Source organism: Lontra canadensis, unplaced genomic scaffold (assembly GCF_010015895.1).
Source record: "Lontra canadensis isolate GAN:19392208 unplaced genomic scaffold, GSC_riverotter_1.0 scaffold37, whole genome shotgun sequence".
Taxonomy (NCBI): Eukaryota; Metazoa; Chordata; class Mammalia; order Carnivora; family Mustelidae; genus Lontra; species Lontra canadensis.
Genome location: NW_022631031.1, coordinates 17,786,607 through 17,922,579, shown reverse-complemented (window position 1 = coordinate 17,922,579; position 135,973 = coordinate 17,786,607). Strand labels below are relative to the sequence as shown.

At 39.0% G+C, this 135,973-nt stretch overlaps 3 protein-coding genes and 3 pseudogenes across 6 annotated transcripts in view; 3 read left to right on the top strand and 3 right to left on the bottom strand.

The window, feature by feature from the left end:
- Positions 1-46,339: 46,339 nt before the first annotated feature.
- On the top strand, positions 46,340-47,383 carry LOC116874567 (annotated as a pseudogene).
- Positions 47,384-48,904: 1,521 nt separating this feature from the next.
- On the bottom strand, positions 48,905-79,796 carry TRAM1 (translocation associated membrane protein 1). The gene is made up of 11 exons (XM_032869215.1): positions 79,546-79,796; positions 71,743-71,806; positions 69,662-69,783; positions 69,422-69,538; positions 67,989-68,047; positions 66,217-66,301; positions 60,348-60,418; positions 60,137-60,241; positions 59,061-59,204; positions 58,554-58,714; positions 48,905-50,462 (listed from the first exon to the last, which is right to left on the bottom strand). The coding sequence occupies exons 1-11, from the start codon at positions 79,666-79,668 to the stop codon at positions 50,389-50,391; spliced, it is 1,125 nt and encodes a 374-aa protein (XP_032725106.1). The 5' UTR covers positions 79,669-79,796; the 3' UTR covers positions 48,905-50,388.
- Positions 52,169-52,851, top strand: LOC116874521 (annotated as a pseudogene).
- A 10,906-nt stretch (positions 79,797-90,702) lies between the features above and the next one.
- Positions 90,703-123,403, bottom strand: LACTB2 (lactamase beta 2). 4 transcript variants are annotated; one of them, XR_004384016.1, is made up of 8 exons: positions 123,271-123,403; positions 117,518-117,681; positions 112,132-112,258; positions 105,053-105,231; positions 102,554-102,702; positions 99,773-99,854; positions 99,357-99,648; positions 98,464-99,076 (listed from the first exon to the last, which is right to left on the bottom strand). XR_004384016.1 is itself a non-coding variant. In XM_032869219.1 (7 exons), coding segments are annotated over exons 1-7 (825 nt in total). In that variant the 5' UTR covers positions 123,393-123,403; the 3' UTR covers positions 90,703-90,747. The 4 variants fall into 4 exon arrangements, 3 of the variants coding, with proteins under 3 accessions (XP_032725110.1, XP_032725107.1, XP_032725108.1); XM_032869219.1 differs by lacking the exons at positions 98,464-99,076; positions 99,357-99,648 and adding an exon at positions 90,703-90,749; XM_032869216.1 differs by lacking the exon at positions 99,357-99,648.
- Positions 123,404-129,226: 5,823 nt separating this feature from the next.
- On the bottom strand, positions 129,227-129,560 carry LOC116874539 (annotated as a pseudogene).
- A 1,829-nt stretch (positions 129,561-131,389) lies between these two features.
- XKR9 (XK related 9) overlaps positions 131,390-135,973 on the top strand; it is a 56,452-nt gene continuing 51,868 nt past the window's right edge. The window contains exon 1 of the mRNA XM_032869214.1: positions 131,390-131,696. Within this exon, the coding sequence (XP_032725105.1) occupies positions 131,425-131,696 (272 nt within the window). The 5' untranslated portion in view covers positions 131,390-131,424. The remainder of the gene's footprint in view (positions 131,697-135,973) is intronic.

Here is a 135,973-nt window from a genome sequence, read left to right as displayed (position 1 = left end):
ACCCAATTCAAACTCAACAGAGCAAGGAGTCCTGGGCCCTCAGGCAAGTCCCAGACTTGAGTTCATTAAAAAAAATAAAAAAACAAAAAAATAATCCAAGGCACTCTTAACAAAAGGGGTTACCTTTAAGGAAGGTAACTATTTATTGCTATAAAACCACAAATGTATGTCATGAATCTTCTTCCTTATCTTCCCTTAAAAAGACCTACCCAGGAATGTTTCCCACTAACCACACGAGTTCGGAGAGGGCTCTGGAAATCACGACACTAATGGAATCCATAGAAATCTGCATGGATGATCCTGGAGATGCTGGAGTGAGTCCATGTCCTCCGCAATCATTCTCTCGTCCACAGGAGGGAGTTCCTGACTTGCTCCGGGGCTCCTAAGTTGCTCATGGTGGGGAGAGGGATGATTTGCCAGCATTCATATTTGTGTGCTGACATCTCGCGGGTTCCAGATGGGCCATTTACTGGCTGTGCTACCATAGGGAGCTACTTGGTTTCCCTAAGCTTCAGTTTCCTTTTTTGTAAAGTGGGTTTTACAAAACCCCTAGGTTCACCTCCTCGGGTTGTTGTGAGGATTAAATGAGCAAGGACATTTCATGTACTTTAAACACGAACTGCCATATAGTAAGTCCTCAATGAATGGTAGGGTTGTTAATTGTTATTATCATTATTACTGCCACCATTTTGTTTAAAGAGTAGGATTCCATAGGGGGCAAACAGAAAATAACTTTATTGAGGGGAAGGGGGTGGGAGAGGTGGGGTCACTGGGTGATGGGCTTTAAAGAGACCACTTGAGGTAATGGGCACTGGATGTTGTACGCAACTGATGAACCGCTAAATTCTACCTCTGAAACTAATAATACACTCTATGTTAATTAAATTGAATTTAAACTTAAAAAAAAAAAAAGGAAATAACTTTCTTTCCCCTACTGCCCACTCAAACCCACTCTGGAGGGCTAATATTTCCCTGTCCCTTGGATGAAATCTAAAGTAGGTCCTAGATTACCTCCAGTCACTCTTGGACACAATAAAGCTGTCACGTATAGTCACAGAACAGTCACACTTTAGCAATTGCAATGTCCAGTTCTGTGCAAAAATTTACATTTGAAATTCATTTCCCCTTTCCCTGATGTCCGTCCTAATTCATTATGTGAGTCCACAAAGGGAAGAGTGTTGGGTGGGCTTTGGTTGGTTTTCTCTCTCTTTCCAACCTATGCTTGCCCACCTCTGTACCCTGACTCCCTACCTCCCTATCCCACCCTTACCACCAGAGGAGCTGAGCCCTCGTTAATCTTCCTTGACTATCACTGGTTTTAGAGTTCTCTGGAGATAACAGATGTTTAATATGACTATTTCTCTCATGGAATGTTGCTGCCGGTTTCTTGGAAACCCTGTTTGGGAACATACTAGCAGTGCCCCTGACACCAGTCTGGGCAAGGTCTCTCTTGGAACTGGTCATTGTAGGCCCTGATGACCTCCCACTTTCTGCTTATAGTCCAGTGTCCCTGGTGCAGTCCCTTCTAAAATGACTCCCATGCCTGCCTCTCCTATTTGGCCATCTTATCTATGGAAATCACATACCTCTGATCTGCCATCCCCGGGTGAAGCTAACTCTCTTTGCTCTACCCGCACTTTCAAAGTCCCAGCCTGGGGTGCCTGGGTGGCTCAGTCATCAAGCGTCTGCCTTCGGCTCAGGTCCTATCCCAGGGTCCTGGGATTGAGCCTCACATCAGGCTCCCTGCTTGGTGGGAAGCCTGCTTCTCCCTCTCTACTCCCCCTGCTTGCGTTCTCTCTTTTGCTGTCTCTCTCTCTCTCTCTCTCTCTCTCTGTGTTAAATAAATAAATAAAATCTTTAAAAAAAAAAAAAAAAAGACAGTCCCAGCCCTTTAGATTTTTCAGAAATGATGCCATACCCCTTTGACCCCAAACTCCAAGAGACACTGCGCAAGCTCTCCTTAATGCCCTTCTCACTAGGTTTGTGGTCAGGAAAATACTCCTATTCTCTTCCCATTTACAGTGTCCTTTCCCAAAGATGCCTTCTCCCTCCTTGCCTCTTTTACTGAAGGGTCAAAATGGTTCTTAGCTGCCTTCTTTGCATGTCCTGTGGAAGCTGGTTAACCTCTCACTCTTGAATGTGGGCATTCTTGCTAATATTTTTTCTCAGCTGGAATGCAGGACTGGAGTTTCTTTTAAGCATCTTGTTATACTATTAGTGTCATCTTCATAGTGTTGCTATAGGTTTGTTTTGTTTTTTAAAGATTTTCTCTATTTGAGAGAGAGAGTGAGAGAGCATGAGCAGGGGTAGCGAGACAGGGAGAAGCAGACTCCCTCCTGAGCACGGAGCCCAGTGCGGGGCTCCATCCTGGGACTCTGGGATCATGACCAAAGCAGAAGGCAGATGCTTAACCAACTGAGCTACCCAGGTGCCTCTGTTATGGGGTTTAAGCAGGAAAAAATGCATGTAAAATACTTAGCATGGTGTCAGGCACATCATAAGTGCTCAATAAACATTAGGAGGTATTTATTTAACAAACATTTACATGGCATTAACTGAATAAGTGCTTTATAGGTAATAACTCTTTGAGTCCTCAATACAACAATACAATGGAGGCACAGAGAGGCTATATATCTTGCCCAATATTAAAGGGCTGGTAAATAATGAAGCTGGGATTCAAATCCTGACCGTCTGGCTCCAGAGGTCATATTGTTAACCACTGTGTTATTTCCCATTCCTGATAATAGCTGTTGTTATCCTCATCATAATGATTATTTGATATGTATGAGACCAGGTTTATGTGAGCCTCTGGGCCAAATCAGTTTCACGAGCAAGCTGTCTGAATGTACAGTTTGACTTCATCTAATTTAACTACTCTCCCTCCCTAGATCAGAGCCAATGGCTGGCCTGGTTTTCCCAATGAGGTATTGACAGAGAATGAATACACGTGGGTCTGGTTCACAGATAGCTGTGCTCAGTATTACGGCACATTCCAGAAATTTCAGCTATATGGATCCTGAACACTAGTGTGGGTATCCCTGAACACCAATGAGGATGAGGAAGGCTCCTTCAACTTACCCTCATACTAAAAGGAGCATTGGCCTAGATCAGGGTTTATAGACACTTCTGTTTGGCCTGATAGGCAGGAACTTGGGAAGAGCAAGTTTGTTTACAAAGGAGGGACCTGTAGATCCTGTCGAGTGATTTCCAGCAGAAATAAGAAATCAATCATCCTCAGGGGGTACTCCAGGAGTAAAGAACTAGGGACACCTGCCATCAGACAATTAGCCATATTCCTTTGTCCTAAGCAAAGTCCCACTCAGTGTGGCTGACTCCTTTCCTCTTGACTTTTGGTGTATTTTCATAGTCAATTGATACAACTAATTCAAGCTGAGCATGCTTACAAGGCTTGCAACGAGAAGAACTTAATACAATATTATCCTCAACTAATGATAACCTAAACTTTCTCATCCCTAATGGTTATGCATGTCTCTTGGTCCTGTTTCTTTTCTTATGGCATTAGCTAGAAATTCCAAAATATTATTAAATAATAGTGGTGATAGCAAGAATTCTTTTCTTGTTCCTGATAATGATAGTAATGCCTCTAGAGCATTTTTGGTATTCTCTGTCCCTATCCCTCTGAGATGTGATAAAAGCTAAGTCTAGAAAAATGCACATACACACAAAATTTGTTGATAGTTTTAGAAGTTTCAAGGACTATGGACCACATAGAAAATTTTTGTGAATTCCATTAAGTGTGTGGTTGGCTACTGACTTAAGATAATTTTTTTTACCATGTTACTAAAGATTCCCTTGTGTGCTAGTTTAGAAATAAGAATTTTTAAATGTATGAATTTCATAAAATATCTTTTTACCAATCAATTTATTCATATCTTCTTTCTCTTTAGCCTTCCTGATGCTGAATTATATTAATACACTTATCAATATCAAACCACCCCTCATTCCTAGAATAAATTTTACTTGGATTTGATATATGTTTGTTTCAATATTCTGTCAGGTTTAATCTGCTCGTGTTATATCTGAATTTACTAAATGAATCAAAATGAATGTCAGAAATATTTTTGAGTATAAAGAATTATAAGAACAGTTATTTTTTAGTTGAACCTCACTTGGCAAAAAATACTGTCATCGAGGCATTTTTTTCCCTAAGCATCCTGGTAAAGATTAAAGAGTCAGAAGCTGAAAAGGAGCATCTGATCAAACTTAATCATTTTGCAAGTTAGGAAGGAGCTGTTTGGAGAGGATAAGTGACTTGGACAAGATCACGCTGCTTAACAGTGACAGGCGTTGGAGGTACAAGCACATTGCTGAGACTGAAAGAGAAAATCAGGGGAAAAGACATGCCTCGTTTCCAGTGGAACGGCACTTTAATTCTATGAGAGAGTGAAAAGAGAACCAAGATTTGTTTCTGAAACAGTGGAAGTTTCACAAAGAAATGATGTCAGCATTTTATGGGGCACCTGGGTGGCTGGCTCAGTTGGTTAAGTGAGGGAGTCTAGCTTTCAGCTCAGGTCATGATCTTGGGGGCATGAGATCGTACCTCATGTGGGCCCCTGCACTGGACCTGGTGTCTGCTTAAGGTTCTCCCTCTCCCTCCCCCTCTACCCCTCCTGCACTCTCTCATGTTGTCTTAAAAAATGATACAAGCATTTTAATAAATGAAAGGTATTATTATCCTCTTTGAGGAATTAAAAAATTATTTGGCTCGATTTTCCCATATCTTTCAGTTCCAACCATCTCACTTTATACGTGTAGAGCTGAAATTCTGAAAAAGCAGAGTTTCGGCTCCTTGGACAGTTTTCCCCAGTACACACCAGGGACGCCTTCCTGCCAAGAATGGACTCAATGCATTGCCAATACGGATGAAAGAAACACAGAACAAAGACAAGAGGCTTCGAGGCTATATATTTTAGAGAGTCGCCAACTTTTAAAACTATCTGGAACTATATTAACACATGCATAGGACCCAGGCAAGGGAGGGGCTTCCTTTGCTTGCTATTGGTACAAGTTCACACTGCTTGTCTCTTAGGGTCTCAAATGGGGTTCTGTGAATCCTGACCAGCTTTGTGCTCACCTGTCTACCCACCTGTTACCCCGTTCCCTTCCTTTCACCTTGTTAGTTAGCACAGAGTCAGCTGGAGCCTTGCAGAGCCGCACAGCGTGAAGCTGAGGGGTGGGAGGGTTGGGGGGTAGGGGGCAGCCCAGTACCTGATTTCGAGTGTGGCCCAGGACTGACCGGGACATCTGTACTGTTTGGACATGTCAGTGAGAAACTCAGCCAAACTGGTAGTTTGGTGTCACATGGCAAAACAATCGGTGAGATGACTGATTTTTTTTCCCTCCCCACGGCTGTGTTGACACAGATTCTAATCTGATGGTACGTTTTATTGAACCCTTGCTACAAAGAGCACACTTAAAAAAAAATTTTTTTTTAACCATTTAAGGGGCTGTTATATTTACTATTGGTGTGACGCTCCACTCTGTGCCACAGGTAGAGCCGCTAATATTATCCCAATTCAGTAGGAGATGAAACTGAACCCGGGAGGATTGGATCAATTTGCTCCAGGTCTCATGGCTGGTCCATGGTAGGGCTAGAATTTCCACTGCCTGGGGCCTGCCTCTGCCTGCCAAGTCTCCAGCCATGCAGCGCGGCCCCTGTTTCATGAGCATTTCTCTTCCAGAATGTGTACTTTCTAGAAAGAAAGTTGTATATGTTCAGGTTTTAAAATTTTAAATACTTCCAAATATTTGTGGAATATGGGAGCAGTCAATAAATACATGTTATCTAAGTTGTAAATATATTTTGAGGAGGAAATTTATTTTCTTTCTCTCTTTCATTTTTTTTTTTTTTAAGACTTTTTCCCTTTATTTGAGAGAAAGAACACAAACAGGGTGAGGGGCAGAGGGAGAAGCAGGCCTCTCGCTGAGCAGGGAGCTGGCTGCAGGACTCGATTCTAGGACCCTGGGAGCAAGGACCTGAGCCAAAGGGAGGCGCTTAACCTACTGAGCCACCTACGTGTCTAGGAAATTTACTTTCATGTAGATTTGGAGGATCACTGAAGGGAACTGGAATTCTTTTCAAAGTAAATTAATGGTGTTTTATGGAAATATTAATAAATTAAAATAAAGCCTGGTCACTTATTTGGTATAGAGCCTGAATTTCTTTGAGTGTTTCCACCACATTGAATGTACATCAATACATTAGCTTTCTTACAAAGTTAGGACATGATTTTTTAAATTTTTCATTGTGAAAAGGTTCAAACATACAAAAGTAGAGCGAAGAATGTACAGCCCCCGTCACCCCACATCAACACGGATCACCATATGGTTGCTCTTTTCTCCCCACCCTGGACTCTCCCCACCCCTTCCTTGGATTATTTTAAAGTAAATCCCAGACATTAAATGATTTCATCTATAACATTTCACTACATTTCTCTAAAAGATAAGGAAACTTTTTCTCAAGTCACAAACTCATTATCACACTTCGAAAAAGTTAACTGTAATTTCCTAGTATCATCTAATACGCAATTAGTATTCAAATTTTTCTGATTGCTCCCAAAATGTCCTTTAGAGTCACTTGTTCAAATCAGGATTCAAACAAGATTCACATGTCAAATGTGGCTGGTGTATCTTTAAATCCTTTTTGATCTATAAAGTTTCTGTCACGAGAAATATTTAAATAACCGCTTCAGGAAGAATTATCTGGCTTTCGAGGGAATAATTTTATTTATATGTACCATACTTGACTGATTCTAAGGCACGACTAATTGTAAGATGCATTATTATTTTATGTACCACTAAAAATTTTAAAACGCTGACAATTATAATTGTAACATGCCACCAACTGTGAGCTATGTTCCAACTTCAGAGAGAGAAAATGGGAAAATATATGATTTTAAATCAATGAAATATGGTAGTTAGAAGACAGATAACTCACATGTCATTTTTTATTTCAAAATGAGGTGTGGGAATGGCATATGGGCTGTGCAAAAAATCCTTTACACAGGGATGGTTTGCTTCTTCTTTTTTTTTTTTTTTAAAGATTTTATCCATTTATTTGATAGACAGAGATCACAAGTAGTCAGAGAGGCAGACAGAGAGAGAGGAGGAAGCAGGCTCCCCGCCGAGCAGAGAGCCCAATGCGGGGCTTGATCCCAGGACCCCAAGACCACAACCTGAGCCAAAGGCAGAGGCTTTAAACCACTGAGCCACCCACACGCCCTGGGATGGTTTACTTCTGTCCCGAAGCAGATGCAGAACGAAGAGTGATTCCCGTCCTTGTTTTCACGGTTGATCATGTGCGGTAAAGTCCTTTCCCCTCTGAGTGTTTTGACTCCAAGTTTGGCATACAACTTGAATTTCTTAGAGTGTTTATACCACATTTAATATACATCAATACATAATGTTTTCTACAAATCAGGGTCTCTGAGAAGGCAATGAAATGCTTACTCTTTTGATGACACAGACTTTAGGATGTTAGGTGAGCCCAGTTTGAAAAACACATATTCATGAGGCCACGCTGTCTTCAAAATGCAGAATGCAATGGTAGATATCTTTTGTTCTTGGTTTGTGTCATCACAGATGAGTGGTTAATGGGCAGTAATATTCTTTACAACAGCTGGATGACACAGAGAGGAAAATGAGACTTGGAGAAATTCTATTTGGCCTCCAACGTGGTAGGTTCGGTTTTTACATCTTAGAGATGCTGACATCACAGATGAGTTCCTGATAAGGCAAGTGTCTACTTCAAAGAATTTGGGCTTCTACTTGTGCCCTTTTTGTTAACAGGACTTCTGATAAGAAAGGGGGGGTGGGTAGGACGGTATGTAATTGTATCACGGGTATTGATGAAAGCAAGCTCTAAACTCTTTTGCCTCAGGTCCCTGGCAATTTGCAATTTTCAAAAGCCAAAAACTTTGATTTTTCCCCAGAGAGATTCCAACCCGTGGCTAAAAGTATTTTGCTTCTGGCTATCTCTGCTTATAAGAAGAATCTGGATTGTTTATTTACCAAATCTGAAGTTGTCCAAAGGCAATTCGCTCCAAGGGCTCTGAGACCTGGGATATGGACATTTTTAAACAAGTAGAAATGTATTGCCCAAATCTTTTCTGTGCACGTGCTCTCCGAGTTACAGAAATGAGTTTGTTCTAGCAAAACTCAAAAAACCTACTCTTTAAGGCACAGTATGATCCAGACTCTCTCTCTCTCTAACTGCATCTCCTCCTTCTCTGACTAATTTTCTTGTTTGCTTCTGGCCAGCTTCCCTGACTCTTTTCTCTTTCTAGAATGTGCCAGACATTCCCTTTGCCTTGGGACCTTTTCACTAGCCATCCTCCTCCTCTGGAACACTGTTTCCTGAGACAAAGCCAGAGCTCTGTCACTTCTCAATGAAAACCTTCTCAGCTCTTACATTTAAAATTACAACTGGTGACTCCATCCACTTATTTTGCTGCGAGAGAAGATTCAGTGACCATCAGTAAGTCCCTTCATCATATTAAAGGTTTCCAAAAGGTTATAAAATAATACTTACCAACTGCACAGACTGGAAAGGCTCTTGTAGAGATAATTCTAAATAGTCAGTATATTTAGTGTACGCGTTTCCTAAGTATGTCTCAAAATAACAGAATTATTTGGGAAAGAATTTTTTGGTCAAGTTCTTTTTTTTTTTCCCCCCATTTTATTTATTTATTTATTTTTCATCTTCTTTTTCTTTCTTTTTTTTTTTTAATAAACATGGTCAAGTTCTTTTTTTTTATACAGACTCTCCTTCAAGTTAAGACAATCGCTTCACTTATGGTTGCTGGGCAAAGAATCTTGTCTTCAATCAGCTCATTAAGGTACCTTTGTAAGGATAGTATTTTTTTAAAAGGCACTTTGCCAGCTCGCTCAAACATAACATTGCAAATGGACAGCAAGAAAAACATGGCAAATCACTTCCATATGGCTCAGGGCAATGAGAAATTTTTTGATTAACAACACATTCAGTACAATAAAATAACTTCCAACTCTGCTAGAGAGATACTAACATATCTGCTACATCTATTTGCTGTTTGATTTTTCATTGTTTTGACTCTCCCCAAGTGCTCCTAAACTCCCAATTGGTTCATTTTTAAACAACAGCCTCTTCCAAGACAATCACCTGTTTCTATTTGTCAGCCCTATCAAGCAAATAGTTGCTCTTAACCTTATTTTAGAACCAGCTGCTTTAGACATATGTTTCAAAAATTCAAGGGATGGTTTTTATGGACTCATCCGTTGATAAAATCGTTAACATGTCATCTGCATATGCAAGTACTAGTTTAAACCTCTGAACTACTCTATTTCCTTCCACACCTGTCTAAATAGTAAATCAAGCAAGTTAGCTCACATCATAAATCTCGTCAAAGACTTTTAATTAATACAGAAAGGACAAAACGGGCACCCTAGCCTTAATGTTGTCATTATGTGGATCTCTCTATTCCTCCCAGACAGAAACTAATCCCATCGTTTTTGCACTCCTGACAAATTGAAAAGGTATGATGTAAGCCTTATATAACTTTAAACAACATGTCCTCACCCATCAAGAGCTATTTTTTCTTCTTCAAATGAAAGAGAATAAGACTCCAACTGCCTTTTACAGTGTGTGTTTTACAGTTTCTCTTGGTGTAACTAAACCATCTGTCACCTCTGTCCCTAACGCCTGGAATGAATCAAATCATCTTCCTTGCAAACATTGTTAATCTCACAGTAATCCTTACTAATCACTTTGTAATCAGCAGTCAGAGGGGCTAAAAGTCCTTGATTCTTAATCACAATATTTTAATCATCATTCCTGTGAGATGGCCGTTAGTAATCCCCGAATCTTGGGCTTATTTCTTCCCAATTTCCTAATTACTCCCTAGAACAAAGAACAGGAGCTCTCTAGATGTGAGAAACCAGATCTCTCTGGCTGGAACTGGCTGGGGGAGACCATGCCTGTCCCAGGGTGGTGTTTCTGATGACTGTTATTTTTGATTTTGGATATTGAAGACAGATTCTTATTCTTGTTTTTCTTTATTTTCCTTTTTATTTTATTTTTTTGTTTGTTTTTACTTATTTATTTGTTTACTTAATCTCTTTTACCTCTATTGCACTTTTTACCTTGGTAAATTTTTGCATGAGAAACAACTTCTTTTTTCTCTCTGCATCCATAAAGGTCTTTGATTTCTGGGTTGTATAATGTCCTTTTTTATTCTTTCCCAAGCTGAGGAAATTTCCCTCTACTACTAGTTTGCTGAGAGGGCTTCAGTCATGAATGGGTATTGGACCTGGTCAAATGCTTTTTCTGCATCTATCGATAATGATCATTTGAATTTCCTTCTTTAAACTGTTGGTATGATGGATTACATTAATTGGTTTTTGTCTCGTTTGGATTCTTTTTTTTAAAAAATATTTTATTTATTTATTTGACAGAAAGAGATCACAAGTAGTCAGAGAGGCAGGCAGAGAGACAGGGAAGCAGGCTCCCTGCTGAGCGGAGAGCCCAATGCGGGGCTTGATCCCAAGACCCTGAGATCATGACCTGAGCCAAAAGCAGAGGCATAACCCACTGAGCCACCGAGGCGCCCCTGCCATTTGGATTCTTAAAGTGCCATATTCTTACTCCTTTCTATAACTTTACAACCTATTGTTTATTTTTCTAATTGTTTTCTCTGAAAAGGATGGAAGGAACTCATGAGGTAACTCAGAGGCTTGCTATCTTGTTAAATGGTTGAATACTCCTTCCTCTTCATTCTTAATTTCTTCTCCATCTCCAGTTTAAGATTATGTGTCATTTTCTCATTTCACAATGTTTTTCTTGGCCATGTTTATATAACACTTATCATAAAGTCTATTTTTATTCTTAAAATTCATGCATTTAATTTATCTTTAAAAACATTGCTGCGGACTACTCTGTGTTGGGCACAAAACAGAAACTTACCATTTAGTGTGAGGCTCTATATTGACTAAATACTTCTTGCCCAGAATCTAAGTTAAATTCTTTACCTTCAGGGGTGCCTGGCTGGCTCCCGTGTTGGGGTAGAACTTACTTAAAAAGACAAAAAAAAGTTCTTCATTTTTAAGGAAACCATTTGAGAAATGGGTCTTTTCCCTTGGTGACTTAAATAACTGAAGAGTTTAGCTCCTTTTATAATCTCCTTTTCCTAAACCTCGCCCTCTAGCATATTCAACAATTTATCAAGCATAGATTTGAGACTAAGTGTATTGTAATTATATTTTCAGGGAATGGCATGGAGAGTGAAGAGAGAGAAGGCTTGAAGATGAGCGGTCTTCTAGGGTCTACCTTAGAAGAGTGGGCTCTGTGCTTTCTGTTTTTCTCCCCTCCCATCAGAGTGATTTCCCTCAAACACAGAGCTGTTTTATTAAAAACAATTTAGTGTTTTTTTTAGTATGCCCACAGAGTTGTGCAGTCATCACCACAATCAATTTTAGACCATTTTTATCATCCCGAAGAGAAGCCGTGCCCCTTCAATCTTACCTCCCAATCCTCTCATCTCTTCATCCAGCACTAGAAATCACTCATCAGCTTTCTGTCTCTATAGAGTTCCCGAGTCTGGGCTTTTCGTATAAATGGAGTCAGACACTGTGGTCTTTTGTGACTGGCTTCTGTCCCTTACCATATTGTTCCTGAGGGTCATCCATGGTGTAGAATGTAGACATACCACATTCTGTTTATCCACTGATCAGTTGATGAACATTTGGATTGCTTCCACCTTTTGACCATTATGGATATTAAGTGTATGCCCATTCATTTACAAGTTTTTGTGTGGGCACATATTTTCATTTTTCTTGGGTATATACTTAGGAGAGAAATTGCTAGAATGTAGGGTAACTCTATGCTTAATTTTCTGAGGAACTGCCACACTGTTTTTCAAAATGGCTGCACTATCTTACTTCCTTCCAGCAGTATATGGGGACACCAATTTCTGCACATTGTTGTCAACATTTATTATTACCTGTCTTTTCTATTCTAGCCAAACTAGTGCGTGTAAAGAGCCCTCATGGTTTTGATTTGCATTTCCCTTAGGACTAATGATGCTGAGCATTTTTTCATGTGCTTATCAGCCATCTGTATATTTTCTTTGGAGATATGTCTATTCATATCCTTTGCCTATTTTTTTAATTGGATTATTTGTTGCTATTGATGAGAATATTATGTATTTTAGATATAAGTCTCTTATCACATATATGATCTGCATATACTTTCTGCTATTCTGTGCTTTGTCTATTCAATTTCCTGATGGTGTACTTTAATGAATAAAAGTTTTTAATTCTGAGGAAGTCCAATTTACCTATTTTTTTCCCTTTGATTGCTTGTGCTTTTGGTGTCATATCTAAGGAACCACTGCCAAAGCCAAGATAAGATTTAGCCTTTGTTTCCTTCTAAGAGCTTATCTTTTAGCTCTTACATTGATGTTTTTAATCCATGTTTAGTTAGTTTTTATATATGGTATAAGGAAGGGGTCCAACTTCATTCTTTTGCATGTAGATATCCAGTTGTCCCAGTACTATTTGTTGAAAAGACTATCTATTGAATTGTTCTGACAACCTTCTTAAAAAGCAATTGACCATAAATGTGAGGATTTTTGTTGGATTCTCAATTTTACTTTATGTGTGCGTGTGTGTGTGTGTGTGTGTGTGTGTGCATTCTTATTCTTAACAACACAGACTTAATTAAAAAAATTAAGTTTAAAAATTGAAAAATGTGAGCCCTTCAACCTTGTTCTTCTTTTTCAAGATTGTTTTGGCTATTCTAAGTCCTTTGAGTTTTCATATGAATTTTAGGATCAGTTTGTTAATTTCTACAAAAATGACAGCTGGGGTTCTGGTAACTATTGCATTAAATTTGTAGGTTAATTCGGTAAATATTACTGTCTTCGCAATATTGTCTTCTGATTCATGGACATGGGATGGCTTTCCATTTACTTAGATCATTCTTAACCTCTTGCAACAATTTTTGCAGTATTCAGAGTATACATTTTACACTTCTTTTGTTAAATTTATTCCTAAGTATTTAATTCCTTTTGATGCTTTCATAAGTAGAATGCTTTTTTAAATTTCATATTTGGATTTCTCATTGTATAAAAATAAAATTGATTTTGCATATTGATCCTATATCCTACAATCTTGCTGAAATTTTTATTAGTTTTAATGGGATATATCTGTGTGTGTTCCTTAGTATTTCAGCATACAAGATCATGTCACTTGCAAATAGTTTTACTTATTTTTCACCTGGCATGCCTTTTATTTCTTTTTCTTGCCTAATTGTCCTGGCTAGAACCTCAGTTATAATGCTGAATAGAACCGGTGAGAGCCTCACTTTCTCCCTGATCTTAGGGGGAAAGCATCCAGTCTTTTACCAGTAACCATGATGTTAGCCATGGGTTTTTCTAAATGACTTTTATCAGGTTGAGGAAGTTAGCTGCTCTTCCTAGTTTGTTGATTTTTTTTCTTATCATGAGGGTTTGTTTTTTGAAATATTTATTTTGGATTTATTAAGATATGTGGCTATTGGGGCGCCTGGGTGGCTCAGTGGGTTAAAGCCTCTGCCTTCGGCTCAGGTCATGATCTCAGGGTCCTGGGATTGAGCCCCGCATCAGGCTCTTTGCTCAGCAGGGAGCCTGCTTCCCTTCTTCTCTCTCTGTCTGCCTTTTTGCCTACTTGTGATCTCTGTCAAATAAATAAAAGAAATCTTAAAAAAAAATATGTGGCTATTGTTACTGTTTGCTATTCTATCGTTATGGCAACATCTTTTTTTTTTTTTTTTTTTTTTTTTTAATGTTCAACTAACCTTGCATTCCTGGGATAAATCCCTTTTGGTCATGGAAGATAATCCTTTTATAGGATGCTAGATTTGATTTCCTCGTGTTCTCTTAAAGATTTTTGCATTTATAATCATAAGGGATATCGGTCTATAATTTTCTTTTCTTGTGATGCCTTTTCCTGGTTTTGGTATTAAAGTAAGTAATACCTCTAGAATGATCTCATAGAATGAGTTGGGAAGTACACTTTCACTCACAAATTTTTAGACAAATTAATGAATAATTGGATTAACTTTTCTATAAATATTTGGTAGAATTCACCCAGTGAACTCAGCATTGATTTCTTTTTATCTTTCTGTTAAAAACACTTTAATGCTTACCAATTATGAGTGAATTAGATACAAAATCTGGTACCATGCTGTCCACAATGTCACAGTCTGCATTCCCAGTCTTAGGTTCTACTATTTCCAGCTAATATCCCACTGGCCACTACTGAGAGGCAACTTGTCCACAGGCTACTCTACTTCCTGCCTTAACTTATGTTCCTCATGTACTCTTATTTCTCACTAGTCAGACTGCCATCCTTTCTTAAGACATCTCAAGTCTACTTATACCTTGAAACCTTTTCTTGACTTTACTGTCTAATTAGTTTAGGCTTTTGTGCAATTTTCTAGCCAACTTTCCTTAATAGGCATTTCAAAAATCTCTATCGATTTCCAGAGGGAATCTTACTTACTTAAAAGTCTTCACAATAGGCTTCTGTAATTGATTAATTTAAAAAGGCACCTTAATGGGAAAATCCCCATTCCAGTTAAATAGGGACCTGTTAGTTACTTTGGTAATGACACATAACTATCAAATGCTATGTGGAATCCACTATGAACAGTATTTCTCTGTGAGTTCTTTTTCCAATGTCAGAATAATTAAAAAGAATTTTTGCTTGAGGAACTCATTATGAATGACTTCTCTGTGTTTCACCATATTTCTGAGGAAAATTTGTCTTAAAAAATTGATTCAGTGCTGGGGGAGGTTTTGCATGCCTTTTTGCTGACTTTCCAAGTCTCAAAATAATGATCTTCACAGTAGGGAATACCAAAGGAGCTAATGGCAGAGTTACAATGGTAATAGTTTTCTAAAAAGTATTTCTTCTTCCAATATCTAAAATAAAGTTGTTCAGTATTTTAAAGCTGATGTATAATTTAGTAATAAGCTATATTATCTTAGTGAATATAATATTTTATGTATAACATTGTTTTTCAAGTTCATATGAAGATTGCATTTTAATAGACTTCTGGAATGTTTATAAGGAAAAGAGAACTATATAGAGCCTGCTCGAAACCCTTTTCTGTTTTGCCATCTCTGTTAGGCTTACTACATTAGTAAGTTAAAACTTTGACAAAGGGGGGGGCACCTGGGTGGCTCAGTGGGTTAAGCCTCTGCCTTCAGCTCAGGTCATGATCTTAGGGTCCTGGGATCAAGCACCACATTGGGCTCTCTGCTCAGCAGGGAGCCTGATTCCCCGACTCCCACCTCTCTCTGCTTGCCTCTCTGCCTACTTGTGATCTCTCTCTCTCTCTGTCAAATAAATAAATAAAATCTTTAAAAAAAAAAAAAACTTTGACAAAGGGACTGCTGCACTATCATTGTGAATATACATCTGTTTCCTAAATTTCATTAAGATAAAACTGTTATTTCAGAAACGAATGAGTTAAGAAGGAAACTCTTTAAGAGAAAATGATCAACAAACCCATGTCATGGATCTTCACTATTGTGTAAACGTGACTACATCCATAACTTTAGCTGACTTCAATGATATTGCCAGTTTTATCTCAGCGTTAGCCAGGGAGGTATGTTGGTATTGCCTTTACTATTACTACCAAGAAAAAAATTAATAAGAGCTACCTTTCTTTATTGTTACTTACTGGGTCCTAGGCATGATGCCAGGCACTTACATTGTCACCTCACTCACAATAAACCACCAATAAGTTTCTTTTTATTAGCTGGATTAGGTTCAATTGTGAGTCACAGAAACCTAAAATAACGATGTCTTTTTTAAAAATTTGTTTTTAGGGGCGCCTGGGTGGCTCAGTGGGTTAAGCGTCTGCCTTTGGCTCAGGTCATGATCTCAGGGTCTTCGGATCAAGCCCCACATCGGGCTCTCTGCTCAGCAGGGAGCCTGCTTCCTCCTCTCTCTCAGCCTGCCTCTCTGCCTACTTGTGATCTCTGTCAAATAAATAAATAAAATCTTTAAAAAAATTTGTTTTTAAGTAATCTCTACACCCAACATGGGGCTCAAAACCATAACCCTAAGATCGATCAAGAGTTGCACGCTCCATGGACTGAGCCAGCCAGGTGCCTCCTAAAATGGCAATGTCTTTTTTTTTTTTTTAAGATTTTATTTATTTATTTGACAGAGAGAGAGACACAGTGAGAGAGTGGGAGAGGGAGAAGCAGGCTTCCTGCTGAATAGGGAGCTTGATGTGGGACTTGGTCCCAGGACACTGGGATCATGACCTGAAGTGAAGGCCGATGCTTAATGACTGAGCCACCCAGGTGCCCCTAAAAGGGCAATGTCTTAAACAAGGGAGAATTTTGTTTCTCTTGCATAAAAATACAGAGGTAGGCACTGAAGTGTTGGTTTCATAGTTCTGCTTTACAAAGTCCTCTGAGACTATAGCTTTCTCCCTTATCATTGGCTAGAAGTTACGATGTCATCAGAGAGAAAAAGATGAAGGAAAAGGGGGCAAAGTAACTGTACCAGCTTCCTTAGGAAGATTTCTACTACATCATATTTCATTTAGAGCTCATTGTCCAGAACTTAGTCACATAAAATCACCTAGAGAGGAGCTATGTGCCCAGCTAAAAATTTGGGGACCTGAAACTCAGAGCAAAGAACAGAAGATATTAAAGGACAATAGATCCCTTCTCTGCCATAATATTATTAACTCTATTTTATAAGTAAGGAATTTGAAGCTTAGAACTATTTAATTAACTTACCCAAAGCCATCTGGTTAATAAATGCTTTAGAGAAGATTTAAACCCAGATATGTCTTTCTGAATAGTCTATGATTTGGGAGCAAGAGCAAAAAGTGTGAGGTAGTAGTAATTTCTCTTAGAAACCTAGTTATATTGCTTTAAACACTGTCTCAGTTAGTTATTGCCACATAAAAACCATGCCAAATTAAAACAAGAAGCACTTATCTAACTTGGGAATCCGTAAGTTGGCTGAGCAGAGTTCTGTGATCCAAGGCAATCTTGGCTGCTCTCTGCTTGGAGTTTGGCAGGGGGCTGATCAAGAATTGCCTTGGTTGTGACAACTTGACATTGCTCCACATAGCCTCTCATCCTCCAACAGGTTAACCTGGGCTCATTTTTATGGAATAGTAGAAGTCCAAGAACAGAAGCATGCAAGGTTTCTTGAGACACGTGTTCATCATAACTGACTCAATATCATTTCCATTGCATTCTATTAGCCAAAGTAAATAAGAAGGCCAGCCCAGATTCAAGGGGTGGGAAAACAGACTCCATCTCTTGGTGAACCACAAAGTCACATTGCAAAGAGCATGGTTAAAGGGAGACCACTAACAGCAGCTGTCAATTCAACAGTCTACCATCATGCTAATAATACAGAATTGTTGGTTGGAATTGAGAATAGTAAAGATAATTTTCAACAAAAAATATGAATAATACTGTCTTCCTTTAACATGTAATCAATCATAGTTTTGTTTTTAGAGGAATTCATGCTCTATAATAGGTCTACTCAGCAGTCATAGACACACACATGAAGTGAAACATAGAAAAGGATCCCTAGATCTTGGGATATTTTTTTCCATCAGACTAAACCTGGATTAAGTATAGGAAGGGATACAGAGAAAGAGTCTGTGGCTAAAAATTTCTTGAATGTTCTGTGAAATTGTAATTTGTCCTGGATTACATTTTTCTCTGAACTATGTCTGTGTTAAATCTTAATAAAAAGTATATGAGTGTTTTCAGGTTCTTGAGAAAGAAAATGAAAAGAGTTAGGTTTGTTTTGGGTTTTTTTTGGGGGGGGGGTTGGTTAGAGGGCAGGCAAGGGCAGAGGGAGAGAAAGAATCTTAAGCAGCTGCATACCCAGTGCAGAACCCAATGCAGGGCTCGAGCTCACGACCCTGAGATCATGACCTGAGCCGAAATCAAGCGTCGGATGCTTAAAGGACTGAGCCACCCAGGCACCCTGAAAAGAGTTAGTTTTGTTTCTTTGATTGTTTGGACCAGTTTGTTCATTCATTCATTTAGCATAAATGCCTTGAATTCTCCCCATATACCAAGCACCGTATTAGGCACTGAGATATAATGATTACCAAAAATAGAAATGGTGCCTAGGTTCATGGAGTTTACCCCTGGTGGTTGGGGAGATGAGACATAAATTAAATGATCTCACAAAGAAACTCATCATGACAAAATGTAAAAAGTGACGTGAAGTAAAAGGTGCATGATGATATGAGATTTTCTAAAATAATACGCTGATGTGGTCAAAGGTATTGAGGAAGTCTTTCTTGAAGAAGGATGTTCAAGTTGCGATCTGAAGGATAAATCAGAATTAAGAGGGCAGGGGCGCCTGGGTGGCTAGGTGGGTTAAAGCCTCTGCCTTCGGCTCAGGTCATGATCCCAGGGTCCTGGGAGGGAGCCCCTCATCGGGTTCTCTGTTCAGCAGGGAGCCTGCTTCCTCCTCTCCCTCTGTCTTGCTCTCTGCCTGCTTGTGATTGCTCTCTCTCTGTCAAATAAATAAATAAAATCTTAAAAAAAAAAAAACAATTAAGAGTGCAGGGGTAGAGGCTAGGGTTCGAGGCACAGAAACAGCATTCTAAAGGCCCGGAAGTTACAGAAGTTACAGAAATTACAGAAAGCCCGGCACTTAACAAAGAGCTAGAAGAAAGGCACTGAGCTGAAACACGGAGAATGAGAGGAAGTGGGTTCTGAGGTGAGGTGGAAAAGTTGATGGCTGTCAGATTACATTAGGCCCTAGCTGATATAAGAAACTTTTGTCTTTATCTTCAGAATCAAGAGGAGTCATAGGAAGTGAAATGAGCACATTGGCAAATTTGAAAAAATAATTTTGGGGGTTAGGTCCAAGATTGGTTACTCAGAGGCCAGTTAGGAGGCTGTTGCCGAGTACAGGTAGAACATGACAGCTCAGACCGGGAGGGAGATGGAGGAGAGGGTAAGAAGTAGACCTATTCAGGAGATGGAGGGGATAACATAAGCCCATGTAAAGGGCCAGCTATGGGAAGTAAAGAAGAGGAAGCTGTGGTATATTGAATCTTTCACCCTTTCCTGCATCTACACTGTTGACTTTGGACTTGAATATGTGGCCTGCTTTAGCCAATGACATAAACAGAAATGCCAGTGTGCTGTTCCAAGTCTGAGATTTAAGCAACATTGTGTGTTTCTGCTTTGCTTCTGAGCCTTAGCCACCATCATAAAAGGAACATACCCACATGGGCGTACTGGTCTGAGAAAGATGAGAGACAATGTGGAGTAGCTCCACCCCCCAAATCTACTCCAAGAAGCAGAGCATTCTGGAGGCTACAAGCTAGAAGGAGTGGTCAAATGAGCCCAGCCTGGTGCAGGCAAAATCCAAGTAAGCTCTAGATATGTGAGTGATAATAAATGAATGTTGTTTTAAATATTAAAATTGGGAGCTGTTTGTCACTCAGCAATAGCTAACTGATACCAGAGGGGTCCAGAGTTAAAGCTCCAGTCTTGGGTTTTAAGCCTGCAAAATTAAACAAATGGTGGTACCATTCACTTCAGTTAATCCATTTCCTGTTTCTACATGCCTTTCTGTGCTAGAGACAGCAGAAACCATTTCCCTAGTTCTTTTCCTCTCATATCTCATATCATTTCCTCTCATATCTCCTCCTGTTACCACCACGAAGTTGCTAGAGCCAAAGGTAAGTAGGAAGCAAGGTGGGAGGGAGGAAGTCAGGGTGATGTTATAGACTGAACTGTGTCTTCTTCAAATTCATATTTTGAAGCTCTAACTCCTAAAGATGACTTATTTGGACACAGGGCTTTTCTGGAGGTAATTAAAGTCCTAAAGTTCAGGCCCTGATCCAGGTCCTTATAAAAGGAGGAGGAAACCCTAGAGAGTTTCTGCTTTCTTTTTCGTATTCTCATTCTCTTTCCCACAACCCCCATCTAACACACACCCAACCTGAGTACAAAGAAGAGGTTGTGTGAGCTCATAGGGGGAAGACAACCACATAAAGTCCAAGAGGGGAGGCGTCAGAACATACCTTGCGAGGTCCCTTGCCAGCACTTTGATCTTGGACTTCCCAGCCTCCAGAACTGTGAGAAATCAGTGTTGTTGTTTATAGCCCCCGCCCCCCAGGGTATGGTATCAGCCAGAATAGATTACCAGGGTGGGTGTGAGGCTGAGTGATAGAGAGAAGATGGGGGTGATAGTGTGGATGACAAAGGACAGCTCTGTTGGGAAGAGGCATGGCTGGTAGAACACGGGCATCTCCTTAGAAGGATGTACTTCAGACAAGTCAGATACAATTCCGCTCTTACTGGACTAACTGAATTTCACAGAGTAATCGTCAACCTTTCTAAAGAACCTATATTTTAGCATAATAAGCAACCTTGAAAAAAGTTGCAAGTTCATAGTAAAGTAAGGAAATGCAGGTACATCAACCACTACTGAATCCACATATTCCACTGTCCCAATTAGGGGACTGCTCTGTGTCTGTGGCCACACCCAGGACAGGACTCCGTACCTCATCCTAAGTCTGTGAGGAACCAGAGTGAAAAAGGTTGAGGTCAGAGGATATTTTTCCTCCTGTTGACCTGACCCAATCCCTTCCACTAGCAGAGGCTGCAGACTGAGGTTCATGGGCAGAAAGAATTTCCATGATCTTGTCATTTGGCTTTGGCATTTCTTCTTCTTGATTGTGGATCTGCGCTGTGGTGGATATAGAGCAAAAGTGGCGGTGGTGGTGGGGGGGGTGGGCGGTTGTCCAAAAGGAGAGATGGCCTAAAACCACCACATAGCCCATGTTAGCATCTTTCCTGCTGCTTTTTAGAGTGAAACACTTATGACATGGCGGATCATAGTAACACCACTTGCTGTTCTTTGCTGCCTGAGAATTTCATACCAGCAATTATCGCCAAGTTTAAGTATCAAGCCAAAAGAGGATCTCCGCCCTGATACAGTTCTGATGGAGTGAATTCCATTTGTGAAGTGTGTGTGTGTGTATATGTGTGTGTGTGTGTATGGGTGTGTGTGTATATGTGTGTGTGTGTGTATGGGAGAGACAGAAACACAGAAGGAGAGACAGAGAGCTGGTTGTAGCGTCTTGTTCCTATAGCTAAGCTGTTGGCTGGTCTGGTTTTGGTTTCCCAGTTCTTCGATTACATTTGACTCTGTTGCCTCCTTAGAATAAGGTCTTTTATAATTTCCTCCCTTTGCCTGCATGATTTCTGCCCATCACTGGGTAAAGCAGAATTATTCCTAATGGGTTTTCGATTTGTTCTTTGGAGCCCCCATTTTTAGCAAGCACACAAAAAAACTATTCATCCACATGGCCACCTTATACTAAACCTTCTTTGTTAAGTTAAATTCTACAGGCTGGGCAGCATAAACATTCAAGAAAAAAAATTCATTGTACAGCCAGTTCTAAGAATCTGGCACCAAACAGTCTTCTAAGGTTTGTTTAAATAAGAAACATATTAAAAGAGAGACATTTCTTATGGTGATGATGGCTTCGGCGACAGAAGTCACATATTTGAGTCCTGGTCCTTGCAAGAGCATTAAGGGGCCCATCAATGAAGCTTTCCTCCAAGGAAACGCCAATTGGAAGGTTTCTTGACTTTGAGAGTTGTGCATTTCTTAGTTTTTCTAAGGATAGTTCTGCTTTTTTTTTTTTTAGGCTTAGCACATGTCAGTCCTTGAGGAGGTCAGAGAAAAGTGGCTGGAAGTGAAAATAATTTGCTTTAAGAACTCAGATCATTATTCTGTGAAATCATACTATTCATTGACTTTCAATCAAGTAGATCTTAATTTTCTAGCCACTTCACTTAGTTCAGTCTCCCCACACAACTTCAGCACTAAGGATCACAGTGAGCAGAGGTGGGGTCACGATGTTATTTTCCTGGGCTGCAACCCCATGACTTTCTCAGTCTTCCTTTCCCTGCTCTGGGCTGCCCACTCCCTACTTCCTTCTCTTCTGCTCAGACCTCCATTCATACCCTCCTTGCTGCAAATCATTGCCCAGGTGTTTATTTCACCATGGAATTGGATCTTGACTTCCTATTTTGCACTGAAGCATACATAGACTTATAGGACATTTAGAACTGACAGGGTGGGGGCGCCTGGGTGGCTCAGTGGGTTAAAGCCTCTGCCTTCAGCTCAGGTCATGATCCCAGGGTCCTGGGATCGAGCCCCGCATCGGGATCTCTGCTCAGTAGGGAGCCTGCTTCCCTTCCTCTCTCTCTGCCTGCCTCTCTGCCTACTTGTATTCTGTCAAATAAATAAAATGTTTAAAAAAAAAAAAAGAACTGACAGGGTAATTCATTCACTCATTCATTCATATGTTTGTCATGTGTTTGTGGTTTTTTGTCAGGCAGTGTTCCAGGCCCTTAGTAGCTTCTATTTGGGACCAGTTAGGAGGTCGGGGGTGGATGTGCAGAGAAGCCATTATAATCCAATCCAATTCTATAATGGAAGTGTGAGCAGAGTTCAGTGGATGCACAGAAGAAGTTGGTCAGTTTTCTGGGAGCAGACTGTAAAGTCTTCTCACAGCTAGTGGTGGGCAGGTCATATCCAGAAAGCAGGTGTAGGAAGAGGATTTCCGTTGGAGACAACCAAATTCAGGAACCGCTGGTAGCCGATGTTGCTGAGGGTATACTGCGAACCAGGAAGCCACAGCCAACAGCCCTGAAATGGCAGGAGAACAACTTGAAGGAGCTTGAATGCCATGCAGGGGTATTTAGAGTTTAAACTAGCAGCAGAGGGAAAATCAATGAAGACGTTTTAACAGATTCTTTATGTTAGAAATGATCACTCTGAAATCAAGGGATCTGGTTGGGGTTGGAGGAGGAATCGGGGAGATCCAAGTCAGGGAAAGGTAGAAAGACACTAGTGTAATGATCCAGGCAGTGGATGACAGCTTGAGCTGGGTCGGTGTGACTCTGGGCATAAAGGAGAGAGATGCTCGGGACTGAAGGATTAACTGGGTGGAGAGAGGGAGGAATCTAAAATGAATCCAGTTTTCCCTGGCTTCATTAATTGGATGGATGGTTGTACCATTCATCGACCGGAAATCTGGATATTTACAGAGTGGTTTAGGACTTGAAGAAAATGACGAATTCGATTTTGTGCTTCTCAGGTTTGGATGAAGACACAGAGTCCTGGGAAAATGATGGCACTGGAGTGAGAGAAGTTTGAGAGAAGAACAAGGTTGGAGTTGTGGGGTAGTCCACATTTAAAGATATCATTAGAGATGATCTCCTCAACTCTGAATATTCTAGCTCCTTCAGCTAGATGATTTATAAGGTCTAGGTGGGGGTCTGAGAATCTGTTTTTAAAAAGTTTCGCAGGGGATTCTGATCAGCAGCTAGAGCTAAGAAGTGTAGGTAAAGTGCCACCCTATTCCAAGACAGAGCAGGAGACAAGGTCTCCTGGTGTGGGATGACTTTCCCAAGATCACAGAGTTCCTTGAGACTGATTGAGGCTCTGCTTTGTAACCCACTGTCCTTTATCTTCTGTGGTGCTCAAGGTCTCCACCAGATCCCTTTGTCTTATTTAGATTTTAAAACACTGGGGCTGGGGTACCTGGGTGGCTCAGTTGGTTCCGTGTCTGCCTTTAGGTGAGGTCATGATCCCAGGGTCCTGGGATTGAGCCCCATGTTGGGCTCCTTACTCAGCAGGGAGTCTGCTTCTCCCTCTGTCTGCTGCTCCCCCTGTTTGTGTGCTCTCTCTCTCTGTGTCAAATAATTAAATAAAATATTTAAAAATTAATAATAATAAACCCCCGGGGATGGTAAGCTCTTCCTCTTGCATTTGCAACCTGCATGTCAGTTACAAGGGCACATCTGTCCAAGCAGTGGATCTGGTAGGTGGAGAGAGAGATCTCTCACAAGTTCATGCCACTGGTTTCCTAACAATCCTGTCTTGCAGAGCACACTTACCAGCAGAGGAAAAGTGGATGTTAGGGGCTCAATCTTAAAAAGCTGCTAGCAGCTTTTTGTGGAATCTGGTCTTTAACCTAACATCTTCCTATATAATCTGGCTCATGGAATAGAAAAATGCCTCTATATTTTAAGAGATGCTCAGTAGGAGAAAAATAGCCCCAGGATCCACAAGTCTTCTTTCAAGAATTTATGGATGATATAGAAACGACAACAAAACAAATCACCGTGTTTAGGAAACTTAGAATCTCATGGGTTGTGGGAGAACTTACTAATGAATACCAAGATTTCTCTTCAGTTCTTCTCTCCTTCGGAACATGCATCCCCTTGGAATCAGTCACAATCATGTGATTTGCTTTAACCAAAGAGACTGTAGCATAAGGAACGTGTATCCCCTCTAGACGGAGGAAACGTGTGAAACTTTTCGACCCCCACGCTTTGTGCCCCTGCCCCCAGCAAACCCCAAAGGTTCACACTGAGGTGACGGTGTCCCAAGATGGCAGAACTTCTGTGAATCTGGACCACGGAATGGCCATGATGATGAGAGCCCCGCTGCAGGTCAGGGTGGGCAATATAGCACAAATAAGAAAAGAAAAGCCAAAACCATGGTTTTAAGCCACTGAGATTTAGGGGGTGATCGGTTTACAGCAGCACTATTTAGCTTAATCTGACTAATGCACTGATCTAGAGGAAATACCCACAGGAAGTAAGCAGCTGATAACTCAAACCCAGAGGTGTCACAAAAGGAAAAGATTTCTGCAGGCTAGAGTAGTCAGAGAAGGCAATACTGGTCAGCCGGAATAATGGGACACAGGCCGGATGGAGTTCAGCAGAGAGAAATTCAGGGTTATGCACTTGGAGCTGAAAAGTGAACATATTCAAAGGCAAGGTGCCAGCCACTCAAAAGCAGTTGGCTGGAAAATTGAAAGTATAGCTTTAGTGGATGGCCCGTTGACCGGGAGGAATTGTCACAACCCTGCAGTTCTGATGATTAAAAAAAATGCAAGCAGAGAACTGTGGCAAATGAAAAGCATGTCTGTATCATGAGGTAATTGCTACACAGCTCTGCACTGATCTGAGCTGTAACAGAGAACTGGGGCTGGCTCTGGTCTCCGTAGCTCGATGGGATTGAGAGAACCTGAAGAGAGTTCACAGCAAAAGCCAAATTGTCATTCAGTGACCAGCCAAGAAGGGTTAGAGGACCTGGGATGATGCAGCCTAGAGAGGAAATGCTTTGGGGTGACTTAAGAAGCATCAACAATGGACATGAATTTCAGAGGAACCACTGCACGGAGGGGGATGGCTGCTTTTACTCTGTTGCCAAGAGCACACACACAGACGGACTTATTAGAGTTAAACAAAAGGAAGAATTTCCCTTCCCCAAGGGTTGCCTGACACCAGATAGGGTTGGAGATTTCTCTCTGGAGGGAGTTACAAGGATCAATGTTCTTTCGAATGTAATGGATTCAGTGGGTCCTTCCTGAAGCTAGAAGAGGTTGGAAGGTTCTCAATCTCTTTTCTGCCATGACCCAGATGATGGATAATGTGCACCGGGGACACACTCCCATGGGCATGCGAACATTTTATGCAACACCCAGCATCCTACTGGCAGCTGTATTTCTTTCCTTCCTCTCAAGAAAACAGACCAGAAAACAAGGAAGAGCCATATTATGATCAGGATAACCTCAAATCCTCTTTAAAAAAAAAAAAAAGGTAAATGTTTTGTAGATATCAATATTTTGACTATTGTAAAAATAACCTGTGATATGGTCATTCAACATTCGTTGAAAAAAATCATTATTGAGGGGTGTATGTGTGTGGCGGTGGGGGTGGGGGGCGTGTTTAAGGCTAAATTAACACACGGTTACAATCTGGTGTGATAATGCTATGATAATGGGAAATGTGATACACTGGGAGATGGTGGGGAAAGACTGATTAGTCTGTACTTGGAGGCATGCGGAAGGCCTCCAAAAGAAGGCATGTATAAGTGGAGATCCACAGAAGAGAAGAAAGTTGATCAACAGAAGAGGAAAAGCAGGAAAGCAGAGAGAACCGTGTGTGTGAAGGCTAGGAGGCTGGAAGCAGAGGGAGGCATAGACAAATGGGAAGATATTTGGACACAGCCCTGGGGTGAGGGGAACGGGTGATGGCAGGAGATGAGGGTAGGGTGCAGGAGGCAAGACTCTCGGGGTCCCATTGGCTGTGTAAAGAGGCTTGAGTTTCATCCTGGGAGCATAGTGGGGGCACAGAGCTGTTTGAAGCAGGAAAAGGACATCATCGAGTTTATACTTCGGAAAGGTCATTCTGGCTAGAGGGCAGAACATTGATTAGAAGGGCTTTGAAATTAATCTGGCCTGGATTTGAATCTATGTTCTGCATTATTAGCTATCAGGTTTTTGACAAAGGAATCTCCCTGAAAATCAGTTTCCTCATCTGTGAAATAGACATAATGGTGTCTCTCTGACAGGGTAAGCGATGAGGACAAATTCAAATACTGTATATGAAAGGCCCGTGAAGTGTCTGATACCCCGAGAGGGTTCAACAAACACTGGTTCCCTTCTCTACGAATGAATTCATTGTCAATTAGCAAATGACCAATGCACTTGACACAGTACAGAATCCAATACTTTTTTCATTTGAGAGTGATTATTACAGGAGTAGTTTCTACAGTCCTCTTAAAACTGTAGAGACCAGACTAGATTTTCCTTCAGTCCTTTAATCATCTTTGTGGTTCTTTGTGGAACACTCTCCAATTTTTCAAAATTCCTCTTCAATTGTGGCGACCACAGCTAGATTAGTCACCGTAGAGAATTCCTTATAATTAGATCAACACTGTGCAGTCGCTCGGGCGGCTGGCTCGGCCATGTAAACCCAGTCAGCCAGTCCCTGTCGACAAATAGGTTGTGTTCCAGGAGTTCATTAGTAAGTTGGTTGTTTGGAACACAGAAAGCCTTTCCCCATAGAAACAGAATTATAGATGGTGGCTTGTTTCCCAGGCCAGTGCACAAAAATCTATTTAATGCACATGCAGCTGAACAAGGGCCTGGCAATAATAGTCCCTCAAGCCCTTGACTTGCTTAAACCCCAGTGGAACTCCTAGTCCTACGGAGCCCCCAAAACCTCTGAGCCCTCAGCTTCCAAGCCTGAGCCCTCTGACAGGGGTGAGAAATAGGCTGCTAGCTTCGAGAGTGAGGACCATTTGCAGCACGACTGTGAAGAACACTTCTTGGATCTAGGCCTTCCCCTGCAATTGTGCTGACTATTATATAAGCAAGTAATCAAGAGCTAGCTTATGAGAAATGCATCTATAATATGCCGGATACTTGACCCAAGTGATCTACCTAAATTATCTACATTCCACACAATAATTCTGTAAGGAAAATATTCTTCTGTTCATTCTTCCCGTCTTGCCGGTGATTTAAGATTGTGCAGGGCCCAGGGAAAGGCAGGTAGAAGGGGGCAGAATGGTGTGGGAACCCGGGTTTTCTGGCTTGCAAAGCTGAGCTTTTCACTGCACAACACTGCCTCCCAGTGGAGAGTGCTTAGCACATAACCAAGCATCGCTAAACCAGCTATGTATAATCTAGCGAAGTAACAAGTTCTTCATTCATACGTCCAACAAAGAATCTTTGAGTGCTTCCAATGAGCTAGGCCTTGGGAACGCAAAATCAAATTAGAGTTGGCGCTCTTGCAGAGTAGTTGGGGAAAGGAACAAGTAAATCAATGACTGAAATCAATGAGACAAGGATATGATCAAATTTTTAAAAAATTACACAGAAAGCCAGAAGAGAGATTAATAGGACTGGGGTGGTCATGATGGTAAACTAAGGAAGGCTTCCTGGAGAAGGTGAGATGAGCTGAGTTTTGACAGATGAGTTGGAGTTAGATGTAAATCTATATAACAAATGGTCAAAGAACATTCTTTGAGGAAGGAACAGCATATTTAAATGTAGAGGGATATGAAACCCACCAAATATATGTTAAGCATTTCTTTGACCCATCTGCTTTTGTGATAGGTCAGCACCATGCAGAGATAGAGTAGCTGAGAGCCTATCTTGGGAGACAGACAAGTGGAAATAATATTTAATATAGCTTTAATTTGCTTCTCTTTCAAAGAGATGTTTTTAGATTCTTTACATATTAAAAATATATATTTGTGGGTTTTTTCCTGTGAACTGCCTGTATTTGTTGATTTTTCGATTGGGTGTTGGTTATTTAAAAATTAATTTGTAAGAAAATGAAAAAACTAACTTGAAACTATACCTGCCTCCGTCATGTTCACTGAAGCTTTACAATAGCCAAGATACGGAAGTAAGTGAAGTGTCTATCAGTGGATGAGTGGATAAAGAAAATATGGCATATGTGTACAGCAAAATATTATTCTGCCTTAAAAAAGAAGGAAATAAAAAAAAAGAAGGAAATCTTGCCATTTGCTCATTCGAGGGCATTATGCTAAGTGAAATAAGTCAGACAGACAAGGGTAAATACTGTACGATCTCACTTATATATGAAATTTAAGGAAACAAAACCACCAAACTCATACAGAAAACAGGAGGAGGGGGTGGGTAAAATCGGTGAAAGGGTCGAGAGGGGAAAAATTTCAGTTATAAACAGAAATAAGTCCTGGGGAGATCATGTACAGCATGCCGACTATGATAATAATAGTGTATCGTGTATTTGAAAGTTGCTGAGAGAGTGGATCTTTAAAGTTCTCATTACAAGAAAAATATATTTGTAACTATGCAGGGTGATAGATGTTAACTAGACTTTTTGTGGTCATTCTGCAACATACACAAATACACACACACTACACAAATTCTGCAACATTCACACATAATGTGGATCATTATGTTGTACACCTGAAACTAATATCATGTTACACATCAATTATATCTTAATAAAAAACTGATTTGTAAGAGCTCTTAATTCACTATATGATTATTTATCTTTTTTCTTTATTTTTTAAGAGGGATGAAGGGGCAGAGGGAGAGGAGAGAATCTTAAGCAGGTTCCTCGCGCAGATGAGCTCTATCTCAGCACCCTAAGACCATGATCTGAGCCCAAACCAAGAGTCAGACGCTTAACCAACTGAGCTACCTAGACGTCCCCATCATTTATCTTTTGATTTCTAAAACAATCTTCTTCTAAAAGCGTTCCCCAGCTCTGATTATTTTTTTTAAATTAGATTCTCTTCTTACCTTTACATCTTTGATCCGGCTGAAATTTGTCGTGTGGTAGCGCTGGAACTACATTTCCCAGTGTGCCTTGCAGCGTTCGCCCTCCTGGCTGGGAGAGGAGAGGCCGGCTTACGGGATGAACCTGGGGCAGAGAGGGGCGTCCCCAAGTGTGAAACAAGTCTAAAAGAGCCGGGGTCCGCATGGGGCTGCAACTGGAATGAAGGTGCCCATTCACACGGGCAGGATACGGCATAGAGCAGCAAGTACAGAACCAACTGCGAACTGTCTGGTGCCACTTCACTGTCCCTTCGTCTCTGTTGAAGGAGGATGCGGGAAGCACCAGGTGCTAACGTAGCCCACCGCAGCAGCCTTGACGCCGGCAACAAGGAAAGGGCCCAAAGGCGGAAAGGGCAGAAAGGGCCTGAAGGGTCGCTGGGGAGTGAGCTTGGAAAGAAATGACAAAGCAAACCTTTCAGCCCGCCAACACACACACACCCCACAACAAAAACAAAGAAAGGAAAACAAAAGCCGCCAACAAAATCCCAAAACACATGAAGAAAACTAACAAACTAAAAGGAGATAATTTAACTGCTAATAAAAAAAAACCACCGGCAGCCTCTGCACCAGTCTCTCTTGAGTCTATCAGGACTCACCTCATTATGCCTTTAGCTCTGTTCACTCTTCGAAGCCCCCAGACACCAGGTCACTCCTCCTCTCCAGCCCTCCTAATTTCCACACAGGTATCACAGCTTCCTCGTTCTGTCCATGGCTCCTATGCCTCGCCCAAGTCCTGAAACCCTTACACGAGCCCTTGGGCATTAGCCAACCCCCCTATACTCTCTACCTTATTCCTGAATGTTCTCAGCTTCTTGCTCTGGACAACATATGCATCTTCCCTGACGTCACGGCTTCCCTGTTGTCCTCTTCCCAATCCCCTGCACCCCTGCCTGGCGCCACTGAGCCAGGAGGGGCCCTCCTTTCTCCTCGTTGAGGCTTCTAGCCCATTGCCCCGCATCCTCCGTAGATTCGCCTGGCTTTACTTACAATTCGTAATTGTTCTCACAAGGTTGTCTCAATATCAAAATTACAATAAAAACAGATATTGGCTCACTTTTTATGAAACGCAAAGATTTGCAGTGTTTTTACTTTTTCTTCCCTTCTCTGATCATTGTCTTCAAGAAATTGAGATTGTGTCATAAATCCTTTCATCCACAATTTACTCTATCAGAGAGGTGCTAACCTGTAGGGCTTGATATCGGCTTATCTTAAATTGATCAGTTGGCATGAAGCCATTGACCTGGAATGCTGTGGTAAAGAAAGCTGACTGAAACCGCTGAGTGTGATCGTGGGGAATCTCGCTTATTGTATTACCAGCATCTCCCAGTAAGACAATGTTCTCAGATCTCAGAATCAGAAATTGTGCTTTTCATGAGCACGTGGCTTATTTTTATCTCAGAAACCTGGATGTTTTCCATTTTATAATGTTAGTTCCCGGGAAACTTAGAATAAATTTATTCTGTGTTGTTTATATCCTTGGAAACAGTCTTGAGCCCATTTAGAAATGAGATGAAATAGGAATCATTGTGACAAGGCAAAGATGTCTTTTAAGTCAATGGTGGTGACTTCCAGGGAAATAAGTGAGAGTGGCAAGAGTAAAGAATGAAAACAACTTTTTTAAAAAAAGGTTTATTGGGGCGCCTGGGTGGCTCAGTCATTAGGTGCCTGCCTTCAACTCAGGTCATTATCCCAGGGGCCTGGGATCTAGCCCCATATCCGGCTCTCTGCTCAGCGGGAAGCCTGCGTCTCCCTCTCCAACTCCACCTGCTTGTGTTCCCTTTCTCACTGGGTCTCTTCTACCAAATAAATAAATAAATAATCTTTTAAAAAAATAAAATAAGTAAAAAAGGTTTATTTATTTTATTTGAGAGAGAGAGAGGGAGGGAGAGATAGAGCAAGTGTGGGGGAGGGGCAGAGGAGGAGAGCAGACTCCCGCTGAGCATGGAGCCAGATGCGGGGCCTCAGTCTCACCACTCTGAGATCACGACCTGAACTGGAACCAAGAGTCAGATGCTTAACTGACTGGGTCGCCCAGGTGCCCCAAGAGAGAAAATAACTTTTACTGTTTATTCATCTGTGTTATTTGAATTATTTGAGTATGAATTTCTATATTATTTGTAGAATTAAAAAAAGACAGGTATACCTTGAAAAGAAAAAAAAAGGAGAATATATTCAAGAGGTAAGACAGAACTTCCTAAGTAAGACGGGAGACCCAGAAACCATACAGAAATAAGGGACAGTTCTGAGTCAAAAATTAAAAACCTTTTCCAGCAAAAAAAAAAAAAAAAAAAAAAAAAAAAAAAACATTAAGAACAAGTGCAAACATCAGTAACGAGTAGGAGACAATATTTATCACAAGTATTCTGGATGAAGATTAAGAACCCTAAAATAAATGAGTTCTTACAAATCAATAAGAAAAAGAAAAGAATAAAAATGAGCAAGGGATTTACACAAGCATTTCACTAAGGAATGAATTATAAGGGACATATAAATGTATACTAATTGAACTAATAATTGAAGAAATGAAGAAATGCAAATTAGTAAGAAAGTTTTTTACCTATTGGATTGACAAAAATTCAAAAGATGCATATGATATATGTTTAACTGATGTAAGTGAGGGAGAAAAGTCATGCTGTTGGTGGTTATATAAAAGATCCCAGCACTTTGGGAAGGTATCTTTGGGAAGATAGTTGAGAACTATATGACCTATACCAGCTCCATTTCTTGGGCTCCCTTCTACAAATTCAGAAATACGTATGAATATATACACATACATACACACACACACACACACATTGTACTACTATTTATAGAAATACAAATAATAGAAATGATTTCAGTGAGCATAAATGGGGATATCCATTAATACTAAGCATCTAGTAAGGAAAATGTGGTTGCTCTCTCTATGTACTCACCTGAAAAGATGCCCATGATGTATTATTAAGGGAAAAAAAGCAAACTGCAGATTAATATAATCCAAGTTGTGGTACTCTCCTTGCCTGTTAAAAAGGGAATCTTCATAGAGTATGAATGTGTCTGTATAAGCAGAGAAAACTTTTGGGAAGGACACAAAATGTTGGATAGTGGCCTCCCATGGGAATGGAAATGGGTGTGGAGAGTAAGTGGGGGCCTTTTCCTTTTCATTCTATATACATTTTTCTTCAATTGCAGTGAGCCTCAGGTTAATTCCTACTTGCTTTGGTTAAGTCTTTCAGTAACCCTCAAGCACCACTTGCTTCACACACATTGCCAGTAGATTGGGGATTATTTCTTAATTGTAGCAATTGTTTGTTTCTTTCTTTTTCACTTGTTTACAGTGGAAAAGTTACCTTGTTTTAAGAGGTAATAGGTGACAAAGCATATTCCATAATTAATTAGGTTATGGGATCAATTGAATAAAATAAAAATAAACCAGTTCAAGAGTATGTCATTAACAATGTTTGTTCAAAGGCAAAACACTACAAAAACATGGCATGGGGTAGGTATTTGGTTTTTGTGGTTTAAGGAGTACCTCTTTGGTGACAGGGAAATAATCAAAGGCTGCCTAGGTACACTTACAGACATTGTATCTCTTGATGGTGATGATTGGTGGTGGTGGCGACACTACAGTAACAGTAACAGTATTAGCTCAAGATTGTGTACCCTGGGTCTCTTCCTTATGCAGAGACAAGAGGACCCCTTTCCTGGGCCTCGCTGTGACCCACTTAAGCCTATACTCCTTCCCATGGCACAGAGTCCATATGGCCAAAAGATCCCCCACCTGGAGTGTGTTCCTGGCCTTCACATCCAGGGAATAGATGAGTCTCGGTGTTAAGTCTGCTGTCTCAGATGTAGGCTGTGCTGAGGGTATGTGCAGCTCTGGGTCCAAAGTCTGGCCAAGAGGCTGTTTTCAGGGATGAGATGGAACTTGGACATGTGGGTTGGAAAAACATAGGGGGAGGGGAGGTGTGAATGGGTAGGAAGAGGAGTGCTGGGTGCTGAGCAGGGCCAAGGATGAGAAAATAAGACAGTGCCCTGGGTGCAGGACAGAACCAAGGATGGGAAGAAAATGGGGTGTGCAGGACACAGGGCAGGGTCAAAGGTGGGAAGCAGAACAGAGTGGCTGCAGCCTAATGACCCTGAAAGTTGCCCCACGAGAGAAGGCAAATGCTGCCCAGAAGAACCTTGGACTGTTGCAGTGCTGAGAACAGTGCGGGGGGGGGGGGGGGGTGTCAAAATGGGGCTAGGAACATCCAGCACATGGAACACTTGAAATATTTTCTTGTTTCCACCACCATTTCTTTTTGGACCTTAGAATTATTTAAAAGCATAATACCTACCTTCCAAGCCATTGGGTGTTCTAAAATTATTTTCATGATTTCTAACCTAGTTCCACTTGACTGATCATAATTTTAATGATGCACACCCCACATAACTTTCTTTTCCCTTGGCTCTTTTTATTTATATATAATATATGCAGTATATATTATATTACTTACAGTACTTATCACTTGCTGATAGAAGACCATTTCTCTACCCCTCTAAGCTCTGTGCTGTTTTTGTTTTCTGTCCTCTTCCTAGAATGTAAGCCCCACGGATAGCAGGGATTTTTGCCCATTTTGTTCACTGATGTATATTCCTGGTGCTCAGAATAGTTCATGCTGCAAAGTAGATACTCAGTAGTTTTTGCTGATCTATGAATGAACTTCAAGGTTGAGTTCCTTGAGGAAAAAAAAAAATACAAAATAGAGGCATCAGTGGCTTTCAAACAATAAATTTCCTTGCCACTGAATCTTACCAGGACTTTCCCTTCTTCCTTCTCTCAGAAGACTACAGCTCCTTGCCTATTGGGCCAGTCCAGGGATGAGAATTCTGCCCTCCAGTTGGAAGAGTCATCCAAGACATGGCAGCCATTTCCCCCAACTCTTCTGAGCTCCATGCTTCCTTTCCCTGTTGTCATCCCTGATGCCTCTGGCTCAGCCCATTTGCACAAAAGTTTGTTTTGGGTAGAGGACTTTAGCCCTAAAGGTTGCTTTAGTTTTTAAATACTATGAGAAATGTTTATAAATATCCATATTTATAATATAAAATAAAAATCATTTATAAATACTATGAAATGTGAAATAAAAATCATTTATAAATACTATGAGAATGAAACTCCTTTATGCTGAAGACATTGGCTTTTAAGCCTGGGTTATGTGGGAAAGACAGAGGGCAGAGGCACATGTGACTTGGGAAAGGGAGGAAGCAAGAATATGCACACAGGTTTCATTAAATATTTTATATCTTTGGTTTGGTTGTGATAGTGTATTCATATTCTATCCTTTCTCCATGGATTGATTTAAAGTGATTTACAAAGATACAGATATCTAAGCTCTATGAGAGCAGGGACTTGGTTTTGTTCATATCCGCATTCCTGCCTAGGGCTAGGACATGGTAAATTCTCAAGTGTTGGTTGAATGAAAGAATGAGTGAATGGCAACACACTTTTCTAATCTCAACAAAAGCTCAAATATTGGGCTCTATGGGTCAAAATTGGATACTAACCCACCTCTGGACACAGAGAGTGCCAGAGGGAGTTCTGGCTTCTTCAGCTCTGTCTTGTGGTTTGATGGGCACTGGCCCTGCAAGGTCAGATTAAGGTTAGTTTGCCTAAAAGGATTATTGTGTGTAGGTATGTATGTGTGCATGTATATATGTGTGTGTGTGTGTGTGTGTGTGTGTGTAGCTTTGCTGTCCATATCTTTGGTTGGGGTCAGACTTTGAATTGGGTTCTATATTTGCTAATTACCCTATCCCCTCTGTGACTACCACTACTGATCTAGCAAGTGGAACCCAACAGGATCTTTAAGGAAGAGCAAAAACTCTCCAAATCCAGTAAGCCTCCATCTCCCCCAAAAGATTATACCCACACTTAGTATTGCCATTTAGAAACAAGTACAATAGGTGTTTAGAACCCTGTTACAATCTCTTTCCACTTTGGATCGCTTTTAAATATCAAACTATGAATGAGGTGGGTGCACAAGTCTCTAGGACGTTAGGGAGCTGCAGTCTTTTCTAAGAAAGGAGATAGACATCCTCAGGTACAATCTAGACCTACCTCTATGTTGTTGGATTGCCTTCATTCTCCCCTATTGCTGCAAATGGTTAGCTAGCTAGGAGTGTGGCGTTGTCCTAGGGGTGAATGGAGAAAGTTTATGAAAGACTTACGGAAGCATCCCATATCTCTCCATGACATCCTCTGTACCCTCACAAACACCTACTAATGAGGAACACATTGCTATGCAAGTAACTGGGCTTCACCTTAGCAGGAATTAAATGGCTTGTTCCCTTTCAGAGCTGGCTCTTAATTTTTTTCCCACAGTTTTCTTTCTCTGTGTCCTTCCTTCTTTTTGTTTCTTGATTAAAAAAAAAAATCCCATTTCTGATATCCTAGGAAATATCCCAATATAGCCTATGTGATTCCATTACAGGTAGTGAAGTTCTGACTTCAAAATGAATTGTTGAACCAAATTCTGCACACTAATGAAGGAATTATTCTATGAGCTTCTGCCAATAGCAAATATGCCAAAATTATGCTACAAAACACATTTCTCAGAAAACCAAACAAAGGAAATAGGAAGGAACAGGCAAAGCCTTTTTTCTCTTTTATTTCCCCCTGTTGCCTAATCTTCAGCTTTCTTAAGGTCATTTGAAAAAGGACAAGATTCTGGAGACTCGGGCCTCTGCTTATTTGATCATATTTTTTGTAGTTCTTTCTCTATCTTTACCTTCTCTATTATGGCTTGTGCTCACATAGAACACAATTGTACTATGAACAATATTGTTCTATATGAACAGTATTGTTCTATGTGAACAATATTGTTACCAGATGGCCTTACAGTGGCATAATCAAATAGGTTTTTCTGGAACAGTCTGTAATAAGATTCAAAAACACAGCTTGTGGGGTGCCTGGGTGGCTCAGTGGGTTAAGCCTCTGCCTTCGGCTCAGGTCATGATCTCAGGGTCCTGGGATCGAGTCCTGCATCGGTCTGTCTGCTCAGCGGGGAGCCTGCTTCCCCTCCTTTCTCTCTGCCTGCCTCTCTGCCTACTTGTGATCTCTGTCAGTCAAATAAATAAATAAATACAATCTTTAAAAAAAACAACCACACAGCTTGTAATTCTCAAAGGGTTTAGTTAGCATAGATGCCATCTTATCTGGGGAGATTGAGACTTACTGTATTTGAAAAGTTTTGGGTTTTTCTCAAAGGAATTGTTGGCTCCACTTGCAGGGAAATCAGAGAAGCGATGGGGAAACACATGAAAATGGAACCCTCCTTTCAAAATATAATGTGGGCAACTTCCCACCCCCACCACCCCCAGACAAGCAACTTCCTCTCTTTTCTCTATGAGAAGGGAAGTGGGTTGGCTATGCAAAGATGGGGATGGGATGAGTGAATGCAGGAAAGAAGGAAATAAAGAGATGATGAGGGAAGAATGCAACAGAATTTCCATGCCCTAGGTGCTGCTGATTTTCCTAATGGAGCTTGTATCTACAGTGATGGCCTGAGGTTTGCTTTCATAGATTGGGCTTAGGCTCTCTCTTCCTTGGCCTTGCCACCCTCATGCCTTCCAGGTTCCCTCACCTCTAGGCCCTTGTTCATGGGACGTTGTGGCTGACTTCACTACTACAAGAAAGAACACATTCAGTTTCCATCTGAGCCTTTCCGCATAATTTTTGGGAAATTCAAGAAGAGGTAAGAAAAGGGAACAGAAAAGAAAAGAAAAGCTCTTTAGGTCTCTGTTTCTTAATTTCCCTTCAAGAAGTCTCATCAGTTGAAAGCTTCCTCAATGGGTGAGTAGCTTGGATTTTGCTGGAGCTAATTAGGCATGGATACACAGTTCCTGAGTTCTACAGTTGGGTGTGATAGGTGAGTACACGGGATCCAAATGAACTAAGTTTGCATTATTTTTTTCTCTGTTCCTCTATTTCTAAAAATTTAAATCAAATTCGTGGAGCTTTGAATAAAACAGTACACCAGCAAAGAAAATAAATGCACTGAAAGTGAAAAAAAAAAAAAAAAGGGAACCTGCTGTTTGATTTACATCATTTTATTAATGGGTTAGTCAACATTTACTCAGAGCCTACTGGGCACAGAATGTAATAGACATGTGGGAAAATTACAGAAGATATGGGAAGATATTTTTTTCTGCCTGTAAAACTCCAAGTCATTTAGTCTAATGAAAGACACCAACTAAAGACATCTGAGTACAGCTAAGAATACAAATAATGGGAGCCCAGCGATGTTTGCTAAGGACACATTAGTCTCAATTGTCCGTGATTGCCGAAGGGCTGGCTCAATGAGTGTATCCCTAGACCCAAGTTGCAAAGAAGCATCCCATTGGGGATGTTGTGGCATCTCGATGGCTAAAATCAGTCTAACAGCAGATCTCGCCTCTCTTAGTCACTACAGGAACAACCGTAGAGCTGAGTGTGGTGACCCTAATGGGCTGGTATGAACCCGTCATACCTGATTTTATTTAACTGATGATACAGTCGTGGCCATTGGGGGATTTCTGTCACAGGCTCTGTGACTATCTGGACTCAAGACTCTTCTACCTCCTTTAAAATCAGAAGAAGAGAAGCGACATTTCGCTCTGAAGACATCACTGGTAGCAGTCTCTTTGTGCCTCTGTTTGGCCAGCTCACATTTTTGTGGGCTTTACAAGAAATTAGGCAGCGTCTTTCTGGATCAGTCTGATTTTTCAAGGGGAGTGTAGCTTCCTTATCTGTGCTTCCTGCTGGCAGAAATCTGGAAAGCTGCCAGCAATCTGGCCAAGAGCTCTGTTTGGAATGAGAAAGTCTAGAGGGTGGGTCCTGACTTGTTGGTAGTGTTTCTGGATCCTTCAGGAGCTGTCATGTATTGAGGGGCTTGTTCTTTTGAGTGGAGTGCCCTTGAGGCCCCCTGAGCGGCGCTGAACAAGGAGTCTCAGAACACCTGTGTGAAAGGACCGGCTTTGTCTTAAATCCATTGTGGATCCATATTTTTACAAAAAATAATAAACAGAAAATTCAATTTTAAAAAACCTCCAAAGGCATACAAAACACAAGCTCAATTCTTTCTTTCTTTCTTTCTTTCTTTCTTTCTTTCTTTCTTTCTTTCTTTCTTTCTTTCTTCCTTCCTTCCTTCCTTCCTTCCTTTCTTTCTTCCTTTATTTCTTTCTTTCTCTTTCTTTTTGCCTTCTTTCCTTCCTTCCTTCCTTCCTCCCTCCTTCCCTCCCTTTCTCCCTCCTTCTCTCTCTCTCTCTCTCTTTCAATTCAGCAGACATAAATCTATTCTGCCAAAATGCCGTAAAAGTTCTAAATGCTCACTTTGTTTCTGTGCTTATCTCACTACAGATTGGTTACAGACCATTTGCAGAATGGAACAGGAACTGGTCCCTGGGTTGTAGTCTGAGTAACAGTGGCTTAAAAGAGTGGGGGGGGCTGTGAATTATTTTCAAAGCGGGAGCCTTTCAACTAATTGTTCGAGAGCCGGAGAGCAGACCCCCTGTAGCTGATTTGGGGTAGCTTTGTACTCTGATTTAAATCAGAGCTTGCAAGGGGCACCTGGGTGGCTCAGTGGGTTAAAGCCTCTGCCTTTGGCTCAGGTCATGGTCTCAGGGACCTGGGATCGAGCCCCGCACTGGACTCTCTCTGCTCAGTGGGCAACCTGCTTAAGCCTCTCTCTCTTCCTGCCTCTCTGCCTACTTGTGATCTTTCTCTGTCAGATAAATAAATAAAATCTTAAAAAAAAATCAGAGCTTACAAATGTGAAATCAACCACATTTGCCCCTAAAAGCCAGTTGCCATCTTTTTTGGCCTTCCCGCTGAGATGCAAGCTCCTTCTGAACTACCTCGTGCAATATCTTCTCTCTATTACTAGACTACAAGGTCTCATTCAATAGTGCTCAATAATAGGGGGAGAAGGAACAAAATGATAACGTAACACTAAGTATATGCACTGGAAAACATGCAAGCGTGTTACCTGTCAGATTTACAAATATTGCTGAGTGTCCCGGACATCTTGCTCTTGCCAGTGTCTTCACAAGAGAAAGACTTGTGGAGGACCCCAGAGAGGGGGAAAAGATGAATATATTCCCTCACTAGACCCAGCATAGCGTACACACCCGCAGACCATGATTCTCCATGGAAAGACGAGGGAGACATCTTGACACCAAGGAAGGAGCCCAGGAGCTGGAGTCCCCAGGCCCGGCACCAAGTCCTGGGGGCCCTGTCCTTCTTGCCTCCCCCACCAAATGGCACATGTGTCATGGGTGGGTCTCCCTCACCCTCTGCCTCAGTTGTCTTCATCCTGGGCTTCTCAGCTCAGCACTGGTTTTTCTCAGAGAGGTCTTTCCTCCTCTCCCCCACGTCCTCTTTTTACTAGCACAGGGATTTCTCCCTTTCTGACGCTTATAATCGCTCCTTCTATTTTTGTAGATGGTTACTTGTCTTCACACTGTAAGCCTGGTGAGGGCGGGAATCGTGCCTAGGTAGTCCCTCCCCGCCTGGATGGGGATGGGCATCATGGTTGCAACTCACATCCCCATAGCTGTCTAGTGACAGCCCGGCCACAGCAACCACACTGCGTGCCATCTTCTCTTTTCTCTCCTGATTTTTGCTCGTAATCTCTTTATTCAATGAATTGGGTTTGGTAGGATGGAATCACGAAGAGACTTCATTTTATCTGTTTCATTGTTCCTTCAAACCCACTCTGTGAGCTCTTTTTTTTTCCTGCCATGGAGATGATCTCAGGGAGGTCTTGTAGGTCATAAAAAATCACTTGCAGGACTCCTGGGTGGCTCAGTTGGTTAAGTGTCTGCATTCAGCTCAGGTCATGGTCCCAGGGTCCTGCGATCGAGCCCTGCATCAGGCTCCCTGCTCAGTGGAGAGTCTGCTTCTCCCTCTAGCTCTGTCCCTCCCTGCAGTCCTCCCCACCCCATACTTGCACTGCCTCTCTCAAATAAATAAGTAAAATATTTTTTAAATTTAATTTATTTATTTGACAGAGAGAGAGAGAGCACAAGCAGGCAAAGTAGCAGGCAGAGGGAGAGGGAGAAGCAGGCTCCCTGCTGAGCAAGGAGCGCGACACAGGGGATTGATCCCAGGACTCTGGGATCATGACCTGAGCCAAACGCAGTTGCTTAACCAACTGAGCCACCCAGGCGCCCCTAAATAAATGAAATCTTTAAAAAAACACTTGCACTCATAAAAGCTGATGTATTAGTAATTAAAGCTGAAACCAGGGCCTGAGAAAAAGCTGTCCTTTTCCTCAGAATGTCTGCCCAACCTTGGCTCTTCTGGTGGGAGGTGCAGCTCTGGGACCTCATGCACAGTGGTCCTGGGATGCCCGCACCCAGTGCCCAGTGAGGGGAGGGCTGGAGGCAATGTGCTGGCACCCCCTGCCACCCTTGCCTGCACTTTTTCAATAGGATCTTCTGCAGGCCATGGTAGGGGGTGGTCTGGGCCTGCAAAACTGCCTCATAACCTCTTCCCCTGAGCTGGGAGGCGTCCCACATCTGCTGTCTACATGGGAGTTGAGGCTGTCTTTCATTGACTGTTCTTTACACATCCATGTCCCCAAGTTGCAGGCTCAGTTTCTTCCAAGCCATAGTTGATTTCTTTTTTCAGTGATTGATTGAATCATTCGCTCACTCATTCATTCATCCTCTGACACTGTGTGTGAAGCCCGACGTCGATTCTCATGATTCAAAGCTCAATCTCAAGGTCAGTTCCTCAGGGGATCCTTCTCTCAGCAACCAGAGAGTCTGGCTCAAGTTTAGCATTATACCTGAGGTACCTCATATGGGAGGTCCCGGTACTCATCCCTGCTCTAGAACTTTCCCCATGGTTGATACAATGGTCTGGGATGTCTGCCTCTCACACTAGACTGTGAATCCTTGATGGCAGGGACTTGTGTTCTAGGAATTTTTGTATCCCTGTAATATCCAGAAAAAAGTCTATTAGTGTTATTGAATAAATTAAAATAATTCCTAAACTACCTGACTTTACATGATCAGTGTTCTATATTTAGAACTTTATCTTTGCAAAACTCCTTGGAAGGAAGAACAGTGAAGATCAAATCAAAAGGTCCTCTTCTGAGGGCAGGCTTGGCTGGAGGAGAAAGTGTGTGGTGAGACATAGTGGTGAACAGGCCCATGATCAGACACACCTGTGTTCAAAGCCTGGCTTTGTGGCTTACTATGTCCCTTCATCTTTCCTTCATGCAGTTTCTGTAAATCGGGGCTAAGAATGGTCCCCGTTCATAGGGTTTCTGTGGAGGGTCAAAATGAGATGGGAGAGCACTTAAAATAATAATTGGGACATGGTAAGACTTCAGTAAATGCTAACAATTTTTACTGAATTTCATATAATCGAAGGATTCACCAGGTTTCTTAAATCCTTATTTTCTGTACCCAAAGAAAAATGCTAGAAACTGACATGCCACTGATTGAAAAACCCCACTCTTAAACCAGATATGCTAAAGTTTAGGGTGAGTACATTTTAGAATCAATAAAGTGCAATATTATTGTGCCTTATGTATAGAAAAAAAGATTGTGGAGGATAAATAATGAGCTTTGGGAGGGCGTTTATGGGACTGAGGTAGGAGAGGCCGTTCCTTTGCTATATGAGGGTATAAAAATGCAAACATCTTTTCCCCATTTCTTCCATTTCAGATGCAAGACCCTAGCCACCGGAACCCTGCTGCATACAGGCAACTATGAAGATACAGTGTAATTAATATAAGCTATTCTCTCAAAAACAGACATTTGCAGAGCTGAAAGAGAGTCAGAGCAGGGTAGGAACCCATCAAAACTAAGCTTCTGGGAAATGAGAATCACTAAGGCTAAAATATCCTACATAATTGTTTGCTTCAGGTTTTTAGGCAGTTGGTAACATCAAGAAGAAACAAATGTCAAATGCTTTTAAAGCCAAATTCAGATCAATGAGTGAAGCTCTCTGGGCCGCCATTCCCCTCATTGCCCGCCACAGTCCATCCTATTGCATCAAATCACGGTCACATGCAGGTCTTCTGTTCAGAATTTTGAACCTCAATGTGTGAAATAGAAGAGTACTTTTTTAGATGCAAAGGCAGATCCCGAAAAACAGCTGAAATAATCAATGCAAAAAAAAAAAAAATCACAGGCTGAGAGTCTTTTCTTTCACAGAGAATTTGCGACATTAGGTTTAAAAAAAAAAAGGAACAAATGTCAAGGGCGGCTGGGTTAATGAGTACAGAGAGTACAGCTGCTCTTACCTCTGGAGACGAGAGCGCTGACGTGGATGGAGCGTGAGCGGAAAATTAGGGTGGTGATTGCCGCAGCCCCTAACGGGCACTTACTCTGCATCCATATATAATGGGGTGTGATTGGCACCGCCTGCCGGACCAGAGATGCTGGACTGTAATCAGAATGTTGGCTCTCATCAAAATACAGTAAAACAAGGAAAGCAGTGATTATTTAAACCTAAAGCTACGGTCCACAAGATGGCTTTGCTTTAGAAATTCTTTATTGTTTCAGTGTTCATTAAAACAACAACAACAACAAAAAACCCCACAGGCTATACAAAATTAAGATGCTCTATATTAGAAGCATAGAGGAGATGAGCCTGTGCTGTCTGTATAATGACCAGTGTTTAGCGATGGGCTCCATAAATTCAATGAGAATCACTGTGGAGTATTTCTTTGCAGGAAGAGAATTCTTGCTGAATGACTGTCTCCCTATCTCCATCTCACTCCACAGTACCATTGTATCTGGGCGGTAGCAGAGTTGCCCCAGGGTATCATAATATCAACAGAGAAATGACTTCTAGGTGTGAACCGGGGCTTTCTACTCACTGAGTGCAGTTATATTAGTTCTTTTGAGGATAAATTTGAGCCAAGCTTTGCTGCTGCTGCTGCTTCTGCTTCTTCTTCTTCTTCTTCTTTCTTCTTCAGACTTATTTATTTGAGAGAGAGTTGAGTGTGTGCGGGGTGGGGGTAGTGGTGGGGTGGTGGGGAGAGGCAGAGGGAGAGGGAGAGAGAGTCTTCAGCAGGCCCCATACCAAGTGCAGAGCCTGAAGTGGGGTTTGATCCCTCAAACCTGAGGTCATGGACCTGAGCCAAAACCAAGAGCCAGTCGCTCAACCAACTATATGCCACACAGGCACCCCAAGTCTTGCTTATTTTCTTTCAAGTTTTTCAAAGCTTCCCATGTGTATTAGGATTTAGGTATATTACCAGTCTTCTAACACTCCTAGTGGTTTTCTAGACCTTAATCCTACAGAATGGAATTTACCTTCTTTTTTTCTTTAAAGTTTTATTTAAACTCTAATATACAGTGCAATATTCATTTCAAGAGTAGAATTCAGTGATTCATCACTTACATACAACACCCAGTGTTCATCATGACAAGTGTCTTCTTTAATCCCCATCACCCATTTAGCCTGTCCCCCACACACTTCCTTCTATAAACCCTCAGTGCGTTCTCTATTGTTAAGAGTCTCTTATGGCTTGTTTCCTTCTCTTTCTCTTTTCTCCCCCTTCCCATATGTTCATCTGTATTGTTTCTTAAATTCCACAGATGAGTGAAATCGTGTGATATTTTTCTTCCAGTGACTTATTTTGTTTAGCATAATACACTGTAGCTCCATCTAAGTCATTGAGAATGGCAAGATTTCATTCTTTTTGATGGCTGAGTAATATTCCATTGTGTTTATATACCACATCTTCTTTATTCATCAGTCGATGGACATTTGGGCTGGTACCATGATTTGGCTATTTTTGATAATGTTCGGTTATAACATCAGGGTGCACATATCCCTTCAAATCAGTATTTTTGTATCTTTTGGGTAAATATCTAGTTGTAGAATTGCTGGCTCATGGGATACTTCTATTTTTAACTTTTTGAGGAACCTCCATACTGTTCTGCAGAGTGGCCGCACCAGTTTGGATTCCCACCAACAGGGCAAGAGGGCTCCTCTTTCTCCACATCCTTGCCAACATCTGTTGTTTCTTGTGTTGTTAATTTTAGCCATGGAATTCACTTTTAAAAACTACACTTAATTTTTCATCCTCCATGTACTTATTATGTATAGTATAGACATTTTCCCTTTCTGATCTATGTAACAAATGACCTGCATCTTATTGTTTTGTTTGTTGTGAATGAAATCAGCAAGAGAGAGAAAAGGACCATTCTAATTGGTCAAGAGGTCACTACTAACCTAAATTATCCTGGTAAAAATGAATTTAAAAAATTATTCTCTAATCATTCTCATAAAAAAGTTTTATTATAGTTTCTCATATTTGATGAAGGAAAAAAGGGATTAGTTCAGAAGTCAATCAGCAAGTAGACAACAGAGTAAGGAACTTGGCCTTTAGATTTTAGTCTATTTCATGCATTATCCATACTTTTGGGTATATCCCACACACACTCTGACTGCCATCCTTCCAGTCCATTTACAGAACTGGATTCATAGGATATTTTATAAGATTAGTTCAAGTATATTGATAAACATTGCTTGTAATACATTCTTTTCTTATCCTAGGTAAATATTCTCATTCATCTGATGGAGTTTGATTCTTCCCATTAGAAGGAAAGGGAATTCCAAGCAACTAAAAATTCTCTAGACGTTGTATACACCAACTAAATGAAACTACAGTATCATAAACCCTAGGTATCTGATTTAAAAAAATCATTATTTAGAAACTATACATACTATTGGTTACTTTTATAATTATTGGATCACCTAAGTATAAATGATTCAGTATAGACTTGGATGTTTGATTTATGAACTTTTGTGCTGGATAAGCATGTTTGCAGTCTTGCAAGGATCAAATGGCTACAATGTTGGCTTGAACATTTCATGGAAGTTTATTGGCCTGCCTACTCAAGGTGACAACCATGGAACACTGTACTTGCCTTAGATAGAGCAGGAATGCTCAATACCTTGTATAATGGATCATATATGGAGAAGTAGTCAACTAAATTACCTAACACTATTAGCCATTCCTTTCCTGTGTTTGTCACAACCTTACGAGCTGACAGCTAACATTTAGTGAGCATCAGAAATGGAGCTATGCACAATTTATGTGCGTTATCTCAGTTTGTAGAACTACCTTGTGGGATAGGTGCTATTACGTATCTCAGGAAACGGAGTCACAGACATTAGATTACAGAGAATTATCAGTGGAGGAGTCAAGATTTGGACCCTGGTCTGCTAGTCTTACCATTTTGTGCCTATTGATGTTAACAGAAATCAACAACAGAAATCAAGAAATCACTTGAATTGGTTGAATCTTCAAAAGAGAATATGCTTTTTGCCTTTGCTCCCTTACCCTCAGAGTTATGAATAGTCATGATTTAGACTATGTGATGGACCTAAACCTCTTAATATTTTTTTTTTCTGATGTGCTTGTTTTCAGGACACCTCAAATGTTTGATTTCAGCCTTAAGCAAACACAGTGTTTTCACTAAAAATAGGCTAGACAAATCGGCTTAGCCTTCTCCCTAATGGTATTGGATAAAGCTGTTTAATGTGTGGCATGTAGATACCTAGTAGAGCTTTTCGTAAAGCAAATCATGCTTAAACCCAGGACTAGTCTGTCTGGAAGTATGAGGCTCTCTGCTGTCTTCACAAGACAGAGCGAAGCCATGGCGGTCCACCGCTTTTTGTAGCTGGCTAATAGCTTTTAAAAAGTGCTCACTAACCAGATCAACAGCACTATTATTATGAACTTGTCTTCTTGCCTCATTGCATCTTAATGGACTGAGCTGATGCCCAGGGTTTCTAAAGCACCTAGAGACTTTGCCCAGCTGCATTCACTCTCTTCATGACCTGGGTTACTAGTGTTTCATTTTCCCAACTAATACTTGTTAATGTCTGCTTTGAAATTCCCAAACCTGTCTTGTGCTGAAATTTTTATAGTTGATGACTCTTAATTGAATCACCTAACACAACAAAGTTGATCTCTGGAGAGAACAATCTGTTTAAGCTTTACCCTTGAAATTCCCCCAGGATTACTTCTGAAGCCACTCCTTTAAAAATGTAAACAGGTGGGCATTCCCCACGGGCTGCAGCCTGGCATGTCCCCCAGCCTCCCAGTCTCCCGCGGCCACCTGCCCAGGCACAGCACAGGGCCTCACCTCACTATGGCAGCGGCATGGCATAGCATGCTCAACTTCATGCTCAGCATCACAGCTGATGGTGAGACCATTCTAAAAGGCCTCTGGTTCATTTTCCAGGAGCAAGGGATGACAGTCTACACAGCTGGCAGGACCATGGTTATTTAGTGGCCTGCATAGACAACAATGGCGGCTTTGCCAATTTGAGAGTTTACCCACATGGACTGATGGTGTTGGACCTTCAGAGTTATGATGGTGATTCACTAGGCCAAGAAGTTGACATATCTTTTGAACAAAGTAGAAGAAAGAGTGAAAGAACTGAGGACAGTACCGGGTAGGGGAAGCAATTACCACCCATAGTTTGAGGGGCCATGGACAGATACTGGCCCACTGCTAATTGTTGCCTGGTTGAGTATGACGTAGATGAAGTGGTGTATGATGAAGATTCACCTTATCAGAACGTTGAAATTCTACCCTTGAAGTAATTTGGAAATATTCTCATCCTTGGCGGGGAAGTTAATCTCGCAGAGAGTGATTTGGTATACCCAGGCCATCATGGGCAGTGAAAAAGACTACAGCGGCAAAGACACACTGATTCTAGAGAATGGAGATGGGGGCATGTTACGTGAAATTGTCAAACTGAAACCAAAGATGGTCACTATGGTAGAGATTGACCAAATGGTGGTCAATGGATATAAGACATACGTGTGAAAAATATGTGGCAATGCCTGAGACAATCTTAAAGGAGACTGCTCTCAGGTCCTAATAGAAGACTGCATTTCAGTGCTGAAGACATGCCAAAGAAGGGAGAGACTTTGATTATGTGATTAATGATCTGACAGCAGTTACAATCTCTGCATCTCCAGAAGATTCCACATGGGAATTTCTCAGACTGATTATTGACCTCTCAGTGAAAGTACTGTAACAGGATGGGAAATAACATTACACAGCATAACTGTGTCAATTTGACGGAAGCCCTGTCATTCCATGAACAGCTTGGGCACCTGTGTTGTCCGGTAGGATTCTCAGATGTCACCTCTTCCGCCACACTTGGAATTGCCGGTATTTTAGTTTGTAAGGAAAATGAACCTTGAAGACCAGTATTCTCTAATCATGTGTGCTGCAAATAGCCCTCCTGACCTTCATATGCTGTACATGACACTGCAATGAGTCAGGCAGTTGTGAATTCAAGTTTTCTTTTTTAATCATTATTTTTAATTTAAAAAATGCAAATGGAAAAGTATTTTTTGATGAGATAAGGTGTTACTTTTTTAAAAAGTCAGCTGAAGGATGATTAGACAGCACAAGCAAAGGCTGCTAAATGCATGGAACTCCTAGAATGTGATTTTTGCTACTTTCTGTGTGGGCTTTTTGTTTTTATTTTGGTAGACTTCAAATGCGGTTGTTTGGAGGTATGAACATCATTGTTTTGTTCTGGAGGGAAGTTCTTGATGGTGTTACCCCAAAATTGACTTATATATTAAAATTTGGTGCTTATGAGAGAGTTAAGAAGAAATGAACGGCAATGCTTCGAGTAACATTGAGAAAAAAAGTACAAACAGGTGATCAATTTAACTATCACTTCTTAAAAACAATTTTATATTTTTGTCCATATGTAGACAGGCAGTAGAACTAGTTTTCAGTGAAAAAACATTTAGAAACACCTTACAGACACAAGGTGTCAATGGTTATTGCTAACAAAATGTGCAACAAAAAATTCATCTCTCCCGTTTCTTCATCTATACAAGCTTTGCTTCAGGATTAGCTCTGATTTTGACTGTGTGGAATTTCTGAATTTTAGAAGAATGCTCTTAATACTTTTGTTCCAAAATAGTCCACCTGGACCACCCACAATCATACTCTAAAAGGAAGCTAAAAGGCTTTTTACAGAGGCAAAGACTGAATCCCAAAATGGCAAAACAACTAGTTCAAGGTTACTCAATGAATCTGACAGCTGTCCTGGGTCACGGTCCTACATGCTTGCCATCAGGCTTCAAAGCTGACCTTAGACTGGGTGACAGTGACACACTGTACAATCTGGAGGCCAGTAAAGACTTTCCTGAGAGCATTTGGGGCGAGGGGATCTAGAGTTTATACAATTTACAATTTTAATTGTGACTATATGCGTGCCTATCAAGTTTTAGTTACCTACAAAGGGCTTTTTTCTTTCCTTTTCCTAAACCTATGGTAATGGTATGGTGTAGAACACGATGCTGTTAAGTAATTCTATATAAAGAAGTTTCCACTGCCCAAAAAACACTGCACATTATATCCCTACTGCAAACATTCTTAGTGGATCAGGAAGCTTATTTGCATATAAAGGGTTGAATAGTCCTGTAGTAAAGAAACACCTTTTAAAGTAGTCTCTGTAGTCTCTGAATTTGGTGATTAACCATTTTTTTCCCCCTCAGTAGCTCTCCGATATTATATGAAACAAATCCTCTTTTTTTTTGCAGAACACTTCTTTGGGAAAGGCTATTCTAAATGTTTATCAAGAGTATACTCTTTAAACATGGTACATTTAAATGAGATTATATTGTCTAAGATAGCATAAAAACTTGCTAACAATAAAGAAAACGTTCAGGATACAGCTTGTGAAAGTAAAAATTTTATTTTGATTGATTTCTCAATGTATAGTTCAATATAATGCCAGTTTTTAATGGCAAAAATTTGGTTCCACTGAAACTCCATGATGCTACAGAGAGCTACTACTTTTTCCAGGAAGTCAACAGCTGGAAATAGAAAGCACAACTTTCTAGCAGCATGGCAACTTATTAAACTGCAGACCTAACAAGCCTGCAACTTTTATACTAAAAATGGCACAAACATGAGCTGGTGACAAAAGTGAGAAATGGAGAACAAGATGTGAACACCAAAAGGAGCAGTATAGGTACTGTGAAGACAACAAAAAACCAAATATAGCTATAAGAATTTTTAAGGATAATTATAGAAAAGGGAACCAAATGTGTTACTCAAATGTTTTTTAGAGCCTTTCTGTAGAGATACAAATATATATTTATATATTTATCCAAAAATATGTTTTATACAGATAAATGCTTCTCAATTAAAGGTGGGACCAAAGCTATAGTTATAACATAAAGCACTGTCTTTTGTAAGACCAGCCAACTGAATTTTCAGTTTAAGATTAATGCAGTTTTTCCAAATATAATTACCCGACATTCTTTTTATAGATATAAATCAAATAGGCATTATTTTAAAAAAGGGTTTGCAGGTTAAACAATATTTTTCTAAGATGCTGTGCATATTGATCTTATAACAAGCCCCATTTAAGAATCATTATTAATAAACATATCAAAAAGGGCTATAGTCAGATTTGGTTCTTTATAGTAAATATTTAATTTTCTGATTTCCAGTTCACAAGTATTGAAAATGCACAAGAAAGATTTTACTTCACAGGTATTTTTATGTTCATGTATTTTGATTCAATATATATGACAATAATCTCCACACATTGTAACAAATACTATTTTTTTTTTAAATGGGGATGTAACATTAACAACCATTACCTATAATATAAAGCACACAATTATTTTAGTGAATTTACAAATCTTTTTCCCCAGGTGTAAAGACTACAAAAATTCCTAAAAATTAGAGAACACTGAAAACATATTAAAGTTTGACTTCCAACTTTATAGTATTTCCATTTTACCCTGAAAGATAACTTAAAAAAATATGACCTTGCTGGAAGAGGCCATCTTGCTAATATAAAAAATTGGTGAGAGCAAGAAATTTTATCACTGATATGCAGAATTTTTGTAAATAGTTATCTCTCCAAATCATTAGAAAAACGTTCAAAGATAAAAAACAAAATAAAATATGGTGGTGGTCCCTAAACTATTCTGAAGGCAGGTAGCTTAGTCTAAGCTAAATATTTTTCTCACTCATAGTAATCAACCTTCCCTCAAATGCCCTTTAAAAAAATGCATGAAACAGTACAATAGCAAGAATCAAAGAGCACAAACTGTATTTTCAAGGACAGAAAAAATCTCTAGTGCTGAAAGATATAGTAAAAAGCGTATTTCTTTGGGGACATTAATCAGTTAGATTATAATTCATTATGAAGATTTCTCTTTTCTATTACGGGGAGAGTCTGCTCCATTTGAAGTTACTGTTCCATTTACACCATTTTCTGAAAAGAGAAAAGAATCAGTATTACTCTTTTTTTAAAAAATAAAGATTTTATTCATTTATTTGACAGAGACAGAGAGTACAAGCAGGGGGAGCAGGAGAAGCAGGCTCCCCACTGAGCAAGGAGCCAGATGCAGGGCTTGATCCCAGGACCCTGGGATCATGACCTGAGCCGAAGGCAGATGCTTAACCGACTGAGCCACCCAGGAGCCCCAGTATTACTCTCTTTTATAAAGAAATGCAAATAAAATCATCTTTATACACAAAAGTACCTTCAGAAAAGAAAATTTAAAAACCCATAAAGATCTGTATGGCCTTAGGTAAAACTTATTTCTCAGTAATAAATCTTTACCAGTATTTAACCAATCATAAAACCTGCTAATAAAGTAATAAAAAAAAACCCAACCCGGTAACATGTTAAACACATGTTTAGTAGCAATTTTTTTTTAAGATTTAATTATTTGAGAGAAAGAGTATGAGGGAAAGGGAGAGGGAGAGAGAAACTGAAGCAGACTCTGCACTGAGCACAGAGCCCGACATGGGCCTTGATCCCACAACCATGCGATCATGACTTGAGCTGAAACCCAGAGCCAGATGCTTAACCAACTGAGCCATCCAGGTTCCCCTAAAAGTAGCAATTTTTTTTTTTTTTAAAGATTCCATTTATTTATTTGACAGAAAGAGATCACAAGCAGGCAGAGAGGCAGGCAGAGAGAGAGGAGGAAGCAGGCTCCCCGCCGAGCAGAGAGCCCGATGCGGGGCTCGATCCCAGGACCCTGGGATCACGACCTGAGCCGAAGGCAGAGGCCTTAACCCACTGAGCCACCCAGGCGCCCAAAAGTAGCAAATTTTTTAAAAAGTAACTGTCAATTGTATCTCAATAAAACATAAAGCAATTACTACTGAAAGCAGAAAAAAATGACAGAGAAAAGACAGAAAATTCTAAAAAACAATGACAAGAATTTTAGAATAGTCTTAAGAGCAGTACTTTTGGTAGCAATAAAGAACCTTTTCACATTTGTCTGTAAACAAAGTTCTTAGGGATATGTTTCCTTACAAGATATAAAGTCAGTGTTTAGGATAATTTTTATGTTTAGGAGTATACTACTGCTGCCTTCTTCAAGTTATGATGGAGGTATCTATTGATCGATCGATCGATTGATCTGTAACTATTATTAGACTAACCCTCCCTCCAAAAATGTCCATTAAAGTTGGAATACAAAAATGGCTGTCTAAAGGAAAAAAAAAAACCAAAAACAAAAACCCAAGGCAGCTCTGTATTTCTCCCATAAGACATCTGCCTATTACTGAATGTTCATGCACAAAGCAAGATTGAGAGGAATCAAACAGAAAGCAACTCCTATGCAAATACAAAACTAAACAGAGACTTGGTTGGTCTCATAATGACAGAAGAAAAAATCTGAATCCAGAGTCTGTCAGAAAAGACAGACTATACAAATGGCTGATGTTCTAGGAATGAGGGTAAACTGGAAATAGATCAGCTTTGACAGGACAGAATGATCTACCCATATTCATTCCAGAGCCTCTATAAACTCGACTAAAACCTACACCCATTTTTACATAAAACACCCAGTATTCAATTAAAAAACGAAAAGGCATCCCAGAAAGCAAGACCAAGGTACTAAAAACTGAGAGAAAAAAATATATCAGGAATAGATCTTCACTCTTTTTAGCCAGCACCAAGTGATGGGCGTCTGCTGGGACAACTGGTACAACTTGCAAGACCAGAGGCAAGAGAAAGAAAGCCCTTCCACAAGAAGCAGAAGGATGAGCTGGGATGCTCTGCCCCATACATACAGTTCCAACCTGGGGAGGCAATAAGAAGTACACTGCCTTGAGGCTGGATGTGGGGAACTTCTCCTAGGGCTCTAAGTGTTGGAAGAACCAAACAGGAATTACTGATATTATCTACAAAGTACCCAACAATGAATGAGTAGTCCACACCAAGACCCTGGTGAGGAACAGTACTGTGTTCATTGATAGCATGCCATCCTGACCATGGTATGAGTTCCACTATGTACTACCTCTGGGCTTAAGAAGGGGGCTAAGTTGACTCCTAAGGAGGAAGAGATTTTAAACAAAAAAGAATCAAAGAAAATTCGGAAGAAACATAATGGAAGGAAAAAGCAAGCCACAATTAACAGTTCCATCAGAGCAGGCTTTTTGAGTGCACTGCTTGAAGACCAGGCCAGTGTGGCTGAGCAGAGGGCTATGTGCTAGAGGGCAAGAAGCTGGAGCTCTATTTGAGGAAAATCAAGGTCCAAAAGGTAAATAAATCCTCCTCCCTCCTATCTTCAACTCACGTAAAGAAGGTGTTTACTGTTGAAGAGAAAAAGAAAAGAAAAGAAAAGAAAAAGGTCCTCAGGTGATCCACATCTGGAGTTATCACACAGGGACTCATAAAATGAGTAATAAAAATAAATGAAAAGATGGAGAATTTCACGAGAACTAAATCTTTAATCCTAGAACTGGAAAATACAGTAACTGAAAATACAGACTTAATAAATGAATTTAATAGCAGATCAGGCACAACAGAAGAAATCAGTGAACCAGAAAAAAAAAAAAAAAACTTAGATTGGGGGCGCTTGGGTGGCTCAGTGTGTTAAAGCCTCTGCCTTCGGCTCAGGTCATGATCTCAGGGTCCTGGGATCGAGCCCCGCATCGGGCTCTCTGCTCAGCAGGGAGCCTGCTTCCTCCTCTCTCTCTGCCTACTTGTGATCTCTCTCTCTGTCAAATAAATAAATAAAAATTAAAAAAAAAAAAACTTAGATTAAAACTCAGAAAAAAAGGGATGAAAAATGCAGAAAGCATGGACAGGGTAAAAAGGGTTTAACACATATATTGGAGTTCCAGAAGGAAAGGAGAGAGAGAATGGGGCAGAAGAATATTTGAAGAAATTAGGGTCAAGAATTTTCCAAAAATGATAAAAGAAGTCAAGCCAAGCAAGATTCAGGAAGATCTGTATGACAGAGAACAGGATAAATACAAAGAAAATCATATTCCTAAAAACAAAGACAAAAATTGTCAGATAATTAAATCCAATTATATGCTGCTGACAAGAGATGCAATTTATATTTAAGGACAAAGAAAGGTTTAAAGTAGAAAAATAAAGAAAAAGATGCACCATAACATCTTACCAAAAGAAAGTTGGTGTAGCTATAGTAAATACAGACATTTACTAGAAATGAAGACAGACATTCAGTAAGAGGACAAATTCAACAGGAATTTATAATAACCCTAAATTTTGATGTACTTATAAAAGTCTTCAAAATATTTAAAGCAAAAGCTGATAAGCTACAAGGAAAAGGTCAGTATCTCCTGCAATAACTGACTGAACAAATAGAACTCCCTCTACCAAATCAGTAAAGATATAAAAGATTGAAAAATACAACTAAAAAATCTGACCTGATATACAACTAATAACCAAGAAATTCAGAAAACACATTCTTTTGAAGTCCAAATGGAACATTTACCAAAACTGAACACATGCTGAGCCATAATGAAAGTCTCAACAAATTCCAAAGAACTGAAATCATTCAGAATATGTTCTTTAGCCGTAACAGAATTAAGCTAGAAATCAGTAACAAAAAGAAAACTAGAAAATGCCCACGTAGTTGTAAATTAAACAATGTATTAATAAATGATCTATGTGTAGATCAAAGAACAAATCAGATTGGAATTATAATATCCTAGAGTGAATGATAATGAAAAAGATATCAAAATTTGTGAAATTCAATTAAAGCACTGCTGGAAGGGAAAGCTTGCCTTTAATTGCAAGTAATTCACGAGATGGGCAGAAAATCAATGATGTAAAGATCCATCTCAAGAAGGTAAACCACAAATAACAAAATAACAAATCAAGCCCAAAGAACCACGAACAGAAATCAATGATATGACTAAGAAAATCAACAAAAAAGCCCACAAATGTTAGTTTTTGGCTAATGGGGGTGGGGGAGAGAAGGGCATAAATTACTAACAGAGGAAGTAAAAAATACTACTATTCTACACAAATTAATAAAAGGATATTATGAATAATTTCATTGATACATTTGCCAAGTTAGATGAAATGAAAATTCTTGAGAAATACAATTTTCCAAAAGAGACACAATAAGGAATAAAAACCTAAATAATCCTATTATCTATTAAAGAATGTAAATCTATAGGTAAATAGCCTCCTCCAGAGAAGATTCTAGGTTAGATGGCCTCACTGGTAGATTCTTCCAAGCATTTAAGTAAAAAAGAATGCTGACTTCACACAAAGGATAAAACTGCCCAATACTTATTTATAAAGCTATCATAACCCTAACACCAAGATGTGCTAAGAACATTACAAAAACAAAACCAGGCTAATTAGAGGCCAATCTTTTATATGAACACAGGTACAAAAATCCTAACAAATATACTGAAAACACAAATCTACTAAAAGCTATGTATTATCATCATCAACTTGAATTTAAGCTAGAAATGTAAGACTGGTTTTACATTTGAAAATAAACACATTACTAAAAATTACACATCAACATCCTTTATGAATATAGATATAAAAATGCTCAATAAAATACTAACAAACCAAATCAAACAATATCTAAAGAGGATTATATACCATAACCAAATGAGATTCATTCCAGGAATGCACTGTTGGGTTAACATTCAAAAACCAATTAATAGTAATACATGATATCAATAAAATGAAGAACAAAAACCATTTGATGATTTCAGTAGATGCAGAAAAAGCAAGTGACAAAATCTAACATCCTTTCATGATAAAAATACTAATAAATTAGAAATAGAAGGGAACCTCCTTAGGCTGATAAAAAGGCATTTGGGGGCAACCCACAGGCAACATCATATGTAATGGTAAAAGACTACACACTTTCCTGATAATATCAGGAACAAGATGAGGATGTCTGTTCTCTCTACTTCCACTCAACATTGTTTTGGAGGTTCTAGCCAGGACTGTTTGGCAAGAAAATGAAATAAAAATCATCCAGATTAGACAGGAAGAAGTAAAACTATTTCCACCTGCAGATGACAGAGTCCTGCATACTGAAAATGTAAAAGAATCCACACAAAAACTCTACTACTAAATAATAATCCTAAGAAGTTCAGGGGCACCTGGGTGGCTCAGTTGGTTAAGTGACCACCTTCGGCTCAGGTCATGGTCCTGGAGTCCCAGGATCTACCCTCATTAGGCTCCCTGCTGAGCAGGGAGTCTGCTTCTTCCTCTGACCTTCCCCCTCTCATGAGCTCTCTCTCAAATAAATAAAAAAAAAATCTTAGAAAAAATTCCTAAAAAGTTCAGTGATATTGCAGGATAAAAGATCAATATGGAAAAATCAATTATATTTCTATATATTGGCAATAAACATCCAAAAATGAAAATAAGAAGACAATTCTATTTACAATATCACCAAAAAGAATAAAATACTTAGGAATAAAAAGAAGATTTATACAATGATAACTACAAAATTTAACTGAAAGAAATGAAGGAAGACCCAAATAAATGGAAAGACATCCATGTTCCTATTTTTCAAGGAAATCGACAAATTCAAAGTAATCCATATCAAAAGCCCAGCTGGCTTTTGCAGAAATTGACAAGCTGATCCTAAAATTCATACGGAAGTGCAGAGGACCCAGAATAACCAAATCATGAAAAAGAACAAAATGGAAGACTCACATTTCCTGATTTCAAAATGAACTAGAAAGCAACATTAATCAAGACAGGGTGCTACTGGCATAAGAAGAGGCATATAGATCTACGGAACAGAATTGAGAATCCAAAAATAAATTCCTACATTTTGATCAACTGATTTCCTCTCCCGACTGAAAATAAGTTATTTATTCTGCCCTGTAAGTACTTGATCAACTGATTTTCAACAAGGATATCAGGACAACTCAATAGAGAAAGATTAGTCTTTTCAACAAATGCTGCAGGGGACAAAAGAATATCCTATGTAAGAACAATGAATGTCAGGGTGCCTTGGTGGCTCAGTGGGTTAAAGCCTCTACCTTCGGCTCAGGTCATGATCCCAGGGTCCTGGGATCCAGCCCCGAATCAGGCTCTCTGCTCAGCGGGGAGCCTGCTTCCTCCTCTCTCTCTCTGCCTACTTGTGATCTCTGTCTGTCAAATAAATAAGGGATGCCTGGGTGGCTCAGTTGGTTAAGCAGCTGCCTTCGGCTCAGGTCATGATCCCAGCGTCCTGGGATCGAGTCCCACATCGGGCTCCTTGCTCGTCAGGGAGCCTGCTTCTCCCTCTGCCTCTACCTGCCATTCTGTCTGCCTGTGCTCGCTCTCTCTCCCTCTCTCTGACAAATAAATAAATAAAATCTTAAAAAATAAATAAATAAATAAATAAAAATCTTAAAAAAAAAAAATAAAATGTTTAAAAAAAAAAAAAGAACAATGAATGTCAAATGGTGCAACCACTGTGGAAATCAGTTTATTGGTTCCCCTGCAAATGTTAAATATTCAATTACCATTTGTCTTAGCCATTCCATTCCTAGGTATATACCCAAGAGAGCAAAAACAGGTGTTCAAACAAAAACTGGTACATAAATGTTTACAGCAGCATTATTCAATTAGCTAAAAAGTGCAAACAACCCAAATGCCCATCAACTAGTAAGTGGATAAACATAATCTGGTATACCTGCACAATGGACTTGTATTTGGCCATGAAAAGGAATAAAGTATTGGTATTTGCTACAACATATATGAACCTTAAGTGCAAGCTAAGTGAAAGAAACCAGCTGCAGAAGATCACAATTTATACGATTCCATTTATATGAAATGTCCAGAAAAGGCAATCCACAGAGACAGAAAATAGGTAAGTGGGTGCCAGAGGCAAGAGGAAGGAAGGGATAGGAAAAGACTGTTAGTGGGCATGCGGTTTCTTTTTGGGGAGATAAAAATGTTCTGGAATTAGTGGTTCACACGCTTTGTGAATATACTTAAAAACCACTGAAACATATACTTTAAAGGGTGAACCCTATGGTATGTGATTTACTAGATCCCCACAAAATGGTCATTAAATAAATATCACTGAAAAAAGTTAAAAATAATCTAGGCAAATGGAAGTATATACCATATTCACAGGCTGAAGTGTTCATTTCTCCCTAAAATGATCTACAGATTCAATGTAATTCTAATCCAATATCCCAGGAAGAGTTTCCTTGGCAGGGCGGAGGGCAGAGGAGTGGAAACTGACCAAGATGTACTAAAATTTATGTGAAATGCAAAGGCCCAAGAGTTGCTGAGACAAGCCTGAATAGGACAGGGCTGGAGGGCATAACTATCAAATATGAAGACTTCTAAGGAGCAAACCAGAGTTGATGCATCTTTAAAACTGGAACTCCTCTATGTTACAGTTCCAAGTATAACACCAAATACTAGTTGAAAAAATTATTGCAATGTCAATGCATTTTCAATCAAAAGCCAGAAGGATCAAGCAATCAAAAGTTATAGAAAAAGCTGTTCTACTCGGAACTAAAGGCAGATGGGAGGGGCTGTAAAGAGGTTTTTCTTTTCTTTTTTTTAAAATATGAGTAAGATGATTGAAAGCACAAACTACCACTTGCTGGGTTAATTATTCACTCCTAACATGGCCCATTTACACGGGTCTAGTGGAAAACCTGGGAGAAGAGAAATTTAGTAGACAGCTTTTGGGAAATAACTGACCCTAGGGAATCAACAAATTGTCGAATGGGTAAGTTTTACTTTATTTCTGATTTTGCTAAAACAGAATCAAATTTTCTTTGTAAGATTTAGGGAATGCTTGAGTGGCTTAGTCAGTTGAGTGGCTCAGTCAGTTGACCTGACTCTTGGTTTCAGGTCAGGTCATGATCTCAGGGTTATGAGACTGAGCCCTGCGTTGGGCTCTGCGCTCAGAACAGCATCTGCTTGTCCCTCTCCCTCCCCCTCTGCTCCCTCCCCTGCTCCTGTGCACAGCGCTCTCTTGCTCTCTCAAATGAAAAAAAAATTTTTTTAAAATCTTAAGTTTAGAATAAGACCCCACAACATTAAAAAAAAAAAAGTTTTCTAATTCAGCTTTTCCACGGCTTACTGAATACAAACCTGTTCCTTTTCTAGAAGACCTGCCTTTAGTCACTGTTGGTTTCTTCTTCACAGCTGGTGCCTGAAAAGCAGAATGTTCCCTCCACCTCCGAAGCTGAAAATTAATGAACTTCCACATCATGAATGCTTGGGTAATGCAAATGGATGCCAGGACAGCAATTCTGAGAATATTAAGGTTAATAAACAAAACATTAGAGTATATCAAAGCAATGGCCACTGAATGCAAGTATTCTGTCTTGCACTGACAGGATTAACTTGGTGCTAAATTCCCAGTGGTGACAAGATGATGCTAATAAATAATTATCCCATTAATAGTTAATCTTTAAATTCAAAGAAATCCCTTAGCATTTCAATTAAAACATATGAGACTGCAGGAGGTTTGAAGTCACATGAGTATGTTCCCCCCTGAATCTGTCTCTTCATTTTTTTAAGATGATCTACATCATAAATGGATAATATATCCTATATAGCAGTACAAAGTAAGAAAAATGTTAAAATGGGCTGTACCTTACGGCTAACACATTGAAGTTCCCAGCACTGAAATCCAATTTCTGATTCTCTGCTCTTGCAAGGCCAAAGCCAACCGTGAGTACAGAAAGAATTAAAGTCAGCAGTCTTCCCAAAACAAATAGAACTGCCCACAGAGAAAACCTGTAAGAAAATGTCTTAAGTCAAACTCATAAAATTGAAAGATAGGAATAGATTCTAATAAAAGTCAGATTCCTACTAAGCAAAAGCATATTAAAACAATGTGCTATGGTGAGTACTGTGAAGTGTGTACGCCTGATGATTCAAGACCTGTACCCTCGGGGCAAGTAATACATTATATGTTAATAGAAATAATAAAAAAACAACATTTCTTATTGTTCTGCAAAAAAGGATTCTGAAGTAAAATGTTTGGGATCTGCTATATATTATACCACACTTTTGTTGGAGATATATAACACAGGAGCTTTTAGATTCTAGAAGTCCAATAAAGAAATAATTGACTCTTCGTTTAGCTGATCTCCTTTTTAAAAATGTAACTATTATTAATGACTACTGGTACACAGAAAACTTCTGAAAAATGCTGGACAAAACAAAAGTTGCTCTGTTAACAAACAGGACACCTAATTCCCACTTAATAGGCCTAGTTTTACTTTCTTTTTTTAACAAGTCATACTGTTCCAATTCTGTTTTCAGTCCAATTTTCCATCGAAATATTTTAGTATCTTTTTGGCTATATAGTTTTTTTTTTTTTTTTAGGCTATATAATCTTATATTTCATTTTCTTCTTTCCTATTCCTATTATCACTTCCCCATTACTCTTCCTCCATAAGAAAAACATGCATTAAACCAAAGGGCAATTATAACAGAAAACTAAACCCCCAAAACCTTCAAAATTTTAAGTTCCAATATAACATCTCTCCAGCAAAGATGAGACTCCCATTTTAGAGAATAAAATGCCAACCTGAATTGTAAAGTTGTTTTATTTTATTTTAAGCTACTACTAACAGCTTACAGAGTGATATAATTGCCCCCAGCAAGGACCTTGGCAGACTTGACTTTAATTACACAAGAAATAGAATGGCTAAACAACTTACCCTTTCTGATACTTTTCGTCACTAAAATAAAACAGGCGGGAAATGTGGAAAAGAAATTCAACAAAATAATGTAGCACCAGAAGAACAAGTCCTAGATGATTCAAGCTGTTAAAAGGACAAATTTAAAATGTAAAGATGCATTATCAGTTAAAACAGACTAACCCACTATCTACCCAGTCCATTTACAAATCCAAGCAAAACCCCAACTTACTTTAAAAGATAAGCTCCGGCAATGTGAAAGAGGTAAAGACCAATGTAGACAAGCTGACGAGGAATATCTTCCTGTAAATAGAGATGCACAATAGATTAAACACGCTGAACCATTTTTGTGTACAGCATATTACACTGTTTCATGAAAATTTTTATTACAGATATCACACACACATACACACTAAATTATGATGTAAAATCTAGCTTTTCATCTTGAGTTGTCACAAATATTTATAAAAACTGACAGTGTTAAACTCAACAAACACTTGTTAATTTATGAAATGCATACACATCTCATTTCTACTTTGTTTTTTGCTGTTTCCATGTATATATGGAACGTAGTCATAGTAGTGTGACTTATATACAGTATCAGGCTATATTAAGCCTGGTTAGTACTATTGTTGTACTACGGCTGCTAACTGTAATTTTTTTAAATGGAGGATTGATGTTAAGTGAACTGAACTGTATTCCTCTGGAACCTCACTAAACTCATCTCTGGCATCTAGTACAGTTGAGCGCAGGCCTTTATTGGCCCTCTACTACTTCTTCTACATTTCAGTAGAGTTACTTCCCCAAATCTCTAGATAAAGAGTAGAGATTTTACAACTGTGGTTTTGAAATTGAAAACTCTTCTCTAGTAAGAATGGTACAAAGATCAAGTGTTAAAAAGGGAGAACATAAGACAAATAGTACCATATATACTACTATGTTTTGAGACTCTTGGGGAAAAAAAACCCAAGATATGATATCAAGTTTACAGTGGTTCTTCCAATTGAAGAAAGAAGGATCTCTGAAAATAAGCTGTCTTAATTTTTAAACTTCCAATGAAATATTTCTCCTTACAAGAGAGAGGGAGGGGCGCCCTGAGGTGGCTCAGTCAGTTAAGCGTCTGCCTTCAGCTCAGGTCATGATCTTGGGGTCCTGGGATCAAGCCCCACATCAAGCTCACTGCTCTGTTGGGAGTCTGCTTCTCCCTCTTCCTCTGCCCCTCCCCCCAGCTCATGCTCTCTCAACTAAAAAATCTTAAAAAAAAAAAAGAGAGAGAGAGAGAATGAGAGAACAGTGTCAAGACTAATATGCTGAAGTTCAACACAAGGGGACCTTTTTCTGGTCTTAAAATGATTTCAGAACAGCTCACCTGCAACACTATAAATCCTATTTCACATGCTATGAATACAGGTGTCACTGTATATACGTGATAGACATTTTTTAAAAGATTTTATTTATTTATTTGATACAGAGAGAGAGATCACAAGTAGGCAGAGAGGCAGACAGAGAGAGAGGGAGGGAAGCAGGCTCCCCACTGAGCAGAGAGCCCGATGCGGGGCTTGATGCCAAGACCCTAAGATCATGACCTGAGCTGAAGGCAGAGGCTTAACCCACTGAGCCACCCAGGTGCCCCCGTGATACACATTTCCCAAAATGTGGTGTTTTACCACTGGCAACGTACAACGTGATTGTAGATAGTATACAACAAAACACTTTTAACTATAATTTTAAATAAAATATTTTAAATTAAAGCAAGTGGCATGTGACTTGGTATGGGAAATACTGCCATATTCTTCAGATGTGTTAATCTATGCTCCAAATTTCTGAGAAGAAAAGGGACTAAGGGGACTCCTGATACTTACAACAAAAGCTTTACAAGTTTTTTAATTGCTGATTGATCACTAAACTCATTTTATAAAACTTGTCTAAGTCAGTGTAGCTAATTTGCTGAAATAACTGCTGGAAAAACTATTTTAAAGAATATAACTTCTGGGGTGCCTGGGTGGCTCAGTCGTTAAGCAGCTGCCTTCAGCTCAGGTTATGATCCTAGGGTCCTGGGACTGAGCACCACATCAGGCTCCATGCTTAGTGCAGTCTGCTTGTCCCTCTCCCTCCCCCTGCTTATGCACTCTCTTTCTCTCTCAGATAAATAAATAAAATCTTAAAAAAAAAAACCCTTCATCAAAGTCTCCCTATTCTTTTTTTTTTTTAGATTTTTATTTATTTAGTTGACAGAGACACAGCGAGAGAGGGAACACAAGCAGGGGGAGTGTGAGAGGGAGAAGCAGGCTCTCCACTGAGCAGGGAGCCCGATGTAGGGCTCGATCCCAGGACCTTGGGATCAGGACCTGAGCCAAAGGCAGACAATCAACGACTGAGCCACCCAGGTGCCCCCAAAGTCTCCTTATTCTTAATGTTAATGTTTAAATAATTAACATAAGAATGAAATCATGGAATGATGATTTAAAATTCTAATTGTCTCACTTTTCATAAAAAAATCTAGTAAATATAGTACATTAAATCAAAACAAGTTCTAAAATTATAAATAACTTCAAGTGACATTTTCAGTTGTTACCACATCTTTTTATTAAAAAGATCAGCCATATACTTTAGTAAATTTCTGTTCTTTTTTTTTTTAAGATTTTATTTATTTATTTGACAGGGAGAGAGATCACAGTAGGCAGAGAGGCAGGCAGAGAGAGAAGGGGAAGCAGGCTCCCTGCTGAGCAGAGAGCCCGATGCAGGTTTCAATCCCAGGACCCTGAGATCATGACCTAAGCTGAAGGCAGAGGCTTAACCCACTGAGCCACAAAGGTGCCCTAGTAAATTTCTATTCTTATAAAAAAAAAGTTTTAACTACACTGTACTAAAAAACTTGACTTTAGGGGGCACCTGGGTGGCTCAGTGGGTTAAAGCCTCTGCCTTCGACTCAGGTCATGGTCCCAGGGTCCTGGGATGGATCCCCACATCGGGCTCTCTGCTCAGCAGGGAGCCTGCTTCCTCCTCTCTCTCTCTGCCTACTTGTGATCTCTATCTGTCAAATAAATAAATAAAATCTTAAAAAAAAAAAAACCTTGACTTTAAACTGAATATCATAAATATGCCCACATATAAGGCAAAGATTTCCTCCTAAACCACAGATGGAGCCATCTCATGTTTAAAACTTTTCAAAACTCTTATGAAATAGGGATCTATATTGATTATTTTGAATAAGAAATACATGTTTGGGTAAGATACACAGCCTTAAAAACCTTAATCAATGTGATTTCCAAGTGTTTATAGATGGCCTTGCAGAGGAATCAGTAGAGGGATGATGATGTACTCTGGACAAACTGAAAGGGTTCAAAAAGTGGCTCTAGTGATGAATGACAGATATGAACAACAAAGCTGCATGTGCAGAGTGTGAATATACCTTCCATGAAGTGGGGAGGGGAAAAAGCATTATTTCTAATTTAAAATACTCATAGGATATGCAAATATTTACATGTGTATATAATTAAACTAAATAAACTGAATATGAGAAATAAAACATCTGGCTATTTCACTGAGACTTCCCCAAAATGCCACATATTCAAGTTGGGTAAGAAATTACATTGTGAATCTTCTTATGGGCAAAATGGAATAATGTTTATATTTAGGCATACATATTATATGTATTTAAAATATTCTCCTTAAAAGAAACTGAGTTATTTGTGACTAACACACCTCTTGAACTGCTACTAACAGTAGTGTTCCTTTCTTTCTTTCTTCATTTCTCTGTAGGATCAGTTCAAAAACAATCACTGTACTAGTTTCTTCCAGTAAAGTGTTCTTCCAAAAATAATTTTCATAGAGTAAATTTTAAGAAACTGTTTAACACATATGCAGCTGTTACTTTCAAATTATGTTAATTACTTGAAACAGTTACTTTCGACTGTCATATGTAGGTGTTAAAAATAGTTTCAGTTAAGTTCTAAGTTATGCAAATTATTCCATAAAAATTAGATTGCATTTCTGGAGAAATGCCATCTGGCAGGAATTGATAAAGAAAGGAAAACTCTGAAAACTAAAATGAGCAATTACTTTGAAATGTCCTTCCTTATTTACATGGTCAATGACTAAGAGACATACAGATTAATAATGGAGCCTAGAGGTATTATGTCTATGGGTATACAAGTCTGGACATGGAGAAAGCTTTAAATATTTGAGCCACAGTAGTAAGATATTAAGAAACAATGAGGGCGCCTGGGTGGCTCAGTGGGTTAAGCCGCTGCCTTCGGCTCAGGTCATGATCTCAGGGTCCTGGGATCGAGTCCCGCATCGGGCTCTCTGCTCAGCAGGGAGCCTGCTTCCCTCTCTCTCTCTCTCTCTGCCTGCCTCTCCATCTACTTGTGATCTCTCTCTGTCAAATAAATAAATAAAATCTTTAAAAAAAAAAAAAAAAAGAAACAATGATGTTCTCAGCAACATTGCCCGACAGAACTTTGTGCAATGATGGAAATGCTATCTCTGCTATCCAAAATGGTAGGCAGTATGGCCACATGTGGCTAAATGAGTACTTGCAGTAGGACTAAGTGTGACTAAGAAAGTACATTTTGTTTTTAATTATAATTACTTTAAATGTGGCTAGTGGATTCTGTTTTGGGCAGTGCAGCTCAAGGACTTTTGTGGTTCACACTAGGTGCTTACTGAATATGGAAGGACTTCTGGAAACTGTGAGCTTAAGGATCTTATCTTAACACCCTCCTAAGCCAAAGGTTTTATCATCCTAATCCTTATAATCAACTTAACTAGAAAAAACACTCCACTTGAAAAAGAAATCAACATAAAAAGAACTTTCAAGCCATAGTAAATGAACTCTAGTTGGTGCTGTTTTCTAATCATAGCAGACAGCATCAGTGATGACAGATGCACAGGACACAAAAACCATAGACACAACGCAGTAATAAATTAGGTAGCTATACTTTGGATTAACTATTTGCAGTACATATACAAGTAAGTGTGGCTTTGGGGAAGTCAGAAAGGAAATGATCATGTTACACTTCTATCCTGAAAAGTAAGGGAGCTTTAAATGTGGACACATGTAAATATATATTCAACAAAAAGAGAGCATAAGGAACCCCCACATAGCTCTATCCAGCTTCAATAGTTGTGAACTCAGGAATAAACTTGTTTTGTCCATACTCCTGTATAAGGATTTTAAAAATAATCTCTCCCCCAAAAAGGGAGTAACAGTGTGTGATTAATTTAACAGTATTCCCAGAAAAAGATGTGCTGGGATCATAAAATTAGAGAGTATCAGTGTGAATGAAGCCTAAGGAGAGCACAGAGGAAAAGAGAGCAGGGAGGAGGTGGTACAAACCAGAGAAACCACTGCAGAGCACAGGTGACCTGCTGTATTTAGTTTCAAGCAACAGGGAGGTGGTAAAGGTTTGAGAGAAGAAAGAGTTGAAGAAAGAAACTAAAGTGTGCTCAGCAGTATCACAGAGTCTGACCTGAGAAGTACTGAGCGTAAAACGGAAAGACGGATATTATACTGCTCCAGTTGTTATTTGTTCAAACAAACAAACAAACAAACATTTTTCTCACATGCTAAAAAGAATGCTCCACCCATTTCAGGAAAAGCTTCACTGCTGAGTATTTAACTATGGCTTACTTTATTTAATATTGAATTTTTTTTTACTGGGCCTTAACACATAGAACTGTTAGCTGCAGAATAATCTGATTAATCCTTTTGTCTCATTTGTGAAACTCCTAAGAATATCAATAACATACAACTAATATTACATTATTTGTAATACTAATATTACAGATTTCAAAATTTGTTTAAATTTTATTTTAAAATTACCACTAATACAATTTTAAGACAAGTGATTAGCATGTCAAATATAAAAGATTCCACTCTAAGTTAAAATATGACCAAAGATTTTTCCCAAGAAATATGTGAGGATATTTATTCTTTGTGGAAAGAGGGGCGGTGGGAGAATAAGTGGGGAAGAGCTGAGGTGGGAAAGAAAAATCAAGGTTAGAAACATGAGAAAATGTCCCAATTTTAGAGTGACTTTTCAAAAAAAGGAAAAAAACGACAAGACAACTTGTAAAAATACAAAATCCCAGCTTACTTTTTTGGTTTTCTGGAAGTAGAGTTCAGGAAAAGCATGAAACCAGTAAGCCAACTGGGCTATGTAGAAAAACTTCATTTGAAATCTGCAAAGAAAGCAAAAAAATACCTTTTAAAGCTCCTTATTTTTAAAGAATAAAGTAAAAACAAATGTGGGAAATCAGGATGTACAAAGTAGCTACCTTTGTGTTATCATTTCAGGTCTCCCGGCAGTACTCTGCTCCCCTTTAACAACTCCCCAGCAGCCACCTCCCTGTCTCCCTAGAATATTCTCAGCACCAGTTGATTCCTCTAGATTAAACAACAGATGCAAAGACATTATCTGCAGAACCCTGATGACCTGCATGCTAGCGGGGAGGAACGAGACGCCCTAGTCTATTAGTAAATTAATACTGATTTGTCATGCTAGCTACCAAAGACATAAGGAGCATGACTTTGAGGTGAGGGAATCACCTTACAAACCTTTAAGGTTTCACCAGGAGGAAAGCAGGAAGGGCAAAAAGATGGACACAAAGGTGAAGGTGCCTAGAAGAACAATCACCTGAAAATGGTATAATCACAACTGCAAACATCCCCTGACTTTTTTCTTAGGGAAATAAGGTAACTCTACTTGGTTGGAACACTGAGAGAGCTCCCAAATAAATGGAGGAAAACCAGGATCAGAAAGAGAAATACAGCATGGAATGTTCCCCAGGAGACTGAGCTCATCAGCCTAGAATCAATAGTCTCTGGAATTATATCCCTCCAGTCCTCCTGCGTTCTCTTTGTTCTCCCTTCTCCTCCTCCTCTAGACTTCTAAAACTGAAAACCAAAATCCAATTGGAAATAAATTTTGCGGAGGGGGGGGGAGAGGAGAGATAGTCCTATATAAATATGATGTTTATTGCATAAAAGCTCACTGAATTAATATCTTTTGAAAAAGGCAGAATGACTCAGCAGCATGGGTATTATTGTTGGACTTAAAAACAAAGGTATGCATGGTCATGTTATTCCCTTTGTACTTTTTTCTCCAATTCTCACATCACAGTGCATTTATTGAATGTTGTCTAGGTGACAATCACCTACATATGGCCTGGCACATTGAAGGATATATAATATAAAGAGTTCTTACTTGCTGTCAAGTTACACAGAGTCTTGGTGGGCATGGGCACAATATAAGACTTACATAAATGAAACAATTATAGAACATCCAAGACAATGTAGAGATGTTACCTAAGATATTATACATAGAAACAACAAATTCAGGAAAGCAAAAGACAACATAGGCTAACGCACCAAGGGAAAATATGGAATAGTTGTGCTAGAGCTGGGCTTGAAGAATGAGTAACGTAGCTGAATGTTTTTACAACAGTGAGCTTTTTTACAGGACTGTATTGAAACCTTGGGGGCTAGGAAGATAAAAAAGAGACAATCGCTACCCTGAAGTTTACAGTGTAAGAGAAGAAATGAGTAAAAAGAGACTGGGGCGTGGAAGAGGAGCAAAAGTATGGAGAAGATGGAGAACTGACGAGGAGAAAGGTTGAGGGAGAAGGGAACTAAATTAAGATTATTGTTAGTTTTCTCAAGCTAATGATCATGTTGAAAATATTATCACATACATGAAAAAAAAAGTAAGTGCACAAGAGGTTTTTGTTCTTATGGCAGAGGGACTGCCAATGACATAACTATTGTATGAATTTGCCAAAGTCTTAAAAAGAATGACAAGAATGGGTTCTGTTCAAAAGTGACATGATCATGGTCCATAACTAAGAAAAGCCTGCTAAAATGACTTACGTCATCAGGTTATGGGGATAAGCCCTCCACAAGATAGTTGGGTCTGAGATGTAGTTTTCCTAAGAAAGAAGATATAAAAATTAGCCTATTGAGTATAATGCAAATTACTTGGACAATAAGACAGTATTTTCATTTCTTGCACATTTATAGTTTCCCAGATCGGGCTCCAAAGAGCCCACTGAAGCTAAAACTTCTTAGTTATTTTAGTTATCTCTGATTCAGTTGAATTGCTTATTTTAGCAAAATGACAATCACTATGAAAGATATGAAGTCAAATAGTGTAATTCCTGGCCTTCAAAATTCTTTCAATCCAATAGAGTAAAAAATACATGTATGCGAACAAACATAAAACAATAAAAAAACAGTAATGGTACATAACAGAGGCAACAACACCTACGGGAGAGATGAATTTTATCTTGGGTGATCAGAAAAGGGTTTCAGGAAAGATGTAGCACCTGACAGGAGATGGAGGATCAAGGTGCTGTCAAGTTTTATAGGATGATGTCCACACACTAATCCAAATCTTTTTCTTAGATAACCAGACCTATTCAGTGAGAATTACTGTATACGAAAAAAACCCAAAAACCAAAAAACCCCAACAAACCTCTCAAGTGACTTATCTTTAATAAGAATATTTTTCTATTGAAATGTATCATTGTTATATTTAAGAAAATTATACAATAGATTTTAAGCAGAAATTACATATATTTATAAAGTATCTTTAAAAAAATTAAAGTATCATTAAAGCAGCAGCATAAAATGGCATGAGCCCTGGAAAGATTGAGTTTTAATCTATTTCCAACATTAACTATTACACACTTTACTTGTTTATTCATCTCTAACATGGCGATTAAAAAAAATTATGAGTCCTAACAAACTCAAAAATATGTAAACTCTAGAGTGCATATAAATTTCAGAGACTGTTAATACTATCGTAAACACTACCTTCCCCCCTCACTAGTGAGAATGATACAGTTAAAGAATTTGATAGCTTTAACTGAAAAGTCACACAATATTTTAAGTTGCTTGGACACTACTTGGACTGTTTTTAAAAGAAATGATTAGAAACATTACAATTCACATAACCCAGGAAAAGTTATCACTGACTTACCCTTTTTGCTAATATAGAGATATCTGCAAATGACTACAGGATATAAAAACATTCAGGCTGACTAAAAATGAGTAAGACTTTAGTAAGAGTTTAGAATTTCTGCTGTATGAAAACTAATGAAAAGAGAAGCTTACTGTTGAAACTTGATTTATACTAGTTCAATAGGAAAATTCCTAATCTTAGATAAGAACAAGAATAGAGAAGGGATTTTCTAAGGTTCAGGATTTGCTTATGAGCATTAAAAACAGGACATCATTTTCTGTTCTGGGTATATAACATAAATACTTCAAGGAATGCAAAATTAAGCACAGTACATACTTACAGATATAAGAATGAATGTGCCCCAAATACAAGAAAAAAGGTAGAATGCACTAAGCTGACCAGATTCATTAAACTTGCTGTGTTTCGTTTTGGAGAAGTGCATTCGCCTGTTAATTTTCTAAAAATAAAAATAACCATTAGTAATTAAGAATATATTATAAGGCATATTTAATATGTGACTACTATAAGTATGGAGAGCTAGTATTTTATCAAGTATAGATTTCTAAGATTATATACTTACATCCAACACATACTCTTGAATTATGGCATGAATAATTATCGCCACTAGCATGTAGAAGAAAACTGTAGCCAAGTCTTTGATACCATAGTAATAAAGGGAAGTTGATTCAGTAGCTTGCTCTTCTGAAGGCCAAAAAGGACAGAACAAACATATACAAAAATATACATAAGATTATAAGAACAGTACTAAGTACAACATAGTTATGGAAACAAACAAAAGAACACTAACTAATAAATAAGTTCTATAGAAACATTATAGGTGATTTGTTTTTGGACATCTTGAGTCTTAGAAGCAATGAAAATTGAAGACTACCCAGAAATCCAAGGCCTCAAGAATTACTTACAAAAGACTTGACACATGTTAGTTACAGTCATCAAAGACCAAAAAACAGGGAAAGGGAGGCCATACTCAGATCCTTGGGAAGACTGTAAAATTGCTATTATCCCAGGTAGCAATTAGGTTATATTTAGCCTATCTGACTTCTCAAAGAACTTTTGAAATTTTCTACCTCTTTTCAAACTAGACACTTCATTATGATTCTGATAGAAAAACTGATTTAACCTCTATCTAAATGAGTTTTGACCTACAAGCACTATAGGTAGAGGCAACTGTCACTTAAAATTGTCTTTAATCCTCGAAATTGTTCTATTTTTCAAAACAAATCTTAATCAAATACCTATAAGTTGCTGTAAATTGTTCTTAAGCTTTTACATTTATGGAAATTATTTGAGAAAAAGAGCATTATTCTTCTCTGGCATATTCAAATTTCAAAACAACTTTGTGATTTTGAGTGATCTGATATCTAAATCACTAAATCAAATGTGACTGACCCTTGAACAGCACAGGTTTGAACAGTGTGGGTCCATTTACCTGCAGATTTTTTTTTCAAGAAATATAGTACTGCCAATGTACATTCTTGTCCTTATGATTTTAATAACATTTATCTTTTTAAAAATAACATTTTTTCTCTAATTTACTTAATTATAAGAATGAGGTATATCATACATTTAACATAAAATATGTGTTCATCAACTGTTTATGTTATTGGTAAGACTTCTAGTCAACAACAGACTATTAGTAGTTAAGGTTCTGGGGACTCAAAAAATTGTATGTGGATTTTTGACTGCACAGGGGTCAAAGCCCCTAACCCTCTGCATTATTTAAGGACCAACTGCATGTATACAACTATGTAACTGAATTAAACCCAATTAATTCAATGTTATATAACTGGTCCTATATTCTAAATACAGAGCCAATACTGGTCTTGAGTATGTTAATATTTAATTAACCAAATACCCTCATCCATGCTGGTTAACTGTATCATTGTATTCAACTACAATCAACTCTGAATAACAACTTGACTTTCACACTGAATAATTTAGAAATAAAACTTTTAGGGCCTCCTGGCTGGCTCAGTTGGTGCAGCATGCGACTCTTGATCTCAGGGTCATGAGTTCAAGCTCCACATTGGGTGTGAAGCCCCACGTTGGGTGTTTTAAAATTTTAAGCCTACTTAAAATTAAAAAAAAAAAAAAAAAAAAGAAATGAAACTTTTAAAAATAGAGCCTGATAGTGTAGTTTATAATTCCTAGAGCTTACTGACATTTAGAGGTAGAGCACAACAAAAACACAAAAATAAAACAGGCTTAAAAGAACTTTTACTTTAGGTCTAAAACATAACTCACAGGTCAGAAAAACTAAACTTAAACATTGTATCTTTAGAAACCTTAATTGAATGGTAACACTTTAAACAAACATATAATATCTGTTCTTAGAATTTTCTTATGAAAAAGATCAGAGGGAAGAGAAGGCAAAAAAAAAAGTTCTCCCGTGGAAAGCCAAGTTCATTTACAAAATATACAATAAAGGTCAGACACATAAAATCTGATTTTCATATAATCTATAGGGTGAAGTCAACAAAATACATCATTTCTTGCATTACAAAATTAAAATAACGTTCAATCTAATCATGAATGGAATCTATTAAAATCAATGAATTTAGCATTCATGATAACCTCCAAATTTGTTCAAGTAAAACTTACTTCTACTTAAATAGAAAATCCTGAAAGAAAACTACCTACCTGTTGCAGGGAGGGTAACATTGTACTGAAGAGTAACAAAAATGATAGAGGCTTTTGCTGTTATCTAGAAAGAATGAAAAAAAAAAAAAAAAAAAAAAAAGATCAAGTCAGTTTGTGACCTTATCCCAAATAGCAGATCAAGGAAGGAAAACACTGTAAGTGCTGTCCCCAAATATAAGAATCAAGGGCACCCTAGTTCTCAAAGCACTGTGACAGGCGTAACTGAATTCCTGATCACCTAGGGGTTGAGCCTGGGAGTGCTGCAGTTTAGATGAGTGTGCGTTATTCCTAACTTTAAGAATTCAAAAGAGACACTCTTTAGTTTCAGTAAACAGAGATTTGACGAAGAGTCTCTACTCTAGACCTATACAATGAACAAAGTTCCTAAAAAAAAACTTGAAATGCAAATTAACAAAGAAAAGGAAGCACGGTTACCACCACAAATATGGTTCAAAGGCGGGGTCTGTGGTGTGGGTGCGTTTATCTCTCACACACCTGGGATAGTTAAGTGGTCAATAAATATTTAACTGACCCGATTATTGGTAAAAGTAAAGTGGTCAGAACAGAAAAATGGAATGCTTACTCAATATTTATGGGCACCAGGTAATGTGCTAGACAAGAATGAATAACAAAGACGAACGATACAATCCCTGACCACCTGTAGCTCAGTTGGGTCAGGAAGATGGGTAAACATATTGTTTGAATATTACAGAATCAGGTATTCTATAATATTATAAGCCAACGGGTATTCACGATAAACAATGATTATTTTTTTGTTTTTGTTTCTTTCCTGGGGTGGGGAATGAGGCATGTTCTGGAAAAGCTTCTCGGAGGTTACAGTGTGGAACTGCTTCTTTTTGGAAAACAGAAGTTCCCTAAGCTCGTAAGAAGGGATGGTGAGGGCAGCTTGGGTAGAAGAACAGAAAGCACCAAGGTTAAATAGCAGCAAACAGAGGCCTGGCATGGATGCACATCAGTAAGCAGTAGAAAAGCCTAGAAAACTTCTCAAGTGCTAGAAAGGGCCTTGTTTGTTGGACTAAATACTTTAGATTTATTTTGACACAACTAGACAATTAGGAGGTGGGGGAAGTTCATTTGTGCTTTTTGGAAAGATCATGGATACACTTACTAGGTGGTCTTTCAAGCCCCCTCAAATCCATTCTCCACATTACAACCAGAATCAGCTTCTGACCATGTTAACACCTTTCTGCATGCCCATCCATCCCCCACCTCCACCCTAAAAATTCTTCTCTGGATTCCCATTCTTCCTAGGATAAAAAATAAAATCTTTTTTTTTTAAAGATTTTATTTATTCATTTATTTATTTACTTACCTATTTATTTGTTCACTTACTCAGAGAGCACGAGTGGAGGGGGCAGAGAGAGAGAGAGAAAGAATCCCAAGCAGACTCCTGGCTGAGTGCAGAGCCCAATGTGGGGCTCGATCCCACAACCCCGAGATCATGACCTGAGCCAAAATCAAGAGACGCTCAACTGACTGAGCTACCCAGGCACCCGAGGAACAACATCTTTAATGTGGCCCATACGGTAATCCACCACCCTTCCCCTCTGCCTCTCCACTCTTGACTCAGATCACTGCCTCCTGGATTCCTCCCATCACAGGGTCTATGCACATGCGATTCTATCTGAAACCCTGTTGAAAACCTTTCCCCTTCAGATCTCAGTTCGATCACACCTTTTCAAGAAAGCCTTTGTGAGATTAACAATTGTGTTCTTTTTTTAGAAAACACATACTCTCGGTGTGATAATATCACTAATTTCTGTCACACTCATTAGAAAGTAAGCTCCGTAAGAGCTAGGACCATGCCTGTTTCTTCACTGTATGTTTAGAGCACAGCATGGGGCCTGATCCATGTTAAGTGACTGATCGATTCTGTTAATTAAATACTACAAATGACATAAACTGGAGTAAGTACACAAGTCAAATATAAGAGCCACATGAAACAGTAAGGCCTGAACTAAGGCAGTGGTAGTGGGACAGAGACAATACTTTTGAGGCAGAATAAGGTGTGGGAGTGAGAGGGAAGAATCAAAGATTATGTGTGGATACTTAACATCTTAACAAGGGGGTGAAAAGTGATACTATTAATAAAAATGTGGAATACAGGAGGAGCAGCAGCTTTTGGGGAAAAGAGAAAAAACTGAGTTTTAGATGGACTTAGATTTCTGTGAGATATTTGGGTGGAAAGAGGCAGATAAGCCTAAGCCTGGCACTCTGCAGGGAGATTCTTGCTTAAAGACTTGGGAGTCTCTACTTATAGTAGGTAGTGGAAACTGTGGGGGTACATAAATCATCTATGGAGACAGTATTGTGTTTGCAGAGAAGTAGGACAACATCACAACTATGGAGTGGGCAGAGAAAAAGCCTGTGGCAAGATAAGAAGAAATGATCAGACAGGCAGAGAATGAAGACAGCTTGATGGCCCCAAGGCCAAGATGGAAACATTTCAAAAAGGAGTGGTTAATAAAGTCGAAATTTCAAAAGACACTTGGCAGGAAAAGAGTACAATGGACTGGACATTTTAAGAAGCCATCAGCGGTCATGGCTTGAGTGATTCCTATGAAGCAGTGAGAGTAAAAACCACACCACAGACTGAAGAACACAAGAGAAACAAAGTGGTATCCAGTGATGGATGCCAGATCAAGATTTATGTTGTTTTTATGAGACTGAGCGTATGTGGGGGCAATCAGGAAGATGCCAGGGAAAAGGAAGAAATTAAACATTTAAGGGGGTAATGGATAGAAAGATCTGGTAGGAAATAAAATGTAAGGGTAGAGCTAGAAGTTAATCTCGAAGTTTTCTTCTTAAATGGGGAAGAAGGCAGTAATGGAAAAGACAGATTCAAAAGGCAGGAAAAATGAAGAGACGCACATCTAGTAAATTCTTATTTTTCTCGTGGCAGAGAAAAAAAAAGCAAAGCCATCTGTTAAGCATAATTAGGGACGTGAAAGATGAGTATTTATTTCATTCCTATAGGGAAGGAGCTGGCCAGGGAAAAGTAAAAAAGATCACTGGGTGTTACTGATGTCTGAGATTAGAAACTTTTGATTTGTAATATAATCTATCAGCACAAGCGTATGACTTTCTCTGGCAACCTTTAGCAATCCACAAATGCAGAAGCACAGAAAAGGCAGAGGTCGGGCTGAATCCACAGTTGGATATTTACAGGGCTAATATGGAGAAAAGACCAAGAGGGAAAGGGAGCTGAGGCCTGGGGAGTGTGGACAAGTAGTTAAAGTCTGCAGGGAGAGAGCAAAGCAATGAGGGGGTCAATGCACCATAAAAGCTTAGACTAGGTGGACAGTCAGCACATGAGCAGCAGAATGAAGGAGGTGAAGTGACATGTAGGTCGTGGCTGAGCTCTGCTATACTGGAATTCAGAATCTGGAAACAACGCAAGCCTACGTGATAAAGTCCATTGTATGGCCACTGAAGTGAGTTGCTTAACCGTCACAGATACAGAAAGGTCACCTGCATAGAAAAGGCCAGTAAGGGTTCTGGTACTGCCATTTGGGTCTTTCACATGAATGCATCAGAGCAGAATAATGGCATGAGTTTCCATGGCAACACTGCTTTCATGTGATTATTTTTAATAAAGCTGACTGATGACCAAACTTCATTTTTTGATATCTTTATTCAGACTCCACATATATCAACACATACATAGTTTCTCTATATACCTGTTTCTAGTTTAGAATATGAGGTCACCATTACTGTAGCTAAGAAAACTTCTCAGGAGTCCTTTACAAATGACAAGTGAAATTCTTCAAAGATACATTTAATATCAAATGCCAAAAGCAACAAAAATTAGATTATAGTTTTATGGTAGGTTTCCAAATAAAATTAAAATCTGGCCTCCAGCTACTTTATCATGTGGCATTAAGTACAGCAAGAGGAAAACACAACCTACACACCCCCAAAAAGTTTATAGAAAAATCATGCTACTAGCCATTTCCAGGCCTCCCTAAGCCTCACACTACAGCCAGCATTACTTTAAACTAATATTACAATCAATTAATAGGAAGACAAATTAGTTTGGAATAAAATAAGCTGCAGAAATATATAATACACTCAAAAGTAAAAATAACAGTTTATGGCAGTTTTGGACATTGATAACACTGCTTTCCATTTAGAAGAAAAGAAGGAAACTTACTCAGATACATCTTAAGCAGGCTCCACAAACTCTAAGGAATTATCTAATTCTACATTGTATGTAATATCATGAATATCCTAATGTTTCCTTAATCAAGAGGTCACCAGTTTGGGGTTGCTAAATTTTTCTTGTTCAAATTATATTGTACTCGTTAGAGGCAGGTGTGATTTACTACATTGACTATATGCCTGAAAGATAAAGACAATTTCTGAACATCATATTCTACTTCCCCATCACTTTAAGTTTAAATAAAATTATGTTCTTAAAAAATGAGATGGAAAGAAAATGTGAGTATTAAGATAAGTCATTCTTAAAAATACAAAAAAAAAAAACACCCCAAACCCTCCAAAACGGTTCCAAGATTTGTTCCCCCAAATCAGCACGGCACAAACCACCTAGACTCCTGCAAAGAAGCTCCCTTCCAGAAGAAAATATTCCTCTTGGAAACCCCTAACTTCTCACTCCTCTTATCCTCACCTGGATTCCCAAGCACCCTTTTATTTTTCAACTGTTCAAATTTTCCTAACTCAAATATGAAGCCATTAACCAAAGACCATGATTTGTATTATGTGGACAGATACTGACTGTAATTAAAACCATGATTTCAAAATTTACAATCAATTCTTGATAACATGAAGTTTCTTGGAAATCAAACTTAGATTTTTCCAAAACAGACTACCTTTTTTTTTTTTTAATCAACCTTTTTCCATAGAATCTCTTTAGAAGCTAACCATGGGACACTTTTTTCACTGAAAAATGCTGTCTTCTATTTTCAACTTTGATAAATATCTAATGAATAATAATAGCTACTATTTATGGCATGGCTCCTGTAAACCAAGCACTGAACTAAAGCCATGATACACATTAGTTAATTTAATTCTCCAAGTAACCCAATGAGCCATGTTTTACAGAAAGGAAACAAGTTCTGAGAAGTTAAAATGATCTGCCCTAGGTCACCCAGGGAGCAAGCTGCGGAGTCCTAACTTGAACCCGGCCCCTTTAGCTACAACGTCTATGCTTCTACAGTATATTTATATTGATTTTTCATTTTAGTTAGTAATATAGTATCTGTTATCACTCCATCAATTTCTCCATAAATCCTCCAACATTTCCTCAATGTACTTACACAAAAGGCCTAAGTTCTACTGCAAAAACATCAACTTCTCTATTATTCTAACACAAATACTGTTAATTCTATAGTTCTGTTAATTTTGAGATTCAGCAGCAATTATTTTAAAACTCAAACAGCCAAACTAACTTTGTCAATTTTTCCTGATATGTATATAACATGCACTCAAATCCTAAAACTTTAACATGTGGTAAGAAAAACATACAACTTGCACAAACTTCCCTCTTCCATATCTTACATTCTCTTTTGAACTAAAAGCTTCTATTTAGATCTTTGTTGTGTCTATTTAGATTTATAAATTTTATAGATTTACACAGAAATAAAAATCCACTATTATAAAAAAAATCACTGACATGGGGCGGCTGGGTGGCTCCGTCATTTAGTCCTTTGATTTTGGCTCATGTCAAGATCTCAGGGTTGTGAGACTGAGCCCCTTGGAAGGCTCCACGTTCAGCAGAAAGTCAGCTTGCCTTCTCCCTCTGCTCATCCCTGTGGCCACCCCCTCCCCAACTTGAAATAAAATCTTAAAAAAAAAAAAAAATCACTGATATATGAGGCAAAATATAGGTGGTGAACTTCCCTAGAAATGTGGTAAGAGACTGTGAAATCTTTTACAAAAAAGCAGTTATACCATTTCTAAGTGTTGGGATTTCTGATTAATATTCCATTTCACTCAAAGCATTGTAAATATACCCTGCCGGTAATATTATTCTTAGATTAGATTTTTAGAGTCAGGAATTACCATATGGAGATGGGTTATGACAAGTTTTATAAAATTGTTGAATATACTGTACATACAAAGGTATTACTTCTAATATCAAAATAGAAAGTATATAAAAACATAAAACTCAGAAAGTGAGTACAAATGTTCAGAATTGCATTTTTAATATGATACGCTCATACAGTACTTTAAACATGAGATGCAGTCACACCATATTATCTGATCCTTGTAACCTAACAATGGCTGTGAGAATACCACAGGTGCTGTTATTTCCTTAGGTTGAAAAACTGAGGCTTAGACTTGGGTCACCTGATAGGTAAGTAGCACAGGGCCAGCCTAAAAGCTGGGACATATGTTAGTTTCCTTCTTCTACCTTCCGTTCCATCACACCTACTGCCCCCTTAGCAGTGGGCTAAGTGGAATAAATAGCACTGTCAGGAATAAAAACATCTGTGTAGATCCAGAAAAGCCTATCAGAAGAGAAGCAAAAGTAAACTAAAATTTTAAGTTATCTAATAACATTTATAAAACCCACGTGGACTCCACTTAAAAATTTTATTCATCTTATTCATAAAAAACCGTATTCAGCTGTCACTGGCAGTCTCATTCTACTAGTTTTTCTCAAGAATTTTTAATGTCATTTATCCAACAAATACTTTTTAAGCACCTACTATGTCCCAGGTGCTATTCTGGGCACAGGAAACAGCGTAATAAAACCTCAGTTTCTGCGCTCACTGAGGTTATATTCCAGGAGGAGAGAGACAAACAATTCATAAGTAAAATAATTAGTGTATTTAACGGGGCATAACGTCTATACAGAAAAATTTAGAAGTTAAAGAAAATAAGGAATGGGCGTGTGTACTGAGGAGCGAGGGAAAGAAAACCGTAGGATGTTATATACACGTTCACCTTGCAAAGTTTATTACCCACATTCAACAGCTGTTAAATAAGTCATCAAAATACTAGATATGTGGGAAGAGAATTTACACACTCCTGACATTTCCATCCTCTCATACTTCACGAAACAAAAAGAAAATCACTCGGCTTCTTGGCACTGCTGTTCAGAAGCGAGATTTACGGATCAGACCTTGTTCAAGGGAAAAGCAAAAGCACGGCAAAAAGTTCGGCAAGTGGCAATAATACCAGTTCGGGAGAGAAGAATGAAAACAATCGGGTGTGCCTCAGTGTGCCGAACTCGTGGCGATCACTCGCTGCCCCGGGCCACCGCCCTTCAAATAGGGAGCGGACGCCCGGTTCCGTCGGTTTCGCGTTCATCCCAAACTCAATTCTACAGGCGCCCCCCGTACCCCGGCCCACCGCCAGGCCTGGCCTCCACTCATCTCCAGCCCTCGCCCGCCGGACGCACTTGGCCCCCAGGGCCGACCACCCGCCCGCCCGGAGCCAGCTCCGCAGCGCAGGGGCCACCCCCGCCGCCAGCCGGCCCCTCGCCGGCTGCCACGTAACCCTTCGCGGGAACCAGGAACTGCGCTGCTCCGCCGACGGGAGGGGACGGGGGCGGGGGCGGGGTGTGCGCGGCGTCTAAGGGGGCGACGCGGCGGCCCCCCGGTCCTGCGGGCGGCGGCCAGGCCTGCCGGGGCTCGGCAGCCCGAAGCCGGCGCGGGGCACGGCAGGGCAGGGCAGGGCAGGCCTCCACCTTGGGGTCCGGGGGGCCGGTACCTCCCCCTCCCCGTCCGGTCCCCCGCGGTCCTGCGCCGAGGGGCCAAGGCTGGCAGCCCGAGGAGGGAGCGACGGGGCGGTTGGGGCGCGGGGCGGACTCACCTCGAACATGAGCCCCAGAAGGAAGACCATCGCCACACAGGAGACGATGTCCGCGTGATTCTGCAGGATGAATTCGTGGCTCAGGACCGGGGGGCTCTTAGTGCTTTTCTTGCGAATCGCCATGGTGAAGCCACCGCCCGTGCCTGCAGGTGCTCCTCCCCGGCTCCGCTCTTTCCAGCTGCTCACCGACTAGCTACCGCCGCCGCCTCCCCCTGGCTGCTCCTCACAGCCCTGCCGCTGCCGCTCGCTGGGGCTTCACTTCCCATCCCACAGCCAGTACGCAGCCGCCGGGGCCGCCCGGAAAAAAAAAAAAAAAAAAAAAAAAAAAAAAAAAAAAGCAAGCCCACAGCGGGGGTGAGCATGCGCACCGGGGAGACGGCGCTCGCTCGTGCCGGGGTCGCCCCTGCGAGCCCACAGCGCCGCCTGGAGACCGGAGGCCGTCGGCCCACGGCCTCTCCTGGGTAAGGAATCAGAGCGGCACGCCCACTGCTCCGCTTCAGGATGGAGGTTGGCAGTCGTTTGAGGCGCGAGCTTTCTGCGCCTAGTTAACAGGCTAAGTCCGCGGCGGGTCGAGAATGGCCACGTGCTGTGGCGTGCATGGCCGAAAGCATTGCCTTCCCGCCCTCCTGGCCCTCTGGGCTTGGGTGTCAGTGCTTGCTTTCATATAAATTGTCACTTCTTGTAAGCCACAGCCACCACCACGGTAATCAAAACATGGGACTACAGTCTCACTACACAAGGGTAAGGTGACTTCTTCAGTTTTAGTATCTTAAATATTAACTTCAGAGTTATTTTAAACACTGTTGGGGACTTAAAAAAACATTTATTGAAAGCTTGAACTAGGATTTTTTTTTGTTTGTTTTTTGTTTTAATTAACAGTTTCTGTTTGGTCCCACCTACATCCCCATCCCTCCCTGCCTCTCACTGAAGACAATCAGAATTTGTTTGGGTTTACTTGCCTGATACTTATTAACATTTCTTAGTAATCTAGAGAGATGGTACAAAAGGTTTGTGGAAAAGACAGATCTTCCTCTTTCATCTTTCTATCCAAACCAAGACTCCTTTGTGTTCTTTCTCTTAAATTGCACCACTCTACCTGTTTGCCAAATCCAGAAACCACAGTCATCCTGGATTGATACCTTTCAGCATCCTTCCATATCCAAACTATCATCACACTCAGGTAATTCTATTCCTTTTCCTCCTTACCACTGCTACAGCCTCAGGAGGAGACTTATCTTACGGCTACAAAATTCTTGACAACTTTGTCGAATTGCTGAGTGGTTTAAGATGATGGGCTTTTGAGTCAGAATTCTGCCACTTATTACCTGAATGGTGGTAGACAAGTTACTTAATCTGAGAGACTCGATTTCCTCATTTATTTATGTATTCATTTATTCAAAAAATATTGAGCATCTACCCATATGCTAGGAAATTGGGGATACAGAATTGAACGGAAAATACAAATGAATCTGTTCTTAGGAGCTTTCATTCTAGAGAGGGGAGAGGATCTTTAAACAGGGTTTAAAAAGTGAAACAGGTTAAGTTGAGATGAGGGTCTTGGAGAAAAATAAAGTAAAGGGAATAGGGAAAGCATGGGGAGGTCACAGTTGCCTGAAGACCTTAAGGAGGCAAGGGACCAAACCATACAGCTATCATTTATAAAGAGAAGGCACTTGTAGTTAAAATGTGATGCAATTACATGAGATGATTCCAGGAAAGTGCTTAGTAGAGAGTTAGGGCTCTCTACATTTTAGCTGTTGTTACTGTTCTCCTTTCTGGTCAAGTGATTACTAGTTTCACTTACCTCCAAATCACCTTTCAGTTTTTACATTAGAATGATGCATCTAACAGGTTCAAAAATTTTTGATGGTTTTCCTTTTCCTTCATGGATAGCTAGGAGTACTAAACAGCCCTTCATGATTTGACCTTTGCCTACACAGACAGGCTCAAACCCAATCTCAGTGTGAGCATTTATTTCCGACCCCACACCTCTAGATCACTCTCTCTTCCCATGCTCCCCCCAACTTTGTGTCTGCTGCTGCTTCTCTCTGGAATGTTTTCTCCTATCCTCTTCATAGACCCAGCCTGCTCCCACTGAGCCTTCAAGTCTCATTCATGTGTGATCTCTTTGAAACCTTTGCTGACTTCTATGACTGATCTAGGCATTCTGTCTCTTAGGATTCAACTGTATTTTTTTTTTTTTGGTAAAGATTTTATTTGTTTATTTGACAGAGAGAGACACGTCAACGGAGGGAACACAAGCAGGCAGAGTGGGAGAGGGAGAAGCAGGCTTCCCACCAAGCCAGGAGCCTGATGCGGGGCTCAATCCCAGGACCCTGGGATCATGACCTGAGCTGAAGGCAGAGGCTTAACGACGAGCCACCCATGAGCCCCTCAACTGTATTTCTTGAAAACACATTTTAAAATTTTAAGTTAAAATTTTAAAATTTTTATAACTTTTATCACATAGTTCACCTATTTCAAGTGTACAATTTGGTGGTTTTTAGAACATTAACAAAGTTGTGCAGCCATCCCCATATTCTAACTTTAGAGCTTTTTTATCACCCTCCAAAAAAATCTTGTACACGTTACCACTCACTCTCCATTTTCCCTCACGGACTTGGCAGTCCTTGGCAACCGCTCTTCTTAGTGCCTCTCTAGATTTGCCTATTCTGACATTTCACATACATAGAACTGTGGTCTTTTCTGACTGGCTTCTTTCACTTAAGATAAATGAGGGTGTTGAGGCTCAGCCATGTTGTAGCATGTATCAGTATTTCGTTTCTTTTTATGGGCAAAATAATAGTGTATGGATATATCACATATTATTTATCCATTTATCAGTTCATAGACATTCGGTTTGTTTTTCCCTTTTGGTGATTGTGAGTAATGCTGCTGTGAGCATTAGTGTGTAGGTTTTATAGGGACTTTTGTTTTGGGTGTCTATCTAGAGTTGCTGGTCACATGGCAACTTTATGTTTTACTTTTTGAGGAACTGTCAGACTGATTTCCAAAGGCGCTGCACCATTTTACCATCCCACTAGCAATGTCTGGGGGTTCTAGTCTCTACTCAACCTTGCCACTATTTGTTATTTTTCTATCGAGTAGTTTTATCCCTACCTGTGGTTTAAGGTTGCTTCTTATTATGTCTTAGACGTGCATTTCCCTACTAATGCTGTTGATTCTTAGCCATTTCATGTGCTTGCTAGCCATTTGTATATCTTTGGAGAAATGTCTCTTCAAATCCTTTGCTATATTCTGGGTTATTATTATTTTTTAATTCATTAAGTTATGAGTTTTTAAGATATATTCTAGATACGAGTCCCTTTTCAGATAACCTGATTTGAAAACATTTTCTCCTAGTGTGTTTGTCTTTTCTGTTTTCTTGATGGTGTTCTTTGAAGCACCAAAGTTTTAAATTTTGGTGAAGCCCAATTGATCTGTGTTCTCTTTTATCATTTGCTCTTTGTGTACTAAGAAATCATTGCTTATCGGCCCCTGGGTGGCTCAGTCGGTTAAGCAGTTAAGTGTCTGCCTCCTGCTTGGGTCAAGATCTCAGAGTCCCTGGATGGCATGGGCTATCTGCTCAGTGGGGAGCCTGCTTCTTCCTCTGCCTTTGCTGCCCCACCCCTGCTTGTGGTCTCCCTCTTACTCCACTCTCTCTCTCCAATAAATAAATAAAATCTTAAAAAGAAATTATTTAACGCAAGATGACAGATTTACTCGTTTTTTCTAAGAACCTTACAGTTTTAGTTTTTGCATTTAAGTCTATGATAATTCAGTTGTATTTTGTGCAACTTCTGATCGCTCTGTTTTCTCAGAAAAATATGAAATGAAGTCATCAGGAGTGGGGATGAGGTTTGAAGAGAGGATGGGGTCAAACTGTGGGAGGGTGAATGGATTGGGGGAACATAATCAGATAGCAGAGGCTCCTTGAGACTTGTGGACATAACTTCAAAGTGAGACTTGTCTGCAGCCACACCCCCTGCTTGGATCCAGGTGTGGAGAAGGCAGAAAGCTGGGTTTTGCAAGGTCCGTGTGGCAGAGGGACAAGGATGTTGAGGATGTTTACAGATAAGGGCAGGGCTAATGAAGTGAACACTGTGAGGGGTGGTTGTGTCCCATCCTCTATCACTTTCCAGCCCTCAGTCCACCCTTTCCTGCTGTGAAAGGCAAACCTTTGCAGACTGCATCCCTGAGGCTTTCTTGCCCTCTGACTTCTAGTAGACTTTGGCCAAGGGAAGGCACTGGTCAAAAAATCAGAGGAGAGTTTTGGGGACTTATTGTCCCTGATTCCTCATTGCTTTACTGTTTCTGGAGTGGCTGTGTTTTCCTGTGGTCTAGCCCTTGTCATGTAACCTTTCTTTCACTGTTTGGCTCTCCCTGGGCTCAGTGAGCTCATTCTCTCCCTGGCCTCTTCAAGCTGTTGGTGGTAATGGCTTTCCACACCCCAGTCATCAGAAGCTTCCCTATCTCTCGTTCATTCCCTCTACCTGCCCACTCCTCTGTGAAGTGGCACTTCGTCAAACCCTCTCCGATTAAACCCATCTGAACATGCCTCTATTCCTTGCCAGTTCTCTGACAGATGCAGAGAAACAGTGCTAGGGCCTCTGAATGGGGGGCGCCCATGGGGTTGAAGATGGTTGGAGTGGAACTAGTTGGTTAAGAAGGAAGTAGTCAGGGAGTTGGATGCTGGGAGTGAGTTCAGATGTTGTGCAGTCATTGGCCAGGAGATGGCAAAGGCATGATGGAGGGAGGGAGTGCTGAGGTGGATAGAGGAGGAATGCATTGGAAATGGGGAGTCAAGGCACCAGGAGGCTAGGATGCTTGACACACGCTTTACATGGATGTTCAGTCACCAAGAATGACTGGAGGAGTAGAATGGGAAGGGAGCCAGGGAATGAGCCAGGTGCTAACGTCTGACATAAATGAAGAGGAGTCAGAGAGTTTAACAGATGATTACCATAGGGGGATAGTGGGTGGTATAGTTGGAGGGCATGGGCTTCCAGAAGAGCTGGGGTTTTTGAGCGAGGGAGGAAAACTGTCATCAGCCATAAGGATCATGAAAAACACCCACTCCACCCCTGGTGGTATGTGAGGAGCGGGAGGGAAGAAACAGCCACCTCTTGACAAGGCACTAAGGAAAGCAGGTTTCAGTTTTCAGTCAGAGCTGTAGCCGGGTTTCTGCATAAGAGGGTGAAGAAAATATACAGGAAGCAGTGGAACGTGCAGAGGATTTGGCAGTTGACACAGCTGGGGTCCCAGGAGATAAAGTAGAAGGGTTTAGGGGCTAGGGGCATGGCTTTTAGTTTAAGTCAGCAAAGGGATGAGCAGAATCATGTGGGGAAAGAGAAGATGGTGACAATGGATGACACTGGAGGTTTGCTTCTGGAGGGTACCAAGGTGGAGAGTGTTCCAGTATATGGTGGAATTATTCTCATGGTCTTTTAGGGGAAAGCAGGGAATCTGTTCTAATTTTAACTTTCTTTTTAGAATTGGCCTCTTAAGGAGTTTGTAAGGAGCGGTGATTGCCATTGAATCCTCTCAGAGTGGGTCACGGTAGTGGGGAACTTTGTCTTACCAAGTGGGGAACTCCTTGGGTTTCTGAAGGCTTGTTTCAAGCAGACTGGTTGCTCAGGTATGTCCCACTCTGGGACCGATAGAAGTGAGGATGAAGTGGGACTGTTGCATTTCCACCTCTCCTAGATGCCAGAAGGATGAAGGATGAGGAACTATTTGTTGCATGCCTACTACATTACAGGTATTTTGCTTTCACATGGGTTAGAGCATTTAGTCTTCATGAAAACCCTATGAAATAGGTGTTATTATTTTAATTTTAACAGGGAAACTGAGGCTCAGAGAGGTTAAATAATTTGCCCCAAGTCACGGGGCTGGTAATCTGTTTGTCAAACCCTTTCTTGTTTCATGTAAGTGCTCCTCCAGGAGCTTCACTTAGCAGGAAAAGGTTGAACTTGTAGGGAGAAATGACTGTCTACCTTAATCATTCCAGAGGATAGTCCTGCCCTGATGGAAACACAGCACTTTTTTTTTTTTTTTTAAGAGCAGGTCATTGATCTGTTTACATGCCATTGTTATATGATTTACAGTAAATATTTAAAATATAAAGTTGCATTCAGATGTAAGGAAGAAATTATATTTCTATGAGGAAACAAATTCACTCCATTAATAGTTGGAAATTTTATAATTTCCTTGAGTATAATTTTTACTTCTGTGGAAACAATAAACAAAATTCATAATGCTGTGTTGTTATTAGTAGGAAAGACTAGCAGGAGATGACACATCACACTTGGAGGGGGTTGAGGGAGAGCTGGCTGGTAATGGTTATGAAAGTCTGTGACCCATCTAAATCATCCTGTGTCCTGCTAGGGTTAGGACTGTAATCTTCTGCCTCTAGAAGCTTAAGAGGCCCAAGGTAGACTTTCTCTCCTTTAAGCTATAACTTATTTTACTTTATTTAATTTTGCCTTATTTAACACATCAAGGGCCTGAGTCAAAGCTTCTCTGGGAGAAGGGAGATCAGTTTCATAGAGTGGTGCAAAGTGAAGATAGGGAAACAAGAGTGTACATGCTTCCAAGAAGTTTAGTTTTGAAGAGGAAGAGAGAGCAAGGTATGTAACTCAAGAGGAATAAAGGATCCAGGTAGGTTTTGTGTTTGCTTTTGAATGATGTGGCAGTTACACATGTTTAGATGACAAGAAGGAGGGATGAGAGGGAGAGGTTGAAGACACTGGGGCAATGGGAAGAGGTGGGAAGGGACTGAGGTCTCTGTGGTTTGGGATCCACCAGAACATAGGTACAGAATTACATTTACGTAGGAGGGGACACCAGTTTTCACACTGAAAGGAAGGAGTAAAGGTCAGTAGAGACAAGGCAGTCATGGATCCGAGAGTGGAGGTTCTCCCACATGGGTGATGGGATCAGGAGAAGCAGTGCAAGGAAGACTGGGAGCCAGATTCCTTTTCTGAATGAATGAATGAATGGGGAGACTAAAGGCAATAAGTGTGGAGGGAAAGATGGCTGAAGAAGCAGGGGTTTTTCAGGAGTAGGGTGGCTCTGTAATTGAAGAGGAAGGTCCTAAGAGAGCTGAAGGAGATTGGTGGTTTGAGGAGAGGGCTATGATACAGTCAAAGCAAGTGGTGAAGGGATGTTTGGTCTAACAGGTGAAGATGAGGGGAGTTTATTTATAATGAGATGGTTTATATTAGTTATAATTTGTTTAGTTGCAAGTGACTGAAAAGTAGATATATTGGGTAAAAGTTAACAGACTGGAAAAAAATCTTCAGGAATTGGAGTGCATTGTGGATCTTAGAAACTAGAACCGGAAAAAAAAAAAAAAAAGAAACTAGAACCGGGAATTTGACCTCATCAGGACTCTCAACACATCTCCTTTTTTCTATCTTTTTTGTCAGCTTGCTTCATTCTTTCCCTGTTGTAATTGGAATTTATTTACATGGCAGAGAACATGGTTAACTTGGAAGTTCTGTCAAAATAATCCCAAGGAGATACCCAGACTAGTCTGGCTTAGTAGCATGATCATTTCTGGGTCAATTTTTGGTCACCCTGTTGCTAGGGTGGGTGTGCTTATTACTGGAAGGTGTGGAGGAAGGGGTGTTGGGCAAAGAAGAACATGAACCACCACAGGTGCTCCAGAGAACATGATTCTGGAGGTCAAGGAACAGGAGGAAGTGGTTGGATCAGTGTGGAAAAATCCAGTAGCAGCATGAACATGAGTGAATGAAAGTAATAGAGGAGAGTGACTTGTACTTGAGGCAATGGCCAAGGACTATGGAGATGCACAGCAGGAAAAGATTTCTGAAATAATCTCAGCAGACACAGATAGAAAAGGGGGTCTGTAGTTGGAATATGTTGTGCTTTCGAGAGGGTCCTAGTTCTCAGGAACAGACAGGAAAATGGTAGTAAGTGGTTCCTGGGGAAGGTAACACATGCAGAACACAGCAGCGGATGTGAGGGCCGCTTCATGAGATAATTGGGCCATTATATCTGCCAGGGAGGCTGCCCAGTAGATCACTTTCACCTGATGAGAAGGAACTAAAGAAAGCATCTTTCTGTGCAAAGTGCTTTCCTAAATGGCTTCTAACATTAGAAGGCCTGATGCCTCAGGGAATTTGTGACTAGTTGAACTGAGTCGATATTTTGGAGTCATCAAAAACGGTATATGGCTCAGTGCCTAGTAGAATCAAGGTCCTGGGGTGGTGGCCAAGGATTCTTTGGCTCTGTTTCCTTGTTTTCATCAGCCTGTGCGCCCTAAGGCAAAGCCTATAGCACAGATGAAAACAACTAAACTGTATATAGACCGTTACAGCCTCCCAGGTGTTGTTGATATACAACAGTTTTAACCTCCTATCAACCTGGAACCTAACGTTATTCCTATTTAAAGTAAGGAATCGGAGGCTCAGCAAAATAACTTAAGATTTTACAACCATCAAATTTTAATTCCCAAGATGAACAATATGCATTTTATCTTATAAAAACCTCACAGTCTTCTGTAAGATTTTACCAAAGAGTAAACTAGGTGTTTTGTGGAGCTTAATTGGTATAAATCAAAGTGAAATAATCATAATAGGTGAATATATTCTGTTAACAATAACAGGAACAGTAATAGCAACTAATTATTGGGTACCAAGGACTGTGCTAAACACTATGGATATTTAACAATCATAATGACTCCTTGAGTTCGGTAATGTTATTCCCCTGTTACTCTCCTTTTCTGCAGAGGAGAAATTGATTGGAAAATACTACTACTAAACTATGACCAGTACCGCTACTACCGCAATGAATGGAAACAGGAGTAGGTCACATATGGGGAAATCGTTAGTAGTTTATTTTGATTTGGGGCATGAACACTAGGCTGGGGAAAAGAGAAAGGGCTCTGTCCCTGAGACTGTCTATGATAAATGTTTAGTTTTGTCCCTGTGAAACGAGGCACATTTATCCCTAGGCAATTTATTGCTTCTCCTGAGCATCACTCATAACCACTGACATTTTCTTTGGTTTTCAGATTGCATCTACATCCTCAAATTAGGACACAAATACTGCTCTGCTAAGTGGAGTGGTGATTAAAAGAAATGAGTGACCAAGAACTAATTCAGCCTGGGTGTGGAAGAACGGTGATGGTGATGCTATTTACCCAAAGGGTGAGTTGGGAGAGGACGGTAATCAGGAATGTGAAATTGTGGATGGTAGTGAGTTTCTTTCCATTGATGAGTGGTCTTTGGGAGACAGCCAGGTGAAGAGTTTATGCAGTTAGCAAAGGATTTAGGCCCGGGGCTTTGGTGAATGACTCAAGCTCAAGCATACATCTGGAAATTGTTCAACATGATGGCAATGGTTAACACCACTAAAATGGATTAGATCCTTGAGGTGGTGAATGAAAAGAAAGAACAATGTTATATAGTCTTGGGAGTACCCGTAGCAAAGGGGCTGAAAGGGGATCAGAAACTTAATTATGTATATGGCTTTTAATAGCAATGATTTTCAGAGCGTTTCTCAAACAATAATTTCCTGTGAAGTCTCCATAAAATCTGAATGATGAAACTTTTCAGCCCACCAGATTTTTTCACTGTGTAATCCTAATAACTGATTTATTTTAGGCTTAAATGCTCTTGCAAGGAATGTGCTGGTCCAAAGGATAGGTCCAAATTATGAATTATTTCCCCTGAAATTGAAATTCATTAAAAAATACCGAAACAGACAAATAATAAAATGGGGAAAGAAAAGGAGAATAATTATATTAAAGAACTGAATTCTGGGGTGCCTTGGTGGCTCAGTCAATGAAGCCTCCAGCTCCTGATTTCAGCTCAGATCATGATCGAGCCCCCGAGTTGGCCTCCACGCTCAGCAGGGAGCCTGAATGGGATTCTTGCTCTTCCTCTGCCCCTTCCCTCTCTCAAATAAATAAATAAATTTAAAAAAAACAAAACAAAACTGAATTCCAAGAAACAATTGTTTTAAGACTAGCTTTCAGGAAGTCAAGGCAAAAAGTGACCATTGTGAGTTATCTACATACCATCCCATGTACAGTTTTTGAAACATGGTTAATTATTAGCATCACATGAATGGGTCTTACAAGGGGTCTGGGAAGCTGTGTATTTTTAAAAATTTTCCTGGGTGATTTTGATGATTAGCCAAATTTGACAAATACTAGTCTAATAAAGGAAACATATCAGTTCACAGGAGAGAAAACCTTTTATCTAGCTCTGAAATCAGAAAGGGATTTCGTTCCATGGATACCAAAGAACATTGAATAATAAAATAGGCAATGTCCTCAATAGCTCTAAAAAAAACAAAAACAAAAAAACCCCCAAAAAACCCCCCAAACAAACCCAGAGATTTTGTATGTATCTCACACTAACCTTTAACAAATAAAAACCAACAACACAATACTAAATTAGAATTCTCTTGATGTAGGAAAACAATCATCAGGGTTGATAGAAAAAATTGTGTTCCTTGGTCCTCTTCAGAAATTCTGGTTCGGTAAATCTGCTTAGGGCCCAGAAATATGCATTTGAAATATTCAAGTGTCCCAGCTAATAGGGACACAACTGGTCCAAGAGTACATTTTGTGCTGGGAGAATGGACTGCTGATAGTATTCCTGGAGGTTTCAGGTTTAGATTCAGAATTTTGAGATCTATCATTTGTGACAGACAATTTTACCATTTTTGAAAACTGACTTAGAGGAAGGAGGCTGGATTGGCTACTTCCACAAAGTATGCTGGGAAGACTTCCGTGGTACAAAACCAGAGAACTTCTGTTAGTGAAAATTTTTCTTCAACCCTGGGGAAAACATGAAAAGCATAGGCTTTTCATGTTTCATGCTTCATTTGGCTCTAGTGTATCTGTCAGTCTCACCCTAAAGGGAGGAAGTGGATACTCAGTGGGTTAAAATCTTAGGGAATCATAGCAACAAACATGGGAAAAACTAATTGGCTGGTCTTTTGGTTGAGATGCACTTTCCTCCAAACACTTCAATGCCAAAGACAGCACAGTATTAATATACTCACGTACAGGGGTTCCCTGGGTGGCTCTGTCGTTAAGCATCTGTCTTCGGCTCGGGTCATGATCCTGGAGTCTTGGGATCGAGCCCTGAGTTGGGCCACACACTCAGTGGGAAGCCTGCTTCTCCTGTTCCCACTCCCCCTGTTTCTGTTCCTTCTCTCGCTCTCTGTCAAGTAAATAAATAAAATCGTTAAAAAAATATACTCATGCACAAAGTAAGGTCATATACATGTATATAATATATACCTTATATAAATAAGGTTATATACATGTCCAGCTTGCTGCAGCCTAACTTATATTTAAAAACCAATGATTTGAAAAAAATACTGTTTTCTTCAGAAGAGTACTTTTTTGGGGTCATTAGCCACCCCGAAGTTCTTAAAAACACTAGTGAACATAAGTGAGGGAGTCTATCATATCGGTATTAGCTTTCCTGCACATTTTGTTGTAAGTAACTTAACGGACAATATAGAGTGTTAGCTGAAGTCTCTTGAGATAGAGGCAGAGTCTTTTCCTCTTTACATGGGCTAGTTACCGAATCCTAAATTCAGTTTAGATTTCAATAGGAGAAACTCGAACTATGATAGATCTTGAATACTGTACTATATTAGGGCTGGAATACAACGTTGGGATCTACCACACAGTTATAAATAGCACTCTGCTGGATTCCGGGTGACTTCAGGTCTAGTTATCTTTAGATGATTTTCATACTGCAGTGAAACTTTAAAGGTCATGGACGTCTTTGACTCTAGTTCAACCTTAATTCTCCAGGTTCTCCAGGATACTAGGGGCAGGATTTCCTCTTAGGGAAAACTTTATGCTTGACATTTATATCCATTAAGGAATATGAACTTGAAGATTCTTATCCTTAGGGCTATGAGAACACTAAATAAGCACATATCTCTCATTGTTTCCAACTGCTGATACTTTTTGCAGGAGAAAATTCTATGACAAAAGTGCTTGCTCCACTGGACTAAAAGAGTTGGAACTCACCCATTGCATAGTATCAGGATTTTGACATTAAAATGTTTAGTTTATATCAAACCATTTACTTAATTTAAAAATTAAATAGCACTAACAGGAAAACTATTTCCCAATCTCTTTCTGTTTTTGAGATTCTTTTTCTGGCATTAATAAAATGCTTACACTTCTATATCCTGATTTGTTAATTTTAGACTTTATTGACTTTCTGTTATCTGAGCTGATGATTTAGCATTCTCAATCTCCCATTTCCTTTCTTCTCTTACCCTAGACTATAATTTTTAGTCAGTACTTACCTTATTATTGCCTTTGTAAAATTGCAGTGACAGATACTATTTCATAATTATTCCTTCCTTGAGTAGCTTTTGTTTTTTGGAATCCAATGATTGCCTCATGTTTTCCTCAGCAGTGTAGTTTTCTATTAACTGGTCATTGTTTCAGTTGGTCAACGAGGGCTGTTGTATGACCACCCAAAGGCTCAAACATACCAGAGAACCTGTCAGTTCCATTTTCTCCTCTGGAAATCTCTCTCTCGGAGCCCCCACTTCCTCCTGCTCCAATTTAGAGCAGGTTTTAGGCACACCTTTGTCTTAGAACTTATTTTTGACATTTTTCTACGTTGGATTTGCTATTTCAATTGTATACCTTTCTGTTTTTGTTCTTCTGGAGTACATTATCCAGCAGTTCCCTAAAGGGGCATGCAGATGATACATTTTGAGTCCTTGCACTCACACCATAGGTTGGTTGGTTATAAACTTACCAGGCAAATAATTTCCTCCCTCAGATTTTTGAAGGCATTATGCCTTAATACACACTGTAAAAGGCAGTGCTGTTTTGATCAGACTCTCAGTGATTCCACACCCCCAATCCTACTACCATACCCACAACCCAGAATCTCTTAAGATCTCTTTATCCCCATGGTCTGACATTTTATAATGTTATGACTTAGTGTGGATTGTTTTATCTTTTTTACATCAATGGTTATTAAGTAGACTCTCTCAGCTGAGACTCAGGTCCTTCAGTTCTAAGAAATTTTCGTATTTCTTTTTTGATAATTTCTGACTATTTTGAGTTTTTTCTGGAACCCCTAATACTTTAATATTATACCTCCTGGTTTCCTCCCAAAGTCTTCTATCTTTTCCCTTCTGTTTCCTATCTTTGTTTTGTTGTTGTTTTGTTTTCCTAAGACTTTCTCAACTTTGTTTCCCAAAATTTCTGTTTATTTCAGTTATATTTTTTACTTTTCGAAGTTTTTTTATAGAACTGTTTTTCATAGTATCCTGTTGTTTCTTGTTTTACAAATTATAATACTTTTCCTCATCTAAGAATACTAATAATTAAAATATTTTTTCTTACATTGTCTTTTTCTCCTTATACTTGCTTATTTTGTTCTTTCATTTCTGATATACTTTGGATTTCTGTTTATATTGAGAGATACTTACTGGAAACTGTATGTATGTGTGGGTAGGTGAATGGAAGGGTTTGTCAGATGGTAGGCTTCACTGTAGGGAGATGGGCCATTCTATTGTAGAACCCATATATAAATGTATGTTAAGAATTTTTAGTCTGTACCATTCACTTTCCCTAGAGATGAAATTCTCAATCTTCCACCTCGCAGCCATCTGCTTGGAAGCCACTGTTTTGGGGACAGGTAAGGAAAGGGGGATAGACGTTTACTGTTTTTTCACTTTTTTTTTTTTTTCCTGCCTTTCACTTCCAAGAATAAACTTGGTTTCTTTTCTGGCGTAGCAGTTGCCTGGCTGTGTAGCACTCAGGTATGTTGCACATAGAAGCTTTCAACAATCCCACTTTTAGAACAGAGCACTGTCCCCACCTTCTGCAGCACCTGGTGCCTCTAGGCCCTAACCTCTCAAGGGGTTGTTATGGTGAATTGGCTTTCTTCCCTCCTACAATAATTTGGTTATAATCTGTGCAATCTCCTCTTGCACTCTGTCTTCTCTGGTTTGTACCTTTTAGTGTGTGTTTTTTAAAAATCTATAACTCTGTACACTTAATATGTATTTTTTTATTGGCTCTTGGAAAGGAGTAGCAATAAACATGTGGTAAGTCTGCCATAAATTGTACTAAATAGAATTACATTTTCAAAGAATAATGCTTAATGTTTTTTGAAACTGCCTATAATGTTAATGGATTTTAATGTGGATTTGTTGAGCATTCAGAATATTAACATTTATGAGCAATCTTTCAGGGTAAAATTGGTAATATGCAGTAACAATATGATAATATTTTTGAGAATTTAGTGTCATAAAATCCAATAACGAGTAAAATAAGCATAAACAGCATGGGAAAAAAAGTCTTCCTTTAATACTATTGACCTTTTTTTTGGCTGCTAAAACACCTCTGTCCTAGTGATTATCCTATCCTTGATCAAGCTTTCTTATAGTTTTGGTATCTTTCCAGAGATATTTTCTGCATACAAAAGTGAATACACTTATATCTATCCCTCCTCCATTCTCCATTTTAATTCCAAATGTTTCAGAAGGCCCAGCACCAAGGCAGCTGGAGACATTCACAATCAATATTTCAAATATTGAACTTTTATTTTTCAAAACAAAGTGTCCTTTCAACGCCCCCCCGCCTCCCCAAGTGGATTGGGGGAAAAGCCTGATTATGGTACATTTTCCTGTTCCAACAATTCCTGGAAGTTGGTAGCAAGTTTCATGCTGATCCATGCTCTGGTAAGCAAGGAGGGACTTGCAAGGGAGGGGACACCAATGTATAGTACTGGCAGAATTAAGAAACATCTGCATTTGAATCTTTTCTCATTTTCTCTAGGATTTTAGCTTCCCTGCTACTAGCCAATTTTTGTGACTTTTTCTTGAAGTGACAATCTGGAGGTATGAAAACACTCCCAGATAACTTAAAAACACACAAAAAAAATCTCACAGAAACACACAGAAAAGATGCGGTTTGCATGGAGTTGGTCCAGTCATTCTGTGAGCTACTGCAGAAAACTGTTTTATATACATTGGAAGGAAAGGAAAGCTATTCAGTAAGGAATCAATATTGCTCCAGAATCTTCTTGTGACTCTTCATTATCTGAGAACAGTTCTCACTCATTCTGGCCACAGGGGTAGACATGTCACCAAAGCTGGGCCAAATGTAGTATGTCATAGATCACAGAGACTGGCCCAAGGACTGGATAATGAGCCAGTGTAAATCATTGAGTCCTTCTCCTAGGGTTTTCCAAACTGAGGCTGAAAGAACCAGTTTTGCCTGCTACTTATGGAGTGGTTAGGCTCTGAGTCCAGAGCTGCCCGTAGCCGTGTCCTTTGCCATGTGATGAAGCCAATCTGTTCTGGGGTCTCTGACATGCAAAAAAGGAAATAGGAATGAGAGGTTTGGGTTGTATTGATGGGATCCAAATCTTCGTCCTTGTTCACAAGCCTGGCTCTACCCTTATCCTTCCTAGGTTGGTTGCATGTGTCAACGAACTTTGCTTAAGCTAGTTGAAAATAAGTTTCTGTCAGCTGCAGCAAAATATATTGTACCTATTAGCCCCAGCTCCATAGATCAAAGTGCCTTCTAGGTATCTCCTTTTGGATGTTCCTTGGTACTTCAAATTCATCTGCAGTAGAATGCAGCTTTCCTTCCTTACCCATTCTACCTACTCCATTTCCTTTATTTTTTTTATCTTGATCATCAGGTCAGCATCTACTCAGCTGTCCAAGCCAAAAACCAAAGCTCTACTAGACTTCTCCCTTTCTACTTGATCCTCATCCTTCAAGATCTAGTAGTTTCTAAGTGCTGTTCCTTTTCATAAATTTTTTAAGATTTTTATTTATTTATTTATTTATTTGACAGAGAAATCACAAGTAGGCAGAAGTAGGCAGAGAGGCAGGCAGAGAGAGAGGGAGAAGCAGGCTCCCTGCTGAGCAGAGAGCCTGATGTGGGGCTCCATCCCAGGACCCTGGGATCATGACCTGAGCCAAAGGCAGAGGCTTAACCCACTGAGCCACCCAGGCACCCCCCTTTTCATAAATATTTCTCATATCTGTTACCTTGTCTTCTATTACCTTTGAGACCCCTTCTGCTGCTTTTTGGCTTCTCCCACTGACCGAAAAGGCCCAATCTCAGAATCCTTACCCCATCCACTGTTGAATGGGTTCCCTTTTAGTCCCAGATGATTGGTCTAGCATAGTTACCATAAAGGCTGGTCAATAATATAAGACATAATGTCAGGAAAGCTCTTTTAAACAGGGACAGTGAAGATTAATTACATCAAGCAGGTCCTTTTCTATAAGTCTGAGTCTGAGACCCATGGAGGGCTATTCAGTTGTTGCAAAACGTAAGTTGAAGATACACAGAGAGAAGGCAGAGGTGATGACAAGGAGAACGTTAACTCTTGAGTAAACAGAAAAGTGCAAGCAGAAGCTGTGTGTAATCCAAAACTACGAAGTATATTGAATGGAGGATAAAGTAATTGGCTGATATGAGAGAAACGAAGAGATGAAATTACCATATTGGTTGGGGACAAACTCTTGCTTTTGAGGAGGGAACAAAGTTAAGACTAGAACTGCTCTGGACTATGCTTAGCCGCTTAATTCCTTAATTATGCATGCTCCAGCCTTTGTGAAGCATGGCTGGATGACAGTACATTGATTCCTGTGAAATTTCTGTGTTCCCGAGCTGCTGCCTATTTCTAAGACCTCAAGCCACAAAAATGATCTACTCTAGCTATGGAACTTAGTTCCGCAACTGTGTGACACTCTGCCATCTCTCTGTTTATGTGCATATACTATTTCTTCTAACTGGAATAATAATTCTCATCTCCTAAATATTTCTAACTTCTTTACCTGGATCTGGATACCACTTTACTCATCTTTGAAGACTGAGCTCAGGCTCCTCTAAGCTTTCTATAACCCAACCAAATTTAATGGTATTCTGTATTGTTGACTGTGCATCTCCATGACTGCTTTTGAGGGTAGAGAAACTCTTTTGTTCCCCAATGTGTCCCCAGTGCCTGATCCAGTACCCAGCACAAAGCAGATACTCAGTGGATGCCATTGTTTTTGTTAAAGGTCAGTTGCCTAGACTCTTTCAAAAACCAGGAACTTTAAGGGCCTTCCATTATCATCCCTCATCCAGTAGCTCCAATTGTAGTTGTGCCATGGTTCCTTAAAAAGACAATGATTACATGGCTTTGTGCAGACTTCTTCGGTTCAGAATGCCCTTCTCTTCCCTGTCCCCTAACTCCTTGCAAGAACAGAAGTAGGGAGACCAGAGTTATGGAATTTTGCAGTTATCAATAAAAGAGAGGATGACTGCCTGGACTAAGGAGCACTGGTGGAATAAGAGGTAGAGACAAAAAATTGTAGTCAAGAAGTACTTGAAGAATTGGATGAGATGAGGAATGGGGGCATGTCAAAAATAACTACTGGGTTTTTCTGTTTGATCAACTGGTGTAGTCAGAGATAGGAAAGAATGGAGGAGATGCAAATTAAGAGGTTTCTCAACATTTACATACATAATCAGATTTCTTGTCTAAATTTTGCTGATATATGCTATACTTAGGAAATGGGAATACTGATTTGTTTTTCTGGGTGGTGTTGGGGAAAATACTTAGTTATTTTTTTAATTTATCATTTAAACTATTTTAAAGTATACTGTTCAGTGGCATTAAGTACATTCACATTGTTTTTGTGTAATCATGAGTACCATCCATTTCTAGAACTTTTTCATCTTCTCAAATTGCAGTTTCTTGTCCACTAAACACTAACTGCCCATTTTCTCCCTCTCTCCTAGTCCCTGGCATCCACCATTATACTTTTTGTCTCTATGAATCTGACTACTCTAGGTACCTCAAATGAGAGTATAGTATTTGTCCTTTTGTACTGGCTTATATCACTTAGAATGATGTCTTCAAGTTTCATCCATATTGCAGCACATGTCAGAATCTCCTTCCTTTTTAAGGCTGAATAATATTCCATTGTCTGTATAGACACCATTTTATTTATCCATTCATCCTTCAATGGACATTTGGGTTTCTTCCACCTTTGGCTATTGTGAGTAACACTGCCACGAACCTGGGTGTGCAAATATCTGTACCAGTCCTTGTTTTCAATTCTTTTGGGTATATCCCAGAAGTGGAATTGCTAGATCATATGTTTAATTTTTGAGGCAGCACCATAATGTTTTCCATAGCAGCTCTACCATTTTATATTCCCACCAGTAGTGCACAAGCGTTCCATTTTCTCCACATTCTCCCCAACACTTTTATTATTTTTTATTATAATAGCCAACCTATTAAGTGAGTGAAGTGGTATCTCATTGTGGTCTTAATTTGCATTTCCCTAATGATTAGTGACATTGAACATATTTTCATGTGCTTACTGGCCATCTATATATATTATTTGGAGAAATGTCTATTTAAGTCCTTTGCCCATTTCAGAATGGAATTATTTTTGTTGTTATTGTTGTGGAGTTCACAGTTATTTTGTAATATGAAATGAGTTTTAGGAATAAAACAGGTCTCTAAGGCATGAAAACAAGTGTTACATATAGTATGACAATGCTAGGGACCTTGGGAAAAGGGGCAGAAAAAGGTGAGGATGTCAAAGAAAGTTTAAAAAAATGTTAAAGTTTTAGCTTTAGTAAAGAATTAAAAAAAAGGACATTCTCAGGATTCTGAGCTCATTTTAGTACAGTAGTTTGGCAACCTTATGGGTTAAATAGGCATTGCTGGCTACCCTGAGAACCTAACCACTATATTTAAGAACACTACTTGTATAAAAAATGCCCTTTCTTACAAATCTTCTAGTTAAAAAAAAAACAACAAACTTTTGGTATATAATTCATATATATGATGACTGTTTATATACTAAAATCTAAATTTGAAAACTAAGTTATACTAATGGATTATAGAAATAACTATCATATAATGCTTTTAATTAGGAATTTAATATTTTTTAATTACCATAAGTTGATGTTTATGAATCATTTGTGAGATACATTATAAAAAATACACAGGATGCAGAGCTATAGAACTAAAGCCAAATCATAATACAATTGATAGAAACATGAAAACAAGCTATTATCTACAGATAGAAATAAAGAAGGATTACATAGAAATCTGTTCTGTTAACTGAAGCAGCTGGAGTAAACACTATTATTAGCCATTTGTAATAGATAACGAATCTCCAAGAATAATGCCCAGTTTAACTTAAATAAATTTTATGATTTTTAAAGTAACCATAAATCTGCTGAATTTGGATAAACTGTTGGATTCTGAGTTTTTGGTAAAATGTTATAACACTTGGATTAGATAAATAACCTATATTATATACGTAAAATGTAATATATATTTTAGAAGAAGTAACATATTATTTTAAAGTATATCTAGGGTTATTTTCAATGTTCTACACTCTATATTCATTGTAAATAACTGTAGTTGAGAAAACATACCATTCTCTAAAAATAAAAACAAAAAGCTTTCATTAATCTGAAACTAAAGATTAGCTTTCCATTTCTTGTCAGGATCCGTGTTGCTAGCTGTGGAAAGAAAATTAGAGAGTAAAAATTTAACAAAAGATAAGCAATGGATTTTAAGTTATTTTGTGGCTAGAAATTCCTAAAATAATTTTGTTGCTTAATATAAAGGTGGTATTTTTTGTACATATAAAAGCACTGCTGAAGCTTCTATACAAAATTCAAGTTTCAAGCTTCTTGATTTTAAGGATTACACTTCTATAAAGATTGTTAATTTGCTGAATTAATCTAACACTAGTAAACACTTATAGAATTACTGCTTTAATATTTTTGAGTTTACTACCTTTACTACTGGTAAAATGTTTGGATGTTCCCAAATCTTCTGCATGTGAAATTCTTTGTGGTCTTGTGGTAGGGAGAAGAGAGGCTATCTTCCCGTTATATGCCTTTGATTGTAGTTATGGTGAGTAAGAACTGCAACCCCTAAGCAAAATTCTAATTCCTGTGAGAGCTTTAGCTTCCAATTTGTGGTCCACTGGCCTTTCACTACTAACCCTTCATAGTGCTTTTTTCTCCTTCTTAACAGTGAAGTTCAAGGAAGGACTCTGGTGTGCGTTATTTTTCCTAAAAGCAAACTAGTTTGTAAAAAAAAAAAAAAAAAAAAAATATATATATATATATATATATATACATATATATATATATAAATATATTTTAAATGCTGGTAACAAAATAGTTTAAATTTGGAAGTATACTTACATATTTTTCCTTCTTTTTCTAATTTTTTCAAATGAAGTGAGACATTATGTTCAGCCATTTTATGTAAATGCTCAGGAATATTCTAAAAGAAAAAATGAGGGTGAAAGACGACATTTCTTTTTTAAAAAAGAATGAGTTAATCTTGTTGAAATTATTAAAATATGAAAGAAAAGGAAAACTTTAACTTAAATACATTTTTATATAGGAATAATCAAAGTGATTTCACTTTGTATATGTCTTGCTTTAGGCCACTCTATTTTTAATATAAAATATATATAAAAATATATATTTTATGTATATACCTATACATAAAATAGACTGTAAGATCTATAAGGACAGTAACAGCATTGGTTTTGTTCATTACTATATACCCAGTGCTTAGCACCGCTTAGCACCTAGTGGGAACTCCGTATTTTATGAATGAATAAATAAATAGCTGTAAAAATTATTCTAGAGTGTTGATGGTACTATGGACAATTGGCCCTATGGTTTACTTATTAGGTTACATGATAATATCCTTGTACATTTCCCTTGGTTATCCTAGCTCTGTCATTCTTTAGTTTTCATCTGGAAACTTCCTTAGACTTCTCTTAAACTTCATGTTTACTTACATTGAGTTGTATTGTTGACTCACTTCTTACTCAACCAACTTAACACAGCAACATCACACATTATTGTTCCCCAAATATAAACTTCCAAAACCAAACCCTCTCTTAAGCTCCATTACCATATACTACATCCACCACTGTGATCTTCTAGATCTAATTATGCGACTCCTCTGCCTAAGGTCCTTCAGTGGTCATGCCCAGGTTAGTGGCTAATGCCCATATTTTTTAGGATGGCAGTCAAGGCTACCATGATCTGATCATGTCTGTCTTTCTTGCTTCATTTCCTGAGACTCCTTTCCTGCCCATCTACATATGCATTTTGTGCTCCAGTCATATGCAATCTCTTTGTGGGTTTTCAAACATATACAATATACATATACAATGCTCTTTTTTTACTTGCAAAGCATGTTTTTCCTTCTGTCTAGAATGACTTCCTCCTGTACTCTGGCTTGGAAAATGCTTGGAAATGGTTTCTTCAAAACTGGTTAAATAACTAAGTTTTTAAAACTTTTCCAGACAAGCCTTGATACCCTGCATCTTCCATCAGGTGAAATTTATTCCTCTTTTTTTTATGCTCTGATATACTGTGTAGAAGTCTTATAGGAAGCCTGGTATGACAGAAAAAAGACTTGAGTATCTGACATCTCACTTTTGAGTATGTGATATCTGCTAGTTGTGTGCCTTTGGGAGTTACTTAGCTCACACTTTTTTAAAGTCTATTACATTGGAATAATTGTATCTTTATGTATTAAAAATTCGAGGCGTATGAATTAAGGGCCTCAAATTACATTTGTAAGTGTAAACCAATGAGTACATAGTCTACCACACAATAAGGTGCTCAAAAATGATTAAGTCGGTATTATAAGCATCTGTTGAACATGTCTGTTTTCACTAAACTATGAGTCCTTTGGGGTAGGGATGTACAGTCATCTTTGTATCTCAGTACCTAGTCTACTGTGTGGCATACAAAAGGCATCCAGTAAATGTTGAATGAATAAATCTCTCTAGAATACCTATGCCATTCTATACATAACAGGTATGTGACACATTTTTACAGTGAATACAGTGACTACACCTCTAAATGCAGAATCATCATTTTGAAAGGATGGACAATTGCTTGATGACTCATCTGGGAGGGTGATTCCAGAGTTCTGTTGTCTGTACTTAAGTTAGGAATAAAAATCCCAATGTACCAATGTATAGTCTAGTGTGGCTATATTCTATTATTATGAGAAAATGAACTCCTTCACAGAATTTAAATATTTATATTACCCTTTTGTCAATGGCATTTTTTATCTTTAGCCGTTTTAACCTAAGCACACTGAGTATATGATTGTTTTTTGATCACTTGGGCCAATGGAACATTAAATTTCTTTACTAATTATAATTGTCCCCAGGTACTTTTCACTCTCATGTATCTTATGGCTATACAGTTTGTAGTAGTGGGAGGTGGTTTTTTTTTTTTTTTAGTTTATTTATTCGTTTTTTAGTAATCTGTGAACCCAACATGGGGCTTGAACTCATGACCCTGAGATCAAGAGTCAGCACATTCTTCTGCCTGAGCCAGCCAGGTGCCCCAGTAGTGGCAGTTTTTAAACCCAGGTAATCTTTGCTGAAAAATGGAATTATACTAATTGATTGCCTTACAGTGCTGTTATATATGTACTCAGAGGCCACTGAAGTGAGAGCACTTTTTCCTCTACATTGTAAGTTATTCTAGTCATTTTCTTTTATATGTACTTTCTCCTTCTTCTCCCTCGTTAGGCATTGCTACTACTTTCCACTCTATTAACCTAGTATGTCACTAGCAGATCACCCTTCTCACTTGCTATGGGATAGGACACCAATTATCAAGATGGCTACAATAATACATAAATCATTACAAAACTTAATCATTAGGGTGTTGGTAATAGTCTCTCCTAAAAGATGAAGTATGTAAGGTTTAATGATAGCTTGGAATGTTTCTTTTGGGTTCTCCAGGTCCATTTCTATTTGTTTAACTTCTGTGTTCTAGAAAGTTGAGATTGCTGATCTTGAATTTATACAAGCAGCACTACTTATAAAATTAATAGACTTATTCTGTTCTGGATTGTATTTACCATATCTATAGTCTATTACAAAGATTATTCTAATAAAACTATTGCTATGTACAAATAAGATAAATGAAAATTACCTTGTAAATGTTTTTTACAAGCTCCATTGCTGTAAATGATTTTTCAAAATTATCACGAAACAATGTAAGAATTTGCTGTTCTCGGAGATTTCTGTGAGAAATGTATTCTAGAATTTTAGCTTCAGCGTTATAGATAACTGGGCCATGTCCTGAATTAGAATTATAAAAAATTATTTCAACCAGATAAAACATATCAAGTACAAATGAAGTTAATTTGTTCTGTTTAACAATAATTCATATGATGTACTGAAAAAGCACACTAAGTATATTAACAAATAGGAATTACTTGGAAAACCATACAGATAGAAGATTTAAAAATTATACTCAATGCCAAAAAACAGATAATTATATCAAAATCTGTATGGAATATTATTATATATATTAAAAATAAAAAATAAACATTTAACAATAAAAACAGCATCCACAAGAGTAATGATAGGTAATATTTATAGAGTGCTCATTATTTGCCAGGCACTTTTCTAAAGGTTTAATATATATTATTCTTAGAAGAGTCCGATGAGGTAGCAACTATTATTATCCCTTCTTTATATTTATAGCAGAAGCTGAGATATGGGGGGGTGGCAGATAACTTGCGCACAGTTACACGTTGAAGAAGAGATGGAGCTGGAGGGCTGACTTGAGAGCTCTTAATCAATCACTCTATGCTCTTAACCACTGTGTCACACTTAATGTAAGAGATTGAAAGGGGGAATGTAAAAAGTAGCTTCATGTGACTAAGATCTATTAAAAATTCACATGAACCACAGTAGAACTTTAAGAATCTTACGTATAAGCTAGTAATTCAGAAATGTCGACAACCCAGATTAAGTTATATTAAAATCTAGTTGCTCTTTAAGACAGTACAAATGAATTTATGACACGAGTCTGCAAGAGGGGTGTTTAAAATTTTTGAGAACAAGATATTCAGAGGCAGACTCACCTGTTATCATGTAAAGAGCATGGGCTTTGGTTAGAATATTGACAATCATTTACTTGTATGGGGCCATGAAGGTCTGAATCCCTGAGCTTGTTTCTTCAGCCGGGCAGTAAAGTGAAGTAAAGCTACCTGCTTTACTGGGTTTTTGTTTTGTTTTGTTTTTAAAGATTTTTATGTATATATTTGACAGAGAGAGACACAGTGAGAGAGGGAACACAAGCAGGGGGAGCTGGAGAGGGAGAAGCAGCCTTCCCGCCAAGCAGGGAGCCCAGTGAGGGGCTCGATTCCAGGACCCTGGGGTCATGACCTGAGCCGAAGGCAGACACTAAATCAGCTGAGCCACCCAGGCACCCTGTCACTGGGTTTTTGTGAAGACAACACAGTCTAGGTCCCTGCACAGCACTGGCCAGGCTCTCATATATGGTGGCTGTGGCTACAGAACACAATTTACAAATAAGCTCCTGCTCTATCAGGAAGCCGGTTTAAGGATTCATTAAAGCAAACACTCTAAGAACCATTACTAGGCAGCCTCTCATTAGCTTTGCTTCATTCAGTGTGAGTGAAACATATATCTCTTCTCTTTAAAAACAGCTGTCAGCTTCCATTCCTCTTGTGTCATAATACGAATTCAAATGCCCAGCTCCACTATGTTTCTGATCCTCTCAGTAAGAGAAACTCATAAGAGAACATAAGGGTACTGATGATACTCTATTTACAGATCTTTCTGTGACTCTGGTTAGGAACAAGTTAGAAGGACTTAAAAAATTAGGTAACCTAGTTTCTTTTTCCTTCTGGGCCCTCTTGTTGAGTCTTATTATCTTTCTCCACTTTTAGGATGGAAGGGAGATTCATGCTGCAGAGCAGTGTGTGACAGCTGAGATACTAAAACAGGTTTCTTTTTCTGGAGAAGTGAAATTAATATAGTTTTAGAGTTGACATAGAAGCTATAGATATTTCAGTAGTGTGAGTTAAAGAAACTGAAGCTCAGAGTTCATGGCTAAAATGTGGCCTGCAACAGAAATCTAATAATTAACAAAAGTGAAGATACCAAAAGATAAATTTATTTCTTTTGTTTAACAGTTCTATTAATAGCTTTAAGGGTGTTAAAAAATAAACCTTGTATCTTTATAAAGTAATTAATGTAACTCTCAGCCTTTTAAAAAAAGATTTTATTTACTTAATTTAGATAGAGAGTATGTGAGGGCAGGGGCTGGAGGAGGAGCGGAGGAGGAGGGAGAGAATCTCAAGCCCATTCCCCACTGAGCCCAGAGCCCGATGGATGGCTGGATGCAGGGTTGGACTGCATGACCCTGAGATTATGACCTGAGCCATGAGCTGAAGTCAAGAGTCAGTCACCCAATTGACTGAGCCACCCAGGTGCCCCAACTCTCCAGCTTTTTTAATTGCATGGCTAGTTAAGACTTAGGGGCATAATTTAAAGAATTGCTTTATGGGTATCTCTTCTAACTCTGAAAACATATAAACACACACATAGACAAAACAAAATGAACCTTCTTCATCATTTCACACAAATGGTTTGCTAGATTTAAGCAACTACCCACCTGGATATATAATATCAGCTTTGATCTTTAATAGCTCTTTTAGGGAGTTCATATAATCATAGAGGTCTTCAAAGACAGTTGTTCCTTCCCCTAGGATGCAATCTCCAGAAAAGATAGCATTCTCCTCTTCTAAAAGTAGAGCCATATGATCATCAGTGTGGCCAGGTGTGTGTATAACCCTGGTTAAAAGAAAACGAACAGAGAGCAGCAATTAGAAACTCTTAGGCTTAGAAGAAATTATTCTCCATCCTTATCTCTGGATAAGACACAAGTGGTGTCAAACTGGGTAAAAAGCTCCCTTTTCTCTTGTGGCCCACTGAAAATTATCATCAGAAAATTCTCTGCTTTAAATCAGATTTCCCACTCTGAAGTACAAATTTAATACTTTTCCCTTTTTTAAAAATTTTATAAATAATAAGCATGCACCAATTAGAGCAAATGTCGAAAATAGAAAGGAAACTACTTAAAGGAGATATGAATTCACAATCATTCCACTACTCAGTGCTTTTATTATTTAAAAACATTTTGTTTTTTTCAATTTCCTTTGCATAGATGTTTATTTTACAATATACTTTGTGGTTAGACTTTGAGAAAAAAGCACTTTCCTAAGTTGCTGTTGGGAGAGCAAAATGTATAGTATAACACATATGGAGGGGAATTTGGCATTTCTAGCAAAATTACATAACCCTTTGACCCGCTGGTCCCACGGCTAGAAATTTACCCTGAGAATACACATTCACAAATACAAAAAATATATACAAGGTATTCATTACATTGTTTATAAAAACAAAATATTAGGAACAACCTAGATACCCAACCATTGGACAGACACTATGGACACATTGTGGTAAACCACACCATGGAATACAATGCAGCAGTCATCAAAAAAAAGGACGAAGATCTCTGTGAACTGATATGGAGTAATTTGCAGGATATATTGTCAAGAGGTAAAAAAGTGTGGTTCTTTTCATGCCTCTGCTTTACTGCTGGAGCAGGCCGCAAGCTGTACCTATGTTGCAACCCAACTACCTACCCCCTGACCTTAGTCCAGTGTTCCAGGCCACACAAGGCAGGCCTCAGGGCAGGGTGGTTGGTGTGGGTCCTGGAGCCTGGGGCTGTGTTTGGCCTGGGGTTCAGATCTCAGGTCCACAGGCACCTGTGCTCTGCAGCCACCCTGATGAGGCTGCATGGCCCTGGGCCAGTCCCTGACATAATTTTGCTGAATGTGCCACAAAGCAGATCCTTGATTCTGCCAGGGCTATAGACCCTTTGCAGTCAGGCAAGTTCTCCCCGTACCCCACCTCTTTTTGGCCTTATCACCAACCACGTTTTAGCCACACAGCCATCCAGACTGAGAAGATCCAGAAACTTGGGGGCCACGTGAGCCACGGTTGCAGCCCCACTGGCCAGCATCTGCGGGGGTAATGCTGGTGGCATGTGTCACCACAGCATCAGTTTCAACACCCATCATCCAGGTTACTTTGGAAAAGTTGGTCTGAGACAGGACCACTTAAAGAGGAACCAGAGCCCCAACCAGAGTCCAGCTGTCAACTTTGATAAACCAGGAACCTTGGTGGGTGAGGAGACTCAGGTAAATGCTACCAAAAAAAGAAGGGAGGTGCTCCTGTCGTTGATGCAGTGTGTCGGGCTACTAGAAAGTTCTGGGAAAGGGAAAGCTCCCCAAACAGCCTGTCATCCTGAAGACAGCAAAGCAGAAGAGCTGAGCAGAAAATCCATGGGTGTGTGTGGGAGCTGGGTCCTCAAGCCATGGGGGAGGAGGTTCATTAAATGCTAACCAGAGGGGCGCCTGGGTGGCTCAGGGGGTTACGCCTCTGCCTTTGGCTCGGGTCATGGTCTCAGGGTCCTGGGATCAGGCTCTCTGCTCGGTGGGGAACCTACTTCCCCCCTCTCTTTGCCTGCCCCTTTGCCTACTTATGATCTCTCTCTGTCAAATAAATAAATACAATCTTTAAAAAAAAAATGCTAACGAGGGCTTTTCTCTTAAAAAACAAAGCATGAAAGAATGTTTACAGTTGCTCTTTTGTGCAAGAAAGGTTGGGGAAATAAAAAGGTATACGTATATATTTCCCTATTTTTGTAAAAAGAAACGGAAGATAGATAAAAAACTAATGAATTACAGCTGCCTATAGGGGCAGGCAGGTGGGATGTAGGGAACAGAGATGCAAGCAAGACTTATCTGATAGTAACTTTTTTTATTAGTTTTAACTTCTGAGTTATATAAATATATATTCTAAACATAAAACTAAAACTCTAAACATGAAAGAAATCAATCTTACCATATACTGGAAAGATAGCACAGTCATGGTACTATTAGTTCAAATAATTCTGAAATACTAAGATTATATATCTTTAATAGAATGTATCTTAAGGTTAAAAGAAATGGAAGGATATTTTGAATTTTACTTAATAGGTTTATTGTTGGCAGTGTTACTGGTTATTGTGTTTCCGAAACTGTCTTGTGTTTACTGTATGACAATATAAACAATAAACTGATGTTGAGAAGCAAGGTTTTTACTGTGGGATAAAGAAAAAAAAATACATGAATGAGGAAATTAAGGTTTTGGGGGTTGTTTCCCATCTGAATTGAGGAATCATTATGAATTCATCATTTCATTTTTTTTCTTAACTCTATGAAAAGCCCAGAAGTAATAACACTCCACGAGTCTTGAGCATGCCTGACACTTAGTTCTGGATGGAACTGAAATACCATTTCCCACTCAAATAAACCAGGGCTTCTTGCAGACGTGGCTCGCTCCAGGTCTGGGACAGGGAAAGTAAACTGTGATATGGAGACATTTCTTTTCCTTTTTCTTTTTTTTTTTTGATTAAACCCATTGCAACCTATTGATGAAAGTATACAATGTTACATGAAAATAATTCCAAGAGGCATTTTCCACCACTATAAGAGTATGTGGTGTGGGTGTGCTTGTATCTTATGGACAATCTTACAAACAATCACACATACAATGCGTTTACAAACAGACCCCCAATCTTTTTTAATCTACAGAAACTCACTTGGAGAACCACTCTTTTTCAGAGTCTGCAGACTGTCTTATTCATTGATGGGTTCGGAGTGCACCCTCTATTTGTCCCCCCACCCCCTACTCCAGAACTCAGTAATGGTTTTCTTTGATAGCCAAGGCAACAGATTTCTTAAATTAGGGGATCAGAAATTCTAATTCTCCAGTCACCTGGGTAGCTAATGCTTTAATCTGCATAAAAACGGTGTTAAAATTCACTTCACATAGGCAGGAGGAAAAAAGGAGATGACATCAGAGCTGCTTTGCTAAAGATCAGAGGAACTACAGCTGTGGCCTTCCCATTCATCAGGTGGCAATTTATCTAGTTCTGCCACTTCTGTGATAGAGTGGACTTTATAAAGATGGCTCTCTTAGGAGATTTAGAATAGTCAACAAAAGCTGTCAGACTGACTTTTCTTTGAGAAATGGAACTCAGGTTACTAGAAAATTCTTGAAGGTTATATTCAGAATCAAATCCTACTGAAAAACCTGCTTCCTACTTTTTTACCTAAGGGTTCTTGGTGGGTATTGTCCCCATCTCTAATGTATTTTTCCCCCAAAATTGGCAAGCAGATCAGATCAACTGGACATCAAATACTTGAGAACTTAAGTAGATTTTACCTTCTGTTTATGGAACTTTTGCTTAATGATGAATCTTCTTGTTAATATTTAAAACAACTGGGTTTTACTTACTTGATAAAAATGGAAATAGGAAGCATCGTCATCAGCAAACTAAATGTTTTATTCAAATTCTAGCATAATTATAATTTATTTTTGTGAAAAGGTTATTTACTAAGTTATTTTTAAAAAAGATTTATTTTTATTTATTTATTTATTTATTTTTTTAAGATTTTATTTATTTGTCAGCGACAGAGGGAGAGCGAGCGAGCACAGGCAGACAGAGGCAGAGGGAGAAGCAGGCTCCCCACCGAGCAAGGAGCCCGATGTGGGACTCGACCCCAGGACGCTGGGATCATGACCTGAGCCGAAGGCAGCCGCTTAACCAACTGAGCCACCCAGGCGTCCCAAAAGATTTATTTTAGAGAGACACACACACAGAAACAGAGACAGAGTGGGGAGGGGCAGAGGGAAGGGGAGAGAGAGCCTTAAGCAGACCCTATGCTGAGTACAGATCCTGAGGTGGGGCTCAAGCTCATGGCTCTGAGATCATGACCTGAGCTGAAACTAAGAGTCGGATGCTTAACCAACTGAGACACCCAGGCACCCTTGTTGTTTCTTGATCTGAAAGCTGCTCATATGATTTGTTCAGTTTATAACAATACACCATGTTGCACATGGATGATATACACACTTTTCTTGTTGTATATGTTAATAAAAAGCTTAAAATAGGGGGCACCTGGATGGCTCAGTCGTTAAGCATCTGCCTTCAGCTCAGGTCATGATCCCAGGGTCCTGGGATCGCGCCCCACACCCGGCTCTCTGCCCAGCGGGTAGCATGCTACTCCCTCTCCCACTCTCTCTGCTTGTGTTCCCTCTCTCACCATTTCTCTCTCTCTGTCAAATAAATGAATAAAATCTTAAAAAAAAAAAAAAAAGCTTAAAATAGGGGAGTTTGGGTGGCTCAGTCAGTTAAGCATCTGTCTTTGGCTCAGGTCATGATCCCGGGATCCTGGGATGGAGCCTCACACTGGGATTCCTGCTTAGTGGGGAGACTGTTTGTTCTTCTCCCTCTTTCTCTGCCTCTTCTCCCTACTGTGTCTCTCTCTTAAAACCTTACAATATATGGTCTGTTTTTTGGCAGATGGGTGGTAATTAACTACCAAGGGCCGAATGTTCTTAATCTGCAAATTAGGTATAGATTTAATATCCATGATTCTGTGATATTTAATAAACCAGTACTGTGATTCCCAAGCCTTTGAGATAGGTCTTTAATGTGTGATGGGGAAAATCAGTATTGTCAAAAATACTCTCTGAAGAATTAGTAATGTAATGTTTATTATCTTTTGGTATCATGAACAAATTACAGGAGACACTATCATATTTCCAACAAGAACATTTTAAGAAAATTGCCCAGAAATTAGTTGGGTTTATAAATTAAATTTACAAATCAAAGGCATATTAGGAAAAATGGAACACTGGCTTGAAAGGGGGCATGGATACCCAGTTATTTTCTCTTTCTCGTTCACTGGCTTATCCACTGCCCTCTTTGTAGATATTTATTACCTGTTGGATAAATATTCAGTGTTTCCATATGCCAGGGACTGAGGATCTGAAGATGAATCTGGCTTCTGCTGTGTATCAGAGAATAGCTAGTTTATCATCACACCTCCTTCCTCTTTCTCCTGGGCATGAAGTTAAACCCTATTTCCCAGCTTCCCTGCAGTCAGGAGTGGCCTATGACTGAATTTATAGCCAGTGTAACAGAAGGTCTGGTCTGTGAAAGCCTCCCATGAAAGATCCCTTCCATGCTCCTTCTCTGCCACCCACTGGACTGACTGAGGTGAACAAAGAAACCTTAAAACCAACTCTTGAGGATGGTGGAATCACAAGATGGAAGGTGCCTAAAACATTCCTGCAGGGGGGCCACTTGATAATCAGGAATCCTTCCTGGACGTTATGGGACTGGGAAGAAAACTTATTTCATGTATGAACCATTATATATTTGGGGGTCGGTTTGCTACGGTGACTGGCATTAACTAATACTGTGAACCTAAGGGGTTGATGACCTTTTATGGAGATACCTACTTATACAAAAATTACGATAAAATTTAATAAGTGCTATGATAAAATAATGGTAAGTTATATGAAAGTTAGAGGAGGAAAGGGGCGCCTGGGTGGCTCAGTTGGTTAAACATCTGCCTTAGGCTCAGGTCATGATCCTGGGATCAAGCCCTGCATCAGGCTCCCTGCTTCTCCCTCCCCCTCTGCCTCTCCCCTTGGCTTGTCCTCTCTCTCGCTCACTCACTCTTTCTCTCAAATAAATAAAATCTTAAAAAAAAAAAAAAGTCAGGGGAGGTAACAGTTAATTCTGCCCAGAAAAGGTTCCTGAAATAAGTAACTTGTGAACTGAAGTCTGAAGAATGAATAGGTAAGTATTTATGAGGGAGACAAGTAGGGGGAAAGTCGTGATGCATACCTGGTAAAGGAGAAGGCATGAGCAAAGGCATGAACGTACATAATGTGTTCAGGTATCTGGATATGGTTAATTGTATTTGCAACGGCGGTGGTAGGAACTTAGACCAGAAAAGTGGTTTGGGGCTAGACAGTGACATGGTAAGGAGAATAAACATGATCTCAGAGGCACTAAGAATTATTCAAGATTTCAAGTGACATTGGGTATGAAGGGTAGTTTGGAAAGGGGAGCCTGGAGATAGGAATACTAAATAAGAAGTAGTGGTAGTGGACATGAAGAAAAAGGGACAGCATGGGCAAATATTTTTAAGGTAAAATCTAACACGATAAGATGTGGTGGGTGGGGAAAGGGGGAGTGATAAAGATGAACTGAAGCCAGCTTCTGTCTTAGAAGAAAAATAAAATCTTAAGTGCTGAGAGCAGTAGGTGTTCTGAAGTCAGAAAGCAAGTAGACTGTGGGGGATAGAGGAGAACCCTACGTAGTTTAGTTTTAAAATTACTGAGTATGAAACAACTTTTCGACCTGATTTAGGTCATGGGGGATTATGGGGCTGACCTAAAATGTATTTATTTTACGTATGGGTCATCTTTTGCAATTGAGAGCATGAGAAAGTCCTGAATTTAACTGATGAGTAGAGCCCGAAACCATTCCCAGCAGGAAATACTTATCTATTTCTTAATTTAAATTTTATTAAAAAACTGGTAATCATGTAACTCAAACAAATAACTTAAAAAGGGTGGATAGAATGAAAATTCTTCCTTTTCTCCTATTTCTCAAGCAACCTGGTGTTTCTTCCCAGAGTAACCATGTTATCAGATCTTCTATATCCTTCCCGGGATATTCCTCACTCATACAAGCAAAAATTCAGAAATCTTCCTTTATTCCCTTTTTATAAGACGCGTACATAACCCTCCCCCTTCCCTGATTAAAGGACATTTACTGACCTGAGAGTGGCACCTTCAGTTTTTATCACATCTCCATCTCGCAGATAAACATATTGTTGCTTTCCATCTCCTATAATTTCTTCTCTCGGAGGATTCCGTGGGAGTTTTTTAATGCAATATTCAGTGTCTAGTAACAAAACAAATGAAATATATTAAGTCATACTCTAAGTGATAATTCAGCCTTTTAAGAGATCAACTTTCTTTCCTAATGTTTTTCCTGTATTTGGTTTTTGCAGTAATTTCTTAAGCCCTTTCTCTACCCCATTAATTTATTTCAGCCATTTTTATTCTTTCTTGTTTCAAACTCCTTCCTTTTGTAACACTGTTGCTTAATTCATGATTTTGTTCTTCTCTAAGTCTGCAGTCTACCTATTCATTCAATTTTGCACTTTTGTCATGTCATGTTTCGTATCTGATTTCATTAAAAGTATGCTCTTTAAATTCTTCAATGAAAACAAAAAAAATAAGAGATCAACTTTTCATACAGCTATCTGTGAATGACTGCAAAAAATATTAACATTAAGAGACAAGAGAAAATGGGATGGATTATAGCAGCCTATCTCTGGGATTTGAACCATTTTTTCTACCTCATGCCCTTCTAGGTCTACATAAAAGCCTTTGTGATTTTCTAGTCACTCTTATTTTATATGAAAGTTTGAAAGTAGTTCTTCATAATCTTGGCTAGCTTTGATATCAAGATGGGTGTTGAAGAGCCAGCAATACAGAACCAAGGAATGTTTTTCTGTCCAGTCTTAGCATATAGCAAAAGAAGTCATGGCATCATGGCAGTACTTAGTAACAAAATGATGATTAACATAGTGTTCTTTCTGTGACTGCTGAAAGAAAGCCCCAAACCCAGGACTGAGATATTACACCATTAAAATAAATTTAACCCATACTACCTCCCACTGAAACAAAGAAAATCAATTAACCAATCAACAGCTGGGTGCCAAGTATACTATATAGAGTGATTACAAGCACTGCGACATTGAAGTGCTTAAAAACTATCACAGTTGGGGAAATAAAACTTACAGATAAGAAATAATTAGAGAACTATACTCAGTACCATTTAATGAATGCTAAATGGGTAATTCAGCTAATAAAAGCAATAGTTTAGAGAAAGGAAAACAATTAGGAAAAAATTCACAAATATGACAGAACTTGAAGTGTGGCTTACAAGATGAATGATTTGGGAAAAGGTACAGAGAATGATTTATAGGCAAGGGAACAGTATTAGGAAAAGCATAGAAAGGATAATGAGCATGGCAGATGTGCAACAATGTATGCTACCAACTTGTCTAATGCAAAACACTGGCTGAGACATGGAGATAAAGACATGGAGATTAGATGAGCTCAGATCATGGAAGGCCTTAAATTGCCTTTCACGGAAAAGAGGAATTTAAACTCTACCATATGTGTGCCACTGTACTCTCTTTAGAAAGAAAACCAAATAGTGTTAACTGATCAATATGGCAGCTCTAGGTGGGACACTGGAGGGTGAGAGATCAGAAAGACCAGGAGGGGATGTCTTGTTAATAACCCAGCTGGAAGAATGTGAGTATTAGAACTAAGGTTACAGCAACGAAACTTGGGAGAAAAAGACATTCAGAGAAAAACTGACAAGGCACAGAAGTCAGGCTAGTATAGGAGATAAGGAGATAGAAATATTGCAAATATAATAAAAATAAAACACACTGGGACTAGACCTTCTCTCTCCAGCCCAAACTCTATTATTTTATATCTTAGAGGCTGAAGCAAAAAATAATATGCTATTCTGGGAAATGGCATTACATAATAAGGCTGTCTTCATTCTGGAGTGAGATGGGGAGGTTTTTTGGTATGTGTTTATTTTTAATCTGTATAATTTTGTCTTTCAGTAAAGAAGGAGAGGTATTATATTTCTAGTTATGAGACCTCTGGCACACAATCCTTCCCAAAAACTCACCATTATCTTGAAATTACAAAACAAATGTCATACTATGAAATAACTTTGTGTCAGTTTTTAAAGTTATGTACAAACATGAACACACACACATCCTACTCACAATAACAATCTGTCTAGGCAGGATGGAGAAGGGTATGCTGAAAGCAATCATATAATAATTGTTATATTTAATAAAAGCTTATGGAGATATAACTCAATATTATAAAATTCATCCTTTCAAAGAGTATAATTCAGTGTTTTTAAAATATATCCAAAGAGCTGTATAACTATCACCACTATCTAATTTTATAACATTTTCAAAATCCCTCAAAAAAACCCTTTACCCAACTGTAGTCACTCCCTATTCACTCCTCCTACCAGCCCCTGGCAATCACTTACCTACTTTCTGTCTCTATCATATGATTATTTTAACAGTAGAAAATCTTTCTTGTTAAAGGTTTGAATAATGGGTTATAACATCATTGTTAATGCTAATTATGGAAGCTGATGCAAACATGTGATATTATAATACTTTCTAATGAAAACACAATCTAACTGAGAGGCATAGAAGCAAACATTTGACTCTTTAAGACCGGGATGGGAAATGTAAGGCAAAGGCCCAACTTCAGCTGCAAAATAAATCACATATTTATCAGGTCACAAAATATATTTTATAAGGTTTACTCAAAAACAAGCCAAAACACTGGGGCAGCCTGGGACTATATAGTTCTCATGTCTAGTAAAATTGTGGCTTCCTGCTAGCCACTGGGAGTTCTAGAATTATACACTGATTGTATCTTAAATGTTTGAAAGCAGGTTGCTGTATCTTTTCAAAGGAATCTTACAAATGACACTTGTAGTTTTGGTGTGGCCAGTAAAACCACAGGTTGTTAGCATCATAAAGCAGCTGACAAATTTCTGCCATACTAATAATTAACTGAAGTAGTAAAATGATATGGAGCAAATAAAATAATAAAACAAAATGGAACATGAATGCTAGCAATTAAGGGTTTAGAGAATGAAGAAATACATGGACTCTTGAGGGGAGATTCTGAAAGGTACCTCTGCACTGTTTCAGTGCTGGGCAACTCAAGGTCTAGCTTCAGTACAGTTCAGAATGAAAGTCGATGAGCTACTTTTCAAAGTATTAAAATTTTAGTGGCTATGAGGCAGGGTCAAATTTCTCCTTGATTTTCTTTAAATCATAATCTATTATGCAAATATTCATTATTTTGTATGGAACCCAAAAATGATTTAAAATTTTTAAAAAGGATTTTTTTTTATTTTTGAGAGACAGTGAGTGTGCATGTGTGTGTGCACATGCAGGGGGAGGGGCCAGGGAGGAGGAGAGAATCTCAAGCAGATTCTTCACTGAGCATGGAGCCTAACACGGGGCTGGATCTCATGATCCTGAGATCATGACCTGAGCTGAAATCAAGAGTCAGATGCTTAACCAACTGATCCACTCAGGTACTCCTAATTTTTAATTTAAAGATATAGCTTAGGTGTCCATTAACAGATGAATGGATAAACGAATCCTGGTATAGTCCTCCCATGGATTACCACTTGGCAATAATGGAAAAACCTATTGATACTGAAACATAAGTGATCTCAAAAACATGACGCTGTGTGAAAGAAGCTAGAGAGTGATTCTGTATGCTTCCATTATGTGGCATTTTAGAATAGGCAAAATTAATCTATAGTGAAATAAAGCAGATCAGTGGTTGCTAGAGGGGGAATCATTGCAGACAGGCACAAGGAGACCTCTTTTTGGGGTCATGAGAGTATTCGTTATGTTGACTAGATTGGTCACAAAGATGTTTATCAAACTATATCCTTAAAATGGCTAAATTTTATGTATACAAATTCAAGGTCAATAAAGTTGATTTATGAAGGAGAAAAAGTAGGTCATAAACATTTAAAATGTTTAACATTAATATTTAATTTAACATTAAATTAAAACTCATGCTAAAAAATTTGGCCAAAGCTACTCAAGAACCTTCAGGATAGTTTTTTAATTCACAAAATGTGATGGGTAGATAGACAAGAGAAAGGTGAGGAGAACTTAGACTGAAAGATGATTTCTTTTTTTTTTTTTTTTTAAAGACTTTATTTATTTATTTGACAGAGAGAGAGAGCACAAGTAGGCAGAGAGGCAGGCAGAGAGAGAGAGAGGAGGAAGCAGGCTCCCTGCTGAGCAGAGAGCCCGATGTGGGGCTCTATCCCAGGACCCTGAGATCATGACCTGAGCCAAAGGCAGAGGCCTAACCCACTGAGCCACCCAGGCGCCCCTGAAAGATGATTTCTTGTGGCATACAGTCCTCTAGGATTGTAAGAAAGGAGGCTAGAGGGTAACAAAGTGAGGTTAAAGAGTTTTTTATAATGGGCAGCCTGGTGATCTGGGGTGCTTTGGTTGATAATATCTTGGTGTCCTAATTGTAGTCTCAAGTCCTAAAAAGAAGACATTTAAAAATATTTAATAACACAAGATGAATGTGTATGTATGTCTCTTCTGTGAATGAATGTTTCTGACCCTCCTGTCCTTCATATGCCCTGAACTTGCCAAGTATACCCCAATTCTAGTAGCTCTGCTCCTGCAATGTTTTCAGTCTGGTATAGGCTCCTCTCAGATACCTGTATAGCTTTCTCCCTCTCCCTAGCCACCTTAGATACAAGCCACTGCCTTCTGTCACTTTATTTTCTCTCCCCTTTTTCTTCACTTAGCTTTATTTTTCTTCATAGCACCTATCACCTCTGACCTATTATTTATTTACCATTTACCTTCCCTACTAAAACACAAGCTTCAGGAGAGCAGAGTCTTTGTTTTGTGCACTGCCGCATCCCTTGTGCCAAGAACAGGGCCTGGACAAGAGTGGTCACTTGAATTTGTTAAAGGAAGGAAGGAAGGAATCGATGTGTGTGATGGTGAGATGGGGGTAAAAGGACCAAGATGGTAAAGTGTCAGAACTTTCAGGGATGGAGAACTGTCAATACAATGATCTTTCCCCAGCATTTTCATGTATCATAGTAATTGCCTTAAAGTTATGGAAGACCTGAGATCATGTTTAGAGTGTAGACAGTAATAGAAACTACCTTGCAGACCCATGTAATGTTTATCACAGGCTTGGCACATAGTAAATGCTCAAGAGTGGTTAGTTATTATTAGCTCTGAAGCAGCAAATGTCATTATTACTACTACAGACAAAATCCACTGACCTTCTCCCCTGGGAAAAGGGGAAAATTAAGAGGGATAAGAGTTTTGAAATAGAAAATAGGACTTTTCCTTTTCTCTTTTGTTAAACTTGGGGGCAGTATCAAAAGTATATTAATTTCTAAAAGTACCATGTAAGTATATGAGGTATTCAGTAAGTGACTGACTGGCTTACTTAGTTTTGTAACAGAAATAAATTAGTCTGAAAACATAGTTTTTCTCAAAGAGCTTAATTAATATTTTCTGTTTACCATTATCGATGCTTTTACAAATATCTCCTATGCCCCCAGTATGATCACGGTGCCAATGAGTCACTATGATTTCCTGGATTGTTGTGTTAAATTCAGTCAGAGCCTGCTTTAAACAGCTGATATATTCTGGAATTGCTGGTTCTCCAGTGTCAATGAGGATTCTCCTGAAAATTAAATGGACGATAATCACACAATTGGAACACAGAATTAATAGAAGCATATTTCTCACACAGATAATTCCTATTACATTTAAGAAACTGCTTAAATTGCTTGGCTTTCAACCTGCTTGAAAACCAGCTATATGATATTGTGCCCTAACTATTGTAATCTCACTGTAAGAAAAGTTCTCTGAAAAAATCTTAGAGCTCCATATAAGTCTGAACTTGGCAAGTTCTAGGCACAATAATATTGAATACTTACATACCACTTAAATATGGCACTACTCCAAAGACCTTACAAATTCTAATTGTGTTATTCATCACAATTATTTAAAGGAGGTATTTTATTATATAACTTGCCCAAGGTTACTCTGCAAATAAATGGCAAAGCTAGCATTCAAACCTGGGTATTCTGTCTCCAGAATATGTGCTTTTATCCACTCTGGCTTTGAGATCTTTTACAACGTATTCAGACGTCTCATGGATATGAAAGAATTAGATTCAGAGGTATTCCTCAAGAAACCTAGTCTTCTGCACTACATGCAAAACTTATCATTAAAGTTTTACACTGGCTTCCTTCCACATGAAAATGAAAGGAATAGGGAAGCACGGGGAGATGTCTGAGTTGCTTTCTTTCTTTACCTAAACAACCCTATCAGTTATATTTTTCTGCTTGTGGTTCTAAACCTTCTTTATACTGTTTGCCCTTCCTCACCATTTCATGGGATGATGGTCTTTCTCTATAAAATTTTCCTGATTTTACATATATGTAAATAATATATATATAAATATGTATATAAATATAACATATATATATGTGTATATATATATAAGCAGGACATCTTCCTCCTCAAGAACCAACTCATAAATTTTTTAATTCATGCCACTTCACAATAGTACCTCCCTAATTCAGGTTGGGGGAGAGAAGGTTAGTCTTGATGAGAAGTCTCAGTCATTCACTCATTAATACATTATTAACTATAAATTATCTACTATGTGCCATGCCTTTCTTGCAAGACAAAAAATCCTGTTTGCATTCTAGTGGAAAGTGGGAAGAAGAAGCTATGAGAACAAAGAGTAACAGTGACAGATAAACAACATTCTGCAGAACATTCAAATGGGGTAAATATGACCTGAAGTATCTGGATGGCTATTTTATATGGGATGGTTTGTTTCCCTAACCCTGTTCCCTGAGATGCACAGCCAAAAAAAACAAACTCTCCTCCAATGGGGGAGGGGTCAGGGGTGGAGGTGGGGACAATGGCCTTGTTATCCACAGGCTTTTATCTACACCTTAAGTTCCATAGAGCAATGGCTCTACTTTACAAGTACATAGAGTTATAACTGCTCCTTCTGGAGAAAGGGAGACTAGATGGATATACTGGCCCACAAATACATTATGAGGTTCTGTAGGCAGTGGAAATATATGGAGGTGGTAGTTAAAAAACATTTAGGAGGCACAATCAACAGGATTTTTTTTTAAACAACTGGATTTGGCATGGAAAGGGAAAAAAATAATGATTTTGAGGTTTCTAGGTAAGATGATTGGTGTGTGATTAATGAAGACTATAAACACTGGAGGGAGCAAATTTGAGATAAATATGGTTTGGGTTATGATGAATTTTGGTGACGCTGCCAGCCATCTTTCCTTGCTTTTTCTTCATAGCACTTATTACCATGTGACATATTATATATTTACTTGTTTACTAATTTTGCCTATCTCCACACCTTCCCACAGCCTACAAATTTAAGTTCCATGAGGGGAGGAACCTGGTCTGATTTTGCCAGGATCTAGATGGTGGCATGAACTTGATAGTAAATGTTTGTTGGATGAATAAATAAGGTAGCGGCTTTCTTTCATTTTATTTAATCATCAAAACAATCCCAAAATTTTACTCTCATTGTACAGATGAGGAAACTGAGGCCTTGACATGTCAGACATATATGTAATATTGTAACTTGCCTAGACTCACGAATTCCAGCACAGGATATATTTGAACCCACACCTTTCTAACTGCAATGCCCATTTTCTTTGGATAGGGGGAATACTTCAGTAGGTTTTGATGGACAACTTTAGGTAATGGGTTCTTAACCTTTTTGATGTTTTGGGCCCCTCTGGCAGTGTGGCCCATGGACTAGTCTCAGAATAATTTTTTTTGGAGTGTATAAAATAAAACATGTAAGATTACAAAATAAATCAATTCTATTGAAATAGTTATCAAAATTAAAAAAAATTATGCTATAGTGTTACATGTGCTTCTTTACTACCATATAAAGTAACAAGATCAGCATCAAAGCTTAGAATAATTATAACTTCTTTTCTTTTTTTCTTTTTTAAAAAGATTTTATTTATTGTTGAGAGAGAGAGAAGGAGTGCGTGTGCATGCACCAAAAGTAGGCAGAGCAGCAGGCAGAGGGAGAGGGAGAAGTAGACTCCCCGCTGAGCTGAGCAGGGAGCCCAGCAGACGCTTAACCATTGAGCCACCCAGGTGCCCCAATGATCATAATTTCTAAATGGAGATGAATACACATGCAATTTTGAAGTATCTATCATGACTATAATATGCAATGAAAATATTAGAGAAAAAAATCATAGGTACTGCTACTACCACTATGGTTTGTTGTCCATATTCATAATTGAATAAAGGCTAATTTTCAGTCTGAGGAATTTTAATAATGGCATAATTCTGCTTCTCCCCACCCCACCCTGCTAAGGTGAGACTCCCTGAACTATATTGTTTTTAGGACCATAGAGTTTCGATTAAGAACCCCTGATTCTGGTAGAGGAGGAAGAGAAGAGAAGAGTAACTCAGGTCTGAGTTACTATGAATGAATTATTGTTTGTTGATGTAACCCTAGTAATCTAGAACAGTCCTGGCCCCAAAGTAAGCACTCAATATATATGTGTTGAATAAGTTTAGTTCAAATTCTAATGAATGATTACCATGTACAAGATACTGTGTTATGTTCATTATAAGATGCAAATCATTAGGTATTTTCTGAGCACCTACCATGAACCTAGTGTTGTCTGGATGTTATGATGGAAGAAGTGATAATAGTAACTAACATAATAGTATGCTTTCCATATGCTAGGATTTGTTAAGTGCTTTTGATTAGATTTTTCATTTAAATTTCACTGAATCTTCATAACATCCTTTGAGGTGGATGCTATTCAATTCTCAGTGTACAGATAAAGAACCTGAAGCTTAGAGAATCAACTACCTTGTCTGAAGTCATAAACTAGGGTTTGGATTTAGGTGACAAGAGTAGAGAGTCTTAACTCTAATTACTACATTAGATTGCCTTTCCCTATTAAAAGATAAACTATTTGCCCTCCAGGGAGTTACAGTTTTGGTAATAAAGGTTAAAACTGCACCTTTTAGAGTTTCTTGAGCAGAAGAGGAACATGGAAATACTCTTCAGAAGATCTGGCTATTATTTATCCATTCAAATGTTACTGAGTACCTATACACTAGGCATCACACTAGGTTTAGTAATGCTTTAGGGAAAATTCATTTGAAACCCAAATGAATTTCATTTGGAAATTCATTTGGTATTCCCTAAATTCATTTAGGGAAATTCATTTGACATGAAGGAAGTTGGTAAGATCACGTAGGTAGGGAATATAGATGAGAACAGGAGAGACTATTACATCTTAAGGAACTCACACACTTAAAGATCTGGTAAAGAGGTGGAGTCCATGAAGGAGATTGAGAAAGAACAGCCAGAGAGGTAAAAGGAAACCAGGAGAATGTGCCATTAGCAAATCAAGGAGGGAATGGTCAAGTGTCAAAAGATACTGAAGTTCGAATAAAATGGGAATGGAAAAATGCCATTGGATTTGGTGATATAGGAGCCACCTGTGATCTTAGAACAGTTTTGTGCAGACAGGTGGATACCAATATCTGAACCTCTTTCTCAACCCAATTAGTATTCATTGCTTGCCACCTGACTTCTACTTTATACGGTAGAGTAGCATTATCTACACACTAACTTATTCTAGCGCGACTATATGGATTCATCATATATGTATCACATATGAGTGATTCCACTGGCCATTCCACCCCATGACTTTATGTGAGTAGTAGTGGAAGCAATGTAAAGTGGGAGACCATGAATGTCTTCTCTCAGTTACTTTCAGGTTATTTATGTCTCTTTTTAGCACAAGTACTTTGCTACACTGAATGTGGTTCTAGTGTTTAAAGATAACAGTATGTATTTTTCACACAACATGGCCCCCAAACGCAAGCCAACTTCTTCATCTGGTTTTCAAACAGAACCAGCCATCTGCTTTATTGCTGGAAGAAAAAGCAGGTTGCACCAAACTTATTGTGATCGTACATGATCTCTAACACAGTGCCTCCTAAGAGACTTTTTAGGGCAATTTTGACTTTAGTCAATTTTTAGAATAGGTACTGATGTTAGAACTAGTTTAACATGACACACTGAAGAGAGAAGAGAATGCCTATGGACTTCTGGGGTGAGGGAGTCCCAGACAAGACAGACTCTACTCTAAAGTGTTTTTTTCCACTGAATTCTCTATCGTCCTAGATTCTGGAGGCTGCCTAAAGCTCCTGTACCTACTGGACCCTGCCTTGTTTCTTCTGAACCTAACTTCTGCCTGTCTGACTTCAGTACTTCTAGTTCCTTCATTCTGCTCCATCTAAAATTCTGATTTACTGGAAAAAGGCAAATCCAGCAGATACTTCAAGTGGAAACTCCAACTACTATTAAACTGTTTTTTAGAAATCAGTTATGTTAATTTTAACACATCTTGAAATATACAATTAAATTCTATGCTTAAGGGGAACGGTATTTTATTTTTATTTTGTATTACCTAGGGCATACTAAAGTCGAAGCATATAAAATTTTGTTCATGCACCTTTGTGGAGTACACCGTTTCTCACCACTTAGGCAAAATTACACTAAAACAATGCAGCTGAACAAGAGAAGAATCTTAGAAATACATATAGGTTATTCCATATGCAAAGTAACTTAAATGAGGCTACACAATAGTAACGAAAACCAAAATCAGTCTGCTCCTCTTTCCCAAGAACTACGGGGCTCCTTGGTGTTTCAGACTCCAGCAATTTGGAAGCATGAAAATCCTGCCCTCTGCCGCTTAGTTAAGAAAAAGGCCTCAGCACAATTAATTACTTTTGTGAAGGCCAAGTTATACTCTTGAGCAAAACACTAGTGAAAAGTCAGAAGGTGAGCAAAGTAAATGCTTTCTTGGATTTTTAACTCCAGGCGATCCTAATTTCTCAACAGCTTAAACACTCACCCTGGCATTCAACATTAGGCAAAGCCCATTGGGTTTCAAAAGCAGGTAGTTTTGATTTTTCTCACTATTTCACCCTCATTAGTCATTTCTGAGGTAGGTTACCAGCCGGTATTGCAGTGATTTGGGGGAGGCCTGGGATGGGGGCGTCGGAAGGTGGTCCTGGGTGCGCCGCTGCCTGGACCGGACTGGACACTGAGCTCCAGGTTGCAGGGGCGCACAGCCTCTCCGCCTTCGCCGAGCAGGCGTCCCAGCCCCAGCTCTGGGCGTCCCGCAGGCCGGGACGTTTGTTAAAGAGGAATAGGGACGTTTACCTGGTGCCGATCCCTACCAAGTAGGTGTTGGTGCCCTGTAGGGTCATGGGTCCCGGGTTACAGCCCAGGATGCGCACCACCCGGCGGGAGAGGCGCTCGATGCGCTGCAAAACAGCCGACATGACCGCTGCTGCAGCCCCGGGCTGCGCAACTACTCGAACGCGGAAGCGGCTACTAGGCCAACGCCGGGGAGGAGGTAGGGCGGGGCCAGCAGTCGCCTGACGTAGCGCGAGAGAGCGGAGGGGAAATCGCCAGCTGTGCTGGGGGCGGGGCCAGAGGTCACCTGACGCCGCCCGGGCTCCGTAGGCGGAGGCGGGAGCGTAGGCTAGGGCGCGAGGCGTGAGGTTTCTCGAGGCGAGGTTGTGTTCGGCTGGCCGCGCGCCGTTTCCTGTTACAACGTGGTGATTTCACAGCAATTTGTGGCGTTCATCCCAGTGGACGAGAGATATTTTAACCTGGGAAGCCTTGTGGAGCACAGGGCAGGCCGATTTGGGGTTAGTTGCGGAGCACTATATTCTGGGAAGGTGGGCTTCTTATTTTCAGGCAATGGCGATGTGTGTGTTTTGTGTGTGAGGTAAGAAACCTGTTTGCTTTTTATAATAAATAGGGGCAACTAGTATTTACTTAGTGCTTACTGCTATGCTAAGTGCTTTTTCTAAACACTATCTCATTGAATTCTCCTAAGGACACGAGGAGGAAGGCACTATTTTTATGTTTGTTCTACAAATGAAACGGGGATTTGGAGACTTGGCCGGGTGCCAGCTGTCTGAACCCAGCTCAGGGTCTGAAGCCTTGTTCCTGGCTGTCTTGCCCCAACACTTGCCCCCTCTGTTAGATTCAAGGAGCTTGGCGCGCTCTCCTTGTGCTGTGTTCCTACCCAGACACCTAGCTCGGCCTTGAGTTTCGTCCCATTTTCGCCCTTTTCTAATCTGCTAAGCATGGGCTATCCCAGTATTAACCACCCCTTCCTATTAAAAAAAATTGAGTTACGATTTACCTAAAAGGAAATGCGCAGATTCTACAGTCCGTTGCATTGAGTTATGATAGTTGTATGTAAGCTACCGCAAAAGAGATACATACCTCTGTCCCATATCCACTGTCCCGACTTGTCTTTTTCAAAACACGTAGGAGAGCGACACATTAGGTGCTTGTGGTTATAAGATTTAGGAAACACAATTTAACACTTTTTTTTGCAGGTGTTTCTGAAGAAGAGACTACTATTTTACAGTATTTGTTTTACAAATCGTTAGTTTAATATTCTGGATTTCTTGAAAGACACACCTGTTTTATGGGTGACAAATTTCTTTGCTGTGTGTCTCAAAGATGTACTTGTAATGGAAAAGTGTTTCAAAAACCTTTGCTGAAAGGGCAATATGTCCTTTAAAAAAATGTTTGGAAGAACCATCAAAATTCCCCACATCAGTTACTTTCAGCTCCCCAGTTTTATTTATTTGTAGTCTCTTAATGGCTATTCAGTCTGGAAGCTACCTCCATTTTCTCTTTTGAAAAACCTTGTGCTGGAAATTCAACAAACCTTTGAGAAGAGGGTGGAACAGCAATTTCTGGGACTGGTGGGCAGTTCCATTTTTTTATCCCTTGGCTTTTTGTTTTAAAATAGAATTTCCCTTGTGGCTTCCATCTCTATTTCTTTCAATTCATTGCCAAGGTCTTCCATCTGCCAAATGGACTTAAATAATTTAAAACTCAAGTGACTTCAGTTGAGTCATACAAGGAGCTACCAGCTGAAGAGGGGGAATAGAGTTTGGGTAGTTAACTTGGTTTAGACAAATTAAAATTGGCATGATTGTGGGATATCCTGGTAAAGAAATCTATAGACTGTTGGGTAAATATGGGTTGAACTTAGAAGAGAGATCTAGGCTGCTACTACAAAATTGTCTTTGTAGATATGTTTAGTATGTGACTTGAAGTTTAAGCTCTTCTCCAAGAAATAACAATGATTTGGGGCAAACTTCCTGGGTCCCTGCCCACTTCAGGAGCATTGTACCCAATAAAACTCAATAAACTTTGCTTTCCTGCCCACCAAAAAACATAACAAAACAAAAAACCCAAGGATTTTATATTCTGTTCAGTTACATTTATTATTATTTATCATCTACCTACAGTATGCATAGTATTGTAGACATATGGGGGGGGTGTTAAAATTATAGTTGGCTTTCTAGAGGCTTATTACCAGGAAGGAGACATACATTATCTTATTTTAAAGCATATCTGAGTAAATCCTAGAGAAGTATAGTTGAAGTGATAGGATTGCAAGGAGGAAGAGGGAGAATCAAATTGATTGGGAAAGCTTAAAGGTGGTAGGGTTTTGAGCTGATCCTTAAAGGACTGATATAACCTCATCAGGTAGATGGAGGTAGGAAAGGCATTCTAGACAGTAAATAATCTTGAGAAAAGGCTTGGAACTAGAACAACTGTAGTATTTATTTTGGGAAACCAACAATCATGTCCTTGGGACAGGTTTTAAGGTGTACAGTTTGAAAAAGGTAAGACTAAGTTAAAAAAATACTTTGTGAATTCTTTATCAGAGTACTTCAAATGTGAGAATCTCTCTCCTTCCTTTTCAAACACTTGTCGTCTACTTGGATATTCTGTGAGGTAAATTGTATTTTCTTAAAACTTAAATTTTGAATATAGTAAAACCTTGTAACCTAGTCAGCCTGTGAGAGGAGCCATGTTATTCTTTCTCCCAATGTCACAATTATAAAGGGGTATACTGTAGTTGCAATGATACAAACTCTTTTATCACTAGATGAAAAAATCCCACATATGACTAACAGATGACTTCAGTTTCATTTTAGTATTCATGCTGAAAGGTTTACACGCCCTTTAATGGTACTCGTTTTCAGTGAACAAGAAATAAGATTCCCATGATGAAGATTTTCCAGGAGAGACTTTGAGTTAAAGAAGGCTTTTTATACTTGACAAGTAAGTCTCTATTTTATATGTGTTGAATTTGGCTGACAAATGAAAGTTTGCTAGTTTTTACTTCTTCAAACATGTGTTATTACAAAGAGATCATGTACAGTGAGCAAAGGTCATGTATTTTGGCTGGCAGCCAGTTAGCCACATAGCTGAGTTGACCTCTGAATGAAATTGGATTGAAACTGTTCTATTAAGTTAGCAAGTGTCACGAATTCTCTGTAAAGTCAAATTTTATAGGTGGTATTATTTCTCCTAAGGTAATAATTGGAAAAAGTGATTAACTGTAGGGATAGAGATGAACTAGCCTTCATACAAGTTAAGTCACTATGTGGTTATTGAAGGAGGTGTGGGCTTTCTTTATGAGAGCTGCTATATTTATTTCCTTGCTTTGTAGTTTTCTTTTTGGTTGGCATTATGTTCTGCCTGATTAAATTAGGAATAGAGACGTTGCCATGTCACATTAGTCTGTTGAAAATGTTTTGCTAATAATGGAGTTTCTATGTTTCTTAGTATTTTTCTTGTCTTGTAAAATTTATTTCAAAACTGCTAGTATTTTCCATATCCATAGCTGGGTAAAGGAAACTCTCTTTGTGGGGAGAGTGGTTAAGAAATGTACATGTGGAATGCTTAGGTATTAAAATCTGTAATGTTAAGGAAATTATCTATATTAAAATGATTTACTCATTAGAGATAACTCATCTAAACTCATCTCTAAGTCTCAGTGTTTTGAACAATAATACTCTTCCCAAAGAGATTTGTGAGTATTAAAGTAAATGTATGTATAGTACTCCACACACAGAGTAGATACTGAGTGATGATAGCTACTGTTATTACTATTTTTCCATTATATATGTGATGTTCTTTTCCTCCCTACGTAGTGAAGCTTAAGAAGTTACATTTTTTAGAATATTAGAGCAGGACTGGATGCACATTAAACACATCCAGTATAACCATGGTAAGGAATTTGCCAATATTTTGTGGAACTTTTGTTTCTGGAGGACATATTTGAAGTCTGGTACATTAGATTTTCAAACTAGATGTTCTTTTCATCTGGAACACTTTTCCACGTGATATTCACATGACTAATTTTGCTACTTACATGCCATCTTCTCCATGAAGCCTGTCCTGACCATTCAAGACCTGAGCTGAGATCAGGAGCCAGACACTTAACTGACTAAGCCACCCAGGTACTCTCTGTCCTGACCATTCTAATTAAAATTGCAACTCATGATGTGCCCATCTCTACTTCCAACACCAAGGTTTGTGTTTTTTCCATAGCACTTATCACCTTCCAATATAATATTCAATTCATTTATTTATTTAATAACTATTTTATTATTTTTATTGTTAATTGACTATCATTCTCCGTTCAGATGTAAATTCCACAAGGGCAGGGATTTTTTGTTTCTTTTGTCATTTGCTATATCCCCAAAGCCTAGAACAGCTCATGGTAGGTTCTGAGTAAGTATCTTCAGTTGAACAGAACCTTCTGATTAGATCTCATCCTTCTAAACTCCATACTTATGTCTTTCATTTTAAGATAAGAAACTTACCACATGGAAATTCATGGCCTGCTCGTTTGGGAAAACTCAGATTTTAAAATTATTGTTTTCCATCCTATTGGCCACAGCATTCTTATCAGGGAAACTAGTGATAGTGATTTTTTTTTTTCATTATGAAGAGTGAAATACCTTTTAGTTTTATTTTGAAAACTTTAAACAAAATCTTATAAGTGGTAAAATGATAAGAACACTAAGTATTAGCTGGTGTGTGTTTTCAGTAACATTTTCACCTCCTGGTTTTTAAAGTGATAAGCATTCTTTATAGAACATGTAGGGTGTTAGTCTACTTGGGCTGCCCTAACAGAATAACTACAGACTTTGTGACTTAAACAACAGACATTTATTTTTTCACAGTTCTGGAGACTAGGAGTCCAGTATCAAGGTGCCAACAGGGTTGGTTTCTTGTGAGGCCTCTCACTTCGGGTTGCAGATGATTGCTTCGTAGCTGCATACTCATGTGGCCTTTCCTGTGTGGGTATGGGAGTGGAGTGTGTGTAGGGGGGAGGTCTCTATTGTCTCTTCTTTTTATAAGGACATCAGCCCTATTGGATGAGGGCCCTGTCCTTATTACTCCTTTTAATCTCAATTACCTCCTTAGAGGCCCATCTCTAAGTACAGTCACATTGGTGGTTAGTATTTTGTAAGAACTTTGGAGGGAAACCAATTCAGTTCATACATATAGAAAAGAATAAGAAGAGGAAAAAAATTCATTTATAATACCATTATTCCCCAGGTTAAACTACTGTTAACATTTTTGTATTCCTCCAGTCATTTTTTTTTTTGTATTTTCAAAGCTTTGCAATCATGCCATAGTATTTTTTTTTTTTAACTTAACATTCTTTAATGTGAAGTCAAAGTTTGCAAACTCAAATGCTTATAGGGATCAGGCAGGCAAGGTAATAATGGTAACCAACATTTATTGAGTTCTGTTTGCCAAGTACTTTCCTAGAAATTTATATGTATTATATATGTCCTCTTTCTTAGTCTTCACCACAACCCTATGATCTATATGCCATTATTTTTTCCATATTTCAAGTGAAAGAAAATAAGGCACAGGGAGGTAAAAGAACTGTTTGAGGACACAGCTAGTAGGTAGCTTTATTGTCATTGAGACCCAGCTGCTGAAATGACTGAAATGGGGTGGTGGGCTACTGTAGTGAACTTGAGAGAACATGCCCCATCTAGGGCATCCACAGCTCATGAAGAAAGGTCCGTCTATTGTAAAAGATCTTTCAGTTTTTTGATAGCAGTGAAAAATCTGTATTTTTACATGAAACATTGGCAATTAGGAAAGTTAAAAAAACATTGTTGAATAGAACTTTTTTTTAGCTTTGAGACATTTTATTATAAAAAACTAGTGTTTCTAAACATAAACCAGTAAGAACTTAAAACTCATTGCACTTTTTTCTTTTTAGATTTTATTTATTTAAAAAACTCATTGCACTTTTACTTCACTTTTTATCTTGACCTTTAGCTTCATTGATTTTTCCTGCTGTATAAGGAGATCCTCCCTTGTTAGGGTGATTAAAAAGCACAATTTGTAGAAGAGCATCTCTTTTCCATTATTGGTAGTAGAGCTTACACCTGCTGTTAATGCTGCCTCTTGTTTTGGCACTTTGTGTTCAAACCCACTTCTGTAATAGCTGCCACTGAAGGTAGATTTTGGTAGACTTTGAAAACTTGTTTTGTTTGAAGCTCTATATGCTTCATGGCTTGTAAAACATAAAAGCCTGCAAATCCTGCAGCAGTAATGGTCAGTCCATTTGCTACTACTACACTGCCCATAGCTCTGGCTTGGTGCCCCTGCATCCACCGAGAGGTTTATCCCAGCCCAGAGGCTGCAGCCATCAATTCCATGCCTCTACCAGAAAGCACCACCGGCAGTTACAAAGGGCCCAGACACAAGTACCCCAGGAAATATGGGAGCAGCTGCCAAGTCAGACAGATTTTGTCTGTAGATTGCATTCAGCCCACATTTATAAAATCGGGGTCATAATAGTAATACCTGTCTCCAAATTTTGATGTAAGATTTTAAATGGGGGATTCTATGTATAAGGTTTAGTTTAATACCTGGCACATAGTGCTAAGTAAATGTTAGCTAACATTTGTCCAGTCATTGGAATTCTTTAAAAGTATCATTTACTATTGTTTTTATTTTAAGAGATTATGTAAGTAATATATGTAAATGTCTTTTATAAAAAATTTCAACAATATAAAAGAATAATTAATTATAGGATTGAAGTTGCATTTGCTTTCCACTCCCAACTTCCTTCCTCTCTCTGTATATAATTAAAAACCCATAAATGCTATATTTATCTTTCTGGCTTTTTTTTTTTTTTCTTCACTTATATGTCTTGGGAGATCTTCTGAGGCCAGTTTATACAAAACGTCTTCATTCTTTTTAAAGGTTGTGTGGTGTATTCTTTACTCTGGTGTACCATAATTTATTGAACTAGATCTCATTTGTTATTTAGGCAGTTTTCAACCTTTGGCTATTATAAAGAAGGTTTTGCAAATAGTATATATATTTGTGCACATTTGTGACATTTTTCCTAGGCTTGACTCTTAGATGGAATTGCTGAATCAAAACCATATTAACTTAATATAGAGAACACACTGATGGTTACTGGAGGGAAGGTGGCTGGTGGGTGGGTGAAATAGGTAATGGGGATTGAAGAGTGCACTGTGATGAGCACTGGTTGTTGTATGGAGTTGCTGAATCACTATATTGTACACCTGAAACTAATTTCACACTGTATGTTAACTGGAATTAAAATTTAAAAACTATATTAAGAATTTTTACAGCTATTGCACCTTTGTTAAATATTTTTTTAATTTATTTAAAGATTTTTATTTATTTATTTGACACAGACAGAGAGAGATCACAAATAGGCAGAGAGGCAGGCAGAGAGAGAGGAGGAAGCAGGCTCCCCATTGAGCAGAGAGCCCAATGTGGGGCTCGATCCCAGGACCCTGAGATCATGACCTGAGCTGAAGGCAGAGGCTTAACCCACTGAGCCACCCAGGCACCCCGTGTTAAATATTTTTTAGTAGCTTTGTAGTATTCCATTTTGAGAATCTACCATTATTTACTGATTTCGTATGTTGACACAGTTAGATTGTTTCTAATTTTTTGCCACTATAGATGGACCTGTGATAAATATCTTTGTTAGCAGGTTATGGTTTTTAAAAGGTAAGTAGTCAGGAAGTTTTCAACTAATAAGTGTATTTCTGAGGCTTTTCTTTCCCAAAACTATTATAAGAACCATATTTAGTCATAATTTATTGTTTCTAGAAAAATAGAGGTTTGATAAAATCATGGCCTAGGGTTTTTAATATTACAGTCAAGATTTTTAGAATCTTTTATATATGTTTCATTTTAGGTGTTGTCATCTGTAATGAAGATCACTGAAAAACAGAAGATTGAATAAAACCTTGTAACGTTGGACCTGGATAGGACATTTAGAAAAGAAAATTACTCACGTTGGTTTTAGTGTTTCAATTTCATAATATTTATTCTTTTGAATAAATTTAAGGAGCTGAAATTAAAATTCAGTGCTATACTAACAGATGCACTAATACTTTTTTCTTTTTTTTTTTTTTTGTATGAGAGAAGAAAATAGATAACCAAGAGCTCTAGTGATTCATAATGAAATACACTAAATTGCACTTTATGTTGTCAGTTCTTGGCATTATAATCTATATAACTGATTTAATTGTGGACATTTGGGTATCTGTCAGGTTTTTCTATGAAGGACGAAATGTTTTTGGTGTTTTAACAGTAAGCTTTATGCTCTTTGGAACACTTGTGGTGCAGTGTTTTAGTTACTCTTGGTTCAAGGCTGATTTAAAGAAAGCAGGCCAAGAAAGTCAGCACTGTTTTCTTCTACTTCATTGCTTGCAAGGAGGAGTTTTTACAAGGTGAGCATACACTTTTGATTATTAACATTATTTTTCTTTTATGTAAAAAGAAACTACCTTTCTGTGTTTGGGTAGTCAAATGTACAAAGTTCCCCTACTTGCATGTAGCACAAAGGTCACTTGCTCCTCACTATCAGTGGTTATATGAGTCATTGCTACTGTTAGAATTTTCTAGGTTCATTAATAGAATGTTTTAATTTACCTTGGGACACCTGGGTGGCTCAGTTGGTTAAGCATTCGGCTCTTGATTTCTGTTCCAGTCATGATCTCAGGGTTGTGGGATCCAGTCCTGCGTCAGGCTTGGTTTAGCGTGGCATCTGCTGCTCTCCCGTCTCCTCGCCGCCTTCCCCTGCTTGTGTACGTGCGCACATGAGCGTGTGTGTGTGCACGTGCGTGTGTGTTCTCTCTCTCAAAATCTTAAGGGATGTTTTCTTAAATTTCAATTCAATTGATATATAGTGTATTATTAGTTTCAGAGGTAGAGTTCAGTGATTCATCAGTCTTATATAATACCCAGTGCTCATTACGTCATGTGTCCTCCTTAATGTCCATCACCCCGTTACCCTATTCCCTCAGCCCCCTTCCCTCCAGCAACCCTCAGTTTGTTTCCTATGGTTAAGAGCCTCTTATGGTTTGTCTCCCTCTCTGACTTTGTCTTGTTTTATTCTTCCCTCCTCTCCCCCCACAATCCTGTTTTTTTTCCTCTTAAATTTCAAATATGAGTGAGATCATGTGATTATTGTATTTCTCTGATTGACTTATTTTGCTTGGCATAATACTGTCTGATACCAGCCACGTTGCTGCAAATGGCAAGATTTAATTTTTTGATGGCTGAGTAATATTCATATATATCTATATCTGTATCTATGTATCTATACAAGTGTGTGTATATATATATATATATATATATATATACACACACACATACCACATCTTCTTTCTTTATTCATCTGTTGATGGACATTTGGGCTCTTTATATAGTTTGGCTATTGTGGACATTGCTGCTGTAAACATTGGGGTGCACGTGCCCCTTCAAATTAAGTTACTTTTTCTGGTATGTACTCACTTTTTGTGGGGGGATGACTCATTTCTGTGTTTTATGAATCTTTTATCTTCTATTTTGTATTCCAATCCTGATTATATAAATATAGTTTATCACATGCAACTGTGTTAGATCACTTCATTTTTTAAGTTTCTTATACCACTGATTTCACGGTATGAAATTTTTATTATAATAATTGCAGTAGCCATATGGTTAATTAGGTACAGAATCATATGTAGAACTAAAAATAACTTTAAGAATCATCTTGTTTGAGGACGCCTGAATGGCTTAGTTGTTAAGCATCTGCCTTCAGCTCAGCTTATGATCCCAGGGTCCTGGGATTGAGTCCCATGTCGGGCTCCTTGTTCAGCAGGGAGCCTGCTTCTCCCTCTGCTTGCTGCTCCCCCTGCTTGTGTTCTCTCTTTTTCTCCCTCTCTCTCTGACAGATAAATAAAATATTAAAAAAAAAAAGAATTATCTTGTTCATCTTATTTTATAGTTAAATTAGGAATCTAAATAAGTCCTGAGAATTCTATGATTTTCCATATGTCTAATTTCATTTGACCTTTTCATTATTATCTTAAGGCATTTAATTCTGTTAAAAGCAATATATATGTAATAGATAAAGAGAAAAATAAAGACAAATATTAGATAGATAATATTTTTTTTGTTACAATTAGATTTTGAATTTGGGCTATTTTAACTACCGTCTTCAGAGATATTTTAGTGACTAGAATTCTAACATGTAGTTATTTTGTCTCTGCATATTATAGTCTTTGCATATAAATCTCTTGGTTTCTGTTGTTGCGTTTCAGGAATTAGATATCGGTTTTACTGCTGTTCTTTTGTTTTTTAAAAAAATTTAAAAATGTTACTTTTTTAAAAAGATTATTAGAGAGAGAGAGTGAGAGATCATGAGCAAGAGGGAAGGGTAGAGGGAGAAGACGATCCCTGCTGAACAGGGAGCCCAGAGCGGGACTTGGCCCCAGGATCCTGGGATCATGATCTGAACTAAAGGCAGATGCTTAACCAACTGAGTCACCCAGGTGGCCACTGCTATTCTTTAAAAAGTATTTTATCTTTTTGGGTTTATACAGTTTCCGATATATCTAGGTATAGATTTTTTTTTTCCGCTTGGGATTTGCTGGCCTTCTTAATTCTGTGGATTATTATCTTCCATCAGTCTTGCATAATTCTCAGCCATTATCTTTTCTAATGTTTTCTGTACTACATTTCCTTCTGGGACTCCAAGCAAATGTAAGTTAGATCTCACACTATCTAATATGAGTGTTGCATGTTAGTTGTTTTGAATTTTTTTTTTTTTAATTTTATTTTTTATAAACATATTTTTTTTTTCCCCCAGGGGTACAAGTCTGTGAATCTCCAGGTTTACACACTTCACAGCACTCACCATAGCACATACCCTACCCAATGTCCATAACCCCACCCCCCTCTCCCAACCCCCCTCCCCCCAGCAACCCTCAGTTTGTTTTGTGAGATTAAGAGTCACTTATGGTTTGTCTCCCTCCCAATCCCAACTTGTTTCATTTACTCTTCTCCTACCCCATTAAGCCCCCATGTTGCATCTCCTCTCCCTCATATCAGGGAGATCATATGATAGTTGTCTTTCTCCGCTTGACTTATTTCGCTAAGCATGATACCCTCTAGTTCCATCCACGTTGTCGCAAATGGCAAGATTTCATTTCTTTTGATGGCTGCATAGTATTCCATTGTGTATATATACCACATCTTCTTTATCCATTCGTCTGTTGATGGACATCTAGGTTCTTTCCATAGTTTGGCTATTGTAGACATTGCTGCTATAAACATTCGGGTGCACGTGCCCCTTCGGATCACTACGTTTGTATCTTTAGGGTAAATACCCAGCAGTGCAATTGCTGGGTCATAGGGTAGTTCTATTTTCAACATTTTGAGGAACCTCCATGCTGTTTTCCAGAGTGGTTGCACCAGCTTGCATTCCCACCAACAGTGTAGGAGGGTTCCCCTTTCTCCGCATCCTCGCCAGCATCTGTCATTTCCGGACTTGTTAATTTTAGCCATTCTGACTGGTGTGAGGTAATATCTCATTGTGGTTTTGATTTGTATTTCCCTGATGCCGAGTGATATGGAGCACTTTTTCATGTGTCTGTTGGCCATCTGGATGTCTTCTTTGCAGAAATGTCTGTTCATGTCTTCTGCCCATTTCCTGATTGGATTATTTGTTCTTTGGGTGTTGAATTTGCTAAGTTCTTTATAGATTCTGGACACTAGCCCTTTATCTGATATGTCGTTTGCAAATACCTTCTCCCATTCTGTCAGTTGTCTTTTGGTTTTGTGAACTGTTTCCTTTGCTGTGCAAAAGCTTTTGATCTTGATAAAATCCCAATAGTTCATTTTTGCCCTTGCTTCCCTTGCCTTTGGCGATGTTCCTAGGAAGATGTTGCTGTGGCTGAGGTCGAAGAGGTTGCTGCCTGTGTTCTCCTCAAGGATGTTGATGGATTCCTTTCTCACATTGAGGTCCTTCATCCATTTTGAGTCTATTTTCGTGTGTGGTGTAAGGAAATGATCCAATTTCATTTTTCTGCATGTGGCTGTCCAATTTTCCCAACACCATTTATTGAAGAGGCTGTCTTTTTTCCATTGGACATTCTTTCCTGCTTTGTCGAAGATTAGTTGACCATAGAGTTGAGGGTCTATTTTCTGGGCTCTCTATTCTGTTCCATTGATCTATGTGTCTGTTTTTGTGCCAGTACCATGCTGTCTTGATGATGACAGCTTTGTAATAGAGCTTGAAGTCCGGAATTGTGATGACACCAACTTTGGCTTTCTTTTTCAATATTCCTTTGGCTATTCGCGGTCTTTTCTGGTTCCATATAAATTTTAGGATAATTTGTTCCATTTCTTTGAAAAAAATGGATGGTACTTTGATAGGAATTGCATTAAATGTGTAGATTGCTTTAGGTAGCATAGACATTTTCACAATATTTATTCTTCCAATCCAGGAGCATGGAACATTTTTCCATTTCTTTGTGTCTTCCTCAATGTCTTTCATGAGTACTTTATAGTTTTCTGTGTATAGATTCTTAGTCTCTTTGGTTAGGTTTATTCCTAGGTATCTTATAGTTTTGGGTGCAATTGTAAATGGGATGGACTCCTTAATTTCTCTTTCTTCTGTCTTGTTGTTGGTGTAGAGAAATGCGACTGATTTCTGTGCATTGATTTTATATCCTGACAC

What these genes read in the sequence shown, in the direction of transcription:
- TRAM1 (XM_032869215.1), bottom strand. Translation starts at nt 79,668, where the DNA reads ATGGCGATTCGCAAGAAAAGCACTAAGAGCCCCCCGGTCCTGAGCCAC. An exon ending in TGTTACCCTCCCTGCAACAG is followed by an intron (nt 69,784 to 71,742) that starts GTAGGTAGTTTT and finishes TTTGGCCTTCAG; the next exon opens with AAGAGCAAGCTACTGAATCA. An exon ending in GTCTTCTAGAAAAGGAACAG is followed by an intron (nt 50,463 to 58,553) that starts GTTTGTATTCAG and finishes TTCTCTTTTCAG; the next exon opens with AAAATGGTGTAAATGGAACA.
- LACTB2 (XM_032869216.1), bottom strand. Translation starts at nt 123,392, where the DNA reads ATGTCGGCTGTTTTGCAGCGCATCGAGCGCCTCTCCCGCCGGGTGGTG. An exon ending in TTGTAAAAGCATCGATAATG is followed by an intron (nt 112,259 to 117,517) that starts GTAAACAGAAAA and finishes TTTTGTTACTAG; the next exon opens with ACACTGAATATTGCATTAAA. An exon ending in TTGTAAAAAACATTTACAAG is followed by an intron (nt 99,855 to 102,553) that starts GTAATTTTCATT and finishes TTTTTCTTTTAG; the next exon opens with AATATTCCTGAGCATTTACA.